At 47.2% G+C, this 144,179-nt stretch overlaps 3 protein-coding genes across 3 annotated transcripts; all 3 read right to left on the bottom strand.

The window, feature by feature from the left end:
• Positions 1-20,420: 20,420 nt before the first annotated feature.
• On the bottom strand, positions 20,421-31,307 carry LOC149344662 (uncharacterized). The gene is made up of 4 exons (XM_089547277.1): positions 31,296-31,307; positions 27,451-27,736; positions 22,188-22,331; positions 20,421-22,033 (listed from the first exon to the last, which is right to left on the bottom strand). The coding sequence occupies exons 1-4, from the start codon at positions 31,305-31,307 to the stop codon at positions 20,565-20,567; spliced, it is 1,911 nt and encodes a 636-aa protein (XP_089403403.1). The 3' UTR covers positions 20,421-20,564.
• Positions 31,308-66,482: 35,175 nt separating this feature from the next.
• LOC149344661 (uncharacterized) lies at positions 66,483-90,401 on the bottom strand. The gene is made up of 4 exons (XM_089547275.1): positions 90,209-90,401; positions 69,572-69,715; positions 68,031-68,321; positions 66,483-66,601 (listed from the first exon to the last, which is right to left on the bottom strand). The coding sequence occupies exons 1-4, from the start codon at positions 90,399-90,401 to the stop codon at positions 66,483-66,485; spliced, it is 747 nt and encodes a 248-aa protein (XP_089403401.1).
• A 26,688-nt stretch (positions 90,402-117,089) lies between these two features.
• LOC149344660 (uncharacterized) lies at positions 117,090-142,429 on the bottom strand. The gene is made up of 6 exons (XM_089542653.1): positions 142,237-142,429; positions 135,549-135,661; positions 126,753-126,821; positions 123,290-123,325; positions 118,966-119,031; positions 117,090-117,203 (listed from the first exon to the last, which is right to left on the bottom strand). Exons 1-6 carry the CDS (start codon positions 142,337-142,339, stop codon positions 117,099-117,101), a joined length of 492 nt encoding a protein of 163 aa, XP_089398779.1. The 5' UTR covers positions 142,340-142,429; the 3' UTR covers positions 117,090-117,098.
• Positions 142,430-144,179: the final 1,750 nt, after the last annotated feature.

Raw genomic sequence — 144,179 nt, 5'->3', positions numbered from 1 at the left:
ATCGCTTGTTGCTCTGCTTTATATTCTCACCACAATGCTCATCCGACTTCCTGAAGAATCTTTCATGACTTAAGCCATATGAGAAACGCTTTCACACCAGAAGCAAACAAATATGTGATATTCCTCGAACCTTGAGAACGTTATACGGAAACCAGAGCCTTCGTTTTGTTTTACCATAGACACTAAATCATCATAGCATAAACGACCAAAACATCTTCACCGCCCCCATGAATGACATTCGGTTATTTCATTTGATTTCGTTTGATTTTATTTTTTTAAAGGCCTCATGTCTTGGGTATTACATAAGGGGTGGTAACTAACAAAGAAAATGTTCTCACAAGTGTACATAATGTTTTACATTTTCATTGAACGTGGACGAGCAGGTGATGGTGGCAATGTCGCTTGGGAGGCCGTTCCAGTCTGCAGCTATGCGGGAAGGAGGACGAGGAGGATAAACTTTATTTTCGTCGACAAATGTAGCTGACGGGGTGGGGTTATAGCCCCATCAAGTGGCCAGGGGTCCGTGGCGTTCGGCGACTTCTAGGGCTCTTGTCACAACCTGGATCTGTGTGTCCGAGTCAGAACTGAGAAATGCGGCCTCCGACTGGTCTGGATTCGAGAGCTGTAAACCTCGAGGAGGGGAGTCCCGAGGGCAAGCCCAGAGTAAGTGGGATAGAGCGGCATGTTGGCCACATAGTTGGCAGGAAGGGAGTAGACCCTGCAGGGCATATGCAAGCATACGAGGTCTGTTAGAAAAGTATCCGACTTTATTTTTTTTTTGCGAACACCTGATGAATATGAGATAAGCGCGCTTGCATCAGGCGACCTTGAACCTTCATGCGCATGCATGAATTTTTTCCCGCCTGCCGATAGCGTCAGTCGCTGGGAAGCAGCGTTTGAGTGAGGCAGTGTGCAGTGCTCTCGTCGGTTTTTTATTGCAAGGAAAATGGCAGTGTGAAAGGAGCAGCGCTACTGCAACAAATTTTGCCATAAACTTGGCGACAGCCGAGTGGAAACCATTCGAAATATTCAGACGGCTTTCGGTGAAGATGCTATGAGCAGCACACAGTTTAAGCAGTGTTACAATTGTTTTAAAGATGGCCGCACATCGGTGGAGAACGAGCCACGCTCCAATCGGCCATCAACATGCCAAAATGACCAGGTCATTGCCGAACTGAACGCTATGGTGATGTGGGACTGTCGCGTGACTATCCGAGAAATTGAGGAAGAGGTGGACATGAGCAATTTCTCCGCACATTTCATTATCACCGATGATTTGGCCATGGAGAGAGTTTCGGCGAAATTCGTGCCGAAGCTGCTCACGGTGGAGCAAAAGCAGCTTCGTGTTGAAGTCTCACAGGACATGCTGGATTCCGCAAACAGTGACCCCGACTTCATCAACATCATAATCACTAGTGACGAGTCTTGGGTGTACAGGTACGACCCGGAAACCAGATCCCAGTCGTCAAAGTGGAAGCATTCCACGTCACCAAGACTTAAGAAGGCCCGCCAATTGCGCAGCAATGTGAAAGTGATGCTGACTGCTTTCTTTTACACCCTCTGTGTGGCAGACCACGAGTACGCACTCTACAGGGTCAAACAATGACCAAAGAGTACTACAGGGATGTCCTCCATTGCCTACGTGATGCTGTGCGGCGCAAGAACCCGGAGCTGAGGTCAACAGGAAATTGGCGCACCCATCGCGCCAATGCTCCTGCACATTCCTCGCACTCGAATCAGATTTTTTGGTGAAAAACCAGACTCCTGTAGTTCAACAGACTCCTTACTGTCCTGATATGGCCCCTGCGATTTCTGGCTGGTTCCCAAAATCAAAAGGCCATTGAAAGGAGCACGATTTCAGACAAGGAAGAACATTATGGCTGCAACGACAGCTGAGCTAAACTCCATTCCGAAAAGGGCCTTTTCGAAATACTTCCCACAATGGCAGCACCGCTGGGAGAAGTGTGTGGAGTCCCAAGTAGACTACTTTAAAGATGACTAGGTTTGCAACGCTCCAGTTTTGCATGTTTTTTTTCAACGGCCAAAGGTCGGATACTTTTCTAACAGACCTCGTATATCGCGGGGCTGGGGAAGGGGTTCGTTAGGAGTTGCCTCCACGCAGCTTCTTGGGGTTTGGTGAGAGAACTATGTGCGGGGGGATATAGAAGTCTACCTAGGCGGTAGTGCATGGTTATGTAATGAAATGTAACCATACGATCTCTCGCCGTCTGCAGAGCGGGCAACAGCCCATCCCGGTCGACGAATCTTCGGGCATAATTGTGTGGCCGCCTCGTTCCCTGGATGGGATGAGTGCGCAGGGACCCAGATCAATTGGATCAGGTGGAGTTGGAGTTTGGTGGAGTGGAGAAGAGAGAGGGTGACAGGGGAGACCCAGCCTTTGGCAAAATTACGAATCGCCTCCGCCGCCTTCTCGGCCTGTTCAGGCGATCTGACGGGAATGGAGCACGCAACCAGCGGCCGTCCACAGTAGTTTACAACCGCGAGCGAAAAAGCCTCGCGGTCGGGGTATTCGGCGGCGTCAACATAGACCGCTGTCCGATCTGTTAAATACTTTTTGTGCATAGACTTAGCCCTGTCTTTGCGGCGAGCGACATGATACTCTGGGTGCATTTTTTTAAGAAGAGGGGTAACGATAAGGTTATTGTGGATGTGGGACGGAAGCTGGACCCTGTCGGCTGCGGTTGTTTCGAAGCGTATTCCAAGCTTGCCGAGTATGTTACGTCCCGTGGAGGTGTGGGTGAGACGCTTGTACTGAAAAGTGAGATGAGCTTCCGAGAGCTCCGCCAGAGTGTTGTAGACCCCCTAATTCCAGTAGTTTAAACGTGGGGGTCCGGTGGGGGAGATCAAGAGCCGCTTTGAATGCCTGTCTAATAAGGCAGTCAACGCGGTCCCGTTCCTGGCAGATAAGGTATAGGTAAGGGAGGGTATATGTGAGGCGACGGATTACAAACGCCTGAACAAAAGGTCGGAGGTCAGTCTCTCGCATGTCTCTATGTTTATTAGCAATGCGACGAATTAGACGAATGGCCTGCGAGACAGAGACTGTGGGTTTAGCCAGAGTGTCGGTGTTTTTCCAATTTCTCTGGATGAGGAGCCCCATTACTCTAACGGTGGATACTTCGCGTATGGGCTGGCCACTAGCAGTAATGCAGATGGGGGGATGACCGTGGAGGCCGGTTTGACCTCGGATGAGCAGCAGCTCGGACTTCTGAGGGGAGCACGAGAGGTCGGCTCCGGCTACATGGCGCTCAATGACATCGACCGCCTGTTGAAGTGTAGATTCAACCTCAGCATCGCTGCCTGTTGAAACCCAGAGGGTAATGTCGTCTGCGTATAAGGTATGGGATAGCCGGGGGATAGCGTCTAATTTAGAAGGTAGCGTGAGCAAGGCGACATTGAAAAGAAATGGGAGAGTGGATCCCTGGGGGGTGTCATTGCTACCGAGGGTTATAGGGTCTGAGAGGAAAGGGCCAAAGCCAAGTTCAGCTGTACGACAAGAGAGGAAAGTGGGTATGTACTCGTAGGTACCATGGACAGGATTTAGTAGGGAGAGGTTGGCGCGAATAGCTCCGTGCGAGACGCTGTCAAATGCTTTAGTTAAATCAAGCCCTAGAATAGCCTTTGTGCCCGCTCTGGTAGAGGTGCAAAGTATCGCTCGGGAGAGCTGGAGAATAATGTCTTGCGTAGAGAGATTTGAGCGGAAGCCAATCATGATGCGAGGTAGGAGATGGTTATCTTCAACGTAATGTTTCAGACGGTTGAGAATGACGTGCTCGATAAGGGGAAAAAAGGAATTGGCGAAGGTGACAGCGCGTGAGAGTGGACGGGCCACATGAGAATGATGACTGGTGGGGAGTGATATGCGTGCTGGGGGAGGAAGAATAAAAGGAGCGGTGCGCGTGAGGCTGTTGAAGATTTTATGGAATAAAGATAAGCTGGAAGTGCGACGATGGAGTGATAAGAGCAAAGGAGCTGTTCACCGGGCTGCGCAACAGCATGTCGGGACGATCACTGTGACCTGCGATTTGAGAGTGATCTTCACCGGACCCCTGTCCTGATGTCCGAGCCGTAGCAGTTGTGACGACCCCACATAATGCGCAGGTCCACACGGGACGGAGAGGCAAGAAGACACCGTATGGCTCAGTTTAAACAAAAATGATGTATTCAATAATTATACATTGTACATCAGAGGCTGGGGTGTCCGAGCTTACGTGGCGACGCCGTCATGGGGGCGATGGAGGGGCTCCGGAGTTGCGATCCGTCGGTGGCTGGCAGAAACCGCGCGCCGTCCGGCTTCGGCGCTCAAGGACCCTTTTTCGTGTACGATGTTGTCCTCAGCGTGCCTTTCCTCCGCACCCGCCAGCTATATCTGCTCCGCCGGCCACGCCCGATCTCCTGTCTCCCAGGCTGGATTGTTTCTTTCTTCCTCCTTTCCACGGCGGCGCCGCGGCACCCCCGACCTCCCTCGTTGGAATGTCGTTTGTCTCCCGCCGGCAGCTTTCTTCTCTTGTCGGGTTGTCAGCCTCTCCTGTGTCCTTGTACGGCCAGGCAGCCTAATTGGGCTGGCTTTCCCTCCCGCCGGCGCCTTTGTACCATTGTACCCCTTCAGTGGCTTGCCGCCGCTGGGGGCTCCGTCAACGCGGCGCCGCCGAACGCGGACCGTTTAAGGGGAGACAAGGGAGTAGGACGGTTGAGCACAGAGAAGATTCCGCCGAAGATATGGGCCCTGGTATTTCACGCACGGAACGTCACACTCGCTCACCCTCCAGAAGAATGTTCTCCGAACATTTGAGTCCAGGCAGCTCCCCTTCTTTTTCTGAATCGCCTCGCACATTCCGTCCGACAAAACACTTTTCGCTGCACACAACACCACTGCACTGCACCATATGCCGCAGCTGTCATAACTGGCGTCTCCAGGGGCAGCACTGATCTTCTTTCACAGACAAACATGAAACTCAGCACCCAAGCCTCTCCTTGCTAGTCCAAACTGGACGAAATAAATTTACCACAGTTACAAAGGAGCTCCCACTTCCAGCACAATCACGGCACAGACAAAAAAAAAGATAACGAAAGGAAGTCGGGCATGTTCTGCATCCTGTAAAAGTGTTACTTAATGACAGAAAGGCTTAACTAGCAACTCCGATATCTTAACACATAAGCACATAGCAATGTTATGAGCTGCAGCATTACACAGTCTTAACCAGTCCCCAACTCCGCTCTGTTTACGCCATTAGTCCGACTTAGCTTTCCGATTTCGAAGCGGATATCGGCGTTCATGAGTCGTACCAAGTAATTCTGTGACCCCTTGTTTGCTTTGAGACTCGCGAGGGCTCGTGGCAGGAGCCTCTCTTGGCGTTATCTGCGCGGCAACCTCGCGCGCTTCTTCCTCCAGCAATGCATGAAGTAAATCCAGTGGCATTCCTGCCGTAACCTCTGGCGCTTGCCGAACAAATGCAGGAGAGGGCGTTTCTTGCGAACAATCTGCGCGCTCCGCTTCACTTCGGTTCCCATCAAAATCTGCGCTTTCCCCCTCCTCATTTCGTGAATACTGAACCGGTGCCGACTTGAGGCGATTTGCGTGTATCCTTATCAAGCGGCGGTTCACGTCTCGGATTCTGAAGTTTACCGGAGAAAGCTTCTCGACAACCTCGCACGGTCCTCTCCACCTCGTCTGGAACTTACGAGCCAACCCAATCTGTCTTTGGCAATTTTCGATGTACACGCTGTCCCCCACATCAAACGGCGCGTCTCTAGCACCGCGATCGTGCACCTCCTTCCTGCGCTTCGCCGCTTTCTTTAAGGCCTCCTTTGTGATGTCCCTCGCCACTTGCAAGCGCGATTCTAGCTCAACCTTATAGTCGTCCAGTGAAGCGTATGGGACACGACGGGGGCCCTCTGGCACTTCACTAGGCTGGTCCGGGTCTCGGCCGTAGAGAAGAAAGAATGGCGATTCGCCCGTGCTCTCGTGTGCTGCGGAATTGTAGGCAAACATTGCATACGGGAGCCACAAGTCCCAGTCCCGCTGGTCGCGCGAAACAAAATGCGACAGGAACCCGGCCACGGTTTGGTTCAGTCGCTCCACCGCGCCGTTGCAAGCCGGATGGTACGGTGTTGTCTGCTTCTTAGTGATCTTAAGCAGCTCGCAAACTCTCCGCATTAGCTGCGACACGAAGTTCGTTCCCCGATCTGTGAAGAGTTGCCTCGGAGATCCATGTCGGAGCACGATCTGTTCGACAAATGCTCTTGCAACCGTGTCTGCTTTCTGATCTGGGAGTGCTACCGCTTCCGCGTATTTTGAAAGGTGATCGACAAATACTAAAATGTACCTGTTTCCAGAACTGGTCGTGGGCAATGGGCCCATTATATCCATACCTTTCCGCTCGAAAGGAGCCGAAACCTCAGGGAACGGCTCAATTGGTGCTGGCCTGCGTCCCTTGGGTGTTTTTCTTTCGAGACAGGAATGACACTTCGCACAGTAGTCTCTAACATCCTGTCGCATGCCACTCCAAAAGTACAAACGCTCGACGCGCCTGCGTGTCTTCGCTACGCCAAAATGACCGGCGCACGGCGCATCGTGGAACGCGCGAAGAACCCTTTCTGTCCACGACCGAGGTATGACGACTCTCTCCCAAGCGGTTTTCTCTGGTCTCCCTTTCCTGGTTGGCCTCGTGCGCCGACACAGGGTGCCGTCTTTGCCAATGAAATAACCTAGCTGTTCGGGGTGAGATGGTGCGCCCTCTAAGCTTTCGATTATTCGCTTCAGGTCAGGATCTTTGCACTGCTCTGTGCGTAATTCGGCGGGGTCGACTACGGGGACAAACTCATCTATAGCTGGCACGGCAGCTGTACGGCTGAGCGCATCAGCATTCAGATGTGTCTTTCCTGACTTGTGCTCCACCTCAAAGCAGTATTCCTGCAGCTGTAGATTCCATCTAGCGAGTCGCGAGCTAGGGTCCCTGACACTCATCACCCATTTCAGAGGATGGCAGTCTGTGACTAGCTTGAATTGGCGGCCGTAAAGGTAGCATCTGAAGTGCTTTACTGCCCAGACAACGGCGAGGCACTCCCTTTCTGTAGCTCCGTACTTCTGCTCTGTGGGGCTCAGCTGTCGGCTAGCAAAAGCCACGGGATGTTCTTTGCCCTCGATAACCTGAGATAACACAGCACCAACTGCGAACTTTGACGCATCTGTGGCCAAAACGAAGGGCAAATTAAAATCCGGGTGGCGCAACAGCGTTGCACTCATTAGCTTCCTCTTCAGGGCCCCAAAAGCATCCTCCTCGTCTTTGCACCAGCGAAAGGCGACATTTTTGGCTGTTAAGGCAGTGAGCGGCTTAGCGAGCTTGGCGAACTCCTCTATGTGCCTTCGGTAGTAACCGATCAGGCCGAGAAACTGCCGGACCTGGCGGACACTAGTCGGGGATGGAAAATCCGAGACACACCTTAGTTTCTCAGGGTCCGGTCGCACGCCGTCAGCTGAAACAACGTGCCCGAGGTATTTCACCTCGTTTTTGAGGAATTGGCACTTAGAAGGCTTCAGCTTGAGACCAGCTCCTCTTAGTCGCACCAAAACCTGCTCAATATCGCGCAAGTGGTTCTCAAAACTGTCACTGTATATGATTATGTCATCCATATACACGAAGCACAGCTTCCCCAGAAGACCCGCCAGGATAACATCAGCGGTTCTCTGCCAGACAGCAGGGCTGTTGACCAGACCCATCGGCATTCTTTTCCATTCATAGTGCCCTGAGGGCGTGTTGAATGCCGTTTTCTCAGCATCTGCCGGATCCATTGCTATCTGCCAGAATCCCGCCGCCATGTCCACTACCGTGAAGTACCTGGCAGAGCCCAGCTGAGAAAGCGTCTCCTGTATATTGGGAATGGGGTATTTTGTTTAAACTGAGCCATACGGTGTCTTCTTGCCTCTCCGTCCCGTGTGGACCTGCGCATTATGTGGGGTCGTCACACTGGTGTCAGAAGTGGGGTGTCCGAGCTTACGTGGCGACGCCGTCATGGGGGCGATGGAGGGGCTCCGGAGTTGCGATCCGTCGGTGGCTGGCAGAAACCGCGCGCCGTCCGGCTTCGGCGCTCAAGGACCCTTTTTCGTGTACGATGTTGTCCTCAGCGTGCCTTTCCTCCGCACCCGCCAGCTATATCTGCTCCGCCGGCCGCGCCCGATCTCCTGTCTCCCAGGCTGGATTGTTTCTTTCTTCCTCCTTTCCACGGCGGCGCCGCGGCACCCCCGACCTCCCTCGTTGGAATGTCGTTTGTCTCCCGCCGGCAGCTTTCTTCTCTTGTCGGGTTGTCAGCCTCTCCTGTGTCCTTGTGCGGCCAGGCAGCCTAATTGGGCTGGCTTTCCCTCCCGCCGGCGCCTTTGTACCATTGTACCCCTTCAGTGGCTTGCCGCCGCTGGGGGCTCCGTCAACGCGGCGCCGCCGAACGCGGATCGTTTAAGGGGAGACAAGGGAGTAGGACGGTTGAGCACAGAGAAGATTCCGCCGAAGATAAGGGCCCTGGTATTTCACGCACGGAACGTCACACAGTGCTGTGCAAGACGGCGATGTGCTGTGGCATCCCTGCTGCTGCGTCTCCGGCTCCTGTCCTCCTGCAACGAGTGTGGCGCGTCAGACTGCTCTGTGATGCGGCTGCTGAGACAGGGCTCCTTCGTGGCTGTTCATGACCGCTGCAGAGGAAATACCGTACCGAGGCTACATGGCGTCTTCCTGACCGACGGCCGAGGCACCAGCGGCGGCCACAGCGGCTTCTTCTGTCACGAGGGGGTTCCCCGATCACTTTCACGAGTGCCGGGGAACTTCATTTCATCCTTAGCCTTAGTTCCCTGGTCGTGCCGCCGTGCTCTCAGAGGGCCTTTATAAGGTATGTTTTTGTACATGAGAGAGTGAAACAACTTGGTTATGTGGCAGCATTTGGCGACGATGTTATGGTATTTGTTGCGTCCGATATCTGTATGGGCGCTATTACCAGTGTAGCGCGAGGAAGCCGAGTGCGCTAGCTACGCGTTAAGCAGGTGCACGCAACAAGTTACACTGTTCGAATGGAACATTTAACGCGAGGTGCATTACCAATAACGTTCCACAGATGTCTGCTCGCAACACTAAGTTAACAGTATTTATCATGGCATGGTATGGTACCGTCGTAGTCAAGTCTTAACGCCAAACGCTTTTCGCTTCAGCCGCTTCACGTTCATTTCGCTGCTGCCGAACGCTTTGGCCTTAATACTATTGACCAAGACTTTTGACCTGGCGTTCAACATCCCCGAAGGAACGCGTGGGCTGCGAGGGAAGCCGTAGAGGAAACCTGTGGTTCAAATTCGATCACCTGGGAATTCCTTACTATCCATGGCTGTCCTGCATTTCGCCTCCATCGAAGCTCTTTCTCGAACTCAATGAGCACTAAAGAAATGGGCCGTCGCTCACACTAATGTGATCTTTGGGCCATGGACGGCGAATTGACGCCTCTGCAGTGTGCCAGGGACCACTGACCATTGTGTTACTCTGTGCAATGATGCTATGTTATTTTGAGACATATTATAACGGACACTTAAGAAAGACATCGAGATCACACCCTACTGTATCCGTCTTTGGCCTGCGGAGAAAAAACTGTTGTGCCGTGTGGCTGTTTATGTTGGTGGGACTACTTAGTCTCTGGAAGAGGAGTGCGATAGATCGCCACGCCGAATCACAGCAGTCATCGAAATCTTTGTTTCGTGAGCAATGTGCTTTGGTGCGGGGAGGATATGGTGCCTTGGAAGAGCCGCCTTGCTGGCTCCGCTATCTGGATGCATGTATGTGCCTCCCCCCATCTTTTGATGTTTGAGAAAGTGGGGACTGCAAGGAATATGATGGGCTCGTATTAAGCAGCCTCTGGGTTTCATGGCATGAGCATACTCCGGTTTTCCTTTTCGGCACTATTTACATGGAATAAAGAAAAATTGTAGCGGTAGCTCCGTCGGTAGAGCACCTGATGCGAAATTCGGAGGTCGTTGGCCGGTTACGACCGGCAGCATGTGGTTGCTTTTTGTTGCTTCTGCTTTCTTATCAATTATGTTTAAGCCGTTAAATAATAGCTCTTATTTTCTAAGTAATCAACACCTCAAATTGAAAACATTTCTATGCCCCTCTGCCACCCATGCCCCTTTGTTTCGGAGACTATTTGCTTCCGCCATGCGTGTCATAACGAGCATCTCTTCTTCCTTGGACGTTAAACCCCATAAACAAACCTTTTCTCTTTCCTTGTCGGCTCAATGCAGGACTGAGGTCTATAGACCTTTGCGCTCGCCTCGACAACGCTAGCCCATGCTATAGGCCCCTAAACCTCCGCACCCTCCTGTGCCCACCCAAATCTCCGCTTCCCCAGCCTATGTTCCTCTACGTTCCCCCGCGGAGTTATACGGTGCCACTGTTTCTCCAAGCGTGGTGCTGTCTGCTCGCCCCTTTACTGCAGGGCCGTTTACTCTGAGCTCTGTGTATATATACTATGTACGGTGCAGCGATGGCGTATATAGCTAGAGCATCCACCTCCCTTGAAAGAGCACTGCGGTTCGAAATCCCGGTGCCGCGCAATCCTCCACCGGATTATTAAAAAATTCTCGTGTCGATAGAATTGAATAACCGAACATTCTCATCTCGGTAAGCAGAACAAACAACACACTCCCTCACCAGAACAGGATTTGGCCACTTTGGTGTAGTACTTGGCCACAACCTCCTATATTAATACAATCAACCTTCGTCCCTCAGTGCCGAGCGGCTGCGGAGAACCTTAGCTCAACGGCGGTGAGACCAGCGACGCTGTGTATAGTGCCAAGAATGTCTGGCTTCGGAGAGGCGGCCATTGGAAACAACCTGGCAACGTTTAGTGCTAGAACCTTATTCAGTGAGGCTATACTTTAGCAGTCGTATTCGAGAACCAACGGGTGTTAAATGGGATCGCATAGGCCATAGCGAGGTTAGAGCAGATTAGGCGTAAACAGTGCTAAAGGGCGGGAACATAGTAACGTTAAAGGATAGGAAGAGAGCAGAGTAGGTCAGAGGACAAACCGGGGCTAAAGACAGCCTAGTCGAAACCAAGAAGAAATGGACTTTGGAAGGGCATGTAATGCAAAAGCAAGATAACCGATGGTCATTAAGGGCAACGGAGTGGATTCCAAGAGAAGGCAAGCGTAGCAGGGGGCGGCAGAAAGTCAGGTGGGCGGATGAGATTAAGAAGCCTTTGCGGGGATACGTTGGCCGCAGCTGGCAAAGGACAGGGTAATTTGGAGAGGCATGGGAGAGGCCTTTAACCGGCAGTGAACGCAGTCACGCTAATGATGACGCTCAAATATCAAACGTGGTAGCAATTTATTGCTCTTCAATTTGAAAAAAACGTCCACATCGGAGAACGTTCGCCCACTCTGGCCCGCTCTCACAGAGGCCTCGGCCTGATCATTCGAGGGGCCGCGTGGTCTCTACGTCCTGGGCCCGCTTTAGTCGCGCATGATGAAGTCCGCCAGCAACGTCGCCCACCATAGGACGATCGGAGTGTCCGACCCAGACGACAGCGACGGAGCCGTTGGCGGCATCGAAGTTCTCTCTGACATCTCGGGCCACGGCCGCTTGCCCAAGACTGAAGTCCAGGAGGTCGTCCCGTCGTGGCCTACCGAACATGAAGCCCAGAGCGATGCACAGACCCACCAGGACAAGCAGGCTGGCAGCTACCGTCATCGTGATCTTAGACCTGCGCAGTCGATGCGACGCCGGCGAAGACTCCGGATTCAACCCGCGCTCCAGTAGTCCCGCGAGAGACGCCGGGCGTTGCAACATGGAGGCAGAAGCAGCTGCTCGCGAATACTGCCTCATTCTGCGCAGGCGACGCCTTGTAGAAGGCCTGAGACGTCACGGTGATTTGGGGTACGTTCTGACTACCTGACGACCCGTTCGATCCAGGCTCACGCCCTGATATTCCAGGCTGCAGACGGCTTCCGAAAGCGGCCGGACAATCAGGCACCTGGTGAAGCCGCAGGTTCTTCTTCTTTGGCGGAATCCTCGTGAAGCTCAGCTCACGGGTCGCAGAACTTCTTCGTCTTCACTTTCGCGCTTGCACAGCATGTTCGGCTTTCTGGCCTTATTGTATACTAGAGTTAAGAAGGCCTAAGGGGCAGTAAAATTTACTAAATATGTACCCGGCTGCCATCATCAGCATATGCTTCATTCGTTCTTCATGCCTATTTTTTAGCAAGCTGCTGCCCTGCCGATCACGTCTGGCAGCATCTCCATTATTTGTGAGAGGCTGCTCAGAAAAAGAAACCTGGATGGCAACTCAAGCCAAGTCCCACCGATAGCAGCATCTAACATAGAGGGCAGTGGTACATTGGTTGAGCGCTGCACTACTGCGCTATGCGCTAGGAGTGATAGGAAGAGACCCAGGGATCTATGAATGCAGAGGATGACCAATTCCTCATATGTGGACATTAACCCATTATCGCGATCCGAACAACTGCCATCCGTAAACGCTGGATCTAAACATCGGAACCGAAGGAAAAACAGAACTGCTAGCGCAACTAATCCGCGTTTGACCTAACTACTCAAATAGATCATTTTTTCTTGAATTCGCTTGGATTTTCTGTACCATCTGCTAGTACACACACACCGGCGGCGGCGGCGGCGGTCTGCTTTTCTTGTAATGGGATTAGTAATGCTTTCGCATTAATAAACAACAAGCGCAGCGCGATGTCCGAGCACTGCGAGGCTGTGACCGGAATTTGACGAGTCTACTGCGCTGGAGACGGAGTTGAATCCACGATAAAGGTTGCTGCTTGACTTTCGGTAAATTCAGTAGAGCAAGGATATGTTTATCATTCCCTAGGAACATTTCTCCGCTCTATGCGCATGGTTTAAATGGATCGACAAGTGGATTTTAACAACCTAGTTTTTTTCGATGCAACGAAGGATTAAAAGTCGAAGGGGATCAATTCCACATCAGTTTGAAATGAAACCTATTTCATAAACGCTGCAATTATTTTTGCCCAGGAATGTTTCGGTCCACCTTGCCCGTTCTTTGTTCCCGATGCTGGGAGTCATGATGAGTGAGCGCGATCGAGATTTCGTGCTTGGAATACAAAAAAAAAACGGTGCAGTAAAAAGGGAAAACCAGTATAGTCCCAGCGCCGAAAATTAACTGACAGTGTTAGTATGGCGTGGCCTCCACTTCAGTTTCCGCATACAAGGCGGATAGGCTCAGTAAATGTAAACCTTGACATGGTGTTTTCGATTTCTACTATGAAGGGGCTTTGAAACTCTTCCGGGGAGATTACATCAATTGGCTCAATCACTCCATTGTGTTGTCACGAAAACCTGTTCAAAATAAGAAACTTCTACACGCAGCAGAGAACCCACAATCACGCGATAAAGTTGAAGAGCCCTTCCTGGCGACTTTTGCATGCTCACATCCTCCTCCGTCGCTCTTACCTGTGTATAAGTGCGAGATGGCTATTGGTTACATTCTTCAGACGTGAAGCAGCTACCATGAATGCGGCCAATAAGCCACCTAGCTCCGGCGGATAGGAAGCTCGGCCTCCGGTGGTTGGACCGACGGAGGAGCGCCGGCCTTCCAGCGTGCAAAAAGACACGAGTGACGATGCCGATAATCCTTTCCAGAACAAACAACAGAGAACACAGATGCATCAGAACATTCTTCGCTAATTACTGAAACAAAGAAATAAGGGCCATTGTTAAGAAATTCAACAAGTAAAAGCGCGTTATGAAACGAAACACCCCCTGGCTATGCCTCTGTTATGTATGTATGTATGTATGTATGTATGTATGTATGTATGTATGTATGTATGTATGTATGTATGTATGTATGTATGTATGTATGTATGTATGTATGTATGTATGTATGTATGTATGTATGTATGTATGTATGTATGTATGTATGTATGTATGTATGTATGTATGTATGTATGTATGTATGTATGTATGTATGTATGTATGCATGCATGCATGCATGCATGCATGCATGCATGCATGTATGTATGTATGTATGTATGTATGTATGTATGTATGTATGTATGTATGTATGTATGTATGTATGTATGTATGTATGTATGTTTTATGTATGTATGTATGTATGTATGTATGTATGTATGCGCGCACGTGCGTGCGTGTGTGCGCGCGCGAGTGTGTGTGTGTGTGTGCTGATATAGCCTGCATTTGGTCTTGTTGGCTAATTCTGATAGTTCGAGATAAACGCTGTTTTAAGGTTAAATCAGTTACGGCGAATCAGAAATATTTTAATCTAGTTATCATTCTGCGTTGTGAAAGTGCAAGTAGACTGAGTTTCTTGAGCGTTTTGACGATGATTTTGAAGATGAACCTTGCTGCTTTTTGAATGTTTTTTCTATTCCAATTATTAGATTTTTTAAAACGAATCCCGCACGACACTGGCGAATTTTAATGTGGGAGATACGAGCGTTAGATATGCAGCTAAATTAGTTTGCGAACAAATTTTAACTTTCACTTCAAGTACCAAAGATTTTTTTTTCAGCTGACTATAGCATATGTTGTTTACACGTGTTTTCCATTTGAGGTCATTCGATATTGCCGCGAATCTTTGTAGTAGTTCTTTGTTCATTCTTCAAAGCTGCCGGCATGCCGCTTTACAGTTTACTTGAGACGAAAGAAGCGACCAGATTTATCTCGATGGATCGCACCGAGGAGGAGAGAATTCTACGTTGTTCAGAACGTTCTAGTAAATTTGCACGCTAAATATCTCTAAAGTTCGCTATCAGGTTTAAATTAAGCACGGCTGAGAGCGGCGGGCATTCGGTTCGAACTTCGACGTCCGCCGAGCGTGCTTGTTGCTACGGCGACGCCTACTCATTGAGTCCCTTGCGGGCGCATGTCAGCCCAAATAGAGAGTTTCGTTTACAAGCCATTTTCGCTGTCTTCCTGCTCACCGGACTGCAGTCACCCCTATGTGACAATATGACAATTTCGAGCTACTTTAAGTGACCTACACAGCTTATGAGCTTACCATCTTTCTCGTAATCGAAGACGTGAGGTGTTAATCTTATTGGTCACCCTTATATACATAGTCTTAGTGTGGTTTATTTTCATTTTCCACTGACCGCTTTAGTCACTGATGCTCTCTAATCCGGAATTCAAGGTAGTCTGTTCCTTGTGGCTGGCTACAGTGGTATATATTAAGCGGTCATCTGCAAAGATCAGAACCTTCATATTGCAGTGAATCTTGTCTGCAATGTCATTTATATAACTAAGGGAAAGGACGGGGCGTAGCATAGATTCCCGAGGGACTCCTGAGGTTACAGGAGAAATTCCGGATTTCGCGCCATTTACTACCACAAACTGTGATCTTACTACATATAATAATGTGAACTCTAACACACTATAATGTTAACTACAATGTTAACTCTAAAACTAAGTCAGGCTGTGTAGGATGCCTTAGTGGAGGGCTGCGTATAATTTCGGCAGCCTGGGCTCTTCATAACAGCGTCGCTCTTCGCCTGTGTCCGCTTGGGCTGTGAGAAATGGTTGGTTCGAACACATCGGCCGGACACTGATAGTTACAAGCGGCCCCCGGCTGGGTGTCCAGCTTCTTTCGTTGCTGTCAACTCCACAGCTAAAGCTCAAACATTCGTGTTACACATTTGTAACCGTCCTGTGATTTTTGTAGCAAAAGCTACACTAGGATAGCAGAAGCTCATTTCGTGGCGCCTGGCTCAGCCCACTACTGCACATGCGGCGGTACCATGGCACCCAGTACCATAGAAACCATGGCGCCGCTCGGACTGTCATCATAAGAAAAGAAAAGAAGTAAATTGGGGTCTGGGTGGGAATCGAGCCCGAGCCGCCGGCGTGCGAGGTGGGGACGCTGCCACTCGCCACTCTGCCACGACACTTCGACGTTTGAAGCTGAATAAATGCGAGCCTAGTGAATGCACAGTTCTTAAAAAAACATATCGACGAGATATATATTAAAGCCTACATGAGTAATTATGAGCATGTTAATTACAGATGTAGCAATCAACCGAACATCAAATTTCCTCCGCTTCTGGTAAATTTCCTCCGTGTTTGGCGTGTAGAAGAAGCGCCATCATGCGGTACCCACCAAAAACCCCTCTCGCAATGCACGGCGCTGGCCCACCAGATGGCGCCGGTGGCGGACAGCGCACAGCTTCCGCGTCGCGTGAACAGGAGGCGAGAAAGGCTAAGCGGGTGGCTGAGACGCCCAAAGAACGAGAGGAGCGTCTCGTGAAGAGACGCCGCCAAGCTGCTGAACGACAACGACGGCATGTCGCGACCGAAATTCTAGTAGACGAAACTGCTTTCGCTACGCATATCCTAGCCTAGCTGAGCTAAGCTCTTGCCAATTTTTTAAGGCTATCTTACAATCAAAGTAATAATAGAGAAGCAAAAAAGAAACAATGCTGGTTTGTGTAGAAGCTATCTGGAAGTAACCAGATGAATATACGAGGGGGGACCCAAAAGAAACCGGATTTTTTCTATAAAAACTTTATTTATTAACTCTTTCACAAAATTCCTTCAGTCACCTTCAAAGTACTCTCCATAAAATGCGATGCACTTTTCAAGTCTTTTTTCCCACTGTTTGAAGCTTCTCTGGAACTCTTCAACTTTGATATCGTCCAGTGCCCTTTGCGAAGCTGTTTGTACGGCCTCCACATCACCAAAACGCTTCCCTTTTAGACTTTTCTTCATTCTCGGCAAGAGAAAAAGTCGCACGGGGCTAGGTATAGTGAATATGGAGGGTGGGGAACGACAGTCCATCCCCGAGAGGCCAAATAGTGGGTCACTCGTAAGCCGTGTGTGCGGGGGCGTGGTCGTGATGAAGGAACCAGTAACCTGATCGCCAACGTTCCTTGCGTTTCCTCCGCACATCCTCTCGCAGACGTCTTAAAACTTCCAAATAAAAGTGCTGGTTAACAGTCTGGCCAGGGGGAACAAATTCTTGGTGCACAATTCCACGAACATCACAAAAGACAATGATCATTGTCTTCACATTCGACTTCAACTGTCTTGCTTTTTTTGGTCTCGGAGAGTTGGGAGACTTCCACTGGCTTGACGCTTGCTTAGTTTCTGGGTCATACCTCTAACACCAACTCTCATCACCTGTAATGACTTTGGTCAAGAAGTTTGGATCACTTTCAACCTCTTTTTTTAAATCCCTACTCAAATTTAATCGAATGTTCTTTGGATCGTGTGTGAGAATGCGAGGAAGAAATTTAGCGGAAACACGTCTCATTTGCAACTGCTCAGTCAAAATTCGCTGACACAAGCTCCAACTCACTCCTGTCTCTTCTGAAATTTGGTCGATCGTGAAACGACGATCTTTGTTCATTTTTTGGAGGATTTTTTCAACGTTTTCATCGTTTTGAGACGTTGAAGGACGCCCAGAACGAGCATGGTCTTCGACGCTCATCTCACCACGTTTGAAGCGCCCAAAACACTCGAAAACTTGTGTGCGGCTCTTAGCAACCTCTTTAAAAGCCTGTTGCAACAATTGGTAAGCTACCGTTGCCGATTTTTTAAGCAGGAAACAAAACTTCAAACACACTCTCTGTTCTTTTAAATTTGCCATAAACATTTCGCAGGCGGAACAAAATAACGGCAAGCGAAACACAACACTACGCTCAAATGTTTGCCTACAAATTTATGTCGTCTGCACAGCTGTTTTGTGAAGGTCTCTACTAACCCCACCTGCCGGTAGAACTCTCTACTACGTCTACGAATGGCAGCGCGCTCTCAGTTCGGTTTCTTTTGGGTCCCCCCCCTTATACAGCTGCAGAGCTGAATCTTTATGACGGTCCCTGGAAATAATTACTTTTTAGAATACTCAAATAAGTTGCGCGTGCTTCCAAATACGTGTGTCAACGGTTAGTCGACAGCATCATACCAACCACTTTTCTTTTTCGTAGAGCCCTCGGGAAGGAGAAATGAGCAGTTCTAGTGGCTACGGTTCTATTGGCATGGTCTGCGACAGGGCAACGTCGTACCTGGGTTCCTGGTTTCCGCAGGCTGTTACGTACTGTGCGATCCCTTTCAAAATTTTCTCTGGTCAAATGAAGAATGACAAGTCTGAATTAAAGAAGGTCCTTGAGAATTAGAAAAAAATGTGTTTGAATCAGTGTCACAAATCCCTGGCTGAGATGGTTTGATCCACCTAAAAATGGATGGCTGCGGTTGCAGCCCGACCATTTTCTTTTACCGTGGCTGTTGCAAAGCGCCCATCGTGTCTCTTTTAAGAAGAAAAAACCGCTTACGTCTGGTCGGTGACGTCACTTGTGCACTCCTCATTCGCGTTACCTTACTGAGTTGTGATTTTATGTTGCACATCTGTTTCAGCATTTAATGCCGGTAATGTTTTGTATTGCGTGGCAATTTTTTGGAACGAATTTCTTTCACTGGACTGCTAATGTTCCTGAAGTGATATGCGGAGTGCAGATCAGGCACTTTTTCGGATAATCCGTTAAGCAGCCTTTGCCCACAGCGTTGTTTGCAGGGACATTGTTATTGGGCGCGGGTAACGCGACTTCAGAGAGTTACAATAGAAAGACAGTGCATCTTCAGGAGAAGATAGCAATTGTTCAGGCACAGGGGGAGACAAGGCTCTTAGTTGCCGGAAAATGGTGAGTTATTGCGCAAAACATCAAGGTATGATCAAGGAGATATTATCTGGAAGTCGTTTTTACTTTTTATTTTTCTTCACCGATGACACTGCAGATCTACGTTCCAGGTACTTAGTCCTGAGGCCCAGGAACAAGCACAGTAAAAAGGATAAAAATATTGTTCCTCCCATTAACTGAAGCAGACCGTCGTATGAACCGTTTCTGTCCCGGAAGAATCCTGCGCAGAATGTAAGTACGGGCATGTTATTTCGTGGGCAATGCTTCACCAAGCAATGTACACCGTCAAGTTCTCTACGTACTGTAGTACTTTTTCCACGTAGGTACTGCGGTCTTTTAAAAAATGCAGCCGTGAAATTACATTTTCCCCATACAGTTATCGACAACGGATGCACATTAGTTACAGCTAATTTGCTATCTCTATAGAGCAAAGCCACAGCGGTGGCTCAGTGGTTATGACACTCGGCTGTTGAGTCGGAAGACGCAGGTTTCATCTCGGCCGCGATGGTCGCATTTCGATGGAGGCGAAATTCTAGAGGCCCGTGTACTGTGCGATGTCAGTGCGCGTTAAAGAACCCCAGGTGGTCGAAGTTATTCCGGAGCCCCTCACTACGGCGTCTCTCATAGCCTGAGTCGCTTCGAGGTGTTAAATAACATACAAAAAACCCCTGAAACTCCATAAACCAACCAATGCGCCTGTGTTGTCGTGTTTGTACCTCGATCTGCTGTCGTGCACCGTTCGCGCAGTACTCACCTTTTTTCTGCAATGAACCAACTAGCCGGCAAAAACGGTCTGCCCCATTAACCAAACCAAACCAAACCAACCGTACACCTGAAGCTATAGTGCAGCACAAATCTTAAGTCATTACTGGTATCAAACTAACATTCCTAAACAGGGTACTGCTGAAAGGCGTAGTGCACACTTCATACATAAAATATTAATTATTTCATGAATAACTCCCACGATAATTCATTAAATGACTTATTACTCATGTCTTTATGTGCGAACTGAGTGTTTGGAACAAATACTGCTTTGCTTACAGAAACGCAAGAGATAGAGGTGACGGGTGGAGATGTGAAATTTGCAGAATTCACTAGCGCTTTGATCGGAGAATTTCAACCTCTCAAAACAACAAACTGTTTTGTCGCTGTGATGATATACGCCATGATCTGCTTCAACGCATGGTTTTTTTTGTTCGTCCTGTAATTTTTTTCGCTGTCGTCAGTAGAGTACATAGCACTAGTAACGTTGGAAATGAAATTTTTAATATTATTTAATAAATGTTGTAAGGCACCTGGTTGCTGTTAGAGATTTAAGTTGACCGATGGTATGAACGGCCCCAGTTTTCAAAAATGTGAAAAAGTGGTTACATATCAGTGAATACTTTAGGAGCTGAAGGGTTTATATGATTTCTCGGTTTTACAGTGTCCATAAAAAATTGTATTATGATGCCGCAGTACTGACCTCTACATCTCCAAGAACATTTCAAAAATTAGGTCACGTACGCCGAAAAAAGCTTCCATATGCCATGTTGCCAAAACGTTAAACTATTTCCAACTTTGGTTTAATTATTGATGTGTGTTGTTGAATTATTTAATGTCCTATATCTCAGAATTAATCTGCTTTTTGAATATGTTAAATGGTGTCGTCTTCTTCTGTGTCATGCCACTTGCACATACTCCTGCAGCAAAATTAAACAACCAAGTTTTAAAGAAAAGCACCACTGGATAATGCAGAGATTTGATGGAAAATGAATCTTTTAATCATAAGAATTGGCTCAACACAAAGCTCGCCCCGCTGCTATGTAAATATTTGTATTACATTTCAAAACAGCTCTCAATGTTCACTTCTAAATGTATAGGTGCCATCGAAGGTGCTTGAAACTCAGTTACAAGCCGCTATTATACAGACCTTACCTATAACCAGAGGTGCAACGAACGCTCCCCCGCTGGTCACGCCTGCTGCGACGCCGTAGGCGATCGGAAGGTTGTGAAGGCCGACCTCACTTGAGATGATTTGTGGCAAAGCGACCATTACGTAGCCCATTGGTAGCCCTAGCAGAACGAGAAGCACTGAAAAGGCGATCTTCACCTTCACGAAAGGTGCCGCAATACCAATGACAGCCATACCAAAGTATGAAATAGTCATCAGACTCAAAGGTGCCAGGAGTCCACGGTCTGTGAGGAGGGGAATTAGGAGCCGGCCTACTGTGTCGGTAACCGAGAAAAGAGTGACTACATGCGTGGCACTTGCAGCACTCATGCCCACATCCATGGCACAGTCTACCATTATTGACATCAGTGTGTCAAGGAAAAATGTATACGAAAGGTATCCCAGAACGTGGACGTAAAACCGGGGCATTGATAAGACTTGCTTCAAGCTGCTTAATATAGATCTGGATTTTTGATTAGCTGCACATGTCATTTCGCTTGAGAAGCGTCTTAATGTCACAGTCGAGGCAACTATCGGGCGAACAATCTGTACGCATTTGTCATGGTTTTTAACAACACTTTCCTGCGTATGAGATGTGGCAATAGTAACTGCAGGGATCTGCGTCCTCGCGCTTGTTATATTTTCAGCTTCAAAGACACACGAACGAGCAAGATCCCCAAAGCTTGGATCACAGTCTTCGGTTATTTGAGTAAGATTTACGAAGCCAGAAGTGGTTCCTATATTTGGCGAACTCGCCTGACCATTCATTTTCCCACCTTCAGCAGAAAAGTATTTTTCACTCCTGAGGTGATCCTGAAGGCTGGTTACGCCCAGGACAGTTTCTGTAATCGGAAAAGGTTCCAGCTCTGATGCCTGATATCGAGTATCGTTCTTATCGCTTTTCATGACCTGAACCTTTGGCGGTGCTTTGAAAAGCCCGTTGCTTACAGAAAACACTGCGCTTGCTGATGGCTCACTAGCCTTAGCGGAAGTTTGAGTTGTTATTGGAAGAACGTTCAAGGTAGCAGCCTTTGCAACAGAGAATGGCACATATGGGAGCTTCGATGTGTAATCGGCGCCCTTACTGTAGGCATTGAGCGTCACAGACCTGTCTTCCTCATCACCTGGTAGACGCACGCCATGATGCGTCCAGGCGTTATTTGTTTGCACTTCTGCATCTGCCCAGAGCGGCTTGCGAAAGAAAACTGCAATAATTGGAATATTTAACATCGTGGCTCCTGCAAGAGCTAATGTCATCTTCAGGCCGTATTGCGCAAGTGACCACTCGTATATGCTCGTAAAAAACAATGATGCCGTGGATGAGCCAGCTAGATTAAGACCAAGAGCTGCTCCTCGTCTCTTCCTGAAGTACTGGTTGATCAGCACGATCAAGCATGGCAGAAGGACTCCATGTCCGGAACCTGCACATGTGTACACGTGGCACATGTAGTTGAAAGGATCTCTTCCAATGAAGAACTTTGAGTGATAAACGAATAACCATGTCACTGTGCCAGAAAAAAAACATCAAAAAGAAGAAGCACTCGAATTACTTCGGCTTTGCAGTCACCGGCTTACCTGCCAAAATTCCAATCGAAAAGACCAAGAATGGTACCCCTGTCGCAAATGCTGATACCAAGCATCCTGCTGAAATTAAAATTCCTCCAAGGGCGGTAGCGCGTCGCACGCCAAAGGTGTGTATTAGTGCTCCAGCAGGAAGACCTGAATTGAAAAAAGCGGAGAGTGCGTCATATGTCTGAAAATGACCCCCATGTCAGGAGATATCGTCATCATCAGCCTGGCTACACCCACTGCAAAGCAAAGACCTCTGCATGCATCTTCATTTAGCCCTGTCCTTTGCCAGCTCCGACCACCATATCTCCGCAAACTTCTTGCAATATTATTCGTTACAATATTCCTGTTAAAATATCATCCGGCACCTAACTTCCTGTAAGGGATCGGTAGTGTACGCGGGGTCATCGCAGCGCGGCTGGGGGCGCTCAAAGCGAAGCGTCTCCTTTCTCGGAACGCGGCCGCTCGCGAATGCGCCGGGAAATACGGGTGTCCCCCCGCCCCCGCGGTACCGATTCGCGCACGTGCTGGCACGAATGTGTATTTGTGTTTGTTTTTATTTTTATTTTGTGGTGGAGAGGGTGATTTACCCTACAGTAGTTGGAGGGCTGGCCAGGCTCTCAATAAACCAATCATGTGAACATTGTAACATGATTGGAAGCCACCAAATGTGGGCCGGGACTTTAGGGCTCTAAAACCGGGCCCCAGAGCCGGAATATGGGTTCTGCGCTAAGGTCAGGTGCTATGCATCTTCGGCTATGCCGAGTAGGAGCCTCCCCTAGTGTTAGCCGGATTCATTTTTTTGTTGTTGTGTATCTCTTTGCTGCTTAATTTGTCTCTAGTGCCTTAACTTGTATATGCTGTAAATATTTGTATATAAAACTTCGAGTATTCCCTTTATCCCTGCGTCTCAAATCCTCACAAGACCGTCTCTGACGGGGCACCCCTGGTGCGAAGGAACGCTTCAGTCTTCAAGTGAACAAAACGTCTCTGGCGGGGCACCTCTGGTGCAAGAAAAGGAGAAGAACCTGAACTTTACTCTTCCTGTCGCGTCTTTTCCCCTGACGTCGTACTTGCGACACAAACTTTGTAATATTACTGACATAAACTTCGGAACTTGACGTTTTGGTGCACAGAGGTTGATGAAAGTTGAGAAAAAAATATAGCGTGTCACTGAATATATAGAACACACTGCACTAACTCAGTGTGTCCTAATGCAAAAATACTTTCTCTCCTTTTAGCCGCGTTACGAGGAAATAAACAACTATTTAGCCAGGATAATTTTCTCCAGGCCTTCCTTGATGCATTGTTGCTAAGAGTGCTGTATTAACTGGTTTGAGGAAAGAAGACTAAAAATCAAACTGCTGCAAATCTCAAAGCTGAGAACTTGGTTGTTATAGTATATATCATTTTCGTGCGCATAGTAGTTTAACGTGTCTAAGGTGTGCTGCAAATAAATTACTTATTTTCTTTTCTCTTAGAACCTCTCCCATGGAGACCGCAATGAAACATCCACATTATAGTCGTCCTTCCCTGGAAAGTTTGGTTGTTATATTTATTCTATGTAGGTATAGCCTTCGGCAGATTATCTCCTTAGCTTATTATATGTAATAAAAACCAACACATCAACAACAAACCCTGCGTAGACATCTTCAGGACGGCTTTTAAACGGCTGCATAGTACTTTGTTAAACACGGGCGGAAATTGTAGCCAGTATGCAAGTTAGAGTGGCGCTTTATGTAGTACTTCATTCGCAATATTTCAAAGATACTGTGAAGTCGTTAACAGGTGTATCACAGCAAAACCAGTGTGGTATTAGGGATCTCGTGCATACCACGTAAGTGTGACCAAATCACGCATGCGATGGATGCAGGGCGCATGTGTACTGCATAAATAATTACACGAGATTTCCTGCTTTCTTATGAGAGAAAACTTGCCATGTATAAAGCTAAATGAAGCAAATTTCAGCTCATGCGAAACATGGATAATTTTTTTCGTGGCACTCAAGAGGCGGTGTATTATTCTTTCCCGTCAGACACCTGCTGATACAAGACACCTATGAGCTGAAATGTGCTCGCGTGTCGCGTCTGCTTCTCTCGCCCCAATTCACTGGTTCAACATAGTTCCACATAGAGATATTTTTGCGACAATTGTGAACTTGCATGTAGCAGCTATGTATTCATACGGGGCACTTCCGTAACCCATACAATAACTCGTATTAGAGATATATGAATTATATGAAATACGCTGGTGACGCTTATATCTATAGCATAGCGCACATTAATTCATACGACGTATACAAAAAAGATTCGAGTATTTCAAGTAGGAATTTTTTTGCCTTTTATAAATGCTTTTAGGCATGACAAGAGAAGAAAACGACATACGTGCTGCCTGAAAGAAACCTTCTTAGTTCCAAAAAGTTCATTAAGGTCTCGTAGACTTAGCAGCTGCATTTTGCAAAGGTACAAATTTTACCCTCATGAAAAAACAGCTCTATAAAATGTGAACTGATTTATTACCACTCATTAAATACGCTCCCGTAAGAATTTGATGCAAAAAATATACAGGACAAAACTGCGTGCAAGGGAAGGTAACGATTTTAACGCGAGACTGTTAGGAACCCCATGTCCTAAAAAAAATGGCAGACTTTTAACATAGCTAAACCGAGAAGACGAGCGAAAGCATGTGTTTAGCCTGGTTAGCTAAACCACTCGCTGGAACTGGTTGGAAGTTGAAGACGACGATTTGCAATGCACAGCGCGTGAGTATGTCGCAGTTTAGCACGAGGCGTGATCGGCTGTGGCGGCGATACTGTAGCGCTCTCATGCAGTGACCAGCGAAGCTATTGTGTTCGCGCCGCCTCTGCAACGTTAAAGAACCCCAGGTGGTCGAAATTTCCGGAGTCCTTAACTACGTCGTCCCTCATAGCCTAAGTCGCCTTGGGACGTTAAACCCCCTTAAACTAAACTATACTGAATCATGAATTTAGCTCCCAACGTGGCAAGTGGTAGTTAAATTAATTATTCGTAGAGAGGTGATGATCAGGAAGAACAACGTGAATGTCACAAGCCTCGCGGATGAAAGCACCTTATATCGCTGGGTAGTGGCACATCGCTTAACCGCTGCGCCACCGCTCCAGTTGTGTGACGACTCCCAGGCAAGTACGAATGTTAAGTAGTGAAGTACCAATTCCGCATATATGGGCATTAACCTATTAAAGAGAGATAGAAGACAATGCTGTCAATTTTTTTTTGGTAAAATCTGATAGACATTTTGCGGCTTTGTTACTTCTTGTCCGGCAGCGAAAGATGCACCTATTGCTAAAAGATCTGGATTCAAAGTTAAAAAATTTTCCCTTCACTCCGGCTCAAACTCGGGACTCTCGGATGAGGAAACAGTAGAAAAGTGACGTAAAGTGCGGAGAAACCGAGGCTCCGTGATTGCTGGCGCCTAGGAGCAGCCGAAATGAGTTCTGCCGGCCGGAGGTTGAAGACCCCTATCAGCCGTCGTCGCTTCGTTTACGTTTGCACCAACGTTAGAATGGACGTGTTAACGATTCCGACAACGAAGTTTTCGCAGAGAACTGCTCCTTGCACTTCAGCGACCTGGACACCATACAGCGTGAGATATGCTTTTGAAGGCTGAGGAGCGGGTCTGGCAAGTATGTCCGAGCGACGAGTAGTCGTCAGCGTCGCTGCCACCGGCGTGCCACCGTCACGACTGATGGGTAGCGACTGGTACGTGCACACATATTTAGATTCTGTAATAATAGTTCTCGTAGGGCTGGTTATGCAGCCCGGCGTCTTGGTACGTTGACGAAGGGAACACGCCGAGCGGCGCATTTGATATCGTGGAGACGCGTTGAACATTGGCTATACAGAGCTCTTTTTCCTTGTCGCACGTACGTGCCGTTACGTGAACTTCGTCCAAGGAGCCCTTGGAGAGGCAATTGGAGGTCCTCTGCGGCTCCACATTTGTAAACACAGGCGCGAATGAAACCATGCGGCCACACAAAACGCATAGCAGCGAAACACCCTAAAACATACTGAAACTAATCTGGCTGCCTGTTGCGCCTCCATTACAGGTTTTCTTCAACTTCCAAATAGCGAGAATTGGGCCTAGTAGGTTGTTCATGGTGGTTCAACGCGCTTAACTTTACACAGAATGAGATGAAGACACATCTTCTCGCTCTGTGCAAAGTTAAGAGCGTTGATTTACCACCTTCAACTTCAAAAATTCAGGTTGTCTTTTTTCCTTCTTCGTCGTACGATAAAAGCGCACTAGCGGTTTCAAAACAAAACTTGTATACTTCAATTTCGATCAAGGGCGTAACCTTCATGCCCTTTGTCAGCCTCAGAGATCCATGAAAACTATTCTGCATGTTTCATCATCACGCTTGTACTTGCGGGGTTGGCCTCTGGCGGCGATATCTGTATTTTAGTTCTTGCTTCCTTCTAACTTGCAAGGGGTTTGTTTTCAGTAAGCGTGCTATTTTTTTTTTGTTTAAGAGCTGGTATTCTATCGATACAAGCCAACTTCAATTTCTCCTCAGTGTCCCTTGAAGCTGTCGCGTCATACCCTCAAGGAGGAGCTTAAGTGCCCCCTTCAGTTTTTGGTCTATCGAACGTGTTGTAACCTTTAAAAATATAAAAAAACAATCGCAGAATCTGCCGCTAAATTCTTTATATAATCTCTCACATCTTCCTATATTTCTTAATTATATCGAAAAAATTGACTTTTCTGTTTAATTCTCTCCTACTCTTTTTGTGTTTCGGTCAGAGAATATGTCTGTAATTTTGAATTTTTGTTTTTACTCTGTTTGATCAATGATGCATTGTAAACACTCCTGCATGGGCCCTAAAAGGGCCTGCAGTATGTTCAAATAAATAAATAAATAAATAAATAAATAAATAAATAAATAAATAAATAAATAAATATTGTGACCGAGCAGTACGTCAGAACCTGCGTCACTCTTAGTGATAACACTCGAACGTGCAGCTATGCATGATGTGAAGTGAATCTGTCGAGTGATACATGTTTAATTGGCCGTTATCATGTGCAAGTGCAAAGGTGAAGCAAACAGGTCAGAAATGAATGCAGAACATAAAATGCGATGCATGGATACTTAATTACGTTTCGCTGGAGGGAACCGCTCAGGGTGAAGGCGTTAATGGCATAGAGGTTATGGTGGTGGCCTAAACCTTGAAGTGAATGTGAAGTGTCCCTTCTTAATCTGTGAATGCCTGTAGCGAAAAGGCAGTGCACTCACTTGATAGGTTTGCGATGCCGCCGTAGATGGCGAATGGTATCGCTGCTTGAGCCCTGGTGGCGCCGTACGTGGACAAGATGGAGGTGAAGAAGAGGGAGGAGCAGCGGAAGAACGATGAGTACAGGAGGCTCACCACGAACGTTAGCGCAGCGATAAACCAGCAGAACGGCCCATCAGGAGCCGATGAGGTTCCAACGGATGCCTGTTCAAGCTTCGAGCTCTCTTGACATGGCAACGGGCCTCCGAGGGATTCTTTATCATGACGAGGCAGCGTACTCTGGCCAGCCTAGGATGGCAGGAAAAACCTAGTTATTGTACGTGCAACAGAGTTCCCTTCCTCGGTGCCAATTAAAAGACATCGAAAACCACGCTAAATTCATAAGACAGTCCTTAGTAGGCACTGAGACAGACAGCGGATACAGTGGCCGTCATCAAGCTTCAAAACTTTTGTTAATGGTACAGAGCGGACAGAGAAGGTAGAACTTCGAGACCTCAAAATGAACCAAAATTTCCACATGAGGTCGTGTCAAAACCTTTAGAAGAAAGCAACAACTGTTGGGAACATTTTGACTAGCGGACCAAGGGCAAAATTTTAGAACAACCCTTAGCAGTGCACTCAAACGAGGAGCGCTCCATGCTTCTTAATTCCATGGCGGCATCGAAGGGCGCCATGAAATTTTACAATCGTTCTTAGCTGCTGTATAGGTAAGGAAGAATTCAGAGCTACGAGGAGCGGCCCATACGTGCCTGGTGCCTAGAATCAGAATATAAAAATAGAAACATATTTGTATAAAGAGAAAAATAAGAAGCGAACAAGTGCAAGTTTGTACTTATTGAATTTTACGCGGATTGTTTCATTTCTCTTGATGGCTTGGCAGGAAGAGACAGTCTGGCAACGTGAAAGTTTTATGGTGCAGTGGCAGTAGGGAGTGTTAACGAACCATCGTCGAAGACTGGTGCGCGTACACATTATCGTGCGCGAACTCAACCATACGAAAAAAAAAATCTGGCAAAGTCGTCAATTGTGCAGGCTGTGGATACGAAGTCAAGCACGAGTGAAGCCGCCATTTTGAACTCGGTGCACTGCATACGCCGGAGTCGCCGCACGGCTCAAGCGCCGAACCAGTGGCTGTACAGTGAAGTATGCGTTCATGTCAAGGAGGGACGCTCGGAAGCATGAAGTTAGTACCTGTCTACCTCAAGAAAAGTGCGCTCCAAGGGAGGCCTGACTAGGGCTCTTTAATAAGGCATATTTAAAAATTTACCTAAGGCAGCCGAGTCGCTCTTACGGCATCCTGACTGATGCCAGAAAGGTTCTGAAATTTGACCCTGAGGCTTCCTTCCCAAAGCTACCTTATTCTGCGTTCATAACTGCTATTTAAGACATGGATTCTACATTATACCCAAAAAGATGTCGCATTGAGCCAGCTTTTTATAGTCACGTAAAGAAAGAAAAAAGGTAAATGTGGCAAAAAAGTGGTAAAAAAAGAAGTGGAAGGCACGCGAAAGCATCTGTTTATCCTGACTGGCACATAGTTCTGCTTTGCGGCACGTCTGGCGACGATGTTAGACTGAGGTTAAGCTCTGATCGAGGCTAAGCTGATTTGGTCTGTTCGCACCCGCAGTTGGATGTCGAAGAAGACACCGGCGTGCAATGTATAGCGCGAGAGTGTGTTGAATTTAACACGAGGCGTGATCGGCTGCGGCGATAGCATAGTGCTCTCGTGCAGTGGCCAGGGAAGCTGACCTGTTCACACCGTCGTGGGTTCTAAACCCATGAGGATCCATAGCGCACAAAATTGAAGGGACACAACACAAGCGCTAAACTTTCACTGAGCGATCTTTATTTGGCGCGGACAACCTTATAAAGATCACGTAAGGTACAGGTATACGAGATGTCTAACAACGATTATCTTGTCAAGTTCATGATGTGTCAAGGAACTTGTCAAGATAATCGTTGTTAGTCATCTATACATGTGCCATACGTGATCATTATAAGGTTGTCCGCGCCACATAAAGATCGTTCAGTGGAAGTTTAGCGCTCATGTTGTGTCCCTTCAATTTTGTGCGCCATGAATCCTCATATTGACTACCCACTTGGCCGAACCCTGACCCTTCTAAACCCAGTCGGGGCAATTTTTATTTTACTTCTGATAGGCTGTTTCTATGATAGGTTTGGCCGAGGTCATCCTGCCATTCTCTACAGCTCGTGGGACGCCGCTGCGAACTTAACAAGGCCCTCTTCCCATTGGCTACAGCCTGAGAGACGCTCCTCCGAACTAACCCGAACTTACCCGAATTACTCCGAGGCTTCACTCAGGATTCTTGGCCGGAACCGCGTTAAGTAATGTTTTCGCAATCAAAAATGAAAAAAACGTCTTTCGACGCTGCCACATGGTGCGCCCTCTATTCAGCCCTGGTAAAGTGAAATAAAGATGTCTTGAACTTGGCAAGTGCTAATAAGCAATGCGTTGATTTGCACCAGCGGCTCAATACAGGCCGCTGATGACAATTTCTTAGCTGTGTTTTTCAAGGCGGCACCTCTTCTTAATTTATTTTAGGTTTGTTTACTCTTTTTCTTCGTAAACAGCAGCCGTAACACGGATGATTGGACCTAGTCAAGCTACAGTTCAACAGATTTTTGCATAGGTAGCCATTTCAGAATTGCGTTTAGTTGTTCAAAAGTAAATTTAAAGTAATTTTACCCGGTTGACCGAGTGGCGCTCACAAAAGAATAGACTACATATATAAACATTTAGTAAAGAATAAATAACGTTTTTATTCTCGTTCCTTTCTCTATCAAGGGGGTAAATCTGCCAGAATTGGCTGACTTCTGTAAATGTCAGAAACTGAATTTACATCGGTAATCAGAAATCACGACATTAAGCATGCAGTGCATATAAAACGAAATGCACTGCACAAGCCCTGCCATAAAAATAAATATTTGTCAATTCATATTCCAAAGCTCAGCGATGATTGTTGCGATGCATATGGTCCCTGTTTATGCGGAAAGGTGTGTACTTGCAAAGTAGGCTGTTTCATTTGAAGTTTGTTTACTCTTTTCTGTATTTGTTATTGGTCAAATGTGCAGCCTACCCTGTCAGGCTTGTAGACGAGGGGATGCGACCTGCGACAGGAACGCATATGTGTTCAATCCCAGCCTTTCCTCGCTCCCCAATAATGAATAAATGAACATTGAAATTTAAAAAAAATGGAAACAGACAAAAATGCAAAGCTTTGCGGAAATTTCAGGACTGAAGACTTTGGATGCCGCTTCGAAGTATTGCAGGTCAGTTTGGTGAATTGCCGTGATAGCCGGTATGGGCATGCATGACAACGCTGCTATCCGTAGTAAAAGGTTCCACAGACGCTTACTATAACTCTGTGTTTGGCGTACGGCTTACATAAAAACTACGCGGAACAATGTAGTCACTACGGACTATGCAAGAAACACATACAGAAAGATTGAAGCTCATACAGTTTCCATATGACGTCATCTACATTGCATGGAAATCATGTTTAAAGTATACTAAACTGATAAAGAAACCGTAAGGAAAACAGATTTAAATCTTGTGGTTTTTACATGATTTTTTCATATCACAGGGATACCCAGTTGTGCGAAGTACAGTAGACTCACTAGTGCAGAACGTTTCAGAACGGATATCTTTAACATGTTCGTTACGGCTGGAGAGCAGCAATAATGAGACGAGCGTCCTCAAAGAGTATTGGCCCTCTAGCCTTCAACGGCGGCAGCGATAATTCGGGCGCCCGTAAATACAATCGGTGTGTCAGTAGCAACATGTCATGCATCATGAGAGCTTGCTATAACACCATGACCAGAGTACCTTGGGAGTCATCCACGGTTGGAGGTAAGGCATTGAAAGACGAAAGACCAGAGAAAAGAAACTTAAAAAAAAGCTCTAGCAAGCATTGCAGTGATGGAAGAAGTTACAAGGGAGCGTAAAAAAAAGTCAAAATAATGGACAAGACCTGACGGTTAGGGGCAGACAAATATAGAAGGCATGTACGTTCACCTGTAGTGATGACATTCAGGAAGCTCGTTCGTCTTGTGGCCGCACAGAGAGTTGAACATGGAGAGGTTTGAGCACGAGCGTAGATGGTCGTCAGTAACTGTGGATAGCAAATAACGGAAAACTCTGAATCTGTGCAACTGACCGCAAGCGTCCGGATAAAACCCGGCGTCATGAAAGAAGTCGGTGACTGTGGTAGCGCAGCTGGAGAGAACAGGCCGAGAAATAGCGCACAATGATGCACAATCACTAAGGGAGGCAACCTATTTCTGCCAACAGTCTGACATCGCAAAAAGCTTAATAATGTCAATGACAGCGGTGGAAAAAACTGCCTGTCAAAATTGTCTCTGGCAAAATGGCACCGGTAATTAAGAGCAGAGGTTTTTTTTATCGCTCACAGAGCTAAAAAATGTGAGCGTACTGCCGGAGAGAAGTAAGCGGCGCGCCAATACAATTTTAGCCTCGCGCTGTCGTGCGGGACAAACATGAAAATATATCTTTCTGTCAGTGTATCATAAATCCCTGCAAGGACAGTCGAGAGCAGATTCCAAGGTGAGCTTTATCAGAGTGTCTTATTTTCCATGTATCAGGGCAGGTAACTTTAGGTGTGGCAGCATTGAGCGGCTATATTTTATTTGATTAAAACAGCAGAACGTACTGCAGATCTAAGCAGAACAAATACAGAAGTACATATTACAGATTCAGGGCCAACAATAAAAGGATCATGCCCAATGTACCAGAGTTGGCGCTCGACCCCCTTCTATCTTCTTGATAAAATTTGTGGCTCTTCATTGAACCGGCTAAAGTAATTACCCTTGTAAGAGGCGGTTTTGGCTCAGCACAAGCTAGGTCGTTTTGCAATTACCAGCGAAGGTTCAGGCCAAGCGTTCGGGCTGCGAGAGAGCTTAACGCCTGTGGATCGTCGTCGTCTGTCACACACAGTTCACCACAGTGACAGGACGCGGCTACTACACTACACCCGTAATAAATTTCGCGAAAAAAATTTTGTGCTCATGTGACAGCCCTTCAACTTTTTCTGAGGAGTCAAAAGTTGGTCTCTGTAAACAATTGACAAAAAACCTAATATTTTACTTTTGCTCTCTAAAGGTTTTTAGAGCTAATAAACACGCATTGTGGTTTTATTGCGCACAGAAAAAAAATAACCCCATAAACACTATTTTTGCAAATTTTAGATACTCTTTCAGGACTTTGTCGAGGAACATCAAATTTTTCGGCGCTTCTCCATAACATGTAATGCCTCATTAAATGGTTTATAATAGGATAGAGAAAAGTATATTTCACAAAATATATTGAAATTAAAAAAGTGTGCTGTGCAGCATTTTCGGGAATAAATTCTGTAGAGAGGTCTTCCTATTAAAACAGATAGAATGTAGCTCAATTTGTAGCTAGTTGTACTGAAATTTTGTTCAGCGATTTTTATCGAAGCTTCGCCTTCAGGCGAAAAAAAATTTGGAAGTTCAGCGCTGCACCTGTAGCCATAGTTTGCACGTACCGCCACTGCACTCCTCGGCAGGTGCATGCAGAGGTTTGCTTTGCTTTATTGGGACGTTAAACCCCAATAAACCAAACCAAACCTCGGCATGCACTTTCCTATTCCCGAGAGTCTCCAGGGGGCCCTGTGTCGTCAACGGAGCCTGTGTGTTCGCCGGCTGGAAAATGAAAATTGGTCCACGGAGCCATGACTACTGTTGCGACGGCTTAATTGCAGTGGGAGAGTACGCATGACGTAGGCAAACGAAATTAAGTCGTCGCCGCAGCTGCATTGGCCGACCGCAAGGCAGCGCAAAAGCGGCAACAAGGTATCTTTAGTAGGCTATGCGCTGTACAGTCGGGGACAAAAGTCTCCGGACCACGTGTTCCTCTAACGAAGTCGATAGCTTTGCTATCAGTCGGCGGCTGGAGGCCACACTTGTGGAGGTAAAAGTTAAATATTTGTTCTTTCATCTCCGCAAGCGCGGTCTCTAGTCGCTGTCTGATAGTAGAGCTATAAGCTTCGTTTGAGGAACACGTGGTCCGGAGACTTTTGTCCCCGTCTGTACGTAACACATCAGCTACTTCGTGCCTTCGGCAGTGGTGATGCAGACAACACAAGAACCCATACAAGCAAGTCAATATGCGGCCTTTGAAAATCGTCATGAAGGTGAGCCACCATATTTCCATTATCCGGCGGCTATAAGCGTAATTTAGATCATACATTAAAGGGGAATTCCGTGAAGCTATGCCCCTCTGCCGTGCAGTGGCGGTACGGGGCAACCAAGGCTCGAGGTGCAGCGCTGAACTTCAAAATCTTTTTCTCGCCGGAAACAAAAAAGAGGTTCGATAAAAATAGCTGTACAAAACTTAAATGCAAATAGCTATCAACTGAGCTACAATATATCTGTTAATAGGAATGCGTCTCTGCAGAGATATTGCCCGAAAACGCTAGACAGCACACTTTTTTTAAGTTCAACATTGCTTTCTGAGTTGTACTGTGTTGTATCATACTTTGAATCATTTATTCAAATAGAAAATATTATAGATAAGCGCAGAAGCATCGCCAATGCAGCGAAAGAGTATAAAAGATTGCAAAAACAGTGTTTTTTGAGAAAAATAGTGATATAAAGCAGCAATAAAAGAAACTGCGCTACAAAGTTTTGGGCTGTGTGATTAAAGCCCACAATACAATTCATTATCTGCAAAACATTTTGAAGCGCAACAGTAAATTTTTTAGTGAGACTATTTTTTGCATACCTCTGAGAAATTTGAAGGGCTGTCACATCCCCAGGAAAGTTTTTCGCAAATGTTATTAAGGGTAATTCATTACCCTTACATTACATTACAATTACATTACATTTGCATTAAATCATTACATTCAATCATTACACCAGGCAATCATTAAACAAACAGATTTGAAACCTACCTATATAGGCAATATTTATTAATAATCAGCAGTACTTTATGATAGAGTGAGCACTGGGCAAGATATAATAATCGTTCAAGTTACAGCTGTAAGAGAAATAAGTAAGTATAAACAAAATAAATCTGTTTTGCTTTATTGCCATTTTTTTTACTCTTTGGCTAAGAACAAGCACTCCGATATTGTTAAAATACACTTGGTAATCTGAATGTTTCCCATCCATTGTATGTTCTTTATAAATGTTTTCAGCTGAGTCCTCAGCGAAGACTATATTGAGAACATCGCCACCGTTTACGAGTTAACAGTCTAGAACTTTGTTAACTCACAAGTGATTGCGCACAGGCTGCAGTTGGCGGCGATTGTGGGGTCTGCGCTGCTTGCTGAGAATGCATGGAGCTGGGGTCCTGTGGTCCTCCCAAGCATCCAGCAGCTTGTCTAACGTCGACGCTTCGACAATGATCTCTCATAAATTGCCTTAGGGGAGTTTCGTGCCAGCAAGATTCTTAATGCTCGGCATGAGAATGTTACCCTTCTCTATGGCTGATGTCGTTGGCTTGATGGAAGGAGCGCCGTGATTTTGAAAATCCCACTGGTGTGTTCAATACGGTACTCTATAGAGAGCTCTGCTCTTTTCTTGCGGGTAGCACTTATAAACGACCGCTATAATTCCTTCGTAAACACATACCAGGCCCAATAAGTGTGGGGCATATCATAGCCACTCCGAGATGGTTTTTGTTTACCTTAAAATGTTCTGTCAAGGACTTGAAAAATTACAGACCGATCAACTTACTGTCCGTTGCCTACAAGGTATATACTAAGGTAATTGCTCATAGTGTGCGGCCCACCTGAGACTTCAATCAACCAAATGATCAGGCAGGCTTTTATAAAAGATACTCGACAATAGACCATATTCATGCTATCAATCTGGTGATAGAGAAATGCGCAGAATATAACCAACCGCTATATATAGGCTTCATTGATTACGAGAAAGCATTTGATTTAGTGGAAACTTCTGTAGTTTGCCCTGCAGTGGGCGGAGTCAGGCTGATGATGAAGATGATGATGATGTTTCTGTAGTTCGTGCGAATATTCCATATGTTTAGAGCACAGAGAAGGTTTAACAAGTTTAGGCACATTACGGCATTTTTAAAGGGCAGGCCATGAATGTTCTTTCTATAAGCGCGGCTGCCGAAAAACCAAACTGGTAGGCTGTGCAGCTGCGAGCAATAATTGGGGTACAGAGGCTTCAGGCTACAGCAACTTTTTAGTGTTTCCAATGCTGTTGACGACGAGAGGCGCCGTAGCACACGGTTTTCTAGAAAGCAGCACGTAAGTCCACGGAATTCATTTTCCAAACTTGCTCGCAAGAAGCAAAGAAGACGCCTATGAGGCAGTGACAGCTGGAAGTGCATGGAATGACCGTCGGGTTAAGAATGTCTTTCGGCCACGGTCTTGTTCGAGAGAAAGCATGCTAAACACAGGAAAAAATCTCGCCCATAATAGCAGCGTTTGCTCGCGTTTATAAGCTTTCCAAAAAAACCTGCCGTGTCTTGTTCGGCAAAGTAGTTAATGGGTGTCCACCAGCAAATTTAAAGTCTAGGCGACACGCAACGCAAGCACTTCGCTCGCCTCCTGCTTATGCAAGCTATACGAGCGAACCATGTAGAGCATTTATTGACGCGTAGTTGGCTGGGGCCACCTATTTCAGCAAACTTGATGCCAATCGTGAATTTCATCAGACACCATTAGACGAGCAATCGTCCAAAATATGCACCTTCAGTAAACTGCACGGGTGAAACAGGTTCCTGAGATTGCGGTGTTGTTTAAGGTCCAGATCAGAAATATTTCAAAGGAAAATTAGTCAAGCATAGGATAGGCTGCTTGGCATGAGAGTACACATAAACGACGTACTGATCGGACGCAACAAAGGCCGATTCGCGATTCGCGAAGCGTGTTTTGCGCTGAACAAATAGAAGTTCATCTTTGGCGCCCAAGAAACGAAATTCCTTGGAGATGCGATCACGAGGGAAGGAATCAAGCCGGATGAAAATCTCATTCTTCGTGTTCGCTACTTTCCAAACCCATCTTTCAAGCATGATATGCAAAGGTTTTTGAAAACAGTGAATAACTTCGGGAAGTACGTTCACTGTTTGTTAGGAAAGACGAAAGCTCTGTGGAGTTTAATCCGGCAAAACATGTGCTTCGAGTTGAACAACGTGCACGACAAAGAGTGGAAGAGACTGCCTCTCTTGCTGACAAAGCGCATCCTGGCAGTTTTCGACCATCGAAAACAAATTAAGATGAGCTTAGATGCGCCCATCAGAGCTTTGGGAGTGGCACTGTTGAAAACATTTGACATGGAGTGGCGATGTTTGGCGTATGCTTCACGCGCGCTCACAGAAGTTGAAACAAGATACGGCCAGACCAAAAAAGAAGCGCTTAGAATAACCTTTAGATGGAAAAGGTTTTTTGAGTTCGAGTTAAACACTAAGATAATTCTGGAAATTGATCGTCAGCTATTGTTGGCGGTAGCAATGAAATAGATCGCCGAAATTCCACCTCGTTTGCAGCCATTTTATTTTGTAGACGCAGTCCGTGTCTGGGAAAGAGCTGCTACTAGGCAGTGCTCTATCCCAGATAGCTTCATACAGTGTGCCGTCTAACGAAGGGGAAGAGATTGAGATACATGCAACGTAAATACTGGACCTCTTCGATTATCCGCCTCTGACGGCCCGTGGGCTGCCTGCGGGCTGCCAGCGGGCAGCCAGACTCGCCAGGGCGATTTTGGGCTGGCAGCGCTCGGGCAACTAGGAGACTACGGAGAGGTGGTATGGTAGCGGGAAGCTCGCGTGGCCATTTATGAAGCGAAAAGCTTCACTTCCTCTCCAGTCTTCTCTTCTCACCGCACCGACGTCGTAAAGTTCGCTCCTCGCCAGCCGCCGCGCTGGGCCTCGCCTCGCTGGAGGCTAGACCTACCACCGGCAGCGCAACTACCCCAACGGCCATGGAGGTGCAAGCGCAGGGCGACAACCTCGACCCTGAAACGTCCAGACCCAGTGAGTGGACCGCAGTACTCCGCGCATACCAGGTTTGAGAACCGAGCCCGAAAACCCTGGTTGGACCCCCCCCCCCCCCCCCCCAAAACAGCCGTGTCCGCCGTCGGTGCTCAGGCCGAGGCAGCTCCTGCGCCTTTTAAGCCGACGTACCGTGCTCAACAGCAACAGCTGCGCATGTCGCACGCAGTCTCGCAGCGACGTAAACACCTTGCTTCACTCCCGCCCGGCACTATACTGGTAGTTTTTCGACCGAGAGGCGGGCTCGCTTTGAATGGAGCCATGGCGCAACCTTTTATGCAAGGCCTGCAAGTCAACGCTGATGGCCGGTACCTAGAGGACTTTCATCTCCGGATCCACCCTACGAATAACACATTCACCGTCGCTACCCACCAGGAGACAACCGCCCTGCACCTCGTCCAACTCAAGGAAGTGGTACTCCAAGGGACCAGTTACCCTGTCGCCGCCTACATCGCACCGCCGCCAGCAGCTGTACGTGGAGTCATATCGCAGGCCTACTGGGCGGAAACCCCGGAGCAGATGCTACGAGACCTCGAGACCCGCACCCGGACGCTGATATTATCGCAGCACGCAGAATGGGGAGGACCCTATCAATATTAATCACTTTTGCGCACGGACCAGTCCCTGATACCATACGGTCCATGAGTGTCGTTTATAGATATAAATATACGGCGTACAAGGACAGTCCAGATGCTTGCACCAACTGTCGCCGACCGGGCCACAGATATCACGTCTGCCCCCACCCCAGGACTGGTCTCTGCACGCGGTGCGGGGACAAGCATGACCCGCAAGCTGTTCCTTCCTGCATCCCGATCTGCATTCTGTGTGGGGGCGAGCACCCCACGGGTACCGGCTCAAGCAAGGCAAGACATCCAACTCCGAAACAACGCAGCCCGCCGCCACAGAAGACAAAGCCCTTTAGTAAGAAGGACTTCCCCCGCTGCAAACGACCCTTCCCACTACCTCTACGTGGGCCTCCAAGGCCGCCCGGACTCATACGCCGACCTCCCAGGACCAGGAAGTGACTGCTCTGCGGGAAAAGGTAAGGAGCTCAAGGCAGCCATCTCTACCTCCTCCCCAGCTGTACCCCCAACTCCTCCATCCCCATCCTCTCCACCCACCTCGCCACCTGTCAAACCTCCTTCGAAAAAGAGGAGGCCTGATGAGACGCCACCGCAACCCATAAACTTGGAAGCTAAATTCCAGGACTTAAAAACTTAGAAGCCAGGCTCGCAGAGCGAATTACTGCACAGGTCACTGCACAGTGCCAAATTTTGATTGAAACTACTATTATACGTTTAATGGATACTGTCATAACTAACATCATGGCCAAGGTAGAGGAGCGTTTACCTCACCTTATTCCTAGCCTCTCATCGGCCTCTCCTCCCACAGTGCCACCCACCACTCCCCTCCTTCGCCCCTCCACGCTACAGCATGGCTCCTCCGACGGACCATAATTCTTTACAGATTATTCAATGGAACTGCAGGGGCTTTCGGCGTAAGCGCGATAGTCTGCTGCAAATTATCGCTACTTCCTCATCCCCACCAGACATCATTGCAATTCAGGACGCAAACGTTTGCAAACAACTTCCCGGATACGTTTTTATCCCCTCGGACTCTACTGATCTTCCTCGGGTGGTCACATACGCCTGTAACTCTTTGCATTACATGGAACACACAATTACCGCACCTATCGAAATTTTACCTGCAACCCCTGCACAATCTCCCTTGTTTGTTCTTAACTGCTATCTTCTACCACGACAGCCAGTTAATCTACTCCCTCCACTCCTCAAATCCATGACGAAAATGGCTGGATCAAATCCCCTACTCATTGCCGGTGACTTCAACTGCGCACACGTGGATTGGGGCTATCGGCGCACAAACCACAGAGGAACAGTTCTCTGCAATGAAATGATGGTGCTACACTTGTCCATATTTAATGATTTTAGCCTGCCTACGCGGGTTGGTAACAGTGTTACTGCCGATACCAGCCCAGATCTCACGCTTGGAAGAAATGTGGCCCACCTGCAGTGGGAAAAAACGCAAACCACACTAGGCAGCGACCACCACCTAATTCGCATAACACTAAACTATCGTCGCCCTCAGCGAAAATTTACCGTTAGACAAACTAATTAGGACCAGCTACGAAAATTTCTACAGGAACATGTATAGTCAACAAAGGTACCCTTCGACGTAGACACCTGGACTACCCAGTTACAGGAGGACATTCGCCAACATACGCAAACGTTAGACACTACCCCAGACACACCCGTAATTGACAGTAAGCTCGTGCACCTCCTTCAAGCTCAAGAACGCATAACACACAGGTGGCATAACACACCCTTATGTAATGCCCCACCTAGGGGCCCTTAAGGAAAAATAAATGATGATGATGATGATGATGATGATGAAATCTAGGAAACCAAAACTCAAACTCGCACAGCTTCAGACCCAAATAGATAACCACAGTGCCACTCTCTGCAAAGCTAACTGGAATCAGATTTGTGACAGCCTCCGCGGCACTCTCCACGACCTGTGCCTGGCACCTCTTACGCCACATGCTAGACCCCACGAAATCTAAAACCCAGACATGCCTTAGCATTCGCCGCCTTTCTCATAACCACAGGCAGGACACGAACGCCTTTCTAGCGCAAATGAAATCAACATATACCACCCCAGGTGACCCTTGCAAGCACCCCGAGTACACGGGTCCACCTCGACCCCAGCTTGACGCCCCTCTTACAGAGGCGGCATTTCGGACAGCCCTTTTGAAATTACGCAATACTGCACCCGGGGAAGACCAAATTGCCAATGCTGCCATCCGAAACCGTAACGATGCCTCCATATCTCATCTGGACACCCACTTTAACGATTGCTGGAAGTCAGGTACCCTCCCTGCCACCTGGAAACATGGAAAAATCATATTTATTCCTAAACCCCACAAACCCATCAACATAGAGAATATCCGACCAATTTCTTTGACATCTTGTCTCGGCAAGGCCTTCGAACACATAATTCTTGCCGACTAACCATGTACATGGAAGACAACCACCTTTTCCAGCACAGCATGTTGGGCTTTCGTGCGCACCTATCTGCACAGGATGCCCTACTACAAATTACACATGACGTGCTTGATGACACGATCCCCCGCCTCCCTAAAGCTATTCTGACTCACAAAGGCATTTGACAGGATTCGACACGACGCCATTTTGCAAGAACTGCAGGCACTACAGGTAGGCTCAAATACCTACAACTACGTTCGTGCCTTTCTCTCGGGCCGCACTGCCTCCCTGCACATAGCAGAGCTGAGCACACCACCTTATACACTCGGCGAGCTTGGAACCCCCCGAGGCATGGTCCTCTCCCCCCTTCTCTTTAATATTGCTCTCATCCTCCTAGCTCATAAACTCGCTCTCATCCCACACCTAAGAAATACCTTGTGCACTGATGATATTACCGCATGGACCACTCATGGATCTGATGGAGAAATTGAGGAAACTCTTCAATTAGCAGCTGACACCATCTCCGCTCATGCGTCATCTATTGGGCTCGAATCATCTATTGGGCTCGTCATCTAGTGGGCACGGGAGAGCAGCTACCATGCGGTTGCTGCTAAGAACTCCGTTATGCTTTCTTGTGCAGTTTGCTGTTCTCGGCTCATGGCTTTCACCGTCTGACACGTGTGTTGCGTCCACATCTGCATCGGATTTCCTGCTGCATCTACCAGCCCCCGAAGCCAACAACAGCCTTCGATATCTGATCACCGAAAACGTCACCTTCACGCCCGTATCTAGTGGGACATCGACACTGCCACCAGCGGCAGCACTGCAGCGGCCAGATTTAAGCAACTGGTCTTTCCAAGGCGCTTCCAGTGGGCACGGGAGAGCAGCTACCATGCGGTTGCTGCTAAGAACTCCGTTCTGCTTTCTTGTGCAGTTTGCTGTTCTCGGCTCATGGCTTTCACCGTCTGACACGTGTGTTGCGTCCACATCTGCATCGGATTCCCTGCTGCATCTACCAGCCCCCGAAGCCAACAACAGCCTTCGATATCTGATCACCGAAAACGTCACCTTCACGCCCGTATCTAGTGGGACATCGACACTGCCACCAGCGGCAGCACTGCAGCGGCCAGATTTAAGCAACTGGTCTTTCCAAGGCGCTTCCAGTGGGCACGGGAGAGCAGCTACCATGCGGTTGCTGCTAAGAACTCCGTTCTGCTTTCTTGTGCAGGTTAGTCAGCCTGAATCTCTGCTTTGCAAACGTACAAACAATGTCTGTTTGCTGCTATTCCCTTGCCCACAAGTGCTGGTTGCCACTCTGAACGATTGTGTATCTGCTGCTATGTTGCTATTACTTTCCGGTGACGTGGAGTTAAACACAGGTCCTGGAGACGCTGACCGTCAGCACAGTGAAGTTATGGCCGCCATAGCTGCTTTGTCGTCCAAATTCGACGCGCGTCATACTGAAATGATGAATGCCACAGCGGAACTTAAGGTCAACCATGAAGCCCTTACTGAGACTGTTTCCCACCTCTCCAATAGAGTGGCTGCCGTGGAAGCCGCGGTTGAGTCTCTTGAAAATACGCCTTCAGGAACAGATATTGCTAGCGTAGTCCAAGAAGCAATTTCAAATGAAAATGCTGTGCTCGCGTCAAGACTAGACGATCTCGAGGATCAATCAAGACGCGATAACTTGATTTTTTATGGAATCGCGGACAACTTATCAGAAACGTGGGTACAATCAGAAGCCCAGATACATCACTTTCTTTCTAAGTGCCTCAACATGAATTCGTCGGAAGTCGCAATTCATAGAGCCCATAGATTAGGCACATTTAATGTCGGCAAGACACGGCCTGTTATTGCCAAGTTTGCGTCTTTCAAAATGAGAGACTGCATACTTTCCCAAAAATCGAAGTTTAAAGGAGAGGGTGTGTCAATCGGCGAAGATTTTTGCAAAGCTACCCGTCGATCGAGGAAAGCATTAAATGACTTTGGAAAGGCTAGCGGTCAGTTATATTCTTTGCGACATAACAAACTAATCGTAGGTAATAAGTGCTACGTGTATAGCGCAACTACAGACGAAGTATGCGAGATCGGGCCAGCAAGGAGCGCGACTCGACCCAAAACAGGCAACACACCACCGGTTTCACCCTCATTAAATTCAGATTCAGCATAACTATCTCTTGTCCAAAGCGAAAAAAACTGCATATCTCTTATTTTCACGAATGTTCGAAGTATAACCAACAAACGCACATCGCTGTCATCTCATATCGACGCATGCTCAGCTGATATAGTTGTTCTTACTGAAACGCGGCTCTCAGCAAAAATAAAAAATAGTGAAATATTAGACTGTGAAAAAACATATAACTTTTACAGATTCGATCGCGATATCCGTGCATGTGGAGGTGTACTCATTGCTGTGAATGCTGTTATCAATTCCTTCGCTATCCCCATTGATTCACCGTTAGAAATAGTTTGCACTCATGTAGCTTTTCCAACAGGCGATCTTATCTTTTGTGCATGTTATAGGTCCCCATCTTCACCAGCTACTTTCTGCGCTGATCTTCATGATGTCCTTAACAAATTAATTGTCCGATACCCAAAATCGCATTTGTTCTTATTAGGTGATTTCAATTTCCCAAATATAGTGTGGAAAAGTGGTGTTCCCTCTCTTAAACAGCCATCCTCCGAATGCATCCATTTTTTAGACATCTGCGCTGATTTCAATCTAACACAGCTGATTCATGAACCCACACGCACTACCAGCAGTTCCTCTAACACTTTAGACCTCTTTTTTACCACAGCACCTGATTTGGTCTCCATTCCAACGTATATTAAAGGAGTCAGTGATCACTCGCTTCTGCACTTCGCAATTAAGAAAAAAGTTCGTGCTACGAAAGTCGTTAAAACTATATGTGACTATAATGCCGCCGATACCACATCCATCACAGCTGAACTAGAGTCATTCATTACTGAGTACACACTAAACTTTTCTAAACGTACCGTTGAAGAGAACTGGTTATTGTACAAACACAAAATGCTTACACTAATAGATCGTCATGTGCCTAAAAGAAAGGTTCTTTCGCATTCTGCCTCACCGTGGTTTACTGCAACCCTACGCCGCCTGCGTAACAAAAAGAAGCGTATTTTTCGTCGCGCCAAAGCAACTAACCTTCCTGAACGCTGGGCTGCGTATCATCACATTCACGCAGAATACGCTATCGCAATCAAAAGTACAAAAAAGAATTTTTTTGACAACACCCTCCCATAGCTTCTACAATCTAATCCACGCAAATTCTGGAGTATTGTTGGAGGCAAAGAAAGCAAAGTAATCCAACTAGCCACTTCTGACAATGTCCCGATCCCTCCGAACCAGTGCTGTTCCGTTTTGAATGATGTATTTTGTTCCGTTTTCCTCAAAAGTGCTCCTATTACTCTTCCGTCTCTACCTAATTGCTCTTACTTGCCAATGAATTCCATTACTATAGACTTTGCGGGCATAGCAAAGTTGATTGATAACATGAAAATATCTTCTTCATCGGGCGAAGATTCAATCAATTGTAAAATGCTCAAAATTACTCAACCGTATTCGTCCATTATGCTTTCGATGCTTTTTTCACAGTCTCTAGGTTCCTCAGTACTCCCAAGCGATTGGAGGGTTGGCAAGGTTGTTCCGGTCCCTAAATCAGGTAACACCCATTCCCCCAGTAACTACCGTCCCATATCACTCACGAGTATTCCATGTAAACTTTTGGAGCATGTTATTTATTCGCATCTCATCACTTTCCTTGAGTCTAATTCCTTCTTTGCGGCTGAACAACACGGTTTTAGAAAGACGTTCTCATGTGAAACACAACTTATATGTTTTACTAATGACCTATTTACCCATGCTGACATGAGCTTCGATGTAGACTGCGTGTTTTTGGACTTTGCGAAAGCTTTCGACACTGTTTCACACGATCTCCTAGTTTTTAAACTTAGCATGCTTAACATTGATCCGCATGTACTAAACTGGATTAAAAGCTTTCTTTCTAATCGAACTCAGTACGTTTCTGCTAACAACTGTTCATCTTCTCACATTTCTGTAACATCGGGCGTACCGCAGGGATCGGTACTGGGACCTCTTCTCTTCCTTATCTACATTAACGACCTACCTAAATGCATTTCCCATTCATCTATCAGGCTTTTCGCAGATGATTGCGTCATTTATCGCACAATAACTGACCACACTGACTCTATTAAGCTTCAAGAAGACCTTACAAGCATATCTAACTGGTGTGATAAATGGCTCTGCATTAAATGCTAGCAAATGTAAAACAATGCATGTATCGCGTCGCACTAACATCACTGACAACACGCGCACTTACTTTCTTCGTGGCACTTCCCTTGAATCCGTCAAGTCATACAGATACCTAGGCGTTCATATTTCACGTAACCTATCATGGCACATGCACGTTGAGCATGTCACTAATAACGCTAACCGGGTTCTTGGATATTTACGTCGAAATTTCTCTGCTGCGCCTCTACCAATAAAACTAACACTTTACAAAACATTAGTGCGGCCGAAGCTCGAATATGCTTGCGCAGTATGGGATCCCAGTCAAATCACATTAATCAACACACTTCAATCCATTCAAAATCGCGCAGCACGTTTCATCTTATCTAACTATTCCCGTCACGCCAGCATTACTTCCATGAAAAACACCCTTACCCTGCCAGACCTTTCCTCACGCCGTAAATGTTTTCGACTCTGTCTTTTCCATAGAATGTATCATCACAACCCTGTATTAAAGGATCATCTTTTTGCTCGACCATCATACATATCGTTCCGTTCTGACCACATGTTTAAAGTTGCTGTTCCATTTTCCAGAATAAAAATGTGTCATAATTCATTCATTCCCAAAACGAGCGCAGACTGGAACGACCTTCCTCCCTCCATCGCTACCATTTCTGACATCTGCAATTTCAAGAAAACTGTATTTTCTGCCGTTTTGTAAATAATATTGTTTAACATGCACTGTTCATTTTATATCTTACCACTCCTTTCTGTAATGCCTTCGGGCCTGGAAAGTATCCGAAATAAATAAATAAATAAATAAATGCTCCCCCTCTAAATCCGCGCTTGTCCTCATAAGACCCAAATCTGCCGCTGCCGCTAACTCGCCCATTTAAATCACTTTACAAGGAACCCCTATCCCCGTCAACCCCACCCTCCGTATCCTTGGCCTTTACTTGCAGGATTCCGGACGCAACGATCATACCCTTAAAACACTCAAGGCGTCCACGCAATCCGTGTTGCAACTTCTACGCCGCGTATCCTCCCTGCACAAAGGTTTAGACGAAGCGGACAGCATGAAAGTAGTGCATGCTTTTACTCTTAGCCAAATTTTATACGCCACCCCATATATTAAGCTGAACCGCATGGAAACAGAGCGAGTGAACGCCATGATTCGTCTAGCAACCAAGGCAGCCTTAAACCTACCTCGCAGCACTAGCACAGCCAAGCTCCTTGAACTAGGCATGCAAAGCACCTTTCAGGAACTAGTAGACGCGCACCTTCAGACACAGTATCTAAAACTTGCCGCGAGCGCAACTGGCAGGCATATCCTCGCTTCCCTTCGCATCAACATTCCCGCTAATCAGACATCTCTTATAGCCATTGCTCGACACAATCATACCCCCCTCGTTGCGAAACCCCTTCCCCGGAACGTTCATCCCCTATACCACATCCCTCGCCGCATTGCTCGCGCTAAGGCCCTTCACAAGTATTACGGAAAAGCCCAGGGCGCCATTTGGGTAGACGCCGCGTGCAGAACGCATGAAGCTGTAGCGGTTGGTTACAATCCAGCCCTAGCACAGCCCCTCACACACCGCCTTCCCTCGGGCTCTACGCCTGAAGAGGGAGAGGAAACCGCCATCGCCCTAGCCCTTGCACGTTCCAATGCTAACTACATCTTTAGCGACTCCAAAACGGCTCTGTTCAACTTCGCGAGAGGCAGGATTCACGCCCCTGCTTGGGAGTTGTTATCAAGTTGGGAGGACTGGGAGGTCGTGCTCTCGTCTCTGGACCCGTCATCGCAGCTTGCTGCGGTGCTTCGGGGTGCCGACGTCATGAACAAACACCACATGAACGTTCCGACGTAGAGTGGGACCGTGCGGTGGTCCAGGGACCCAAGGGGGGTCTAAACACACTTGCCATAATACAGTTTTTCTCTCTCTCTCTACCAGCACCAATGCCGCGCTTCGCGTGAGCCGTCGGAGCCAAGATTTGCCACAGCTGCGCATGCGCGAAATCGAGTGACGTCACGCGCGGCACAAATAATAAATAAATAAAACACAAACAGTGCGCCAGGATAGGATAGGATAGGATAGGATAAACTTTATTTGCTCTACTTTGCAAGTTATTACGGTCGACAGAGGTCGGCGCCCCTATTCCAGGGCACCGCTGAGTTTGGCTGCTCGCTGGGCATGGATGACCAGTTCTCTCTGGAGAACCGGGTTGCCGCTGGAGAGCAGACTCTCCCACTGTTCCGCACTCCGATTTTGTATTCTATGGAAAGCCTTGTTTCTTTTGAATTCCCACGTGATATGATATAGGGTGGGTTTGGCCCCACACCATGGGCATATGTCCCTGTGCTGATCCGGGTACATTTTGCTTAGTATATATAAGTTCGCAAAGGTTCCCGTTTGCAGTTGCCGCCAGTATACTGCTTCCTGTTGATTTAGCGCCAGGAAACTCTCATATCTTGAAGGACACCCGAACCGCGCTACGTAAGGGAAGGAAAGTGAAAAGAAAATTGGTTTATAAGGAAAGGTAACGACGCCTGTCTCTCTCATATCTCGGTGGATACCCGAACCACGCCGTAAGGGCCTTCAGGAAAATCAAATGAAATCAATAAAGAAAAAAAGAAAATTAAATGAAATGAAAATTGGTTTTAAGGAAAGGAAATGCCTGCCTCTCAATCTTGGTGTACCACCCGAAAGGAATGGACACCACAGTACATGTCTCTAAAGCAACCTTGTAAGACAACACCGTATTCACTACACGCGCGTCTCCTCCTCCGCCTCCGTACAGGCAGTGTGTGGACGGCCGAACGCCTCCACCGTTACCGTGGTGCTCCCAGTGCATTGTGCGCCAACTGCGACAGCCATCACGTCAAACCAAGCACGACTGCAGCTTTTCGCGTGTATATCCATGCTTAACCAGAGCCAAGTCAGTGCATAATTTTTATATGGACTAGAAGGACCGCGGTTTTTAATGCGATGCTTTGCGCAATGCAGGCACTTGTTTCGACTAGGCCACGGTGCATATCGTCTGTGTCGCCTGCAACGACACCTTTTGCGGTAGTTATTGCTGAATATTGATATGTTTTGCATGCGTATGCGCAATCATATTTCGTCGTCTCACCACCTCGCAAGCACAAATGCTCGATTCATATTACGATCGCATATCGCGTGTTGCGTAAATCAGAGAAGATCGAAAAAAAAAATTCTCTCGGCATAACCGCGCGTTTGTTTGGGCTCAAATTTCGCACAGAGGTTGCATTTGGTGGTCAGTTTTGTTTTATACTACATTTAGGTGGGGTACTTGCCTGATTCAGTCAGAATTATTTGGAAATCCCCATCGTCTGTGGCGACGGAGAACCAAAATCGAAAGACTTCGCAGCAATGGTACCCGTAGCGCCATCTCGCACCCACCGGAGAAACCCAGCTGTGCTAAGTGGAGAGCTCGTTTCTCCGATGGCTGCGAGATGGCGCTACGCGTACCATTGCTGCGAAGTCTTTCGATTTTGGTTCTCCGTCGCCACAGACGATGGGGATTTCCAAATAATTCTGTCCGAATCAGGCAAGTACCCCACCTAAATGTAGTATAAAACAAAACTGACCACTAAATGCAACCTCTGTGCGAAATTTGAGCTTGAACAAACGCGCGGTTAAGCCGAGAGAATTTTTCTTCGATTTTCTCTGATTTGCGCAACAGTCGGTACTTCTGATTCATAAAATACTTCGGCTCTTAATTTCGTGTGCCCGGCTGATATTGCGATGGCGTTCGAGGATTTTCACGTGAGCAGCCTAAGATTCCAGCTCCACTACCGAGATACCCGGCGCGTTTACGCACCACCGGCTCCCTCTCTAACCCTAACCCAGGCCTCCCACTGGCGCCGACTCCAGACCCGTACTGCTCCTTGCCCTATTCTTCTTCATGCCCGCTACCCCGATCAGTTCCTTTCCTCCTGTAAGCTCTGCGGGAAACCGGGAGACTTTATTCATATCGTTCTCACATGCCCCACCTTCCCACACCCTCCATCCCCAACCACGGCGGAGTCATACTGGGAGACTCTCCTGGCCAGCTCCGCTGCTGTTGAAGCGGATAGCCCTCCAAGGACTGTCCTTTGCCCTTTAAGGTCAACCCCTTAAGGGTTGCCTCGTGCCACGTAAGGGGAGGCAGGGTTTGTCCCCTCTGCATTGCTTGGCAATAAATGTTTCAACCACCACCACCAGCGAGTACGCGCTCAAACGCGCGCATATATGCATGTGCTGAACGTGTTTTGCGAGGTTTGTGTTGAGCGCGATACGAGAGCGTACGGTCTTCAGTGCGTTCGACACATTGCAAAGGCGGATATGCTTTGAAAAAACCTTGACTGAAACATGTCTTCTATTAAAAGCCCTCACGAGCACATTGCTCGAGGCATCTCTGCGGGCATATATGTGGCCACACAGTTGTCGCCGTTACCGCAGCCGACCAAGTGCTGATTCTGTCGTCGCCAACTGTTGTACAGCTTCATGCTCGGGCCTTCTGCCACATATGCTCAAAATATCTGAGAAGTACCGAAGGCATGCATCTCCTCGCGTTTGGCTTATTAAAAAAAAGATAAAAATGAGCTCTTAGCGCTGATCGTCATGCAAACACACGTGGAACATGAGGGGCCGACACGCAGAGCTTTATTATAGCGCTTTTCATTCCAGTGCCAGTTCTCTGCGGTAAACCTGTATTATTACAGATACGATACGGAGCTAAATTTATACAGTAGACCCGCTTGTTCTAGGTGAACGTACAACTACATGATATGCGCTTTTGTCGAGATCATGCGTTCATTCGTTGCCCGCAGCAAAAGCCGGCGGCCAACAGACTACAGTTGAACGAAACGTATCCCGATTCTTTTTTGATTACAGCTTACAGGAAGCAGTCCACGAGCGTAGAAATCGCAACGACCACAGCGGAGTTAATCACCATGCAGAGTCGATTGTCCGCGGTCATACCAGTCATATATACTTACTGCGTAGTAAACAAACACGCAATAACCGAGAGTACGGCGTGTCGTTTGATAAACAACGCACGGGCAGTTTTTCCATCCTATGTGGTGTCGAATGAAACACGTTAGATTGCGACTGCTCATTGCAGGTTTTTGAGGATTGCTCGAAGCTTACGCAGCACACTGTGCACCGAAGTTACACGCTCGCGTTGTCGTCGCCATTGTTTTTTTTTTTAAATTGAAAATTATTGAACTGAACGTGTTTTTAATCAGAGTGTGTTTGAAATTTTTATGTTTAAAACCTGATGTGTTCTAGAATGTGTGTTTCGAATGTATTTAAAACTGCATGTGCTTTCATTTGGAGTGATTTTGTTCTGTAGGGTGCAAAAAAAAAAATTAGGTCTGAGAGGAAGTGTGAAATTTAATTCTGTATGTGCACGAGCAATACTGCCGAACTGTGCATAGAGGGGGCCGGGCTTTGTCAAGCCGCAGTCATGCGGCTTTTACCCGTCACCCCCTTTTCTCCTTGAGAGAGAAATAAAGACGATTTGATTTGATTTGATTTGATTGTATACCAGTGCGAGTTTGACCAGCTGTTTGTTCTGCAGTCTGCGGCATGCAGCCCTAAATAACTTCAGGTCGTTGTTTTCGGTACCAAGCGGGCTTATTTCTCCCGTACGCATGCGTAGCAATGAGACGCCACAGAACGCGAAGCTAGAGAGGGCATCTGCCCTCTGTGATCCGCGATTTGCTTGCCGCCATGATTGCCGGCTGGCTGGTTCCGGTGGCGCCAGCCCATGTGACCATGATGCTTTTTCCTGTAAAAGGCAAACTTTCTGGTAGCCAGCGGGCTGCCCGAGGGCGGTAAGTCGAAGAGGCCCACTGGGAAGCGTTAGTGTGTAAACGAAGTAAAAATTGCAGACAGAAACGCAAAGCGATATGGAACTGAAGGAAGTACTAAGAAACTTCGACTAGATAAGCTGGCCCTTAAGCCAGTCAGCAGTCAGAGTAATCTTACGTGGGTGGCATTTGATGAAAGGCTGCCAAGTGATAATCCTCAGAAAAATGCGCAAATGCGTAAGGAAATACTGGAGCGTCTTCTTGAAGGGCAACTTGGTATAAACAGAGAGGAAGCAAGGGCACAGCTGCTGATGTTTTGGCCAGGAATGCAGAAACAGATAGAGGACATGACTGCAAAGTTCCGCACGCGCAGCCGTTTCGTACACTAGAAGAGCCGGTCGTCAAAAGTTCTCTCCTGGAAAAGAGTTGGAATCGATCTCTGTGACCATTCAGGGCCTTCGTATCTAATCATCTATGATGCGTACTGAAATTACTCCGAGGTGGAACGTCTAGCGCAGACCTCAAGTGAAAGCGTAATCAAGAAGCTCAAAATGGTTTTTTTCTCTGCATGGCATTCCACAAGATGTGCATAGCAATGTGTTTCGCAATTCAGTACGACTGCTTTTCGCGACTTTGCCTGAATCTGTGATTTTAAGCACGCCGTCTCCAGCCCGAGACTTCCCCGAACCAACGGCCTTGCCGAAAAAGGAGTTCAGATCGTCAAGCGTTTCCTGAAGAAGACCGAAGATGCTCGAGACCAGTTCTGGGTCGGAGTGTAAACTATCGCTTATTAAGGCGGAAGCCTTTAATGCCTCATCGTTGTAAGCAGTTGTCGACAGAAATGTCACGCTTTTCAATTGGTCGGAACGGTCGTGACGTCATAGCGCGCGAATTTCAAACGGGGCCAATTGTACTTTGGCTAGTAACCATGCAACCAATTACAGTGATCGTATAGTGATGCTCCAAGTAAGTGGTAATGAGTTGAGTTAATTGCTTAATTACCTAATTAGCCTAATTACCCTTTCTAGTCCGGTCAGATAAATAAATAAAATCGAGTAGGAATCTGGTCGAGCTCGGGAATCGAACTCCGGTCTCCGGAGTGCGAGCCGAGCACGCTACCACTCCACCATGCAAGCTCGATGGTTTGGAATGAACAAAGGCGCGTCTGGTGAATACGGTGTCTTCGTTCACTCCCATCTTCCTCCCTTCCCGTTACGGCGAGGTTCAGGTGTCCGCCAAGGTATGCGAGACAGATACATTCCCTTTCCTCAAAAACCAATTTACCGACGAGCAAGGTGTAAAACCGAACGGGCGATGGCGTTCTGTGGTCTCCCTGGCAGCGCTGCAAGACGCTGTCGCGTTCCACTCTTAGAGGCGAAGCTTAACATCTTAACCACACATCAGTGACACAAGCAGCAACACTGCACTTAGGGCTTTCGCCTCACCGCACTTTAGGTCAACAATGTGCCCCCTGAATTTTTGCCTTTGGAAGATGCTCGAAGTCCAGCTGAACTAGTAATGAGACGACAACTACGGGGACGCCTCCTTGATTTTGGAGTTCGGCCTGCAGCGCAGGTCAAGAAGCACGTACAAAGACCTAGGCCAGCTATTTCACTTCCTGTCCTCTCAGGGAGGAACGTGGTACGCATTTAGGACGACTCCGGATGGACAGCGAAGGCAAAAGTCCAAGAAGTTGCGTCGCGATCCTATCTGCCTAGGGCGGAAGAGGGCCACACCCTACGACGTAACAGGCCACACATCTGAAGAACGAGAGAATAACTGCCAAGAGACGCGAGAGTGGAGCATGAAGACTGGATCCAAGGCCGAGATATTTTTCACGCACTACACAAGCTCGACAGAGCATGGACGCAGCGACGAAGATGGGAAAACTGCTACAGCACGGCGGCCAGCTTCAGCGCACAAGTCAACAGATCCCGGCATTTCACATGAGTCGGTGACCCAGGCCAGGTCAGACAAACTGTCAGGTGGCGAAAATCAATGTGGTCAACATGCATCCGATATGGGTGACGATTTGCGCAATCTGCGCACGTCTCCATGCATCAGGCGCACGCCATCCTGGCTTACGTACTTTGAAGAGTTTCAGCAATTACCTCAGACTTTCAGTTTTGCCTATATGTTTGTCTCTACTCTATCCTATTCTACTCTATAATGCCACGTATCATTTTAGTATCCGTTCGTTCGCGCTCAAGGCCGCAGGAAAGGGGTGTTAGCATTTTTTTTTGTGACGTGAGAAGCGACCAGACTAATCTCAATTGATCACAGCCATGAAGAGCTGCATCCACGTTTTTCTAGATTACTGTAGATGATCTTGACCTGTTATCTCGAAGTTTCCTTGGTGGCTTTAAATTGAGCGATGCCGCGAGCGGCGGGCATTCGTAGTTCGACGACTGGCGAGCGCGTTTGTTGCTTACGCCGCCGCCGAGTGATTCAGTTCTTTTCGGGCGCAAGTCAGCCCAAATAAAGAGCTTCGTTTCCAAGACTGGTTGGTGTCTTCCTGACCGCTGGCCTGCCGTCACTACAACGTGACATCTGGTGGAGGTGCTGGGTAGCCTTCCATGTTCCGAACACCCCCTACAAGTCGTTACGCCAGCCCTCTGAGTCATTCACCGCAGGACCTGAGTCCTGTCCACCGCGCAAGCCGACATCTGCTAGGGGACGCTCCCGAGTTCGGGATTCTGCCGGACCCTACCCGGAAGCGAAAGCCAGTAGCAACATCCATCATGAGCTTGCCCCAGACGACGACTACAGTCATTCTTCAGCAGCCCCGGGTGCCACCAACCTTCGACGCTTCGCCTGGCGCCGACACCGAAGAATGGCTAGAACAGTTCGACCGTGTGGTCATTTTTAACCAATGGGACGATGTCACGAAATTAAGGAACGTCTTATTCACCTTGGACGGACCAGCAAGAATCTGGTTTGAAAATGAGGAATCTAGTCTCACGAACTGGGAAGCCTTCATGGACCAGCTTCTGAAGGCCTTCACAAATGTCGTGCGAAAGGAGAGAGCCCAGCAGTTGTTACAGTCTCGCATACAACACCCAAACGAGACCGTTGCAGTGTATGCTGAGATAAAGCGTCTCTTCCGGCGTACCGACGCAAACATGAACGAAGAAAAGAAGGTGAGGTTGCTTATGCGAGGAGTTAAAGAGCAACTCTTTGCCGGCCTCGTCCGCAACCCACCGAAAACCGTCGCGGAATTCCTAGAAGAGGTATCCACAATGGAAGAAATTCTTGATGCCCGAGCCCGCCAGTATGACCGCCAGCAGCGCGTTTTTTCAGCAAGCTGCCTGGACACCGCTAACAACTATGACCTGCGGGAGGTTGTACGTCAAGTTGTTCGCGAAGAGCTCCGACGATTGCTGCCAACGGTAACGCAGCCGCAGCTTACATCGCTCACTGACGTCATCCGGGGCAAAGTTCAACAGGCCCTGGGTGTGACGCCGACCACCACGCAGCCTATGGAGCCCCCAGCCATGACTTACGCCGCAGCAGTGCGCCTTCGTGCACCTCGACGTCGGGACCCAAGCCCCTATCGCCCTCAGCCAGCTGCGCTGGACCGCCGCCCTCTCGCCCCAACCTACCCGTCCTACGAGCGTCGCACAGGGCCGCGGAAATGCGACGAGTTGAAAACACCCGACCAGCGCTGACCACTATGCTTCCACTGCGGCGAAGCCGGTCACATTTTCCGGTACTGCCCATACAGGAGAATGGTCATCCGAGGGTTTTCTTACGACGCCCCACGACCCCGACCCGGCCAGCGACCAGCCAAAATAGAGGAGTTTTTGCGTCGGGAAGAATACTCATCGCCGAGCCGCCTATCGCGTTCTCCGTCGCCATCGTCACCGCGCTATGTATCTCCTAGCCGAAGCTACGCAGTGCGTGGACGCTCCCCCAGCCCCCAAAGGTTAAAATAAATAAAGCAGCCTCTGGAGGTGAGGTTGCTTCTGAGCGCAAGGAAAAATATCCTCCATCGACGGAAACGCAAGACCATGCCTCAACTACGACGACTACACCGACGACGACGACGACTACGCGGCCAGAGTCGAAGCTTTTACCACCGCCCAGAGAAGTAACGTCGGAGTACGCCCATCGCAGCCTCACTACTCGACGAAGCCGAGATCGTACACCGAAGACCACGTGTAATACGAAAACACGAACAAGTGGCCTTGAAGTTACGGTCGACGGTCACGCGGTTACTGCCTTGGTCGACACGGGAGCTGACTACTCCGTCATGAGCGGGCCACTCGCTGTCCGACTCAGGAAAGTGACAACAACTTGGGATGGCCCGTTGATCCGCACTGCAGGTGGTAACCTTATTACGCCGTCAGAACGCTGCACCGCGAGAGTTACAGTAAATGGGCCAACCTATGCTACAACCTTTCTGGTCCTACAGAAATGGACTTCCTGAATGAACATCGGGCGATCATCGACCTTCGATCTAAGACGCTCAAGCTTTCCACGGACAAAGCCATATCTGCAGCGACGACAGCGACTCATCACGTTGCCTTAAACGTTCTCGACGAAGCATTGAGCTTGCCGCCCCGATCAAGTGTCGCGCCTGCATAGGTACTGGAGACATCGAAACTGCCGAAGGCGTCGTCGAGGGGAACACCCAGTTACTCCTGGATCGAGGACTGGGCGTTGCAAGGGGAGTCGCCCACATCCGGAATGGTCAAGCCCAGGCGCTACTAACGAGCTTCACCGATGAATACCGGCATGTAAACAAAGGTACGACGATTGCTTTTCTCGACGAGCTGGCAGACATCAGAGACATATTTGCCCTCCCTGACCAACCCGTAGAACCATCCGACCAAGGTCAGTAACCCAGGTTTGATATCAATCCAGCATTAACCCGGAGCAGACAAGACCAAATACGCAGTCTGCTTCAAAGATACAGCGATTGCTTCTCATCGGCATCGAATGTGCGACGAACCCGGCTTGCCAAGCACCGCATTGTCACAGACGAACACGCCCGACCACTGCGGCAGAACCCCTACCGAGTATCGCCGCTGGAGCGCCGAGCCATCCGCAAGCAAGTAGAGGAAATGCTACGTGACGACGTCATCCAGCCATCGAGGAGCCCCTGGGCAGCACCACTCGTCCCAGTGAAAAAGAAAGACGGCACCCTTCGCTTCTGCGTCGATTAGCGCTGCCTGAACAGCATTACGAAGAAGGATGTCTACCCCCTCCCTCGCATCGATGACACATTGAATCGGCTGTGCAGGGCAGGGCCGACTGCAGGGCATCTCGGCATTGCTCGCACGTTGCGCCGCATCCAGGAGTAGTACTATTGGCCACGGCTACTGGCAAATTGAAATCGACGAAAGAGATCGCGAGAAGACTGTGCTCATCACGCCAGACGGACTCTTCCCAGTTCAAGGTGATGCCATTCGGCCTCTGCTCTGCCCCAGCGACGTTCCAGTGAGTAATGGATACAGTGCTCGCAGCTTCATGTGGCAAATTTGTCTAGTCTACTTAGATGACGTTGTTGTGTTCTCCTCAGACTTAGAAGACCATCTAAGAAGGCTTCGGACAGTGCTGGAAACAATCAAGTCTTCAGGACTAACACTGAAACCAGAGAAGTGCCACTTCGCCTACGAGGAGCTGCCGTTCCTTGGTCATGTCGTAAGCAAGGATGGAGTTCGCCCAGACCCTCAGAAGATGGCTGCGATCGCAGAGTTTCCATAGCAAACCCCATAAAAACTAAACCTAATGCCAAGAAAGCTATACACAGATTCCTTGGATTGTGCGCTTATTACCGGCTGTTCGTCAAGAACTTTTCGTCAAGAACGCAGAAGCAAAAGCATGGTACCGCAACAGAAGTCGCAAAATTTTTCGTCGAACGAATTCTCCTACGACACGGCGCCCCCCCAAGTGCTCATCACAGACAGAGGAAAGGCGTTCACAGCGGAGCTGACACAAGCCATCTTACACTACAGTCAGACAAGCCATCGGAGGAAAACTGCCTATCATCCGCAAACCAACGGACTCGCAGAGCGTCTGAACAAAACCATTGCAGACATGCTGTCCATGTACATCGACGCCGAACACAAGACGTGGGACACCATTCTGCCCTACGTGATCTTCGCCTATAACACTGCCGTCCAGGAGACAACCAGGTCTACCCGATTAGAGCTTGTATACGGCAGGAAGACCACGACAACATTCGACGCAATGCTCCCGCACGTTTCAGACGAAGACAACCTTGACGTCGCCGCCTACCTTCATCGCGCCGAGGAAGCCCGAAGACTTGCGCGGCTTCGCATTCAAGACCAGCAGCACACCGACGCCCGACGCTACAATCTGCGCCGACGAGACACGCATTACAAGCCTGGTGATCGCGTTTGGATATGGACGCCAGTTCGCCGCCGTGGATTGAGTGAAAAGTTGCTGCGACGCTACTTTGGCCCGTACAGGGTTCTCCGACGCATTGGTGACCTAGACTATGAAGTCATCCCCGACGGCACGACAGCATCTCAGCGACGCCGCACACGCCCTGAAGTCGTACATGTCGTACGCCTGAAGCCGTATTATGGACGGTAAAGGACTCGAAGATTACATTCTTTGTGTTTATTTTCATTTCTAAAGCATCGAGGCGATGCTTCTTTGAGAGGGGGGTAATGTCACGTATCATTTTAGTGTCCGTTCGTTCGCGCTCAAGGCCGCAGGAAAGGGGTGTCATCATTTTTGTTTGTGACGCGAGAAGCGACCGGACTAATCTCCATTGATCACAGCCATGAAGAGCTGCATCTACGTTTTTCTAGATTACTGTAGGTGATCTTGACCTGTTATCTCGAAGTTTCCTTGGTGGCTTTAAATTGAGCGATGCCGCGAGCGGCGGGCATTCGTAGTTCGACGACTGACGAGCACGTTCGGTGCTTACGCCGCCGCCGAGCGATTCAGTTCTTTCCGGGCGCAAGTCAGCCCAAATAAAGAGCTTCGTTTCCAAGACTGGTTGGTGTCTTCCTGACCGCTGGACTGCCGTCACTGCACTGTGACAATATTGTCTACTTTAATTTGCTTGCGGAACGGAAGATGTATCCATATATATTGTCTAGTCACATTGGCCAGACCCACGGGGTATAAAAGGGAGACAAACGCAATAAAAGGGGTTCTTCCTGCGCCAGTCATAGTGTCTGCGTCTTTTAACTCGCAGCATGCTCCACCCAGAAACCCCGAGTAAGTGCTGCAGCGATTTTATGCTGCAGCATACACATACGGACAAATTTTGTTGCCAACTCTATGTAAGCACCAAGGATAGAGAACGCGACGCCATTGTTCCTTACAAGCCTTTCGCACAGAGCACGGTAGTTATAGGTGAAGTACCTCTGCACATTATAGAGGAAGGCATGCAATTAGCTTTGGACCTCGATTTTTTTGTCCAGGTGGGAAATATAGCATTCATTAATCGTTGTTTTTCACCCCGCTAGATGATGGCACATACCCACAAGGAATAATCCGCTAAGACATAGGCGGTGACTTCCAGCTTTGTTATTTTGATAAAAACAGAATGCAGAAAAAAATCGGTACAAATAAAATGATGAAATTTGATTTTGCGACAGACTTGAATGAACATGAAAAGTGGGCTTCATGAGCCTCAATCTAGAAAAAAAAATTCATGATTGAAGAAGTTCTGATCCGGCAAGAAATTGCTGAATGAAAGAAATTATCTTCGTTCCTGTGTCCGAGTAAAGAATCGCGAAGCGAGAGAACAGCCATCGAAGATAAGCCGAATCCTTTTTAAAGAAGTGAAGCGGCAACAGAAGCGAAGCGATCTGTCGTTCCAGGCTTTGCTCAGTTGGGCCCAAAGAAAAAAGGTGTCTAGAGATAAAATTTAGCAGCGATGCGCAACAACTCAGTTGGCCATTTCGAGTTGCTCCTGTATTTTTCACCACCGCATGTGCAAAGGTGACAAAGCATACAGCGTATTTTTTAATGATTCGGTCTATATCCTATTTCGCTGTTGTCTATCTTTAGCCGTGGCTTATCTGGGACGCAGGGCGCGACAGAAGACGTCATGCTTCTTTAACCGCAAAACGGCACTACAACAAAATAAAACCGAGCACTTAAGACACAAGGCTATTTCTTGGATGTAGGGCATGCACGTTAAAAGAGGACAGACAAGCTCAGCGATCTAGAAAGATAATTAACAAGGGGCCGCAACTGAGCTAGTTGGCTCACTAAGATCACCTTCTGTACAGCCTGAAGGGCATGACAACTCAAAAAGATGGCTTGTGGTTTGTGCGGGTATAATGTCCCAAAGCTACCCATGCTATAATGGACGCCGTGGTGAAGCGCTCTGGAAGTTACGGCCACCCTCAAAATTAGACCGCCGCGGCCGAGATCAATCCTGCGTCTTTCGGGTCCGCAGCTGAGCTCCATAACCACTGAACGACCACGGCGGCCTCACAAGAAGAAAAAGAGAAGCTTCGTGTATAGGGTTTTTCATTTCGTGTCCTGGTTCTCCCGCCTGTTAGAGAGACTAGATGTAGCCAAGTAGATCAGCTGCTGCCCCTTGTTAATGTCATGCTTGTTGCATAAGCTTGTATATGGTACCTGTTTTAAGCCTGTAGTAAAAGAACAAAAAAAAATGCAGCAGATACATAAACAAGAGTATGACGCAACAGCTTAATGCCCATGCATGCGTAATTGCTCATTCTCTACTTACAATTCACAGATCTCTCAGAGTCTTCATAGCACTCCTGGCGCAGTGGTGCAGCGGTTAAGCAATGTGTAACCGCCCTGCGATGGCCGGCGCTGCCGCCGGTGGGGCTTGTGGTACCCGGGTTGCTCATGCCGAGGAACTTCTAGAGACCAATCATTAGCTCAACCTGCCACGGTGTGCAGTTTGCTCAAAACCGCTGGTTGCTGGGGATGACACTACAAGGTTACGTGATGTAAGCCTTCGGTTATGTGACGTGCGGTGGCCCACCTGCCTCCTAGGTTGTTTTTCTGGGGATTTTTCATGGCTTTTTTTCACACGGTCAACGACGACGACGACGCCGGATTTTCTGCAACATGATCTCCTTAACGCTATCGCGCTAAAATGAGCTTTGGCGGTTGACAATGCAATACTTGATTTCACGGAGGAACAAAGAGAAATAAGCCTCATGTATCCCAGATGCACAGGGAAGCACGTGTCGGAAGTCACGTGTCGTTTCTGAGGAGTCCTATGGGGCAAATAGCATCGCTATCATTGTTGCTAGAAGCCGCCGCGGTGGCTCAGTGGTTATGGTGCTCGGCTGCTGACCCGAAAGACGCGGGTTCGAGCCCGGCCGCGGCGGATGGAATTTCTTTGGAGGAGAAATTCTAGAGGCCCGTGTACTGTGCGATGTCAGTGCACGTTAAAGAACCCCAGGTGGCCGAAATTTCCGGAGCCCTTCACTACGGCGTCTCTCATAGCCTGAGTCGCTTTGGGACGTTAAACCCCAATAAACCAAAGCAAACCAAACCATTGTTGCTAGAGGGCAGCGTCCGGCCGTCACACACAGGCCGCTTCTGGCCGTAGCCGCCGCAGAAGGAGGAGCGGTACTGAGGAGGCGGGAGCTCTCTCAAGTAGATGGCGCCACCGCATCTTCCGGCGCGGGATGGCTTCTAAACAGCGACATCACGACCTCTCTCATTTTTCCGTCCTTCATGCTTGATTTTCAAACGGCAGAAACTGCAGCCTAGCTGACGGTATGGGCAGAGGCTACAGAGCCATTCTTGTGTAGGAGCTGTCAGACTGGTGCCCACCAGAGAGCGAGTATAATGTCACACATGTCAGGCCAAAGTTGCCTTATTGGGGCTTGCTTCGTCTTGGCAAAGGCGCGCGTTGGTGTGCGGTGAGCCGGCTGACGAATTCAGAGGTGCGTGGCCTCCATCGGTGTAAGTTGAACAAAAATGTTGCGCACGCGTAGGCTGCGATCATACGCAGGTTAATCCAGGTTAATACCAACAGAGAATAAAACGACTTGTGAGAACCTTGTTCTCACACTTGCGTCACACTTGCGTTTGACGCACATCTTAAGGGTGCATACTTCACTTCAGTATTTGCAAAAGAAATAGCTTTCTTTAGCATCGTTTTATGACTGGGTCAAGTACAAAAGCCTTTTTACTTCTGTTTACATACCATGCATTTTTCGATGAGATAGCTCACTCTCTTGAATTCATTGTAGAACGTAAAAAGTTTATAAATCCTTAGGCCCTGCCTTATCTGGCAGAATGGAAAATAAAAGGCATCGTTGGAAAATGCGGCGTAGGAGTGAATTGAGGTCCACAAGCAAAATTAACCATCACGTTCTTATACTTTGAAGCACATGCAGGTTAGACTTTAGCACAAAGCGGCATTATATCCGTAATAGCACGGAGACAGTCAAGAATTATGGCTTCTAAATTTCAACAAACCACTGCCAAGACTGAGTTCTTTTGTAAACACGCGATAGAATTGCTCATTCCCCGTTATCACTATAGCCTAATGAGGCCTGCACCAAAAGTTAACATGTCTAACAATTTCATTCCATCTCTTTTTTTTTCCATCACGGATATTTTATTTAGTGTGAAGTACTATTGGCCTCATAACCTGGAAAACGGAGATGTGGGGTGAAACCTCTGAAGTTAGACATGTGAAGCGGGAAATCGCGAGAAATAAGCGAGACTTTTAATGAGGGTGACCTTGGCCAACCTGAAGAAATAAAATAAATACTGTTGCTCTGGGTTTCGAACCCTCGGTCGCGCGAACAGATCAGCTTCGCTGGCTACTGCATGAGAGCGCTGTGCTAGCGCGGTATTTTTTTGTTTTTCTACATAATATCTAGTAAACGAGGTTATGTGTGTACAGAAAGTGGTCATATATACATATTATTTACAAACCACGCAGCTAGTGACGGCACTGAACCAGCTGCACAGAAAACAACACAGCTACAAGGGCGGTGAAGATAGACACCGCATCAATTGCGCAAACCTGAATTTTGGCTACCCGATCACGCCTGGTGATAAACTGCAAACTGCACGTCGACGTGTTCGTCAGCTTCCGTCTGTGCGCAAGTGACGGAAGGAAAGGAAAGGAGATTTCAATCGCGTTTTCAGGTAGTACGTGGAGTTGGTGTCCAGCTGCAAGACCTGCTTTCGCACAACATTTCGTGGTTGCCACTAATAAACTAACAGGATTTTTCATCGGAAGGTCGGGGTATTTAAATGTATACCCTGCGTTAGCCCTTTAGGCCCTGGCGGTGTCAATTGACACCACAACACAAATATTCCGTTCACGCCTCAGTAACAAAAGAAAATATTACTAAAGTTTAATGGAGTAGTTCCTTAGGGATCCCTGTTGCTATCGGCATCGCTGTTCACGCCCTTAAATTGAGCTGTGCGGTCTAAGGAAGAAGCAGCAGCAGCATGGGAGGCATGGAGTGAAGAAGCCGAGGTGTGGCAAATTTGTGGATTAATATCTCACTAACCATTCGTTCTACTGCGCTCAGAATTTGATATGTTGTGTGAAACGCCTATCCAAGCTCATATCCCCGTCGTAAATATAATTGAATGCGCAGACGCTGCGTTTGAACACATTTTTGACATGTACGATTTTGACACCATCAGGGCTCAACGGTTGCCAGCGGTGGCCATTGAGTGACGATAGCTGATCTTTGTAGAAGAGAACCTGCTAGCATTTTTGCGGATGCACTTATACCAATGGCCTTTTTGGACTGCTGACATGAATGTTCATCGCAGAAAATGGACGAACGAATAAAATTATCTTCTTGATAATTTGGAAGAAATTTTCGCTATCATACGAGGTGAATATTTGGATCGAGCCTGGAAATGACCATGCGGATGTCAGCGAACAGTAACCGGACCAAAGGAATAGCAAGAATAAATGCACGCCTAACCTAGCTCTTTTATTCCACGTTTTACCGCTCTCCTCCTGTGAGCATAGACTCTGAGCTGCAAGAAGCGACTGTAGTATTCACACTGCAACTCGCGCACCACCGCTCGTGCAGCAAGTGCGGCGCACCCTCGACGCTAGGATCAATGCAGAGTGTTTGGCTATGTTTTCTTGAGAAAGCGTATTTGGTGTGCTGATAAACAGCTTCTGCTTTCTCCCCGGCCGAGAGGTATCCCCAACTCATATGCCTATGGATGAGATGGAATTTATTGTCGCCTGTAGAGAACAGCATTCGCTGAAGAGACAGACAGGACGAGATTATCTTCTAGTAAGGCTGAGATCTGGGCGAGTTGGTATGCATTCATACTGGTGAACAGCGCAAAAAAGGCGGGACAACAACAAGACAAGCGCTGACTATCAACTGGGTTTATTGAAGGACGGAAGGGTATATATACAAAAACATAACACAAAGAAGTAAGAGATAGTGTGAAAAGGGCCGTGAAAATCAAAACTTATGTCACATGTGAAGTGATGTAAGCCAATTCCTTGTTGCTAAGTGCCACGGAAGGACTGCTGATGCATTCGACACCTTGCCTGTGGATGTGATGCGCTTCCATTATTTCGCGCGTGAGTTTATCTTTATGGCGGAACAGAACTTCGGTTTTCTTGTACTCCGGTGCGCACTTGCACTTTTTGCAGCGAAACTTTGTGCGCGGAAGCCCGCCGTCCTGTTCCGATTTCCTTTCTTGCTCCCTTTCATGATGGCATTTGCACTTTTGACAATGAGCGGCAACGTGGCTAAGAGGGTCACTTTTCCTTGTGTTTTCATGCTCCATGAGCCTTTTGTTTACGCATCTGCCGGTCTGCCCGACGTAAACAGCACCGCAAGAGAAGGGAATTTTGTACACCCCGTTTTCTGCACATGGTACAGAGGGTGAAACATGGCGTACCTGGCAGCCTTCCTTCTTCTCTTCCTTAGCCTGTGCAACCTGCTTGCACATGGAGCTCAGTTTGTGGGGAGCAGAAAACACAACATCGACATCATACCTGCCGGCAACCTTCTTGAGACCGTGAGACAAGCCGTGCGTGTAAGGAACCACCGCTGGTCTTTTCACCTTCTTGCCTTCATTGGGTCGGCCATTTTTTACAAATTTTATCAGCTTTTCGGAAGCCCTGGAAATTATTTCATCCGGATAACCATTTGCGCGTAATCTGCAAACCTGCATTGTGATGCTATCAGCAGTCTTCTCATGGCACGACTTTTTGATAGCGGATTTCAGGCACGATACCGCTATACCTTGTTTTATAAGTTTGGAGTGACACGATGAAAAATTCAACAATGGTTTTTCATACCTCGGGCAATAATACAAGCAAACATGTCCACGTTCAATAAATAAAGCCAAATCCAAGAACTGAAGCTGATTGCCGCTTGGAACCTGAGTTGTAAACTTGAGGCCGCGTCCGTATTCACTGAAGACCTTCAAGACATCAGCGAGCTTTGCGTAAACAAAAGGCTCATGGAGCATGAAAACACAAGGAAAAGTGACCCTCTTAGCCACGTTGCCGCTCATTGTCAAAAGTGCAAATGCCATCATGAAAGGGAGCAAGAAAGGAAATCGGAACAGGACGGCGGGCTTCCGCGCACAAAGTTCCGCTGCAAAAAGTGCAAGTGCGCACCGGAGTACAAGAAAACCGAAGTTCTGTTCCGCCATAAAGATAAACTCACGCGCGAAATAATGGAAGCGCATCACATCCACAGGCAAGGTGTCGAATGCATCAGCAGTCCTTCCGTGGCACTTAGCAACAAGGAATTGGCTTACATCACTTCACATGTGACATAAGTTTTGATTTTCACGGCCCTTTTCACACTATCTCTTACTTCTTTGTGTTAAGTTTTTGTATATATACCCTTCCGTCCTTCAATAAACCCAGTTGATAGTCAGGGCTTGTCTTGTTGTTGTCCCGCCTTTTTTGCGCTGTTCACCAGTATGAGATCATCTTCCACTTTATGAATTCTTCTATAGCAAACAGCTGGTTTGAAAACAGGTGCAAACCAGATGCATTATGTTTCCGCAAGCTTAGAACTTAGATGTGCAGAGCTCCGCGCTGGGCCTGATGGAAGCGCTTCATAAAGCTCGATAGAGGAAGGCGTTAAAGATTCGGGGAAAGCATGGATCGTGTCCCCAGTCGCCTTCCAGGAAGGCTACGCAAGTTTTTAACATCTGTGTTGTTGATGCGGCGTACACACGCTGAAACACAAGCCTGTCAGCAAAAAAAAACGAAAAAAAACGAGGAGCTGATACAAAACGCAGGGTAAGCAAGAGCGAGCGGCGTGTTTTGGGGCAACTGCAAGATCTATCTATCCGTTACAAATTAAAAAAAGCTTCTTTAGAGGTCTCCACACAGCAAAATAAGATATTTTTGCGATCATTTCTTACTTGTCGGTAGCGATTACCAAAACGGTCCCTTTCGCATTTTACACCCATTGAGCCGTGATGTACGATTTTGACACCATACCTCTAAATCAGTTAATACTCCCACCACGAGCTTTAAATTTTTGCTGCGTGGTTATGGAGCCTTGGGAATTGTAAAAATGCGGAGCAAAAAAATCTATGACCGAAATAAAAAATCCAGGGCCGAAAGGGTTAGAAAAGACCTTGCCACAGTCTGCACGAATGACTTAGAGGACGACATTGTAAACATTTCTCACCTGCGTACCTCTCAGAGACTTTGTCATGCAGCTGTTTGCTTGGGAAAGAATTTTTTTTTAAATCTGCCATTTCGCATTCCTTGAGGTCTTCCTCCAGTGCTTAGCACCTTTAACACACATCAATTCGAAAAAAAAGAAGTTGCCTGTGAGTTGAGAAATTTTCAACTACAAAAGAGCGTAGCAGTCAATGTGAAGATTTTTTCAGAGTATGGGTCAGAACATGTGATCTGTTAGGACTTTTATTGCTCTGGGCTGAAACTTGCCGAATATGCTATTTATTGGCTAAATGTCCGCACCAGGTTATAATGAGACTTCGGCAATTCTTTATTTCAGAGAAAGCTCACGAACAGTATCGGTGAAGCATAACTTATTGGGCCAGTTCGCTCATGTTTACGACAAAATAAAGCAACAGTAAAGGATACGTTCCAAGAAGAAGTAGAAAGGACGACGTTGCAAACTCCATCATGTGCACGCTTCCTTTAATGCTTGTTTTTTTTTTTTTTTGCGAACAGTACTCGTGCAAATCAAGTCAATGAGTGTCAGTGAGCACGGGTGTAACAAGTTGTCGGGGGGATTACAAAGAAACCTTAATGTTAGACCTATACAACACCTTGATGCTGTTACATATTTTGCGCATGACATGTTTTGAAGGGAAATTTCTGAAACAATATTATTGTATAATCCACACTATCCTTATAGATTGTTCTCACGTTGCTATAGCCGAACGGAGGAAGCATTTACGAGAGACAAAGCCCCCAGTGCACTGTTGCACCATTGCACCACAAGTGCTACGTACAACGTCGGACACAATGCCCCTAAGACTGCCAGACGGTAGACGGTTGTAAAGTTATTGAGTAGACAAAGCTGCCTTCTCTAATAGCATAGGCGAGGCAATCGCTGCCGTAACTGAGCTGGTCGAGCACTAATATGGATAAAAAAAAAGGGTCCACAATTAACTGCCCCCATGGTCAACATAACGTTTAATGAAAAAATTCCCTCATGGTTTCCTTCTTTTCGAAAGCTGAGTATACTATTAAGCATAGATTACAACACCTGCCTTATCCTCAGTCTATCTGTGCAAATACGATAGAACATATACTTCCACAGACACCGCGTCATTGTCCATAAGCCACATATATAGACAATGAGTGCAAGCAGCGAGAAAGGACATGTTAAAAAGTTAAACCACAAAGAAATGATTCCTGTTATTACACGGCAGAGATGGTGCTGAGAAGAATATGTTTTTGATAATAAATTTACACGTATTCCTCACATAGCGCACTTTTCATTATTTATTTTATTTGGAAACCAAGACCACACGTCTCAAACTTTGTTTTTGCTTGTCAGGCACAAAGCCAAGCACAGTAAGAAAGACCAACACATCATTCCTCCCATGAGGTAAAACAGACCATCGTATGAACCTTGCCTGTCACGAAAGAATCCTGCAAAAAAAAAAAAAAGTTATGGTGGCAGTTAGTGCACACGATTGGCCTTGAAATGTAAATCTTAACACCTTAGCAGAAATAGACGAGTCTGCCTCGTCATAAACCGACTTTTAATTTCTGGCTCATGAGGAGCCCAGCTTGTCGTTTGTTTCATGGCCCACTGCGTGCGTCTTAAGGCAAGTAGAACTCGTTGAAAGATTTAGTTGGTTCATCAATAGATGACAGCGCGGAGACTAAATGGCCACATTTCTTTTTTTATTCACAGTGACTCTGTGGCCTTGACAGACCAAGCAGGCGTGCAAAGCTACATACATTGAAGACATGCTATCCGCAGCTTACGTATAACAGCATAGCACAAGAGGTAACATGCATAACATTTCAACTAATACGAAGAAGCTTTTCATTAACATCAACGAGCCAGGCCAGGTAAAAACACATACAACAACACACATCAGAAATTGTTACAGGAAAATAAAACAGCAATAACGATCATACTTCGTACCATGTTGAACATTTACGCTAAAAAATGATTCGTCAGGGGGCTGCAGAACTATAAATAGGGTTACTGCATACATGCTCATGTATTGCTGAGCTCCATGATGCGCGAAATGAATAAAATTTAATCATGATATCAGTCAGTGTGGTCGCGTGTAAACACTAGTTACTGGTCCTAGCCTTCAAGCGTATCCATCTCGAAGATAAATAGCTACCCATATATTGCAAGACGCATGTTTGTTTTCACAAGTTGTTTTATTGATACTTATATTTGACTCAATAACATTTCTAGTTCCTTGCAACAATGGAATATATTTGGCCGAAGGCGAAGTAAGAAGCCTTTTTTTGTATTTCTAAAACCTACAAAATGAGGAACGTTCAACACCAATCGACGTAAATGAAAAGTTTCCGGTTCTCAAGCGGGCAATTTTTCTCACCTCTGCATTTTAGATTGTTTAACGCTGTTGAAGATCGAATTGTATGCATAATTTAGTTTTTCAGTTAAACGCCAAAGAGTTTAGTTTCAACCCATAGGATAGCGAAAACTTGTGACGGGTATTTAAAATTGCTCAGAAATTGACAGCGACAATTAGAAGCGTCGAGGTGCAGTGCGGAAATTTTCCGATGGTTTGGTTGAAGCTTCAGCGCGGTCTGCATGAAATTAAGTCACCGTGTTTCTTGAGAATAAAAAATAGAAAGGGTATCCCGGAAGAAACCTTCTAAATAAGGCAGGGCATGTGTTAAGAAATTTTACATATTATGACTGAGGAAATTGTGCGTGATGCAAAAAGTGCATTGTTATAATTCGTCCTCTTCTGTATTGCTCTGTGTTTTTATATTAGAAAACCTCCTCCCGCCTGTTAAGCACCATGAAATACATGCAATATTAAGTACATGCAGATGCATTGAAGACATGCTGCCCGCAGCTTACCTATAACTGCAGGTGTCGCGAATGCTCCCACGGCGGTCACGGCGGATGCAAAGCCAAGCCCAATCGGAAGGTTGTGAGGGCCGACTTCCGCGGACATAGTTTGTGGAAGGGCCACCATTATATAACCAACTGGAAGACCTAAAGCAATGACAAGCACGTAAAATACGATGTCATTCTGAAGGTAAGGTACCAAGGTGCCAACGACAGCTACGACCAAGAAGGAAATCGTCATTAGACTCAAAGGTGCGAGGAGATGAAGGTCAGTGATCACAGGAATCAAAAGGCGTCCTGCTGTGTCGGTGATTGAAAAGAAAGTAACAATCTGGGCACAGCTCGCCGCGCTAACTCCTACATCTGCACCACAGTCCACAATGATTGACATCAATGTGTCCATGAAGAAGCAGTACGAAAAGTAAGAGGCAACATAGACGTAATACCTGGAAATTGACAGGACCTCCTTGAAACTGGTCAGGATGAGAACGGCATTTTGGTGAGAACCAGTATTGTTTTGACTTGGATGTCGTTTCGAACTCAAAGTGTGAGAAAAGAGTAGGCTAGGGGCCTCGATGCTTCGTTTTCTCTGATTTCGTCCACATTCACCTTCTCGGCTATCAGACCTAGTAGTCTGTATTGGAATGGACGCCTTTCCGCCGCTCTCGTCGCTCTCGGCTTCGGGGTCGATGTAGATATCAGCATGATCGCGTGCTGGATTAAGGTTTTTTATTTCTCCTAATTTCACTAAAACTCCAGTCGTAGTCTTCATTAGTTCAAACGGCTGATGACTAGTTTGGTCACTGTACGTTTTGAAGCAATTTGAATTTACCTCGGCGTGAAGCTTGCCTACATTCAATACTACTTCTGTTTTTAGAGAGTTCACTTCAGTGCAGCCAACAACGGTTAGGCTGCAACAACCGCTGGCGGGCGTATGCGCATGCTGGCTGCTTAAACTTAAACCAGGTTCTAGTAAATGTGCTCTTGTTTTAGGGCTCTTTTCTGAGAGTTCCAACCGGATGTCAAATACATCATCCTCTTTGGAAGATGGAAATGATTTATGGAGGGGCTGAAACAGCTCTGAAGAGCTTTTTCTGTAAGCTTTGACGAACACTGATTTGCCACTTCCATCACTTGATAAGCTACAGTTGCCAGATGTGGATGGGCTTTTTGTATGTTTCTTTGTTTTAATCAAAGGCAGGTTGTGAAATAAAATTGAAATGACTGGAATATTGAGCATCAGTGCTCCAGCAAATGCGAACGTCATCTTCAGGCCATATTCGGCAAGTGAGAATTTGAATATGTTCGTGAAAAAGCAAGATGCCATAGCAGATCCCGCTAAATTGACTCCAAGAGCTGTTCCCCGTCTCTTTGTGAAAGACTGACTGATGAGCGCTATCAAGCTTGACAGCAGGACGCCATGTCCGGAACCTGCACATATGTAGATAAATCAGTGGCAGTTACGAATTAGAACATTTAGTTTAGGTCTTTAGAGTGACATGACTTATCAAAAACAATGAAGTGCTGCGGCTTCAAAACTCTAAGATTACCTGCGAGAACTCCAACAGACACGACCAAGAATGGTACGCCAGTCGCAAACACCGACACCATGCACCCTAAAGAAATTAAGAGTCCTCCAATGACTGCAGCGCATCGTACACCGAACGACTGTATTAGGGGTCCGGTAGGCAGACCTGCGTTTAAATAGAAAGAAATGCTGATCAGCCGTTGGCAGTTTGCAATATGACAAAATAGGTACATACGTCACCATTTGCAAACACTTTGTTTACTTACCTTTTAAGGAAAATTTTTGCTGTCATATATTTTTATCTCCAAGGCATTAAATGCTGCCACGCCTTTTCCCTAACTTATGACAAATTCAGAAAACTAACTGACATGGGCTTAGAGACGCCATTCTATGCAAACGAACGTTAGCGTTTTGGTGAGTAAGTACAGAAACTTTTACCCCAAGAGTAACACATTTGTTTCTGGGAACACAATGATGCGTTCTTGCAATATAAAACCTTGTTTGGACCAGAGAGTTACAGAAAAATAGTAATATTTTCAGTTGTGGCCTTTCGAAACTTACATTTTGCTTAAAATCTGTCAGTGTTTGACAATCGTGGAAGCTTGAAGATTGGTGCTGTTATATTCCGTGGATTTAAATTCTATGCGACTAGACGTTAACCTCTCTTCTTGCTTGCTATATGGCAAGGGATGGTGCATAAAATTAGCTATGCGACGCTAGACGGTGCATAACGTTTCTGGAATGAAATGATAGCGCAGAAAAAGACACTCACGGAACGGACCAGAAATACACGATAGCACACGATAGCACACACGATAGCACCACCACATCACCAGTGACTGTCAAATCTTTCTTCTGTCGTGTCCTGATTTGCTTAACCATTGCTGAGCGCAAGGCCTGGTTTACAGTCTGTGTCCCCAGGGATTCTGTCAAGTTAGCCGCAAGGTGTCAACGGCACGTAGCTTGATCTCTGTCATCCATCCGGGATCGAACGTGTAACACACAACACGCAAATAGTCCTGGCATCTTCACACTTGTCGCCACAGCTCTGACCTCAAATGCTCAAAAAGCGCTTCAAAGCAGTTATGCACCATCTAGCCCTTCTACAAGTTTTGCTAAACTATCTTACCAAAAATGAGGGCTGTTTTATATGCGATTTTTCAACTTCATCGTCTCAAGTCACCACGCATGCTTCCATCATTTGTGGCCTAACTTTCCATGCAATGGATATTGCTTTCTGCCTTTAAAAGGATCTTGTGGCGGCGTATTTTAGGGTCCTTTTGAGATTGTTGCGACCACCTTCGGGCGTGTATATGAATTGTTACGGGCTCATGGGCACGCCGAGAAGAAATGACCCTGGGATGCAGGAGCCACGACAAAACCCAAAAACCCAAGCCACTCAAGACCCGATCCACTCAGGCCACCGCCAACTACACGGAGGGCCGACCCCGGAGCCGTTTTACATGTTACAAGGGACCGTCCATGTGTCGATAGGTGCGGCACAGCTTGCGAGTGCACGTCGCAGCACCGGCGCTGAGGGAGTGGACTATGACAGCCACGTCGGGATCATCAGCCTGCGCAGTCCGCATGTGTGTCAAAGACGTCACTAATAAAGGGTGGCTCGAAAGAAAAGAGGCGTCCTGATGGGCGGAGCCGCGGTGATGCACGATAGTGGAATCGTATCTTGCAGCTGGAGCGATCAGCCCGCGAACGTCGCATTCAAATGCGTGGATGGCTGCAACCAAATCAGAGCGCTGTTGTCTGTGGCTATTGTAAAATGGGGACCGTGCAGGTATGAACGAAACTTCGCAATCGCCCAGACAATAGCGAGGCACTCGAGCTCCGACCAGTGCCGGCACCGCTGAACATCCGAGAGTTGGTGGCTGGCATAAGCAAAGACAGGTTCGTCGCCAGACTCTTCTTCCCGCAAAAGGACAGCCTCGAGTTTATCTTGGCTGGCGCCTGGGTAAAATGGTCGGAGCTAAATAATCGTGGTGGGCCAAAGTAGAGGGTTCGAGGAGTGCACGGTCGACAAGCGCTCGTTGTTGGGCCAAGGTCTTTTTGCGTCTTTTTCAGTTGGAAGGCTAACGGCACGGTCTGCTTGGCGAAGTGCGGAATACAGCTGCAAAAGTAGGACGCAAATCCAATGAAACTTGTTCCGTGGGCGTCATTGGAGCCTCTTAAGCAATGAGCGCCCATAGCTTGTCAGGGTCGGGACGAATGTCGTGCAGATTCATGACGTGACCTAAGTACGTCACCTGAGCAAAACCGAAAAAGCACTTTTTCAAGTTAAAGCGAAGCCCCACGGCTGCAAGCACCTCGAGAACAAGCTTGACGTGTCACTATGAATACCAGCGCCATGGTCCGCTTCATGTGGTGCAACCACGGTCCATGAGGCGCTGGAACCTGGCTGGGGCGTTGGAGAGGCCGACGGGCATTCCCTTAAACTGGTAGAGGCAGTCGGGGATCACAAAAGCCGTTTTTTGCCGTCTTCGGGATTGAATAGTACCAATAGCCCGAAAAGAGGTCCAGGGTGATGAAGTATTGGGACCCCTTCAGGCGGTCAAAGCTAGGCAGCGGATAAATAAAAACTCTTCCTCTCCCGTAACGGAGAGTAGAGTAAGCATGAAATGTTTACGGGCATAATGCGAAGCGCACGCGGACACGACGAGACGCAGGCCTGACAAGAATGTATATGCAGCGCGTTCGAAACTGTCCGAAGTGCGTAGAGGCGAAAGCGTTTTCAGCACCGCTTTGCGTATGTGACACTGGTGATGTTACCACTGGATTACGTCACACATAATTCATGACGAAGTAATGACAAATTACTGATTAGTGTGTAATGACTGATTAATGACTAAATACTAATAAACTGCTAATTAATGACGCTTAAGCTTCGCCTTTAGGAGTGGAACGCGACAGCGTGTTGTAGCGCTGCCAGGCAGTCCGCGGAACGCCACCACCCGTTCGGCGTGATGCCTCGTCCTTTGAACGCGACGCTTTTTGAGGAAAGGAAATTACGCAGTAATTCTCTGCCATCTCGGTGGACACCCGAGCCGCACCTTACAGGAAGGTAGGAACGCCACCACCCGTTCGGCGCGATGCCTTGCCCTTTGAACGCAACGTTTTTTGAGGACAGGAATTCACAGGAATTTTGAGGACAGGATCTAGCCCCTCAAGATTATATACCCACAGACTGGACCTACGTAGCCCGCTGCTACGAACGCGGCTCCACAGCTTCTTCATCGAAACGCACTCCCAAGCCACCGCTGACGGAGACGCCTTCCGCGTCCGCCCAGCATACCGCGTCCCAGCAGCTACCTCCCTCCACGTCACGTAAGCTACCTCAAGGTGCACCGTCACTGCCACGTCTCCCTCTTGAAGACTTTAAAGTCATCATTCGCCCTCGCGGGGGCCTCAATCTGCGTGCCTGGGGCGAGAACGCTCTTCGCAGAGCAATCACCTCAAGTCTTCGTTTGACTTACTCCAATACCGCAGAGGACCGCCTACGGGTGAATTTCGTTCACAACACCCTCACCTTTACCACCCCGAGCCGGGACCGCGCCATCACTTACACGAAGCTACAGGAAATCATCTTGGGTCCGACAAGCTACCCAGTTGCCACCTATTTGGCCCCACCAGGCGCATACGTCCGAGGTATCATTCACCACCAATATGTGGATGAGACCAAGGAGGAAATCATGGACTACTTGATACCCCAGAATCCAGAACACTGCATTCTCTACGCCCGCCGTTTAGGCAAGACCCAATCTATTGTTATCACTTTCGCAGGGACAAAGGTCCCCCGCCAAGTCTCGTACGCAGGAAGTGCTGTGCGCTGCTACATCTTCAAGAACAAAGTGGAAGCCTGCATTAACTGTCGCAAAACGGGACACCGAGAGGACGTTTGCCCGTCTCCCAAGCTCTCCAGGTGTCCTCACTGCGGAGTTTGCGACCCTGACGAAACCCATGAATGCACCCCCACTTGTATAGTTTGTTCTGGTCCTCACCAGATTGGTTCCTCCAAGTGTAAACGCCGCTACAAAGTGCCTGCTGCCGTACTGAAACGCCAGCTACAAGCTGACTCAGACAGTGCCTCCACCTCCCATCATTCCCGATCCCGGACCCGTCGCCAAGGGTTGAGCTGGATCAACCGTTCCAGCTCCACGACCTGAGGGCGGCCCTGGCAAAAATGAAACGCGGCACCGCTCCGGGTCGGGACAAAATTACAGTCAAATTGTTAGCCAACCTCCCCGACCTGGCATACCTGTCTTTATTGAATTACATTAACTCAATCTGGCTTGGGGAAGTGCCACTCCCCATCGAGTGGAAGACCGCCCTGGTCACCTTCATTCCTAAAGCTGGCAAGGCCATCAACACGGACAACCTCCGCCCCATCTCTCTGACTTCCTGTGTGGGCAAACTCATGGAGACGATGGTACGTGACAGGTTGTCCGAGTTCATGGAATCCAAACACCTTTTCGCAGACACCATGTTCGGGTTTCGCCCACAAAGATCTGCACAGGATGTCCTGCTACAACTAAATCGGGATGTCCTCGACCCCGTCGAATGCCCTCACAATGACAAGGTCGTACTCGCCTTGGATTTGAAGGGTGCATTCGACAACGTTACCCACGAGATCATTCTCACCCACCTCTCTCAAACTAACTGCGGCAAAAACGCCTTTCAATACATTCGGCAATTTTTAACCGACAGACAATCTTACATTCGAGTCCAGGATAAAGAACATGGCCCTTTTCATTTAGGAACCAGGGGTACACCCCAGGGCGCGGTGCTGTCTCCCCTGTTGTTCAATTTGGCTATGATGCGCCTACCGGCCCAGCTGGGCGCTGTCGCCGGTGTGCAGCATGCGCTGTACGCCGATGACATCACCCTGTGGGCTACACAGGGTTCCCTTGGAGACATTGAGGCCAACCTGCAGGAGGCGGCGACCATAGTGGACCGTTATGCTCGCCGCTGCGGCCTCCAATGCTCCACCCAAAAGTCTGAATTTGTGCACATACGCCCCTCACCAAAGTGCACAGCCAAAATTTCATTGTCTCTTGAGACAGGTCCAATTCCTGAAAATATCGAAGTCCGGGTACTGGGGCTCTTCATACATCAAAACAGACGGTCAGAAACAACATTGGCCAAACTCCGTCAGGTGGGGGACCAGGTGGGCCGCTTGGTCCGCCGGGTTTCTAACAAGCGCGGGGGGTTACGATGTAAGGACGCCTTGCGGCTGGCGCATGCATTTGTAACCAGCCGAATTCTATATTCGACTCCATACCTCCACCTGCGGAAGCAAGACGAGGATTCACTCGAAGTCATCCTCCGCAAAATTATTAAGCGAGCTCTGGGCCTCCCCGTGAACACCTCCAACAAGCGCCTCCTGGGGCTGGGCATGGTGAACACATTTCGGGAGCTCCGGGAAGCCCACTTGACCAACCAATACACACGTCTCTCAAAGACATCGTCGGGTCGCCGCCTGCTTGCCCGACTGCACATCCAACACAACACTCTTATGGAAGAGCACGTACGTATTCCATCCCAGTGGAGATGCGCCCTCCACGTGCGCCCTCTTCCCGCGAACATGAACCGTGAAGACCATAATGGCCGGCGCCTGGCGCGGGCGGAAGCCCTGGCCCGCCACTATGGATCGAAACCCGGCGTATTCTACGTGGATGCCTCCGGCCCCCACCACGGGGGATGGTACACGGCCGCTGTCATCCACCAATCCAAAACAGTGAACGGCCTTACTTTCCGAGCCCGTGACATAACACACGCGGAGGAGGTCGCCATTGCGTTGGCTGCATCTGATTCCAATTCAAAAACAATTATTTCCGACTCGCGAGGGGCATGTCGGAACGTCGAGCAGGGCTGGGTACCATATCTAGCCTACCGCATTCTCCAAAACAGCGTCTACACCGGGGACCCCGCGCACCGGCGTATCGTTTGGGCTCCTGCTCACATGGGCCTTGAGGGAAATGAGGCAGCTGACGCCGCCGCCCGCGCGCTCTCTCACCGGACATTCCCCTCCGACCCCGACGATCAGGAACTCGAATTCACTCCCGCTTACTCCTTTAAAGACATTGTTTTACATTATCAGTCTGGCCATGGTCTTTTTCCCCGCCCGTGTAAAGGTCTCTCAAAGGCGGAGGAGCGGCTTTTGCTTCGCCTGTATACCAATACTTTGCTGTGCCCGGCAGCTCTCAAACACTTCGACCCTTCTTTCTCGGGCAGCTGTCCGCACTGTGCGGAGAAGTCTTCGGACATTTACCACATGGTGTGGGCCTGCCCCTCCAACCCTGCTATCCCCCCTCACCCCAACCCAACCCGGGAGGACTGGGAGGCGACCCTGCTCGGCTGCTCTGACCTGCAGGCCCAACGGGCCTTGGTCGCGCGAGCCCGGGCGGCGGCCGACGCCACTGGGGTCCCGAACTAGGGACCTCCACCTAGTACTTGTAAGGGCTGGCCCCCTCTGGGTCAGCTCATGCCATACCTCCAGTAGTGCATGTGTAAATAAATGTTTTCCACCACCACCAAGGGTCTGGAAACACCTCGGCCAAAATGGATTCTAACCGCTCCTCCTCCTCTTACCGGCGCTCCAGCCGGAATCGCTCCCAGTCCTTCCCACCCCTGGACTCCAAGTCGTCTCCTCACCGAGGGCCCTCCACGAAAAACCAGGTGATCTGTGCAGCTGCGGCTTCTCACTCTCAGCAATCTCAGTCTCGTGATTCAGAGCTGCAAGCCCTGCGCGACGAGATAACAGCCCTTAAAGCTAGCAATCATAGACTCCAACAAGGAAACACTTCTTTAAAGCGTCCACCCTTTGCACCGGATCCACCACCTCAAAGAAATGCCACTCTACCACTTCAACTTGTTCCTACCATCTCACCTCAGGCGCCCCCATCTACTACTCCGCAACCCAAAGATACTACCTCTAGTCCTCCCTCTAAGCGGAAAGCTACCTCCCGCTCAGAACGATACGTTAATTTTGCCGACCTCGAGGAATTTGAGGCTCGCCTAGAGGAAAAATTAGAGGCTAAAATTGATGCTAAGCTCGAAGCGAAATTTGCTGAGTTCTCCCATCAAATCCAACAGCAAATGCTCCAGTTCCAACAACAAATGCAGCAGCAAATCCAACAACAACTTAACACCCTCATGCAACACATCCAAACACGCGTCACAGGCCTTGAAGCTAGGGGAGACGCAACGGCCGCCCTCCACACGACGCGCGGTAAACCATACGGTCGCTTGCCGCACGCTCCCACCACCCAACCCATCTTAGCTTCACCCACACTTCACCATGGCGCCCCGCCACCTACTTAATGTGTGGCAATGGAACTGCAGGGGGTTTCGCCGCAAGCGAGGCAACCTGCAGCAGTATGTCCAAAATTCCGACGTCCCCCCTGATATCATCGCCCTTCAGGAAACTCATGGCCCAGTGAAACTACCTGGCTATAAACCATACTCCCCCCTAGATGTCATCACTTCCGACACGCTATTTTGGTTCAACGCAACCTGACGGCCGTCCAGCACTCCTTAGACGACGTCGGGGTAGACTGCGTCTTGCTCGAACTCCTCCCTCGTAAAAGGGGCGACCAAAGACTCTTCATTCTTAACCTTTATAGCCCTCCAAAAGACAGAAGACGCGACTTGACCACACTTCTTTCCCGGGTCAACAGGCTCGCGCACCATTTCGGTCTCCTCATTGTAGGAGATTTCAATGCCCACCACCCCGCTCGGGGTTACCGCACCGCCAACCGAAAGGGTAACACTCTGTGGTTGCGAGCACAGGAACTGGGCTTCACCCTTGTTACTGACCCTCACACCCCCACCCGCGTAGGAAACAGCGTGTCTGTTGACACTTCACCTGATCTGACATTCTGCAAAAACGTACGGTTCGATCAGTGGCTCAACACTGGGAATACCCTCGGCAGCGACCACTATCTCCTCGCGACCACCCTCAACATGTCCCCGTTCGGCCGGAGAGGTCGCTCGACCCTAATCACGGATTGGGACAAGTTTCGTTCCCTACGTGCTCAGAACGCCCCTACCCGGATTAATAACCTGGACGAGTGGATCTCCAAACTGCAGGCAGATGTCTCTGCTACTACTCAAGAGTCACCTGTCACGCTGATCAATCCAATACAGACAGCCGTCTCCTCCACCTATGGCAGGCCCGCGAAAGCCTGCAAAACCGTTGGAAAAAACAGCGCCACAATAGAAGGCTTCGGCGTAGAGTAGCTCAGATAGACAAACAGATTGAGGCGCACACTATCGCACTGACTACCCAGCAATGGGGTCAAGTTTGTGACAACATGCGTGGACAGCTCGGGCTAACTTGCACCTGGCACCTTCTCCGTTACCTTTTAAACCCAGACGGTTGCAAAACATCCCAACGAGACAGCATTTCCCGCATAGTCCATCAACACCCCGGCTTAGACCAGGATCTTCTCGATGAACTTCGTGTACGCTATCTCAATACTACTTCCCCGGACCCTCTCCTCCCCTACATGGGCGGTGCCAACCCTGCCCTCGATCAGGAGATTTCGGAAGCTGAGGTAAGATTCGCTCTCACTCAGCTCCGTCCTAACTCTGGCCCGGGACCGGACGGCATTTCCAACAAAACTCTCCGTAATTTAGATGACCCGTCCATTGAGGCCCTCACTGCCTTTATGAATGATTGCTGGAGAGAGGGTCAAATCCCCGCAGCATGGAAACATGCACGCGTGACTTTCATACCGAAGCCAGGCAAACAACTAGCTCTCGAAAACCTCCGCCCCATCTCCCTTACTTCCTGTGCTGGGAAACTGATGGAGCACGTCATTCTCAACCGTCTCAATAATTACGTTGAAGATAACCATCTCCTACCTCACACCATGATTGGCTTCCGCTCAAATCTCTCTACGCAAGACATTATGCTTCAGCTCTCACGAGCGATACTGTGCCCCTCTACCAGAGCGGGCACAAATGCTATTCTAGGGCTTGATTTAACTAAAGCATTTGACAGCGTCTCGCACGGAGCTATTCTCACTAACCTCTCCCTATTAAATCCTGGTCACCGTACCTACGAGTATATACGTACTTTCCTCTCTGGTCGTACAGCTGAACTTAGCTTTGGCTCTCTCCTCTCAGACCCTATAAACCTCGGTAGCAATGGTACCCCCCAGGGATCCGTTCTCTCCCCATTTCTTTTCAATGTCGCTTTGCTCACGCTACCTTCTAAATTAGACGCTATCCCCCGGCTATCCCATACCTTATACGCAGACGACATTACCCTCTGGGTTTCAACAGGCAACGATACTGAGGTCGAATCCGCACTTCAACAAGTGGTCGATGTCATTGAGCGCCATGTAGCCGCAGCGGACCTCTCGTGCTCCCCTCAGAAGTCCGAGCTGCTGCTCATCCGAGGTCAACCCGGCCTCCACGGCCATCCTCCCATCTGCATTACCGCTAGTGGTGAGCCCATACGCGAAGTATCCATCATCAGGGTATTGGGGCTCCTCATCGAGAGCAATCGGAAAAACACCGACACACTAGCTAAACTTAGTCTCTGTATCGCAGACCATTCGTCTAATTCGTCGCATTGCTAATGAACATAGACGCATGCGAGAGGCCGACCTCCGACGTCTTGTTCAGGCGTTTGTTATCAGTCGCCTCACATATACCCTCCCTTACCTCTACCTTAGCTGCCAGGAACAGGACCGCGTTGACTGCCTTATTCGACAGGCATACAAGGCGGCTCTTCATCTCCCCCACCGGACCCCCACGTATAAACTACTGGCATTAGGGGTCTACAACACTGTGACGGAGCTCTCGGAAGCTCATCTCACTTCTCAGTACGAGCGTCTCACTCACACCTCCACGGGACGTCACATACTCGACAAGCTTGGAATGCGCTTCGAAACAACCGCACCCGACAGGGTCCAGCTTCCACACCATATCCACAGTAGCCTTATTGTTACCCCTATTCCTAAAAATATGCACCCAGAGTATCATGTCGCTCGCCGCAAGCACAGGGCTAAGTCTCTGCACAAAAAGTATTTAACAGATCGGACAGCAGTCTATGTCGACGCCGCCGAATACCCCGACCGCGAAGCTTTTTCGCTTGCGGTTGTAAACTACTGTGGACGGCCGCTAGTTGCGTGCTCCATTCCCGTCAGATCGCCTGAAGAGGCCGAGGAGGTGGCCATAGCCTTGGCGATGGTCTCCACCTCTGCAAAACCATCTTAAGCGACTCTAAATCTGCGATTCGTAATTTCGCCAAAGGCCGGGTCTCCCCTGTCACTCTCTCTCTCCTCCACTGCACCAAACTTCAACTCCGCCCAAATCCAATTAATCTGGGTCCCTGCGCACTCATCGCATCCAGGAACGAGGCGGCCCACAATTATGCCCGAGGATTCGTCGACCGGGATGTGGTGTCGCCCGTCCTGCGGACGGCGAGAGATCGTATGGTTACATTTCATGACGTAACCATGCACTACCGCTTAGGTAGACTTCTATATCCCTCCGCACATAGTTCTCTCACCAAACCCCAAGAAGTTGCGTGGAGGCAACTCCAAACGAACACTTTCCCCAACCCCGCGATATATGCCCGCATATACCCTGGGGTCTACACCCCTTCCTGTCAACTGTGTGGCCAACATGCCACTCTACCCCACATACTCTGGGATTGCCCTCGGGACTCCCCCCCTCGAGGCTTGCAGCTCTCGAATCCAGACCAGTGGGAGGCCGCATTGCTCAGTTCCGACTCGGACACACAGATCCGGGTTGTGACAAGAGCCCTAGGAGTCGCCGAACGCCACGGGCTCATGGCCACTTGATGGGACTGTAACCCGACACCGTCAGATACATTTGTCGACGAAAATAAAGTTTATCCTCCTCCTCGTTGAGGACAGGAAATGGAGCAGTAATTCTCTGTCATCGCGGTGGACACCCGAACCGCACCGTACAGGTAGGGAGGAACGTCACCACCCGTTCGGCGCGATGCGTTGCCCTTTGAATGAAACAGTTTTTGAGGAAAGGAAATGGAGCAGTAATTCACTGTCATCTCGGTGGACACCCGAACCGCACCATACAGGAAGGGAGCAACGCCACCACCCGTTCGGCGCGAAGCTACCGGAGCTTGTATGCCGGTCCTGTAGGAGGGCTTAGAGAGTCTCGTTAAATCTCGTACGGTGCCCGGATGTTCTCGTTTCAGTGCCCCTGGATGAGTGGAATTCAGTGCCCGGATGTTGGCCCTCGGTCTTGGCGTGACTATCACCACACTGCCGACAACGGGAGCTAAAAGCATTTCATGCTTAAATATTGTGGCATGTATGTGCTTTTTTCACGCGTTATTAGAAATCGGAAATATAATTCCGTGCATTATCAAACGCACAGCTGGACTGATATCTTGATAAACATTGAGAAGGCACTGGCAGCAGTTATTTTTTGTGACTCGCTTGGAGACCAACCGGCGCTTGCATGCCGGTCGCGTAGGAGGGCTTAGAGAGTCTCGTTAAATCTCGTTAAGTCTCGTACGGTGCCCGGATGTTCTCGTTTCAGAGCCCGGATGACTGGAAATTCAGTGCCCGGATGATGGCTCTCGGTCTCGGCGTGACGTCACCACACTGCCGACAACGGGAGCTAAAAGCATTTCATGCTTAAAACATCTAGATGGGTGACGACGTTGAGCTTGCGATAATCCGCGTAGAAGCGGATCGTCCCGTCCTTCTTCCGCACAAGGACAACGGCAGAAGACCATGGGCTACATGAAGAGAAATAATGCCTTGAACAAATAAAAGGCAGCGCAAGGAGACGAGGACTAGACGAGGCAACAAGGACGGCGCTGAACCGAGACACCTGAGGAACCAAAGATAGTTGCTCGGTTCAGCGCCGTCCTTGTTGTCTCGTCTAGTCCTCGTCTCCTTGCGCTGCCATTTATTTGTTCAAAACATGTACCAACACGCCCAATTTTCCACGTTAGTCAAGTTCATTTCTAGTACAAAGGGCTATTTATCTATGTGCGCCCATTCCGATCCGTGTGCCATCGTTTCGTGCATCGCTGTGTCAGTGTGCCGTGCTTGGGAATTTTCCTTCTGCCTACGAAACAAGCGCCTACGCGACGAAGTTACTGCTCTCTTCAGTGGGATTGCGCCTTCCTCCAGCCATGGAATACGGGTTGTCAAGGTCTTGAGATCAGAATGGCGTCGGCAATCTCGCCTGTACCGTGACCTCCTGAGCGCCCAGGTCTGTAGCAGGACACAGGTCTCCTCGCACCAAAGTGAGGTGCGGAACTTCCACATCCTGGCTGACGAATCAACGAAGTTCCTCTGGCAACAAGTGCTGAGACGACTTAGAGCCAAGCCTGCCCAGGGCTCGGCCACCCCATCCTGCAACGTGCACATCGTAGGTGACGTTACCTCGCCAGCCTATGTGGAACGTGTTCTTTCTCTCGGACCAAAGTTTGCTGTGCCGCCTTGGGAATCTCGGTTAGAGCAACTATCTATCTTTAGTTCGTCAGGTGTCTCGGTTCAGCGCCGTCCTTGTTGTCTCGTCTAGTCCTGGTCTCCTTGCGCTGCCTTTTATTTGTTCAAGACATGTACCAACACGCCCAATTTTCCACGTTAGAAATAATGCCTACGCTGAGCACGTCTGCTATGTGCTGCTTGATAACACACCGTTCGGCCAGTGCGACACGACGACGTTGGTGGCGCACAGGGCCGTGGCCTGCAGTGTCGATGTTGTGTTGTGTCTAGGAAGTACACCCCAGTTCATTGTCAAGGAGAGCGAAACAACCACGGTGTTGATCCAGTAGGGCGCTCAGTGCGGTGAGCTCCGCGGAGGTCAGATTGGGGCCAAATTGGAAGGACTCTCACGGCAAGGCTTCTGTTGTTTGGGGGAGAGGGGAAGGCGCTGGAGCCACAGGCTGCAAACAGGCAACCAGTGAGCCTGGGCCCAAAACGTACGCCGTGCCCAGGGGTTACACGTTACCACCGATGTTAAGTATGAGCCTGCGAGCCTTACCTCTCACGTTATCTCTCACACTCACATTATCTTAATTCATAAGTAAGGAGACGTCCAACACTTGAATAATTACAGATCGATTAGCTCACTGTTTGTTGCCTGCAAGGTATTTACTAAGGTAATCGCTAATAGAATCAGGACAACCTTAGACTTCACCAAGTCATATGACCAGGCAGGCTTTCGTAAAGGACACTAGGCAATATACCTTATTCACACTGCCACTCAGGTGACAGAGAAATCCGCAGAATATAACCAACAACTATATATAGCGTTCATTGATTACGAGAAAGCGCTTGATTCGGTTGAAGCTTCAGTAGTCATGCCAGCATTGCGGAATTAGGGTGTAGAAAATCATGTGAAAATCCCCGGCCAAAAGGATCACCAGCCAAACTAGGCTGTCAGCGACAACCAACTCGGTTAAGAAGGTCGTGCCGAAAGCACGCAGAGTCACGACGACACGGCCGGGTTGGTTGACCAAGGCGTCGTTGAAAGTTAAAAGCTGTGTTTCAGGGGTCTACCTTTCATAGACATGAGAAGTTCAGCATAATCCTTGGCAATGTGCATGCATGATGTAACCAGGTTTCGAGCACTAGACACGCTCGTTATGAACACAACTGTCCTCCCTTCTGCGCCGTTCTAGCGCTCTGGACAGGTGCATAGGGGACCGTACGTATTCCCAATATTTCGCCAGTTGTTTTTCTGTACTGTCTTCTTTCGACATGTCAGAAGAGGGGCATGGTATATGTGGTTTAGCGTCCCAAAGTGATACGGGCTATGTGGGACGCTGTAGTGGAGGGCTTCTCATTGCTTTCGAACACCTGGGGTGCTTTAACGTGCAGTGACGTCGCACAGCCCACAGGCGCCTTGCGTGTCACCTCCATCGAGATGCGGCCGCGCGTATCTCGATAGTGGAAAAAAAAAACTTGGAGTCCAAAAAAATCGGAGAAATCGTAACCAAAATACGACAAAATGTTTTGTTGTATTTTGCACTAAGGACAAATTTTTCTTTATTATTGCTCTATTTATCTTCAGCACATTTCTCTAGTTATGTCGTTACGACTATGGACAGCACAATACTACAGAAAACACCGCTGTTACGAGGAAAATATCTGCTGTCACTACAGTTTCATGGCTAAATATACTAAAAATGTATGTTTTGGCGACAGAAAACATTGTTGGGTTTTTCGACTGGGGCCGTGGCGGGAGTTCTAAAAAAATTGCTTTTTCCGTGCAAATGCATCGTTCAGTACAGTACAGAATTGAGAACCAACCCTCGCTTCTGCAATAATTACGAACTGCAATAATTACGTCCTTAGCAAAACATTTCATATACAGTGTGTTTTACCCAAAGTTTCGTAGTTTTTTAAAAAGAGCCTTTTTGAGCTACAAGACCGCTGCTTTCGGCATAGCATTGCCAGCGGCGCATTACATAAGAATACAGCTAAGATGTTCTAACTACCAGGATGGCTAACATTGAATAGTTAACTCTTTAACTATTACTGTTAGGCTCCCTAACAGCGAAGAGGAGTGTAGCCCGACGTAATTTATATTCATATCGGTTTTTAAAGTTCAGAATTTCTAAAACGCGGTAGCCTTCGGAGCTACGACCCAGCCAACTTTGTCAATTTCGACATGTTACGTGCACTGGAGCGGCTGCTTTGCCTAAAAGCTTCTCGAAAACGCATGCATTCTGGCGCGATGTAACCAAAATTTGTTCGTTACAGCCCCGAGGCTAAACGAACGCGTTTTCGAAATTTTGAAAAAATTATATGGATAGCACCCAATGTAGGCTACACGCCTCTAAATTAAGAAGCCTTACAGGAATATTAAAAAAGTTAAATATTAAATATTAGTTAACCAGCATGCAGTTAGCACGTTTTAGCTGATTCTGATGTGCTAGACCGCTGATAATGTTAAGCCTAAAAGCGCTCTGCTTACTGAAAAAGGCTATTTTTAAAAATTATGTGCACTCAGGGGAAACACCCTCGGTATTGACTCGCCAGAAGCTGACTCTGGGTCTTGAATGAACAAAACAGTATTCTCATACATGCGATTTGTTTTTTCTTATGGTTATTAAGACTAGGCGTTCTGTTAATCACTTGTTCCTATTCACGTCTTGCTAGCAGCTGATTGAACAAATGACTGTCGCATTGATATTGTTTATTACTTCGGTGTCGATGTTGTCCGAGATATACTAGATACTTTGCCTACTTTTCCTAAAGGTGTGACCAGATGTTGTTTATGCGTTTTCTTTCCATGCCTAATAAATTTTGTTTATTCTTGATATGAGTATAGTTCTCGTTGTTTTATTTTCGTGCTTTCTTAACTGAAGGCAAAAGATGCTGGTCTACGTAATTCGGGTGCCTGGACCATCTGGAGTGGTGTATAAACGTTTTTTGCGTTTAGAAATTAAACCTGACAAGAAGGCGCACACACGAATATTGACGAGAAGCAAGGAAAGAAGCTGGACTACTAACTGCTTGGGGTTCACACATATACAGCCCACTCAGTCACATGACCCTCTATCAATCGGTATCACATCAACCTTCCGTCGTGGAAACAAAATTTACAATGAACGCAAAACCTTATATGTTACAATTGATCTCACTGTCACAGTTGCCTACTTCTAGTACCAAAACATCTTTGCAAAAGCAGCGTCAGATCATCATTTCTAAAAACAACGTCATACACAATACAACAACAAAAGAGCAAAATTTGGAACGCTTTAGGCGCGTAAGTATCAAACAATAAAAAACGGATCATGAAGAACGGAATTTCTCATTCTTAGAGCACACTCATTCACTACCCAAGCCTGGTGATTATGAAACAAATTCTGTGAAGGCTATTTCTCACCTCGAAGGGCAACAGAAAAATCACTACAGCAAGCGTCTCCTTTCTTTGCAATCAGAAAGGCCTCTAGAACCTCACGCATTGTCTTATCGCGACTCCTGCCAAGAGTCTTGATACCGTCGAACGCCGGCTCACATTTCCACTTTTGTCAGTGAAGGGGCTAATTGGACCCAGTCGCCTTTTCTAGAGATTTAGAGCGCTCCCACGCTCTATCGTTAATACTATAACCCGTTTGACCTGCATAGACTTCGCCGCAAGGCAGTGGTATTTCATACACTACACCAACTGCACAGTCCACGAAGGAATTGCCATGCCTCTTTTCGCACTTGAGCTTGCTCCTTCACCCGACAGGTGCGCATAAGCCGCTCAGATTCCTCGGGGATGAGAAAACGACAGGCGCGTCATACCTGACAGCAACGTTGTTTAGGCTGTGGACCATACTGTGCTAGTAAGGGACCACTTATGTTCTCCTTGGTCGTGGATTGGCTCTGGTGCTTTTCATTCCTTTAATTTTTTGTAACGGGGTCTCTGCTACTTCAGACAAAACAATGCATTGGAAATCCGCCTTTTGAAGTATGCTGATCTGATTGTTCAAGCTATCCTTAACCATGTGAGCACAGGATTTGATCAGCGCAGATTCCAAACCGTCCAAAATTCATCTCTCAAAGCTGGTGAAGATGGTGAGAGGTGCCTTTTGGACGGGGCGGACAGCATCCTGAGGACTGCACAGGAGGAGGATATTTTCCCAAAGGACTGTAGGCAGCGAGTTTGAACTACTAGGAAGACAACAACGTGCGACTTCTGCATGCTGATTAAGAAGGCCGATTTGTGTCGATGACAAGTTCAACCTACAACAAAATGGCCTCCCTAGCGTTTTCAAAAAACTTTGTTCAGGTGAGCAGAGTAGCCTGCAGACTGAAAGCTAAAGCTATAGGTCTGTGTAATCACATGCAGCTCACCAGATTAGCCAGTGGCATAAGAAAATGCAATAAGGTTTATCTAGAAGTGTTTTTTTATGGGGAAATGGATAAGCTCGATATACATTTCTGATGTATTGACAGCGAGTGCGGGTCATGGAAAATTAGCTGTTTTCTTCTTGAACACTTGGGTAAGCTTAATACAAATGCGACAGATGTGACAGACTATTTAAAAGAGCAGAATGACGTTAGGGTTTTCTTTTCAACTGATTTTGAAGAGTTAATCTATTCTGTGCCGCATTCATACCTGTTTGAGGGAGTACGCGAGTGTGTTGCTTTCAGTCGGGCTACATCCATTCAGATTTCAGCAGGTATTAGTGTGGAAAGTTTCTTGTAGCTTTTAAAGTTTTACCTTCACTCCCCTGTTGTTTCGTTTGGAAGAGGCATGTTAGTTCAAAAAAGGGCATTTGCCTAGGGTTCTGTGTTGCCCTGGTGCTAGACAATATATTAAGAAGCGGTAGCTTCTCTACTGGAGGTCTCGGGCTCAGATCGCCGTGCGTTGCCGATGACCTTCAAGACTCAGCCAAGCTCACACCTTGAGCTTACAAGTTTGGAGAACTGGTGAATTGTCATCGGTCAGACCAATGGTCAAGCAACTGCACACGTCAAGGGTCAAGGTCAAGGTCATTTCATGGCCATGTGACGGCCAAGCCGGGGGCGTCAGGGTCATGTCAAGGTCAATCAAAATTTTGTCACGTGATCGACTTTGGGCTTGCCGAAGAGCCTAAACGCGCTGTTTACGTCATCTTTATCCGAGTACGTGACAGAAGGAGCACCGGAGCCACTAGGGTTAAGTCGACATTTAGTGTTCCCGTACTAGGCCGTGACGTCATGACATCCCAAACCGAGTACCAAAGAGACGCTCAACGAACAGCACAGCAAGACTTTGCCAGGTAACCATCGTGAAGCTACCGCTTCTCACTCGGTTTGACCAAAGATAAAACACCGTTAAGTTCTTATGTTCCACTGACCATGTGTTTGCATCTTTTATTTACAACGGCTCCATCCTGCGAATTTTTAGTTATGTTAACGAATTTTTGGTGATTATAAGAACTAGCCGTTCCTTCACACATGCCAGTACTGCAGAAGGGATCTTGTGCCTCTTTAGGCAACTAGGGAAAAGCCTTACTTTTAGTAATAGACTCCCGGAGAACCACTGTTTGCAGTTTTTTTATATTAACATCAAGTATTCAGGAGGACATGCCTGTTGGATGTATTTCCCCACAGTAAAGAAAGAATTGCTGCCTTATGTTCCGGCTCATTCGAAGACATTTAAAAGGGCCATCGTTTCTGTTTGTAATCTGCGCTGATCAAGTCCCCTGCTGACATGTGTGAGGATAGTTTTAACAATCAGATCAACATACTTCAAAAGGCGGGCTTCCAATGCATTTTTTTTGTCTGCAGTAGCAGAGACTCTCTTACAAAAAATGAAAGTGAAGAAAAGCACCAGAGCCAACCCAAGCAAGGGAGACTACAAGTGGTCCCTTACTCGCACCGTGTGGTCTACAGCCTAAACAACGTTGCTGTCAGATATGACGTGCCTGTCGTTATCTCAGCCCCGAGAAAGCTGAGCGGCTTGTTCGTACCTATCAGACGAAGGAAGTAGCCCCAGTGCGAAAAGAGGCATGGAAATTCCTTCTTGGACTGTGCAGTTGGTGTAGTGTATGAAATATCACTGCCTTGCGGCGAAGTCTATGCAGGCAAACGGGTTGTTGTATTAACTACAGAGCGTGGGAGCACTCTAAATCTCTAGAAAAGGCGACTGGGTCCAATTTGCCCCTTCACTGACAAAAGTGGAAATGTGAGCCGGTGCTCGACGGTATCAAGATCAGGTATCGAGGTATCAAGAGTCGCGATAAGACAGCGCGTGAGGTTCTAGAGGCCTTTCTGATTGCAAAAAAATGAGAAGCATGCTGCAGTGATTGTTCTGTTGCTCTTTGAGGTAAGAAATTGCCTTCAGAAAATTTTTTTCATAACCACCAGGCTTGGATACTGCGAGTCAGCGCTTGTAGTGTCTCCACTCTTTTCTGTGTTTTCTGTCTTAGTTTGCGCTGTTTTTTTCACCCTTTTTCACCATGGATACTGAATGAGTGTGTTCTAAGAATGAAAAATTCCGTTCTGCATGTTGCGTTTTTTATTATTTGATACTTATGCTCCGAAAGAGTTCCAAAGTTTGCTCTTTTGTTGTTGTATTGTGTATGACTTTGATTCTAGCAATGACTATCTGACGCTGCTTTTGGAAAGATGTTTTTGTAGTAGAAGTAGGAAACTGTGACAGTGAGATCAACTGTAATATAGAAGGTTTTGCGGTCATTGCATATTTGGCTCCCACGACGGAAGGTCAACGTGACAGCGATTGATAGATGGTGGTGTGACTGAGTGTGCTGCTTGTATGTGCACCCCCAAATTTTGTATAAACAGCTGATAAAATGGAATCTAAGGCTTGACAAAATCTTGTATGTTCGGATAGTAAGTAATTCATTGGAACAGAAAAAAAAAGACGCCGACCAAAGGTTTGTGTCAAAACAAGCACCCGGCGTAGGGAAGGCTTCTATACGCAAGCCTTGTTCACTGAAATTTATTCTAGAAGCGCAACGCTTAAATATGGTTCAATAATTGCCCCAGGCATCTTGCGTATGTTAGCGGAAGATTTCCGGCGTCACGATAAAGTTTTTTTTCAGTAGTCTGAATCACCAAAGACTCGAGATACTGGCGTGAAAGCCAATTTTTTTCTTTGGCGATGACAGAAGCCCCTTCCCAGCAGATATCATGACCTGCCGATACAACGTACTCCGCAAGTGCGTTGGAAGTGACTTTCTTGTTCTGCACGTCGAACGTATGTTCTTTCAGGCGCCTTTCAAAATTTCCGCTCTCGCCTATGTGAACATAGTCGCACCAAGCGCAGGGAATTCTGTACACAACAAACCAAAATTTTTCTTTCTTCAGTTTGCCCTTGACGTTCACGCTCTCGCTCCGTAAGTTGAAGGCGGGAACGTGGGCAACATGCACGTCGTACGGGCGCAGGACACGTCTAGTGCTTCACTTATGCCCGGTACGTAAGGTATGGCGACACGTGCTTGGCAGTGGCTGCCGACCGGTTCCGTTGACAGCACCGAGGGACAATCAATGGAGTCCACAAAATTCCTAGGGTAGCCACAGTTCATCAAGTCACGGCGCACTTGTATCAGGTCCGAGGCAGGACCTACAGGTCTTAAACGGATTTTTTGGGATCTTTGAATCAGCGGAGCCTCAACTGCAGGTTTGTGGCATGACGGATTGAACGAGTTAAAATGGAGGTAACCTGCTAGTGTTGGTGAGCTTCCTAAAGACTTGAGACAAAAGGCGGCGGCCATCTCCCTCCACTGACACGTCCAAAAAGGCAGACGGTTGGCGACCTCCTCCTCGTGAGTGAACGTAATGGCCTCTGCGATGCTGTTGATGTGCTATGTGAAGGCGGCGAGTGCATTCTTTTTTTATGTTAGAAAAACAATCATCAATATATCGCAAGAAACCCTAAGGCCGAGTTTAGCAGTTTGACCTCTTTCCTATCTATTTCTATATTTTTGTGTGCGTCTTCTTGGTCGGTTTAATTTCTTAATGCGATCCACCAACAAGCCTAACAAAGTGTTTTACTGAATGTTTTTTGCCCAGGTATCCAGTCTTGAGGAGTGTGATAGTCTAGAAGAGATCACTTGAATTAATATCAGGAGCGTTCCCGGCGCATTCGCTTCCAATGGTGGCAGAGTCTGCTAGAATATGGGGAGATTTTGACTTTACAAAATGTGAATGCGAACAGAAGTAAATTAATCTCCTCTTACTAGAGAGATGAGAGAACCCATCGTAGACGGCGAGTGGTAGCGATGCCTCTGCTCTTGTGGTGCCGTATGTGGACATGATGGCCGTGAAGAACAAGCCAGAGCAGCGGTAGAAGGATGCATACAGCAGGCTCACCACGAAGCACAGGAATGCAATAAACCATCCGAAGGGCGCATCAGGGGGCGCAGGTGCCATAGATGTAGATGGCTTTCCAAGTTGCGTGCTAGCTTCGCTTGGCTGCGCACGTCGTCTAGGCTCTCCATATATTTCAGGCGAAGTACGTGGACCATCCTGCCGGAAGGAGTTTAAATTAATTTATTTTTCATGCTCTGCGTTTCATTGCACATAGGAGCTCTGCACGAAAAAGTGCCGACGGGTCTATTTCACAATTATATCTGCATTGAACGAGCCGTTTTTAGATGCAGATTTACGAAACGAGGCTTCGGAGTGTGCAAAATATTGGTAATTCTTTTGTTGAACTTAGATAATTGTTGAGCGTGACGCAGAAGCAACAGGAAGGAGGTAGGGTTGGTGATACATCTCATATCGTAAACAGCTACAAGTCTTGAAAGAGGCCCAAGGGGCGATTTTACTCACATTTCTTGGTCAAACACGATTGGCTTACTGTCCATTGCCTACAATGCATTTACTGAGGTAATTGCTAATAGAGCTAAGGCAACCTTAGACTACAATCAACCAAATGACTATGCAGGCTTTCGTAATGGTTATTTCACAACCGATCATATTCGCACTATCAATCAGGTGATAATAAAATGCGCAGAATACAACCAACCCCTATATATAGCCTTCATTGATTGCGAGAAAGCGTTTGACTATATGGAAACCTAGGCAGTCATGCAGGCATTTCGAAATCAGGGTGTAGAAGTGCCTTATGTGAAAACACTAGAAGATATCCACAGCAGCTGTACAACTACCAAGTGCTCCATAAAGTGAGCAATAAAATTGCAATAAGGAAGGGCGTCAGGCTGGGAGGCACGATTTCACCAATGGTATTCACAGCCTCTTTACAAGAGTCATTCCGAGGTCTGAATTGCGAACAGTCGAGGATAAGAGTTAATAGAGAATACCTAAATAATCTGCGATTCGCTGATGATATCGCTTTGCTGAGTGATTCAGAAAATGAACTGCAAAACATGATCAATGAGTTAGAGAGGCAGAGTAAGTAGAACCGTGGGTCTAAAAATGAAACATGCAGAAAACCAAAGCAACGATAAGCAGTCTCGCATGAAAAAAGCTGTTCACAATTGGTAGCGAAGAGTTGTAAGTGGTAAGGGAATAGGTCTACTTAGGGCAGGTAGTTACCGCTGATCTTGATCACCAGAGATAAATAAGTAGAAGGGCAAGAATGGGGTGTAGCGCATTTGGCAGGCTCTCTCAGATCATGAATGACAATTTGCCATTATCCCTCAAGACAAAAGTATACAACACTCGCATCTTACCGCTACTTACCCATGGGGAAGAAAAGTGGAGGCTAACGAAAAGTATTTAGCCTAAGTTAAGGGCAACGTAGCGAGCTCTGGAAAGATAAATGATAGGTGTAACGTTAAAAAACAGGAAGAGGGCAGAGTGGGCCAGGAAACGAACGTGGTTTGACATTCTTCTCCGAATCAAGTGGAAAAAATGTGCTTGGGCAGGTCAGGTAATGTGAAGGAAAGATAACCGCTGGTCTGTGAGAGTAGCGGATTAGATTACAAAAGGTGAGAAGCGTAGCAGGGGGCAGCAGAAAGTTAGGTGAGCGAATAAAATTGAGAAGTTTGCGGAGCTAAGGTGGGCGCAGCTAGCAAAGGACAGAGTTAATTGGAGAGACATGGGAGAGGCCTTTGTCCCGCAGTGGGCGTAGTCTGGCTGTTGATGATGATGACTGAACGGTGAATGTCTTATAACAACGTGATGTGAACGCTTTTAACGTTTTTTTCCTTGTGAACAACGAAGTACTTCTTAGAGAATGTTCTGAACTCTCTGAGGGCTTGGCCAGCAACGAACGCGGAAGCCCCGAATTAGTGCGCGCACTCAGCAGGCACTATAATGCAGGGAGACAACGTGAACAGTGTCGGCTCTGTGGGGCACACTAAGGTGCCCTTCACAAATAACAAACATTTACCGAAAATCGCTCAGCTATGAAACCATTTTAACACGTACGTTCAGTGCAGTTTCCTGGGCGTTTATTTTTGTGCATAGCCTCCTTGATTTTGTCGAGGAGCGAGAATGCATAGTTTCAAAGGGTGACGTGTATAAATTCTCCACTGTTCACACTAGAATTATAGCCTGTGGAGCGAGTTGGGGAATGAGTGAAAATAAATACTGCGGCTCAAACGCAGCACAAGAATGAAAAAACTGCGCATGTGTTGCCTTTTCCCTTCTTGTGTTGTCGTCGTTGCGGCGCTGTATTTTCAGTCCTGTGTTCACGTCTAACGTTAGGCAGGCGTCCAGGATTTAATGTCTCAGATTCTTGTGCGCGCACCCATGCTTCCGGACTATCGCATGACTGGAGTTCACCGCTTCGGTCGCAGCGGCGTTCTCGTACTTGTATTGGCGACGCGGCAGCTTTGGTGAACCCACCTGTAGCAACGCACGCCGCATTGACAGGAACGCCTGTAGCAACAATTTTCGAGTGTGAAAGCTAGCGCACAGAGTGTAGCTGTTGAGCAGCTGTCAACGAACAGTAACACCTTCGTAACGTAAAACATTAACCCAACGTTTAAATCGCGCGGCGCATGGCTGACGGCAAAACGCGCGTCGTTAAAGTTTCAAGCGGTTTCTTTTTCTAGCGCAACGAAGTAACAGGGCCATTTTCAGCAGCTTCCCATGTTCCGCGGACCGAGGAGGCGATGAGGACGCCATATTTAATCGCATGGGGAGTATCAAAGCTGGCATCCGTTTGCTAATGCCAAAACTGCCGTACAGTGGTGGCGGAGGAACAATGCGCCCTTCCGAAAACATACGACTCCAGTGACCCGGGATAGAAATTGCTTCTACGCGAGTGGTTCGAAGCGTTTTTCCGCATACTTCACACCGGCGAGAGCTCCGTACATTTCGCGGCCATCGCTGTTGCGCCAGCGGTGTGCTGCGCGTTTTTCCGCTGGTGTGTCTCTATCCTATCGGCACAGAATATGGCAGGTTCTCTTGTGGCTTCGCCGAAGTCCTTCGCTCCATCCTCTTCGAGCAGCCAATGCTGACTTTAATGAAGTTGCGTCAACATTAGAAGGCGTTTTGAAATTGCGTCTCTGAAGGTTTCCGCGTTTTTGTACTCTAAAAACCTTATGCTGCAGCTGTGTTAGGTGACGTGTGGTGCCTATTCTTAGTGGTCAATCGGTATACGTTTTACGACCGCAGAAAGCGATGGGATTTTACTGGCACATTCTTCATTTTATTCTCGTCTTTACGTCCTCATTCTTGTTTTTGTGCTATATTCTCTGGTACCTAAGTAGATGCAAGAAAATATTCTTCTATTTAAAATTTTTGCGAACGTAAGAGCAACTCCGACGCAAAGAGGAAATCAGAGTTTAAGCGCTTAGTATTAGGGGCCCATATCCACTTACACTAAATTATCCTAGCACCATTCGTAGGAACCCACGGCTAAACTCATTCACCCGGCAGAGTTTAACAGCATTAAGATGTAAGCATATACTCTGTTTTAGTTTGGTTTGGTTTATGGGGTTTAACGTCCCAAAGCGACTCAGGCTATGAGAGACGCCGTAGTGGAGGGCTCCGGAAATTTCGACCACCTGGGGTTCTTTAACGTGCACTGACATCGCACAGTACACGGGCCTCTAGAATTTCTCCTCCAAAGAAATTCTAGCCGCCGCGGCCGGGATCGAACCCGCGTCTTTTGGGTCAGCAGCCGAGCACCATAGCCACTGAGCCACCGCGGCGGCTATATACTCTGTTTTAGACACGGCTTGTTGATCTAAAGACCTAAAGAAGAGCACAAACAGGAACTAGCTGTTGTTTTTCTTTAGAATCGGCCTTCTTTCCCGTTTGACTTCCGGGTCGCACTACCTCACCCCCACTAGCCGAAAAGTTTGTAAATATTACTGGAGCGTTTGTGAACCTTAACTCTCTTCCTTGTCGATCGCCTTAGCAGTCCCTAGAAATTTAATGTAAGCTGACTTTACCTTCTTGCCTTCCCTTCACACAGCATCCAAGTAATCCTATACGGATGGCTACCGAAATTGTACATGTAGAGAAGCCGTACCCGTACCTAAGGCGAAACGCCGTATTAGGCAACCTGACAACAGACCTTTTCTTGTACAGAAACGCGGTGCCCTATGCGCGGCTTTGATGCATAGTGTACGTATTGCGGTTGTTATAATTCGTACGCATAATTGACTCGGGCATTCGGTAAAGCCTGTGGATAACTTTATACACAGCCCAAAATGCATAACGCTTGCGTTGTTTAGCTTTGCTGGTAAACAGCCGAGGCGGGTCTTTTACCTCGACGTGTCATGTGCCTACAAAGAAGGCAGGGCTCCGTAGAGTTTCCGAGAGAAGAAAGATCTCTCGGAACTACTCCAGGCCGACAAAAATGGAGGGTTTGTTGTTTTACCTGAAGGTATTTTCCGCGAAGAAGCCCTTCAGGCTGTGCAAAAAAAACTTTACCCTGAAGAAAGGCCGTCCTACCATTGCAAAAAAGAAAGTGGCCAAACTTTGCAAGGACGTGGGAAATGATAAGTTGTCCAAGCAGATTATCAATTGTAAAGACAATGCTTTGAAAGTGTTTTTCAGTGCCAAGACGCACAAACTAGATGTACCGTTTCGGACTATTGTTAGTGAAAATGGTACGTGGCAGGTGCTTGTTAGTCGGTTCCTGCAGAGATCTTTGCGAGTGCTCACCATTAATGACCCTTTTCTTATAAAGAATTCTAGAGAAGTTGTTGATTTTCTACAAACCAACCGCAGCATTGGCTTCGCATTCTCTGTGGATGTGGAAGATTTGTTTTATTGGATACCGCACCAGGATTTGTTCGCGTCGCTGAAACAGTGCATTGGAAAGAGTGACGTCGTCCCTTTCCAGAATTTATGTGGTATGTCTGTTGAAAATTTTTTAACTCTTTCAGAATTTTACCTTCAAGGAACTTTTATCGCTTTTAACAACCAGCACTACTTACAAACCAAAGAAATATGCATTGGGTCTTGCGTTGCACCCATTCTAAGTGATATTTTTTTAGCCAGTATTGACTAGATTTTAGCAACAGTTTTTAAACCGGACGGGGTCACAAAAGTGCACCGATATGTTGACAAATTTTTGATCTTATTGGACAAGCAGAGCCCTTTACACTACTGCGCTATTGTTGACAAGATTTTAGACGCTTTTAAACAGCATGGAAAGGGACTGACCTTCACTTGCGAAGTTCCAAACGAGAAATTTCTACAGTTTTTAGATACTCGTTTAAAGTTCGGTGGGGATCACGTGTGTTGGCGGTACTCTCCACGTGTGCAGAAACGACTTTTACATATGATTCTGCACACTCTAAAAGAATAAAAAGAAGCATTGTGAACTTATGCCTAGAATCTGCACTAGATAAACAGTGCGAACATGAAATGCAGACCAGCTTTTACGGCCAATGGGCAAGAATATTGGACTCGGGCTGCCCTCAGTCGATCGTGACGGCTGGTGCCGAAGCCCTCCTGAAAACGGTAAAGAAGAGCGCGAGGTCCACGAAGACGAGGGAAGTTGAGCGCACTGTGCGTCCGGAAGTTGCCCCCTACCTGCACACAGTCTCTCATAACTTGAAAAAAGTAGCGAACAGGTTTGGGGTGCCACTCGTTTTTCCGGCTCCGAAAAAGCTTGGCCGACTATGCCCTCGTATCTCCGGTAAGGAGGCTACTAAAGCTGGATGCGGGAAAAAGCATGCCAAGCCCATGTACAGTGCCAGTCAGGAGTGGTATATGAAATTCCACTGTCATGCGGAAAAGCCTATGTCGGCCAGTCTGGCAGATGTGTCAATGATCGATTGAGGGAGCATGAAAGAAATTTTGAGAATGGTGAAGATGTTAACTTAGTAAAACATTGCAGGTCTTGCCAGGATTGTTCGCCTCATTTTGACGGTGCAAGGATTCTAGGCAAAAGCAAAGATCAAACTGCACGTGAACTACTAGAAGCTTACCACATAAAGAAAAAGGGCGATTTTTTGCGTAAGCGATACTTCTATTCATTCGTACAAAGCAGAATGTGACCTTTTCTCTGCCACACGACAAGATGTATCTGACGGGTGATAATATTTTTTTTGTTATTCGTAGCATGTGTACTTTCCTGCGCGCGCATTCGCGGCGGAACCTTCATATTTTTCATTGCTGGCGAAATAAAATCAGTTGTGAGTGCAGCGTTTGTCCGTGTCGTAGGTGTCTTCTTCCTTTGTGCTCGTCGTTTTTTACGCTGGAGTGATGTGGAAGCAAAGTAACCAACTTGCCCAGAAGCTCGTTTTACTAAAACAAAGATCACTCTTGAGCTCTCGATAGTAAGGGCGCCGCTTCTCGCGCTCGGAATCCCTTCCCGAACGAAGGTCATTAACTATTTTGAAGCCATACTTTCAACGTCATTAAGTGAACTGCATCCCCCTCTATGCCCGTCTCCGTGCAACGCTATTGTTTCTCATTGTGAGCGGGCATCTATATGCGGGCATCTATATGCGGAGAGTGCAGATATCGCGCTTCAGTGATATAGAAAACACTGAGGCACCAACTAGCCCCCGGTTGTGCCTTCCTAATAATATTCTCAACTCTTAGCCTTCTTTAGCCATCCCCAATAAAGAGCACCGCAGGTTTTTAAGAGCGGAAATAACCAGATTTATACGTCACGGAACCTCCATACAATGCCGCTATGCCCGTTCTTGCGTTGTCCAGTACGCAGGAAAAATTTTCCATTGCCGGGTGGCCAAAAGGAAAAAAGGATGGCACAACTCTTTTGGGCCACTCACCATCTGGGCGGCCTCAGTCCACGATTTAGAGTTATCTCCACAGTTTCTGAATAGACCACAATCTAGTGGCTTCCAGTGTGCAGTCTGCAAGCATTGGATTCTATCAGAGGTGTTTATTACAGCACGTCTCAAACAATCACCGCGACTTCGAGCGGAGGTCTAGAAAGGCACACAAAAGCAGCTGCCTGCGCAGCTATGCTGCGCAGAAACAGTGCCTCGCTCTTTCATCTGTTTCGTGCCGCATGTCGCTTCGCCGGAAAAAATACAGCTATTTCTATGATTTACACTCCCAGCCAAGCAATAAATTGCTGCGTGTGTCAGTTCTCGGGCACTCTATTTGTCCTTGAAAAGAATAGATTTTGGGACGAACCCCACGGAAGAAAATTCGGGCAAATTATAAAGGTTTCCGAAATTTGACCTCGTGAAGAAGTTAATTTGGCCACGGCCACGTTCTAGATAATCGGGAAGATTACAGGTCCTTGCGGTGTGCAGCAAGCCTATGAGCTTTATCGAATGGGACCGATGCTTGCCATTGCCTATGGTGGCCGTACGGTCAGGTTTGCAGTGTTTTGCGCGAATATTTATGGTGTTACAAGGAACAAAGCAACAAGCCGATAACACTTTCTAAAATACCTATAAGTGCTGCGCTGATACCGTAGTCCTCTATGGAGAAAGTAATAGAATTCCATTAAAGAACGGTGTCATGCCGGAAGAAACTGTCTCCAGGAATGCTAAAATCCAAGTTTATCATCAATAAAAATATACATGGCTTCGGGGTCTTTTTTACAGAAAGAATTCCCGTGGTGGAAAACTGCAGAGTGACCTCGTATGAGAATTTAGATAAGCATTTTAAATAATAATAAACGATTTATACAATGAAAGAATATTCCTGAATATCACAATAATGCATACCTCCATATACGAACAGCGAAACTTGTTCGCACACAGAAGTAATGCCCAAGTAAGAAAATTCATACATCCCTGTGTTCTTTGAGTGAAAAAAAAGTGATTAATCAGGTGCAATTCATTATAAAAGAAAGAACGCAATGACGCTTTGAATGAATAAACAGAAGGCGACTTGTTTAAAGTAGTACTCAGAGATCTAGATTGGGAAGCACTGAGGACAAACATCAACGAAGAAAACATTAGTAATCTGCTAATCACTGATGACATTACTTTGATGTGTAACTTGAGAATGTATCGCTAAGTATGATGAAAAGTCATATGCAAGAAGTGTGCTGCTTAGATTGACAACGACAGAGCTAAACACGACACCACTACCGATGAAGCCCAACCTGCAGCGTTCTTCGGACTCCTCCTGGTTGATGGCCCCATGCTAATCAGTGATTCTTGAGGTCTCGTGTCGTTACTGCAGGACTCTGGCCTGATATGCGACTCTCGGTAGATGACTCATATCTCTTCTATAACACCCTGCACAGATGAAATCCTTAAAGCGTTAGAAGAATGCATGGCATTTTTTTTGCAGTGAGCTTCCAAAACAAGTGGGTGTTTCAGTGGACCGGTTTCTGAACACATTGCAAGAGTACTTTCTGTCCCTTTTTTTCGAATTCTAAAGCTCATATCTTGCTTAAAGAGATAGAATCGGTATAGATTCATGCATTGCACCTGCGTTAAGTGATTTGTATTTGGCCAGAGGCAACCGAGTGCTGCGCCCAAAACCAATTGTGCTCGGAGTCGGGAGGTCGTTCAGTTATGTTGAAGACTTCCTGATTTGCTTGCCTCCCGATATGTACTCGGAAGCTAGAACTGAAGGTATTTTGATTGTTTCTTTTTGCGTGCGGGGCTCCAGTGCACGTCAGAGGCCCCTTTGGATTCCCACCTCTAGGTTTTTATGTCAGAATGATGTGTTCAAACCAGCAAACATATGGGTTTTAAAAGAGGAGAGGGCAGAAATAAATCCTTTTTAAAACTCTGGGTCCACAAAACTGGTAAAAAGTGGAATAGCCCTGTCTTGTCTGAAGCAGGCCCTGACTAAATCATGCGCCCACAAAATAGAAGAAGGCTTGTAATTGCAAATTGGCCCTCTGAGTGGATATAGGTAACTCAAGAGGCTAATATCAGCCTCAGCCACACCAATAAGTATTGGTGTGGCTGAGAGTTGTGTGATGGAATTGAAAACAAAAAACCAGCTTTCACTGACGAAGCGGAAATAAGAAAAGAAGCCTTTTGCAGCCCTTCCTTAAATTCGCGGCATCTCGCACAGGCTGAAAAAATTTGGCCAGAGGTTTGAGGTCAAGGCTGTCCTTGCTGCTTTGTGCAGCTTTAAAGGTACCCCCGAAAAAGTTAGGTAGAACCTCAGTTGAAGAAAGGGGGTGCGGGGTTCGCTATGTTCCACCTCTCATAACTTGCTCAGCAGGTGTTGTGTACAAAATACCTCTTTCATGTGACATATCTTATGTAGGCCAAACTGGATAATGCCTATATGAACGGTTCCTATAGCTCATAAGAAATTGTCGCTCCCTGCAGGGGCCAGGGAATTTGGCCAATCGCTATCTGAAACAGGGTTGCAATCCATCGTTTGAAAAGACCTCAGTAGTGGCAACAGCAAAACACAAGAAAAAATCTGAGGTCATCGAGGCCGTCCAAATAATGTGTGGATTGGAAGGCGACTACGGAAGTTCCCCATCGGTTGCCGTCACACAGAAGGAGAGTGATATGCTGCACACGAGTGACAGCTACGGGTGTGTATCTGCAAGGCAGGGTTGATATCGTTACTCCGCGAAATTTCTAGCCGCACTTCACAAACTCTTCCTTGCTAACTTTGCACTTTCTCATTGATTGCACTTTCTCTCTGATTTGTTATTTAATTTCTTTATTTTTATCTCTTTCCATTTAATCTGTAATTTTTTATATCAGCGCAGAGCCGTTCCGTGTTGTCGTCCTTTCTATCTTTGATATTTTTTATCAAGCTGATGTGCGTGTTCTTGTTCCCTTTTTTCCACCGGAACGGAATCGCATCTAAGTTGCTAGATTGCGTTTAACCATTTCTGTCGTCGTCATTAGCTCTGGCTTTCTCACTCTAAACAGCACACATACTGCATATGATCATGTTCCAACCAGCTCACTCAAGCACTAATGTTGAATGGCCTAGACAAGGAATGAAGAAAAGTTGGTAAAAACATTATTATGCCGAAAAAAATAATTTAGAACAGTCTCAGATGATAACACCAGTTTACAATAAGCCGCGAAGCGCTGGAAGAGGTAAAGGAATACATGCCCTTCGGTAGGCAGTGATCGCCTATCCGAATTGTGGGACTGCAATAATTTGGAGAAAAAGAATGCGGTAGAATGCATTTGGCACCTACTCACCGATTGTGAATGGCAGTTTACCAGTCTCCCCGCAGGGTCTCCTGTGGCCCTTTAGGGTAACAGAATGGACTAAAACACTTGTCAAACGAAGAAGGAGACGGCAGTCAGGAGGAAAAATTAGGCCAGGAAGTTGGCCTTGAGAGCATCATAGGATTAATGGGATGAGTACCAGAACCATGCTGATGAACTCTCTGTGTTTCAGCTTTCGCCACGTGTGCAAAAGCGTGGTTAACGACAACCTCTGTGAAGTCACGTGAATTTTGTAAAAGTCCGTGGTACGACATCCAATTTACTGCCGCTGCTACTGATTCACTTCTTAGACTTGACGGTTTTTTTTACGCCATTCACCTGAACTGATTTGTTCATACACCTAGAGCTGCTCAGGCTATTGTACCACAAAACTGCCCAGCATAGCCAATTCAGTGTTATGCCGTTTAGAAAGAGAGTACTTTTAGTGTTTTATGGTGAGGAACTGAGAGTAGAACAAGAAGTTATTTTCGGATTCATCTTGGTTTCTTCGGGCTGAACTTTTTGAAACGTGATTGCTGAAAAGTTCTCGAAATGATATGAGTAGAAAGGCATGGTCGGTATTTCACATCATTGCGCAGGGCACATGCTTGCTCGCAAATATTCCACGAAATAAAGTAACCGAAAAGGAAAATACTGTTCACGAAAAACAAACCTCTTTTATTTCATACAGAATAACATGCGACAGATGACATGGCATGACAGCCGCTCAGGTTCAGAGCTGCTATACGCGCAGCAAAATATGTCCTTTAATTTCTGTTGTTGAGGTCCTTCTTTTTCTGTAAAACGAGTGTGAGCTGGCACTCGTTCTATCGTCTCCCCTTTCGTCTGCGCGGTCTTTACTGACAGGTAAACTCACCGCACGAAAACAATATCTCCAATGTGTTCATTCATTTGCGGTCTCATTCCGAAGAATTCCACTAAATTGAGTTCCCGAAAAGCAGCTTGCGCTCACAAAAACCTCAGTTTCATTTCACAGAGAAAAACACGCGGCAGATGGGTTGGCATGACAACAGCGTAGCTTTTGATGTGCCGTGCGCAGAGGTGGAGATGGGCGCTGATTTATGTTGTTTAGATTTTTTTGGTGAATAAATTCAGCGTGGCACTTGCGCTGCCCTCTATTTCTCCTTCGTGGTATTTTGGACTGCAAAACCCAGATAATAAAAGCCATATCTCCCACGTGTAACAAAGGTCTGTAAGCACTAGATGGGGAGAGAAAGCCCTGTAATATTTTTCTTTTTAAGTCTTCGTCAACGAAATACTTCGTGTTGCGTCCATGAAAACCATTTAAGTGAATTGTAGTCATCAATCTTACCCCCCGCGGGTGAGATATTGTTGCCATTTCGTTAATGTAGCCTTAGCTGTGAATGGTAACTATGCGGCAGAATCAAAACAGCTGGATTCATGCAGTTTCTTTACAAGCGGGTGACTGTGCTGTTTGATCGTAACACTTGATGAACCAGAGTAGCTTAAAGCAATTTGGACGGATAATAAGCAAAGCAAGGAGCCAATATGGAGATACATGTTTATTAAACATTTGTAAATATCAAAGTGTACCCAACCAGTTTTATTGAAAGAGTCATCGTTTTTGTTGAACATAAACTATGTTGTAATTTCACCAATGTCCTCGCGACGAAGGAAATTCTAGGTGTGCTTAGCAACAATATTTATTTACAACGCGCTGAGAAAGAGACGCTATGGCGCTGTTGGTTATGTTTGGCTGGGAATGGCGGCGCACTACTAAAATAAATGCAATCCGTGTTCTCGCAAAGCTTGTACTTGCTGCTACTGTGACGGCGTTCTTATGGTAGAATGTTGCTTGCTTGGAGTTTTTGCAAAGATTGCCACCTAGGAGGTGTTGTAGCCGCGGCGGCCGCGTTTCGATGGAGGAGTTGAGACAATTACTGCGCCATTTCCTGCCCTCAAATACCAATTTTCAATTTATTTCCGAAGAGGTGACGTGTTCGGAGGCGACAAAGGTTAGCGCCTTGCGGAAGGACTGGTGTTCTCTTCCAGCAAGGGAGGTGCCTGATCGGGCCGCACATAGCTGCGGTGGTTAAGGACTTTGCGACTACGACGCAACTAAAGTAGGTTTTCCAGAAGATGAACATTCCTGTAGGGGGTCCGAAACTGAACTAGACACAAAACAAAGATACGCCCTGGGCACTTCCTGTGCCCTTACACGAACCTGGACGTAGGTTGTCAGCATGCACGAACCTTGGTTGCTGCCCCACTCTAACATTGTTGGTGGATACACTCCACCGCTGCTCTACGGTTGTGGGTTATGGGGTTTAATCTCCCAAAGTGACTCAGGCTATGGCGGTATAGAAGCCGAGCTCATTAACAGCTGACCCACCGTGGTGGCCCCACCGCTTCACTACGACACCAGGCAACCACTTTTCCCCTCCTAGGCGCAGTCCTTACACGAGCACATCATAGTCGTCATCACTGATGATCTCCACGTATGCCCTCTCTCTTCAGCTTTCTTTCTTCTGGCGGAACCGTTTCTGAGCCTTCTGGCGGTACCTACACGCTTTTCAAAAGCATAGGTGCGTTCACTGTTTTCGTGACGGAAACAGTACCAAGGGTAATGCCCTGTCGCTGTGGTCGGTGTTTTCAGGCAAGTGAAAAGAAACTGATTAACATGATGTTGGATGGTTTTGCTGATTCATGTTTTTCTCCTGTCCAGAACATGCCGCACAAGATTCCTCTTAAATACCAGTACATACCGCTCCGTACTCCCATTTGATACATAGCAGCGTCCAGGTATGCCGCGCCCAATTGCTTCTAGAAAAGTCTGAAATTCTTGGCATTCTTGAGGTTCCAGACCGCAACCGCTCCCTGCGGAAGGCCGTACTACGCGAAGCTTTTCGGTGGCCTTTTCCGTAGTAGTTGAAGGAATGAATAACACTTCCATCTACTTAAAATTCCCGTTCACTAGGACGAATAGTCACTCGTTGTACTGAAACCCAAGTCGAGATGGATTTTTGCCATTTAGAAGTCAGCCAACCTCAAGTTAGCAATGGAACGTTTGACGAAAGATTTTCCGTTAACTGACACTCTGTGCCCCACTCTTCTGTGCCCCACCCCTTATGTAATACCCTCTAACGAGGGTCTTTAAGGTATTAAAGTGAAGTGAAGTGACGCGCTACAGCTTTTAATAATCTATTCAATTCCTCCTTGAGATGAGGCCACCGCACAAAGTTACGGGCGAGGATTTTCCTGCGCGTCATCCCGGAGTGTCCTTCATGCAAAATGTGCAACACTTCTTCTCGCAAGCTGAAAGGTACCATCACCCACTTTGCCTGTGTAATGAGCTGTTGATCTACACACAGATCATAGAGCAGAACAAAATAAGGCGTCTACTCACCATTTGTGACATGCGGTGGCCAACCACTCTCGTGTGTGACTACTTGAATTAACACTTCGTCAGATAGAGTGCGTTCCTTAGTCTCAACAGCAGATAACGGCATTTCGTCAACAACAAATAAGTGTGAGCAATCAGAAGGAACTTCGTGCTTTGCTAATGGTAAACGCGAAAAACAGCATTTCCAGCATCTTGACCTTTGCGATATACGCAATTATATAATCATAAGCCGTGAGCAGCATAATGCCCAGCGTTGCATGCCGGCTTCTGTAATCACTGAAAGGGATTCATCAAGTGGAAGCAAGCCTGCCATTGGCTGATGGGTTCAATAAAACACCAAAATTTCCTGGACAGGCGACTGTGAAACTTTTCCAGCCCGAAAGCCGGAGCAAGGGCTCTTTTCAATGTCAGCATAACCATTCTCTGTTTTGCCTAATGCTCTGGAAGCGTAGGCAACTGGTCTTTTGTAGCCAGAATTTCCTGTACAACATTTCTGGATACATGAAGACAGATGCACCTGTATCAATCTGCATGCTACTATTCTTGGCTACCACCAAGCAGACTTCGTAATGCCCTGGGCGCCCTTCACAAGAGTAGACATTGCACAACACCACTCATTAAAATCATCATCCGAACTTACCGCATGCGCACAGTCTATGCTGTTGACTTGGACATTTTCGCGAAAAACACACAAAATAACACTTGCGAAATTCGCAGTTCGATGCTTCATGCCGCGAGCCACACCAGAAATGGGCCGACGATTCCGGCACTTAATCTCTTGGCACTTATGTGCAGGACAACTTTACCCGCTACTGTGGGCGTCTCCCGGTGCCTGGCGTATGACGGATGGCGTTTGCTGTACCTTGCACCTCTGTCGAGGTCCCATAATTCGGAGCACATTCGGAAGACCGTCGCGGATGCAATCTCGACACTGCACGCTGCAGAGAATTCTATACGGTGGAAGAAAGAGCCCCGGAGAGCGCCCAATTTTGTGTGTGTTGCTGCCCTCTCCACTTCGCTCGCCGGCGCGGCGCCAAAGGAAACATGTCTGCGGACGCTGTGAAAAAATCGAGGAGGTTGGAGAAAATTTTCACTCCTTGCCAACGGAGGGAGCCTGGCCTTGAGCATGCTGAGTGATGCCCTGTTGCAATTTGCTTGTGCGCCAGCGGTGGCGCATCAAAAGAAAGAACTCCAACCTTGGGAAAACGGTGTTCATGTCTGACCAATGGGGACGGGTGCCCGGCGCGAGAGTGAGAAGGAAATTGTGCATTTAATACTGTGTGTGTGTGCGCGCCTGCCTTGGTGCGAAGAACGGGCGTGGAGCGCGTCTGTATATGAATGGATTCCTCTCTGTCAGACCATGCCGCCATTTAAGCTTCAGAGAAGCGTGCCGGAACGACTCCCGGGACAACACCACTCGCCCAGCCACGAACTAACGAGGCAGCGTGCGCCACTCTGCGGGACGGCTCCGGCGAGATTTTCTGGTCGTCGGATTGTCGGAGTGCCCAGTAAAGATATGGTTTGCTTGAATACCTCTTGTAATAGCGCACTTTATGTGCAAAGCATTTATTATTTTATAGTCGGTCTCGAGTGTCACTTTGCGTGGGCTGCTTTGTATCGTAAATAATTTTGTATGTGCTTGTACGAGTGATAAAGAAATCGACTCTATCATCTCTTTGCTTATAAACCATGTTATGTTTGTGAAACTTTTGCTCTAGCCCATTATTTGGCTTGCGACTGGCGAGAGCTGGGCACCGAACGACAACCCACATTGTTGTGAAGGTGTAGGTTGCGCAACCAAGGGACGAACCACGAAGAAAGACACAGAGACACACACAAGCGCTTGTGTGTGTCATTGTGTCTTTCTTCGTGGTTCGTCCCTTGGTTGCGCAACCTACACCTTCACAACATCATGTACCAACTAGGCCCAACCCAAGTTTTATTGAACCCACATTGTCACTTGGTAGCTGGTTTTTGTCTGAGCTTGCCACGCTAAGTGTAGAGCATCTCGTCTGAGTCCGAGACCACTACCCCGACGAGCTCAAAAGGTGTCTGGGAGTGCTCGCATCAGTGCGCGAAAAGGTGACTGTAGGCTGGAATATCTGTTTTTTCTTTTTTGCGCTACAGCTCGGTGGTTGTAACGACGCCGCAAGCATTTGAAACCGTGAAAGTGCTTTCTCTTCAGCAACTCGGCTTGCGTTGTAGTGTCGCAGAGGCCAACTGATAAACGATCTCGAAGAGCCTCGACAAGGAATTGAATTCGCATGAAGCAGGCATTCGCTTCATCTCCGCTTCATATGCTGATACTTATCAGCTGGCTACTGGAGTGCCTCTGGGCTGAATCCTAGATGTGAAATGTTGTTAATAAATGGGATTGGGAGCTTGTTATTGAGCGGTGAAGTCGGACTTTTGCTCACGGTGACATTACTATGCAGGAACGCCACGCGACATGGTGTCAAAAGCGTGTGACTCTCCAAGCTCACACACGCACAAGTTTGTGGGCGTGAAAAGTGCAGCATGCTCATGCGACTTTGCCAGTACCGCTCGACAAAGCAGTCAAAGATGCCGCTGCACATACCAAAGTGCGTTTAAGTAAAGGATGAACTTTCTGTCTGCGGTGACCTTCTTCCCAAGGGCATTCGTCTCGTTTGCCTCTCATTACTGAGGACAGCAGTATTGATCTTCTACATGGGTCACATGAAAGCATAAGTCGCACAACGACCCTCGTTCGCGAATCTGACGTTGGCCGGGCATAACCCTTGATATTGTAACAGTTGCTACACTGAAAAGTAACTGCAGCGGCTGAACGAGGGCACCAGAGAAACGGACCTCCACTTCAGCGTCGTCTACTTCTTGCGGCTGCGATCTTTTTCCTCTTCTACGTCCAATCCTCGTGTCACTGCCCCCTCTTCAGGAGCATCGCCCCGATGCGGTGTTACCGTCAGACCGAAGAAAAAGTGTTCAAGAGTTGCACCACGAGTCTGACACCACGGAATATGACTACATGCAGCCGGAAAGTCACTCGGGGGGTCGCTCGTAGTACGGCTTCATTCGCACCACATGCACAACGTAGCTGCGCTTGCCGTTATTCCAAAACCCGGGAAGAAACTTGAAGTGGGCAACCTCAGGCCGATATCGCTAACGTCCTGCCTGGGGAAGCTGATGGAACATGTCATATTAAACAGACTCCAGGAATACGCAGAGGAAAGGGAGGTATTTCCTGAAACGATGCTAGGCTTCAGGAGCAAGTTGTCCACGCAGGACGTCATGCTCCAGCTTAAAGCAGACATCATAGACCCGCCCAACAAAGGGGGCGCCAAAACTATACTGGGCCTAGACCTACATAAAGCCTTCGATAACGTCAAACACGAGGTCATGCTAACTAATCTGGCGGAGATTACCCCTGGAAAGCGGACCTACGATTACGTAAGGGACTTTCTAACCGGAAGAACCGCAGAAATAAATCTAGGAGATATCCAGTCAGAAACTATTAAGCTGGGAGATAGGGGAACTCCGCAGGGCTCAGTGCTCTCTCCTTTCTTATTCAACCTGGCGTTGAAGAACCTACCGCCGCTATTGAAGACTGTCGAAGGTATAAACCATACGCTATATGCGGATGACATAACAATATGGACGCATACAGGAAACGATGGGGAAATAGAACAAAATCTCCAACACGCGATCGATATTGTCCAGGAATACGCAGAATGGGCAGGACTAAAATGCTCGCCAAGCAAATCCGAACTTCTGGTGATCCGGGGGGCTAGCAAACGCGATACCAACGCAGGAGACATTCACGTACTGGTAAATGATACTCCGGTAGCCAGAGTTGACAAAATCAGGGTCCTAGGACTTATAATACAGGACAATAGAAAGAACACAGAGACAATAAACAGGCTTAAGTCCACAATTAACATGACAACCAGGCTCATAAGGCGAATAGCTAACAAAAGACGGGGAGTCAAAGAGAAAGATCTCTGCCGAATGGTTCAGGCATTCGTGATAAGCAGAATAGTTTACGCCGTTCCCTACCTCAAGCTAGGGCTGGCGGAACAGAACAAAATAGATGGGATCATAAGGCAGGCATATAAAGCAGCATTGGGGCTGCCCCACTGCACTCCTACGGAAAGACTTCTTAAACTGGGGATCTACAACACCACCACGGAACTATGCGAGGCACATATATTTGCGCAATTAAGGAGGCTTGCGACCTCACCCCCGGGGAGAAAGATCCTGAGCAACCTAGGATTACATGATAAAATTCCGGAAAGAAACGCGCAGGCAAAATTACAGACCAAAGTTAGAAAATTACTCACTATTAAACCACTTCCAAAAAACATGCACCCTGCTTTTCACGAAGGCAGGAGGAGAGCCAGAGCAAAGGCCCTTGAAGCCAAGCTCGAAGGCTCGGAACACACAACCTATGTAGACGCGGCGGAATACGAAGGAGGCGACTCCTTTGTGGTCGTGGCCGTGAACGACTCGGGTGAAACATTAACGGCCGGTTCGGTCAAAACAAAAAACTCAGGGACAGCGGAGGAGGCGGCTATCGCCATGGCAATGGCCAGCACCAAAGCAGTCACCATAATTAGCGACTCCAAGGTGGCTATCAACAATTTTGCGCGGGGTATGATCTCCCAGGAGGCAGAACGAATATTAAGACATAAAGACTGGGACCAAAGAGAGGTGGAACTAATATGGGTGCCGGCACACTCGGGGAACAGGGGAAACGAGTTGGCTCACAGTATAGCTCGAGGTTATGTCAGCCGAGCAGTGAGCCGGGTCGAGTCCCCAAATTTCACGAGAGATGCATTCATATCATTTCACGAATACACCAATCAGTTTAAACTGGAAAGGAGGATCTATCCGCCACCAGACAAAAAGCTCGACAAAAGCCAGGAGGTAACGTGGCGTCGGCTCCAGACGCGAGCCTTCTTTAGCCCGTCGAGACTAGCACACATGTATCCAACACAATACAACGCTACTTGCAAACAATGCGGCGAGATAGCCGGATATGACCACATTTTATGGAGCTGCAAAAAGGCGCCGCCACCGGCGGACCTACTACCAGTCCCTTCTCTAGAGCGGTGGGAGGCTATACTGGCCAGCTCAGACCCGTTGACGCAAGTCCGGGCCACTGAGTGGGCTCACAAGGTCGCCAAGAGCCATGGGCTCGAAGCCACCTAGTATAATACCCACTAGGGCTCAGTGCTGACAATAAACGTTTTCCAATCCAAAATCCAATGCCGTTGTGCGATGAACGAGCTGGCGAGGCTGGTGCAACTTCGTACGTTACGTCGCTGAGGCGGCGGACAACAAGGTTAGGGCCGAAGTAGCGGCGCAGTAACTTTTCGGACAGCCCGCGGCGACGAACGGGCGTCCAGACCAACACATAGTCGCCTGGGTTGTAGGTAACGTGGCGGCGTCCAAGGTTGTAGCGGTCAGCATCGATCTGCGGCTGACGATGAATGCGGTGTCTGGCCAGTTGCCGCGCTTCTTCCGCACGCTGATCATAGGTGGCGACGTCGACATCAAGTTCACTCTCACTGTCAGGGGGGTCCACGGGTAGCATAGCATCCAGGGGGGTGGTAACCTGTCGACCGAAGACTAATTCGAACGGAGTGAACTGCGTCGTCTCTTGCTGCGCGGTATTATACGCGAATGTTGCGTATGGAAGAATTTCGTCCCATGTCTTGTGCTCGATATCAATATACATGGAAAGCATGTCGGTCAAGGTCCTGTTGAGGCGTTCCACCAAGCCGTTTGTCTGCGGGTGGTAGGCCGTTGTACGTCTATGGCTGGTGTGCGTGAGCTTGAGTACAGCCTGAGTGAAGCGGGCCGTAAATGCAGCTCCACGGTCAGTAATGATAGCTGCAGGAGCGCCATGACGCAGGACGATGTTGTGGACGAAGAAGTCGGCGACTTCAGCAGCAGTACCGTTTGCAAGTGACGCGGTCTCAGCGTATCGGGTCAAATAATCTGTCGCGACCGCAATCCACCGTTTTCCTCTGGACGACTTCGGAAAAGGGCTGAGGAGGTCTATGCCAATTTGCTGAAAAGGGGTCTTTGGTGGTGCTATGGGCTGCAGAAAGCCTGCTGGCTTTAGAGGAGGAGATTTGCGCCGTTGGCAATCCCGGCATGTTGTTACATATCTACGCACGGATTGTAGTAAATTGGGCCAGTAATACTTAAGCCGAATCTTTGCCAGTGTGCGACTGACCCCCAAGTGGCCGGCGGATGGTTCATCATGACAAGCGCTTAAGATTTCGGAGCGTAACTGGGATGGCACAACAAGCAGAAACGTCTCCTTGTTGCTGTCGAAGTTGCGCTTGTAGAGGACTCCACGCCGCAGAATGAAGGACTGTAGTCCACGACGAAACACACGAGGTACATGAGCATTCAAACCCTCCAGATACTTAACGAGTGGCGCCAACTCAGAATCTGCTCGTTGAAGCTGCGCCATACGGGAGATGGTAATGGCACAAAGAGTAGGGCAATCTTCGGTGATGTCTTGCGTAGCCGGTTCCACGGGCGCTCGTGATAAACAGTCCGCGTCTTGGTGCTGCCGACCCGATTTATAGACGACCGTAACGTCGTACTCCTGTAAACGGAGGCTCCATGTAGCCAACCGGCCGGAAGGGTCTTGAATGCTGGCTAGCCAGCATAGCGAGTGATGATCGCTGACAACACGAAACGGTCGGCCGTAGATGTAAGGTCGAAACTTACTCAGAGCCCAGATGACGGCAAGGCACTCCTTTTCTGTCGTCGAATAGTTCCGTTCCGATCGAGAAAGTGTGCGGCTCGCATAAGCGATTACTCGCTCTGCGCCGTCCTGCCACTGTACGAGGATCGCTCCGAGGCCGACATTGCTGGCGTCAGTGTGGACATCAGTCTCTGCATTCTCGTCGAAATGAGCTAGTATTGGTGGACTTTGAAGGCGGCAGCGGAGTTCCTCGAAGGCTGCGTCTTGGGCACTTCCCCATACGAAGTGTGTGTCATCTCGAGTCAAGGCAGTCAATGGCTCAGCTAGGCGAGAAAAATCTTTAACAAAGCGGCGGTAATACGAGCAGAGGCCCAAAAAACGTCGGAGGGCCTTCTTGTCGGTTGGGCGTGGGAAACGGGAGACGGCGGAAGTCTTGTCGGGGTCTGGAAGAACACCTTGTGCGCTAACAACATGTCCTAAGAAACGGAGCTCCTCGAAGGCGAAATGGCATTTCTCTGGCTTGATAGTTAGTTGTGCAGACTGGAGGGCTTGAAGGACAATGCGCAATCGCTGCAAGTGTTGTTCGAAGCTAGACGAAAAGATGACCACGTCGTCCAGGTACACAAGGCACGACTGCCACTTCAAACCAGCTAAAACAGTGTCCATCATGCGTTGAAATGTGGCCGGAGCGGAGCAAAGTCCAAATGGGAGCACCTTAAATTCGTACAGACCGTCGGGTGTCACGAAAGCCGTTTTCTCGCGGTCTCGCTCGTCCACCTCGATCTGCCAATATCCGCTTTTCAGATCTAAGGAAGAGAAGAACCTGGCGTCCCGGAGTCGGTCGAGGGCATCATCGATCCTCGGGAGTGGGTATACGTCCTTTTTGGTAACATTATTCAGTTTCCTGTAATCAACACAGAATCGCAACGTGTTGTCTTTCTTTTTCACCAGGACCACCAGCGACGCCCACGGACTTGTTGACGGCTGTATAACATCGTCTGCAAGCATTTCATCGACTTGCGTTCTAATAGCTTCGCGCTCTTTAGGCGAAACGCGGTATGGACGCTGACAAACTGGTGGCGTGGTCGAATCGGTGATAATGCGATGCTTGGCTACCGGCGTACGTCCGACCTTGGAGCTCGCCGCGAAGCAATCTTTAAAATCAAGTAGCAGCGACGACAGAAGGTTCTTCTGATGAGGTGACAACTCCGGGTTGATTTTAACCTTCTGAAGGGCGTTACTTGGTGCGGCATCGTCGTGAAGATTCACCTGTACGGGGCACAGATTCGGCAACCTATCCACGTCGTCGAGAAAGGCGACGGCCGTTCCCTTGGCGAGGTGCTGAATTTCATTCGTGAAATTCGTCAGAAAAACTGTCGCACAGCCGTCATTCAGTTCGACAAGACCGCGCGCGATAGCCACACCCTTCTCGAGCAACAGCGAAGGGTGACTGTCCGCAATACCTTCGTAGTCGTGAAACGAGTCGTTCCTCACTAACACCAGTACACTGGACCGTGGTGGCAGCATTACGCCGTCTTCGACTATACGCAGAGCGTTGACTCCTGGGCCTTCTGTGTCACTCTGCGCCACGGCTTGCTTCGTCGAAAATCTGACTCGCGCCTCGTGTAGATCGATCACAGCACCGTTTGCCTGTAGAAAGTCGAGGCCCAGAATCAAATCTCTCGAACACGCGCTCAAGACGACGAATTCACCCACGTAGACGAAACCGCGGATGCAGACTCGGGCTGTGCACCTTCCGGCCGGGCTAATGAGGTGACCTCCAGCTGTGCGAATGCTAGGGCCCAACCATGGTGTCAAAACTTTGCTCAATTCCTGGGCGAGGGTGTGGCTCATCACTGAATAGTCAGAACCAGTGTCAAGTAAAGCGATGGTGTCAGTTCCGTCAATCGTCACACACAAATCAGAAGTAGCGCGTCGGATGCTGTCGCTACCCTGCCCCGGTGAGGAATCAGCGTATCGGTATATCGGCGGCGGAGGATCTTCCGTTTTCCCGACAGCAGCGGCCTTGCCTCCGGAGACCGCTGGAATTAGTTTTCCCGATGTGGACTGGGAGAACGCCGCTCAGGGTAGCCGGCGTCTCGGCGAGGGCTTGGGGAACGGTAACGCAGCGGAGATGACGACCTAGGATCGTAGCGACCGTATGTCCCAGGCCTCTGACGGGCCGACAGATGAGCTTCAATTTCGAATGGTCGTTCGCCATTCCGGGGGCAAGGGTCGTCGGGCGCGAAACCACGCAGACCCACTCGGCGGTACGGGCAGGCCCTGTAAAGATGTCCCGCCTCACCACAGTGGTAGCAAAGGGGCCGCCGGTCCGGTGCACGCCACACATCACACTTCCGTGGCCGCTGGTAAGCTGGTCGATCAGGCACACGGGAAAGACCAGACGGCTGCGCTGCGTGAGTCGCGGTATTCACGTCGTAGCCTGACGTTGGGGCCCGGAAGAGGACAGACGCATAGGTAGGTCTGACCTCAGTCTGTCTTGGGATCTCAGGCAGTTGTTGCTGCTGTGCTGCTAGGCGCACCTCGTCCCGGACGACTTCAGACAGCGATGTAACAGACGGCGCGCTGGGAGGCAGCTGGAGGGCTTGTAATTCCTCCCTGACGATCGACCTGATTAGGTCCCGTAAAACGGCCGCATCACTCCCTAGCGGCATCGAAGAAACAGCGGGCCCAAGCGTGCTTACATCCCGATTGTACTGCCGGGCTCGTTGCAGGAGCGTCGTCTCCATTGTAGTCGCTTCCGTGAGGAATTCGGCAACAGTACGCGGTGGACTGCGCACAAGACCGGCGAAAAGCTCCTGCTTGACCCCGCGCATGAGGTGGCGAAGCTTCGTCTCCTCCGCCATGGATGGGTCAGCACGCTTGAAGAGGCGTGTCATGTCCTCCACATACATGCGGACGCTTTCGTTAGTCCGCTGGTTACGGGAGCGAAGCGCAGCTTCAGCTTTCTCCCGGCGGTCTGCGTTGGGGAATGTAGCTAGGAGATTTTGGCGAAATGCCTCCCAGGTGGACAGGTTGCTCTCGTGGTTCTCGTACCATGTCCTAGCGGAGTCCTCGAGCGCAAAATACACGTTATGCAGCTTACGGTCGTCGCTCCAGCCGTTGTAGCGGGCGACCCGCTCGAAGGTGTCTAGCCAGTCTTCCGCATCTTCGTACACGTCACCGTGAAAAGATGGCGGTGTTCGCGGCGTGTGGTAGAGGATGGGCGCCGGGGACCTACTGTCTGTGGCCATTTCCGGTGGGACCGCCGGTCGAGGCTGCGTCATCCTCGTCGGGTTGGCAAGAGGCCCGAACTCAGGCGACTCACCGCGGAGGCGGCGGCTTGGGCGCTGATGGACCGGTGTGAGTTCCGTCTTTATCTCGTAGGCGTACGCAGGTCGGGAAGCGTACCCAGCACCTCCACCAGATGTGTAACAGTTGCTACACTGAAAAGTAACTGCAGCGGCTGAACGAGGGCACCAGAGAAACGGACCTCCACTTCAGCGTCGTCTACTTCTTGCGGCTGCGATCTTTTTCCTCTTCTACGTCCAATCCTCGTGTCAATATCACCTCTCTCGTCACCAGTTGTGAAAAGTGCGCCCTTACTCGAGTTAATCCAGCGGATTCACTCTTCCATGCCAACCTCCCAGTCGTCCCTGGGAAGTACTGTACTTGGTCGGCCCTATTTCACCTGAGCAACCAAATCTTCTTAATTGTGGTTGATTAATATTTGCGGTTGCCGGACGTTGAGGCCTAAAAAACACGAGAGCTCAGATTGTCAGTAGTACACTTAAAAGCCTGTTTACCCATCACGGGATGTCGCGAGAGGTAAAGTCGGACAATGATCCACTTTTCTCTGCACTAGAATTCACCACCTTTTCTGTGTCTCCTATGGGTTCAAACTCAGCGCCAGTAGCCCTCAATACCCGCTGTCTAATGAGGAGGCGGAACGGATGATTCGTGCCACGAAAGACTTCTTCCCCAAGGAAAAACATGCGTACCTGGATCTTCTCGGTTATTGGGATGAACCAGGGGTGGGAGGCATTAACCCTTCTTAACATCTCATGGGAAGGCGACTGAGAACGCGAAGCCTTAAAATGGAAGACCAGCTTCGACCGCACTCGCCGGAAAGTAAAAGAAGTAGCGGTCAGAGATGAACATTACAAGAAAAAAACTGCTCTGGACTTCGACAAACATCATTGGACCAGAGATATGTCGTAACTTCAAGCTGGTGAAATGGTCTGGATCCCTCCAGACCATGTGCGTTCTACAGGTTTGAGCCGTGCTCAGCGTCCACGGTGATTTTAGTCGAAACAGAGCACGGAACCGTCCTGAAGCGAAATCGCGGGCACGTAGGTGCCGTCACGCTAAAGTCAGCAGGTCCCCCGCTTCTCCAAACTCACCTCCTAGCACAAGTGGCAGCTGCGCTTGAGCGACAACCTGCGACGGCAGCACGTACTGATTCACGTCATCACAGTGCTTCACGTGATTCGGCATACCGCTTGAACTTGTGACAAAAGAGGGGAGGTTAGGGGTCGCCACCAATCCGCTGACTAGTATTACCCTCTACGATGAATCCTTGATATGGAATGTTGTGAGTAAAGGGGATTGAGAATTTGTTCTTGAGTGATGTGGGCGATCTCTTTCTCTCGGCGCCATTACCACATAGGAACACCACGTGACAAAATGAACTCGCCCGCTTGCGTGCACCGCTGATTAAATTTGAACCTTTCTGCGATTACCATGAGTTTCGATGTGAACTTACTACGCAGTACTACTACGGATTCCCCTTACGTCTTGTCCTCTAGCATTTCATGCTCTAGCGAATTCGTCACAGTCTTGTACGCTTTCTTCCCTGTCGCCTTCATGAAGATTAACACTTTGAGATCGTCGCTCACGTTGGTGGCCATTAGAAAGTGTTCGAACCTTTCCACGTGGAATCGAAAGTCTTCGCCCTGATCCTCGACAAACTGCCGAACCTTCCAAAAGTTGCTATCACCCACGTCTTTCTGGAGCACTGTCAAGAACCGCTGCGTTGGGTTCTGGCACAGTCCGGCAGCGTCCCAGTCTTGTCGCCAAACATGTTGTGGCCACGATGGGCGAATCAGGCATAGCGAATAAGCAGGATGTGTATTCGGCAGGCTGGGCCGTACAAAAAAAGGCACGAGCGATCTTGCTGCGGGCTTTTATGCACATAAGCGAACGCCAAGCCATGACCTCATATCACGCTGCGGCCTATTCAATTACACTATAGTGTTAATGGCCTGGTTGTTATTAAAAGAATGCCATTGTGTTTTAAGTGCTATAGCATCACATACAAGGCAGTTACTTCAAGCAGAACTTATGGGTTTTGCTTATCACATATGTTCTAATGTTTAATATTATTTTGTTATTGTATTATCATGGACGAGAAGACGACGAAGCGGGCAGTGGCGCGGCAGGGAGCACTCACTGGAGGCCAGTGGTCATTAAATCACCTCTTGTCCGCTGTTAATCACGCGTTATTCTTCGGCTGGCTGCCATGTCAGGTTTGGTGGAGGTGCGATGTGCTACTCAACTATCATTCTCCTGGTCATCATGGTTCGGAGCCCTGTGTCTGCCTCCTTCCGTAGGCTGCTGATTCCTCGTCCGCGTTGCCCGGCGGAACCCCAGCCGTCCAGATGGGAACCGATCTCGCCGTTTCTCCCTTGCCTCGTACCCCGCCCTGACCACCTGAAACAACGAACTGCACCCGGCGCAAGGCCCCGACGTATCGACCCCACTGACCCGAGACGCCACTCACATGTCAAGACATCGTTCCCCTGCCCATGCAACTTGGCACGTCCAGGGGCCTCAGCCGTCGGCTCGTGCCTACCTGCTGCTCGGACGCTACGTAGTTCAGGGCTCATTCGCTCATATCTTTGTTCGTAGTGGTCAGCACTAAAAAATCTTCAAAAATACCTCTTGTGCCGTTATCTAAAGCCCATCACCTTTTCGCACGCATCTTCGACAGTGTTTTTTTAATTCGCGATCTGGGCGATCGCTAGGTGGTTGGCTGGCCTTAAATAAGAATGGCACATACCCTCTACGGAGTAGTGGCCAAGGCACAGGCGCTCAGTGGCCCGGGTAATGTGAAGAAGACGAAGCTGGCAGTGGCGCAGGACGGAGTGCTCGCTCTAGACCAGCGGCCAATAAATCATCTCTTGTCCCTCGTTGATTGCCTTTAATTCTTGGGCTAGCCGCCACGTAACACTATACAATATTTACGCATATACACAAATATACATAGATACATGAGGATACAACTGCAGCCACTCAATCGACAGAAACGCAGATTTAAAGTATTTCTTGCTTTACTAAATAATGTGCTTTTTTAAGACCCCTTGTTCAAACCATAGTTTAATCCGGGTGGTAACACTAGTGCGGTGCATTTATCTTACTGAGAAGCCTTACACACTCATGCTAAACCTGCATATCTCTTAAAGCATCAAATGCGACAGTAGTTCAGCACTCTTTATTTTCACCGTATTTCTGTCGGTGCTTCTTGTTCAGTTCCATCCAAACGTCAGTATTGCTTGCCGAGCGACGGCTACGGCGTCATCGAAGGCATGGATGTCAGTAGAACTATTTGTCACGACCTCATAAATGCACAGCTGCAAACAAACAAACAAGGAAATTTTTCGGGAGCTATATCAAGTATAAAATATTTCTTCTGAGGAATACTTATAGCCAGTAATTTGTTTTTGGTGACATGGCCAGTATCCTAATTGTGGAAAATCCGCGTTCTGGTTTTATGTGTTTGCACATACGATAAAAGTTCAGTCGTGTCAACAATTGCAGGTAACAGTACCTGTTATTCTGGTGGACTAAATCATGTGAAATACTCCAACTTGTTGTGTTGTATGAAGACAAGAGTCTTATTGTAGTGTGATTCGATGCTGGTTTGGAGGCATAAGTGGTTCGTTGTGTTGCGTAATGCTGCACTGTTCCACTTTTAATACATGCAAACTGAAATGCCTTCACACAATGATTCTTGGGCAACTGCTTGGCGTTACACACAACTAGCGGATTAGGAGTATTGAATTTAGGATCTGTTGCCACTATTGCAATAGGTGGTACAACGTTAGTGTCTACGATGGACTGAACAGAGACCTGTTCACAGGTAAAAACAGAGGTGGGGAGTTAGTGTTGGGGAAAAAGAAAAAATCCGCCGAGCATGCACTACCTTTAATGACATCTGAAGAGCGAGTTGGGATGAAGAAAAGGGAACGGATTCAGGTCAGGTCTAATACGGCAAGCAGGTTTCTGTGGCCGAAAGCGCAGGTATTAATTTTCGAGCGCTTGTTGTAAGAAAGAGTTTCCTGTGCCCAAATAGCCGAAGCATATTCAACTTTAGGTCGAATAAGAGGGGTGTAAGTACGTAATCAGAGGTGGGAGGGAGCATGCTTTATCTTTTAAGTGACCTGTGTAAGTACGTAATCAGAGGTGGGAGGGAGCATGCTTTATCTTTTAAGTGACCTAAAGACCGATTATCGGATGCAAGAATGAGGTTAATATGGCGATTCCGTGTTAGGTCTGGAAGAATGTAAGGACCGAGTCATTTATTATACGTGGTTACCAACTCAACTGGGGTCTTATTTAAAGAATACGCTGTTTGAAATCTAGACAATCGGCTAGTAAAAGACATCAGTTTTGTTTTAGAAAGGTTAAGTTGCATGAGCCAAGTAGAGCACCATGCTGCTACTGCGTCGAGGTCGGATTGAAGGGCGAGGCGACCTTCGTTAATATAAAGTTTGGTCTCCGAAAAGCCTGATTCGGGAAGAAACTGAGTTAGGTAAATCATTAATACATAAATAATAAATAAAGAATTATAAATAGTAAATATTTGTAAATAATATTATAAATATTATAAATAATAAGTATATATGCCCCTCTGGTTTTTTTTCAGCATGATTGGTTTGGTTATGCATTTCAGTCTCTCGCGCAGTGGCTCACAACATGGGCACCTTGTGCTCTCTGAGTAATGCCACCGTTACGGATACTGCTGCTAGGAAAAACTTATCCTCTCTTAGCAGTGTCTACTGGTGTCCTAATGCATTTACTTCTCCTCAGGCTGTAAAATTCTTCGTGTAAGAACCCTTTTCTAGGCTTCGGGACCCTGATGCAAAGCACCGCTACACATGGGTGTTGAGTTTCATTACCCTCGTTCCATTCGCACAACGTCAGAGGTCTCCCCAATTTAGAACCAATTAACGCCGAGCTCATACCTCTCTAGCCATTCCGTTCAAGGAAATTTCTTCACCTCGAACTCGGATCTGACTCTAAGCCTTTTCGCAATTTTCTCACAGCTACTGTGACCTTGTTTACAGAGCAAAATACGAAAGGAGCAGAACTACCCCTGACCATTCAACTTACATATCCTTTTCGTGCAGTCTCTCTGTGTAAATCGGTCATGTTCAGGCGTGTGTAAACTTCTGCACTCTGCAGCAAAGAAAACAAATGCCCGCAAGTGCGAGTGATCACTGACCGTCTCAAAGAGATGTCACAGGCGGAAACAAAACAAAAACAGCGTAGATTGCGCAAAAAATGCGAAAAGTTCATAATCGAGGAACAAATTCTTGAGGGCGATTTCAATGCAGGAAAAGAAATAAGGTAGTACCTTGAGTCACAAAGCTCACACAAATAAAAAAAAGAACTACAGTTGGGCTTCAAGGAGAGAATGAAGACGGATGAGGTTACAGAAACTCTTAAAGGGATACTGAGGCAGTTTTCGAATCAGCTGATTTTTTAGGGCTTTGAAGTCGTGTCATGGCTGATCACGTCTATGCAATTATTTTTTCGATTTTGGCTAAAACAGTGGCGCAATCACCAATTAAAAACGCGATGTTCAAATCTCCCGCGCCCCGCGCGAGCATAGGAGAGGAGAACAGCGGAGAGGGAAACCTCGTCCATGTCGGCCAACGTGACGTCACGTTGAGGAGCCGGGGATACTTCGGCGCACCCGAGAAAGCTTTCAGCGCGCGTTTCTTCTCGTGCTGCGTGCGTTGTGACGTACAAAGCGTGTCAGCCGACCTTGAGAATCAGATTCAACACGAGGTACTACTCTGCGTTCGTGTCCATGAACAAATACGGCCGAGACTGTGTCGTCTTCCATTGCTTTTCGCAAGATCATAAGCTCGCAGCGCAAGGGCTCGCTGCTGTGACGAAGGATTCAAGCTGACCAAAGCAAGCCTACTCTGCTCGAAGTACTTTCGTAAGAGCGGCTACATGCAGAGCTTGTCCCTAATGTGACCTCTGGAGATTTCTGTCGAGAAGGCGCGGCTGAACCATGACACAGTTCCTTCGATTTTCTCGCGCATGAGAGGCGTGTCACCATTTCGAAGAAGCGCCTAGCTCTTTTAAAAGTAGAAACATGCTCACTTAGCCCCTGAAGAAACCTTACAGAGGCTTAAGCATGTGTCGCTCTCCTCAGCTTAGGTGCGACCGGACCACCTGAGACGTGCTCAGCAAGGCTCGGTTAGTGATTTTATACTCGGTTCGACGTGTCCAAGCAAGCAAGCAGAGTAAAGCACAATAAAGCAAAGCAAGCAAGCATCGGAGCTCTTCATATGCGGCATCTCGTTTAATCGTAGCTAAGCGATTAAAATGAAAACGTTCGACGTTGATTTTGGATGCAAATTTATGAGAGAAATGAATGCAAACCGAGTTTTTGCAAAAAAACACCGCAACCTCACTCGGTTTCTTCATCAAGTTGTGGCAGCGGGCGAGTTGCAGCTAGCATGGCTTTTAAACACACATATAGTTGGCAACTACTTCACTGAACCTAAACTGCAAATCTAGGAAGCGCGAACGTTTCCGAGGCAGCGATTAATATTTTCTGGAATCTGCTGAACGCGCCACGAGTGAAGCAGCTGCCTTGTGCTGACGTATTTGGCTTGGTTTCCAGCGCACAATGATTGCGTCACTATCCTGTGGTCACATGCCTCGCAGTGCTTGGCCACTGCGCTTCGCTAATTTTGACAACAACTCTGTGCTCCATCGTTTCCTTGAAAAACTTTCTTGCCCCAACCTGCAACGCCGGGTACTGAGAACAGGATTTTCTGTTCACAGTGCTTTGGGCCTTTTCTTTAGGATGACGCTCTTCCGGGCGAGCCAGCTAGGAGGCGTCCGGTGGTGGTAATTGACTTGAGTATTGTTGGCACCCCTTCCTTTCCGAGAATATGAGCCGAGGTTATGCTGGCACCTTTTACGCATGGTCTGCATCGCGTCTTTGACGCCGGCGTACGCTTGTGCTAGGCGTAGAATTTTTTGCTTGTGTATTTTTTGGTTTCAGGCGATACGTGGAATGAGCAAACTGTAGTATCCTTTTCTTCGGAGGTCAGTAAAAAAAAATAGTCGCCGTATTCGCTTTCACAACGACACGGAAAGCTGCGATCTGCACTCAACGCAGCGCCGGATCTGCATTGGCAGCTTCTCCAGTCCTCAAAGTGACGTCACGACCTCTCTTGACCAATCACGGGCGGCGGCGCGCCGCGCGGCGTGCCCCGCGGCACAGGCCGCATATTTCGGCTAAAAAAGGCAATTCGCGCTTGTTTTTGCCTTATTTGGATGCGATATTCCAGTATACAGCGTGGAAAACTATAGGACGCCGCTGCAAGCCTGATTTTCAAAAATAGAGCTTCAGTCTCCCTTTAAAGAAACAAAAAACAAGAAAAATAATGATAAAACGTGGCATGTGAAACAAAGGTTGCAGTTTGCATAATTTGCTGTTGGCGTTGTTCATGACCATTACATTCCTCTCACTTGTGGAGTGGACTATATAGAGCAAACCGTGAAATGCTTGAACGCGCGACAACGCCACTGCTACACCTGTTTAAAAAGTCATAGGATTGCACTTAAGTGTGGTTAAGAACGGAAACACTAAAGCCTTTCGCTTTTCTCTGTTTAGAATTTCCTTTTTCATGCTTTATGTCTATTTATGTTTTTATTTTTAAATTCTAAAGTTTATATTTTAATATGGTTTATTTTTATTTTTGCTTTGACATTTTGATGTTTTATTTTACTTTTCGTTTATCCTTGCTTGTTTTATTTTTAATTATTTCATTGTTACCCGCCGCGGTGGCTCAGTGGTTACGGCGCTGGGCTGCTGGCCCGAAAGACGCGGGTTCGATCCCGGCCGCGGCAACTGAATTTCGATGGAGGCGAAATTCCAGAGGCCCGTGTACTGTGCGATGTCAGTGCAGGTTAAAGAACCCCAGGTGGTCGAAATTTCCAGAGCCCTTCACTACGGCGTCCCCCATAGCCTCAGTTGCTTCGGGACGTTAAACCTCAATAAACCAATCAATAAACTAAACTATTTTATTGTTACTTTTATTTCGTTTTAAACTGTTTCTCCCTCCTTTTTTATTTTTCTATCATAGTCACCTTCATTACTATCATTACCACTAACAGACCAATATCATCATCATCGCTATCATCGACCATCGCTATCGCTATCATCACCACTACCATCAACTGTCACAATAGCTATCATCATCATTATTACTGTCTACCCCTAGCACTATCACTATAAGTAGCTATCAATACCATTATCACAATCACTAGGTACGATTATCACTACCATCACTATCACTATTATCTCTGAACCTAATTATCACTGTCAGTACATACCAATATCACTATCACTAACACCACTACCACTATCTATCTCCATCACTAACTGTCGCTATGAGTAGCTATCATTATTACTATCACTATTTTTTTCTATCCATTTGCTATTACTACATCATTTCATATATATTGCTTATCAACCGTTGCTTAGTCAACATTCACACTCTATTTTAATTCTCACACAACTAACGACTGACAGTTCGTGCCTGCACTTTTGCAGACAACTTCCATCTACAACTTCTGTCCACGCAACTAATGAGCCAAGAAAGGTTTTCGCATTAAAAGGTGCTCCTTCTTCGAACTTGTCTTTAGATTACAGAGACTGTTATCTTAATAATTACTGTGCCCTGAGTAAACATTTTCCGTCACATCATAGTTCTGCATACGGAAAAAGATCAGTTAACAAGAGAAATCTGCGAGGCATATCACATACACAAGGAAAGCGACACATGCGTGAGCACTCCTGTCTCCATGAATGCGAAATTATGTATCTGGGTCAGTAACGAATTTTGCACCATATTCGGGAAGCCCATGCACTTATGGTTGTAGATTGGGTGTGTGTACAATCCGCGTCCTTTTCAATATACTTAAGTTGTTAGTAATCGCTCGCCTCTGTGATATTCTCTTCTTCTTTTGTCCACATTGCACAGTACCACCTGCAAGGAACTGTTAGAGGCCGTGAATATCTCTCAATATCTACAGAAGTGTTTTTGATGTGAGTCTTACGATGAAAATCGTAGTCTTTCTTGCCAGCAGTTTTAAAATAAAAACTGAGAGCAACTGTATAATCAGCATTGTTATGTGAATAATTGATCTCCTGGAATTTTTTTTATCTGTAATGACTGACAATGCTATCAATTTGAGAGCGAAAGTGTGACCCTGACGTTTATTATAATTATGTTACCAACTTTCCGAACTGAATCATAGCTATTTATTTGTATTAAAACAGAAATAGAATTGCAGGAGGGTTTTGAATAATCTAAATTGAGTTCTGCTTAATGTTCGTAACACAAAACAGCGCGCTTTCTTTTCTTTTTTTTGTTTGCGAAGAACAGTAGAACATACCCACCTCATTTTTGAGTCGGGATGTAATGCAGTCAAGTACCTGAAGCAAAAAAAGAGCAGTTCGGAATGGCGTCATACAGGTTCATACTCATTAACCGTTACTCGTGTACATCTCAAGGCAGAGTTCAGCTTCATGTGGTGCTGTTTCCTCTATTTCCGCTGGCGCTATTTGCGCTCACTGGAATAGGCTTCCTAAGGATACTGCCTAATGTAATACGTGTGCACTGAAAAGTGGTGAGGCGTTGGAGACGCGGTGAGTTGCACCTATAACTGACATCAAGGGTGCGAAACTTACTATACTTCCCAGCGGCCTCGAAGTGCAGTTGGTGGCGTCAATTCCTCCTTCAACTACATTCATAGCGAATGGTGTACTAGTTATATCTACATTAGAAAAGACGGCTGAAACACTTGAGCGCAGAGGGTGTTCGCACGGCATCTGCTCCACGCGCGGACTGCTCCAAAATCGGGCCCGCTACGGTAGGTGCGCGGATGTATTGTAGTTTGGTTTGGTTGGTTTGGTTTATTGGGATTTAACGTCCCAAAGCAACTCAGGCTATGAGAGACGCCGTTGTGAAGGGCTCCGGGAATTTCGACCACCTGGGGTTCTTTAACGCGCGCTGACATCGCACAGTACGCGGGCCTCTAGAATTTCGCCTTCATCGAAATTCGGCCACCGTGGCCGGGGTTGAACCCGCGTCTTTCGGGTCAGCAGCCGAGCGCCGTAACCACTGAGACACCGCGGCGGGATGGGTGTATTGTAGTACTCGTGCTCTGCGCGTGATCATGTGCTGCGCTTTACTTGGGATTTCGCACACCATTTCTTTGCTGCTGTGGGATGTTAAAAATAGTTGCTTGTAGCTGAGGCAACATACTGAGAACAGAGAACATATTTTCCGTGCTTTTATTCACGTATAAATCCTTCCTGTTACTTTCATTCTGTAAGAGATTTCTCAAAATAGATTATGTGTCTATACAATAAATCTTTATTTTCCAGAAAACAACTGGATGGTCTCTTGGGCTGAAAGCTACACAAAAGCTTGACGAGGCCCAAGAGACCATTACAAGGCAGCAGCGTAATGAATAGATACATAATAGATGAATAGTACATAAGTAGACAGTGTCAATCACATAAAGCAGCCAGTAATGAACTGAAACCAAAATAAAACAACTGAAAAGCACATGTGCGGAAACAACAAACAAAAATTAATGCATCACAACTGCACGAAATAGGAATGTAATTGTTTTTTGTTCAAGCCCTTTGTGTGTCCATATTTGTTTAGTATTGTAGGGAGGTTATGGGTAAGTGACTGATATTTATAAAATGTACGAAAATGAGGAACTGCCCACGCATCAACATTTCTTGTTTGCACGCTGATATTTCGTCGCTCTAAGGATGCCAAGGACGTTAGAAGGTTAGTAACTTCAGTTGAGGAAAAGTGGATTGACTGCAATAGGCGAAATTCATGCAGCTTGTCTACACTTATGATATTGAATGATTCAAATGCACCCTTTGTAGTTTCCATGGGCTCAATATTTGCTATGTAACGGATGATTTGCAGCTATGTTGCAGCTTTCCCTGCAATACAGATAATGTCTGTAGACGTACCACAGGTTTTAATCTTATCTCAAACGGCGCAGTGCACTTTTCCAACACATTATTTCGTGCATCATTCAAAAAATACATGTGCGATCATTACGAGAATACCGTTCACCCAATACAGGATGATCATTCTGTGCACAGTGAGTGCATGCAATTTAATGCGCGTACTATGCACCTTATAATCGTAAGTTTTGGAAGAAGATTTGTTTTTTATTTATGTCAGCGCGTGAAAGCAAAGAATCATAATGCAATGATTCCCTGTCCATGCCAATATATGCGACACCAATAGAATTAAGATAGCTTGCAGTTTAATAACCGGTTCCCACGATGTGCCCACCATTCTGGGGAACAACCCGATCACTGGTTCGTCAACAGCAGCGACTTAATCATACTTCATGATCCACGGTGGCCAAATGAGTGGTGCCTCTCCAGAAACCGAAGGTCGCTAGCACAGAACCAAACACCACCGTAGTTGTCGCGGCACCGCCATCACTAACACATGGAGGAACACGACGCTAAAGTGTCTCTGACTGGCGCTGCAAAGCAGGCCACAGCGCCTGAGATAACGCGACTGACTGAGTTCGCGACACAAGCAAACGATTAGCGGTGGTTTCAACGGTCGCGCAGGTCAGGAATTCAAAAGGGATAGGGAGTGAGCGACAAAGAGCCTTCTTCCAAACTCTCTTGCTGTATACTACAAACACCAGCGCCAATTCTTCCTTCAGTTATGTTCACAAAAGATGGTGTGCAAGTTGCGGCTACAGCGGAGGTTTCTTCAATTAGAAGGAACGGAAGTTGCTCGGATCATCTTCTCTCTGCTGACTCGTTGAAACTATTTTTCTATTCAAAAGATACGTTTGAGTGAAACAAGTCGCCAGAGGAGGTAGTGTTCATGTTATTTAGCGATGCATTTTTAATCACGGCGCAGGGGCTTTACGACCATCAAATTCATGATGTTTTTTAACTATATTAGTCTTGATATTTTATTTTCAGTTTTCCCATTTAGTTTATCTCCTGCATACCTAATTTACTACCACTCCTTTCCCCCACAGTGCGAGATAACAGCGCTGCACATTTTTTAAAATAAACGATGAAAGGAGGGGCAGAGCTTAGCGTAACAGCAATTATCCGATGAATGAGATGAAATATTTGAATGTTCTTCAGGTTATTTGCAGTCTTCCTTTCCAACATTTTCTGCACGGTCTTCGACCTCACTTTTTGGGCCGCAGGGGGGTGAAATGAATTATATAAGTTTTCTAAAAGGCTAAATTTTCAATGACATACAGTATATAAATTTTATGCCTTTTTATTTTAGCTACTTTGGAATAATTGATGCACATTTATCCGAGCACAGCCTATGCGAGCCTTGTTAGATGTACACATAAATGCATGAGGCTTTGGATATTAACTTGAAGAACTTGAAATAAGTCACCGTCGCAATACGCGCATCGTGGTGACAGGCGTTTTAGCCGAGTCTGTCTTTTTCTTACCATCCTCACCCTCTCCCCATGCCTCAGAATACAAGTGTCTGATCGGACCTACCGCTCGAAAGCCCCAGGTAGCGCTACGGAGACAACAATGGAGCTGACAGTAGCGCGAGGTGAAGCCCTCGTGATAGGCCCGTTGTCCATTAAAAGTACATTTCATTGCCTCATCATGTCATCCAGTTTATTTTCCATTTCTTTAACGCAAGAATAATGCGAATGCGAAATGGAAAAAAAGCACGACGAAAATATGTTTAATTGTTTTGAACAAAGCGGGTTATTAGTGCACAATAATACAATTTTCAGGCATACAAAAACATTCATTGGAATGCATATCATTTTATACCTTTGCAAGTTGTCACATTATCTGTGTAAATGCATACCGGTTTTAAGGTTCCATCTTCTGCAAAAGACTTGCAGGAGTTGTAGCGGGAACAAGCCATATTCAGGATCTGCGAAAAATGGGATCACGCACCTACAAAACTGCTTCATGGAACACCGGAATCCCTAATGCATTGCGTCTCCGCATTCGGAACAAGATAGCACATATTGAATAATGTGGTGCAGAAGCCAAAAAAGATGCGCGCCGCATACGCGTGGTACGAACACCTTAAGGGTAACTGGGTGGGTTGCAAAAGGAGGCAAGCAGGCAGGTGGCGGCAGGAGGTTAGGTGGGCGGATGAAATTTAGTTTCCCGGCATATGGTGGTCGCAGCTGGCAGGGGACAGGCTCATTTGGAGAGACATGAGAGAGGCCTTTGCACTGCAGTGGGCGTAGTCAGATTGACGATGATGATGATGACTACGTGGAAAAACGGGACCATTTGCCGTTTTGGAAAACACGAAGGGGAAGACCGTACTTCAGTACAGTAATGTAGACAACATCCGTTTCACTAGTAGACTTTGCAGGGGAGAAAACAAATATTTAATTCGAAAGCGAAAGTAGACAGGACAAAATTATGAACAGGTTCAGCGTTGTTACTGCCAAACGCATTAATAACTTGCTTAAAGAGAGCAAAAACAGATCAATAGCTCTCATTATGTGATGCCACTACTCACTTTCATGCGAGCATGGTCAATACAAACTTGTTATCGGAAAGGGCGCAATCTCACAGCAATGTTATGAATGGTACTTTGCAATCCGTATTTAAGGTATGACAGAAGATATGAGATTGAGCTAATGCAGCACACTTTTTTATAAAATTTAGTGGACAAAAGAAAAAAACCTCTATGCCTGCTTGATTTGCATCTCTGCGAACGAAAGGAGGGAGACAAGAGGTATATGCACACAGCCAGGCAAGCTGTGCCCGTGCTCATACACCCTCCACCCCCCTCCTCCGAAATTTTAGTCATACCGTGGAGTCGGTAGATACCTCGTGGTAACCTTTATACTCCTACGACACTGCTTTCGCTGCTCTGGTTGTGGCCAAACTTTTCTGTTCAGCGCCAATTTGTCATTGTCGTGAACGCGGAAGTGCCAAGCACGTTTTCACGTACGGTAGACCAATGTTAGCGAAGCAAGTGTAATTTCACCGCTCTGCAGCAAGTGATTTGCCGCGCCAGAGGTTTATTTTACGTTTCTCTGCGGGGACCGGTGCCACCTCAAACGCGCACCACTCGGTGCCCCACTATGAACTTGCCCCGTCCTTACAGTATGCAAATGCTTTGTCACTGCGACAGTAGAATCTCGTGAGAAAATTTGTTTTTGAGTGAAGCAAACGGCGCAGTAATTATCGTACATATCTCGTTGGACACCGGAACCGTTCCGTAAGGGAAGGCATAAAGCTGGGAGTGAAAGAAGAAGGAGGTGCCGTAGTGGAGGGCTCCGGAATAATTTCGACCACCTGGGGATCTTAACCGGCACTGATATCGCACAGGACAAGGGCGCCTTTTTGCGCTTCGCCTCCATCGAAGCGCTGCCGCCGCGGTCGGGTTTGAACCCGGGCACTCCGGTTCAGTAGCCGAGCGCGCTAACCACTGAGCCACCGCGGCGGGTATAGCTAAAAACATTTCATGCTTAAAATAGCGTTATATCAACCACGGTAGTACTTGGTTTAAAAATGGACATTTTTTGAACACAAGCATCATGCCGCGAATCCTTTGGCTAGCGGAACGCTCGAACACTAGATTTGGCTAGTGGATGCTACTTGTCTAGTTTAGTCTTGTCAAACTGAAACTTTGCTTTCTGCGTTGCAGGTAGAATCTACAATGAACGCTACTCTGTCTCGTGTAAGCAGGAGGCAAACGTCACGACTTAAATTTCTGCAGAGGTGAGACACCACACCCAGCCTCGTTTCTTCTGCTACTTGCATAGGGGATTACCAAACCTTCATTTACTACTTTTTTCATTTTTTTGCAGTGCTCGGGCAAGGTTAATAGATCATGTATGTTAGCTATAACATGTCATTATATTGATCTATGGACACATAATAAAGGTGTATAAATTGTGGCACCTATACTATTTTGCACGTTCGTCTTCTAATTCTCTCTCATTCTTGGTTTTACTATTGAAACGAGTAGCGAAAATCAAAGACGGAAACAAGAAGGATAGGATTTTCCGCGTTTCGCACACGTTGTCTTCCTTCAACGAGTTAATATCAAATAGCTCAGGCGTGCAGAACGGTTCTTTCAGTCGAGCGCGGTAGTTTCTGTAATAACTGTTTTGTGCACGCACAACAAGGCATTTTTCATTGGTGGTTTGTAGCTAGTCAGTAGCCCAGACAGTGTGAAAAGGTAAGTTTTATTTTTTATTTTATTCTACAAGACATCACATAGATGAAAGCCTACAAAACTGAACGCAAAACGTTGGCTGCTCATGAGTAATTGAAGATGATCTTGCAGAAACACCAAAGTAATTCAATTTCTTTTTAAAATTCAAAGTTGAATTTTTTGCATGTTTAGATGGTGTGTAGACATGAAGTTCCGCGCAAAATGATGAAAGTTGTCATGTACTACATCTTGTGTGCTAGGATGCTGACGCTTGCATCCAACTCAAAACCTAAAAACTTTCACCCAGGTTATTTGACAAGCCTTCCTTTTGCCTGAGCCCAGATTTCTGGAAATGATACGCAACTGTATCATCTTTATTTCGATAAAAATTTATTAGAGCAGACTGCATACACCAAATTTTCGAAATATGTGTGTGAAAATTCAAAATGTGATTGATTACTGGTATTGCTTAATCTGGGGCAGTAAAATGCCACGTGCCGAGCGCAAAGTGAAATTAAATATTACCAGTTTAGCAAAACAAACTGCTCTTTTTTAGAGGAACAGTTTTGACCCACATCACTCGAGTGGAACGGCATGATGAAATCATCGACAGGGGTGCACTCAAGGCTAGCCGCATTCGAGATGACAAGACAACAAGCGGTCAGCGCTTCAAACTGGTGAGTACTTTGGTGCTGTACTTATGCTGTTACATATGTGACCAACTTTTGTTTTTTTATCTAATAAGAATACGAATATGAAAAGTTGAGCAAAAACAGAGGAGCATTCAGATAGCCTTGCATGAAATACCACTCTGAAAATTTGAAAATTTTTGTGTGTCTCACATGTACAGTTAACTGCTGAATACACTGAGCATGGATTGATAGCTGAGCGCCTGTGATGTATGAGAAAATAGTCAGGTTACTTCAAGACGTATGGAACAGCCCAGTTTTTCATTTTTAGGCTTTATGAAGAGGAGAATGAAGTTCGTAATTACTTTAATAATAGAAAACGGCACTAATGTTTTGTCGTAATCGCCTATGGAAATTTCTTTGTTTATGCCATTACACCTTCCGCAATACCCCCATGTGGGTATGTGCATTGTTTTAAGAGGAACAACAATAAGAAGAAAACGCCACAAACCACAGGAACCGGAAGAAATAGTTGACAAAATACGCTGACCCAGATGACCCCATGTGCATGAAGTACCTCACGGGGTTGGCTATCATGTCGCGTGAGAAGGTCGCTCACGATGGGAGCTAAACAAGAGCCGATGCAGGCGCCTTCTCTCTGCACGTAGTGCTCACTGCAGAATTCGACGAACAAGAAGCGAATGTGATAGTTGAGCGTGACCAGGCCCTTGCTCTCTCCTCTGCAAACAATCTGGAAATGGGATCCTGCGAAATCTTGTCTGCTTTCGCTCGCAACGTACAGTATCGCAGCATGTGGCGAAGAAAAGAACACATCCTTGATACCAAGAGACAGTGGACTCACAGGTCCCGGTAACAGCTCACTGAGGTATTCTGATACATCTAAAGAGCGCCTCATGAGGAATGAATTTTGAGGCTTCGGAACAGATAGTGCTTTTTGCAGAAACTGTCCAAAGTTTGTTGCCACGTGGACCTCTTCCAAATACAGACCAATGAAGGCTAAGCCTTCCTTATGTGTCTTTGTTGTGAAAAAAAGGCATAAGAAAAGGGACTTTCTACTTTTCCATGAATACTGAAAGGTTTGTAAGGGATATCTTTCACAGATATGGAATGGTTTTGCAATAAGCCAGAACAGAGACTGCGAGACTGTCCGAAACCGTGATAATAAGACACGTTTAATAGCTGATGAAGAACGAGAACGACACATGTCTTGGGCTTGTTTCCCGCGAGAAAAATGCGGAAATTTGATGCTTTTTACTCATAATTTCGAACAAGTTCACCTGAGGACGGATTTCAGTAAAATTTTGCAAAGGACACGTTTTGAAAGCTAGAGAATCCGTTCCTCGTGAGGTGCATCGCAGAGGTTTTAGAATAGCGCTGTCAGCTGACATAACTGAAGCTGTTAGCGAAAGCACAAGATTTCGGGAAAGTGTACTTCCAGATTGCTTGTGGGCAACCAATCTGCCACTCTTAGTTCGTGCTGTCAGTCTGCTTGCTGAGATGTGCATGAGTGCCATGAATAGCAAGAAGGCATCTGCATCGAATTGTATTAGGTATACATCCTGAGCTACGCTCTTTTCACACGAAATGGCAGATAACTGTAATGGCATTCATGCAAACAGTGTCGCCCGGTAAGCGCAATGTGCCTCCTCGTTCGTGATGTTGTGGTTTTTACTGTGTTTCATGTAAAAAAATTGAATTTTCTGCAATGAATCTTGATACCTTTGTCCTCAGTAAATCGGTTGTTGAAAGCTTATACGAAAACCAGTAGTTGAGTATTGGATGCTGAGAATTTGTCTTGTGTAACGGCCAAATCAATCATTTTTATGCTCTTCAGGTGAATCCGACAGCAGTGTGCAGAGGCACAATGTATGCAGTTTGCCAAGAAAATAAAACGTATATAAGGGTACTCATCCAAACAATCTTCTTTCAGTCTGAGCTACATGCTTTCACTTCATGCATTAAGGAGGGACTTGTACATAACACTCCATTTGTTTGGCACCTGTACTCCTACTGTGCACGCTTGAACGCTTGTCAAGAGGCATTGATCAGTCACACAAACTGTGAATCTTGACGGGGTTGACAGCTTATAATCAACATGACACTCCTTGTCATCATTTTGGTCATACCATGAATCAGCAGTGTCAGTATGACTAACTAGACTTGCCAGTATGGTCGTAAGGACTAAGCACTGCTCATGTAACATTTTTTCCAAGACAATAGCGTGAAGACATTACTTGAATACAAAGACAAGGGTCTGAGAGAGGTTAAATAGAAAATTCTGGAAGCCTTTTTCTTTACGCTTGGCTTCTGTACTAAACTGCACGTAATTTACGTGATCAGGGCACTGAGTCCGTCTTAAAGACTTGCCATGTCTCTCAAAGTGTCCATTTTATCAACTATGGAAAGTGGTCGGCAACGCATTGCCTCCAGGTTTCTACGTAAACTTGAAAAAATTTTGTTACAGTGAGACGTACACAGGCGTGGACCACCTCCGCCCGAAAACAACAACCACCTGCAACCATCAGCACCGCCAGCTAAGCATATACATTGCTTGGCTTAGCTTGGTTCGTTGAACGAGCGCGACAGTTGGGAACAAAGGGAGAAGCATGATACGGTCAATCTTGGAATGCAGAAGTTCACCTGAAGGAACGCCGACATCCATGACGAGCCGAGTTTGTGAGGAGGATGCTCTCTCCCCAAAAAACACGAACGGCGTGCTCCCTGGTGTGTGGTCGGAAAGGTTCCTTTTCCAAAGGGGCCCGTTCCTTCCTTCTCAGCAATTTCTACCACTGCGAGCAAGATAGCTGCACCACACGAGGACGCAGAAGGGAACTGGACGCACCGCCTCCGAGGCAGTAGCACGCAACTGCGAGACGCCCCAAAGAGCAATCGTTGTGAGAATTCTCTATGTGGTGCTTTCTTGTTTTCCAATACGTTAATTAAATCAATCGTTAAAGTCTAGCCATACTTTTTTAGCCAGTTTAGCCATACCCAAGACGAACGAAACATTTTTCCATTAAGAGCAGAACAGCGTCGTTTTCGAAAAGATCACTGGAATATGCTGCACCTTGCTCGGTAATCTACATTATGCATTAGGGCATTCCATAGTGAGCGCTGAATAAACGCGCGGCTAGTGGCAACGCTTTTGAATACTGGGAACCTGGCAAGTTGTTCACGCTGGGGCCCCGAGCATTGCTCGTTGAGACAACACCTGTCTTCGCCGAGAAAGGTGAAATATGCCTCTTCTAAGACAAATAATTTGCACGACAAAGCATGACAAAGCAGTGAAATTACACTTACCCTTCACACATCGGTCTTCCCTACGGTAAAACGCACTTGGCGTCTCGTTTCGACAAAGATGGTAAATTGCCGTTGGAAAGAAAATCAATGGGAGCCGCCACTAGAGCAGCGCACGCAGTAGTGTAGGGGTATGAAGGTGACCCCAGGCAGCTACCGAGTTTACAGTATATCTAAATGCTAAGGGGAAGGGGGGTGAAGGGTGTATGAGTACCAACGCAGCTTGCCTGGCTGTGTACATATACCTCTTGCCTCGCCTACTTCGTTCACAGAGATCGCAGATGCACCAGACATGCAGTTTTTTTTCCTGCGCCAAATTTTCAAGCGGTGCTGCGCAAGCCCATTTTCACATCTTCTTTGTTACCTTAACTCATGGCACCCATCGTCAATGTGACATGGCGCAAAATATAGCACTCAGTTAAGAAAAATGCTTCAGAAAGTTTTAATTAAATATTTCAGAGGTAATATTTCATTTAAAAAATTTCATCCCGGTAGTCATATTTTGTAACTCAACAACCGCTTTACAAAAATCTTAGTACGTGCTATAGCCTAGAGTATTTCGTCTTAGTAGGCAGCCCTTACCCGTCGTAGGGAATATAAAAAAGCGCCCTAGCGACGCTGGTCTCTCCGGTCATTTGCAACGTTTGACAAGTGCTATGCGAAAAAAAGAATTTAACTTTGGCATTAATGTTTCAAAAAAGAGAACCGTAACATTCCTGTGACGTTCTCGTGCTGCCTAGAGCGGCTCAGGTGTCCACCGAAAAAATGAGAAAGATATTGCGCCCTTTCCTATAACAAATCCTTATTGATCATGCACGCATGAACGTAAATATAGCGGCATCAATTCATGGGCACCATTGTTCTGCTTTTGCTGCATTTAATCAAGTTATTAATGCCTGTGGTGGTAACACAATGCTGAACGTGTAACCGTTTTGTCATGCTAAGTTTTTCTGCCTAAAAGAATGTAAGTTTTGTCCCCTGCAACGTCTGCGGCTGAATACGGATGTTTCCTTTGTTACTGGGTTGAAGTACGGTCTTGCCCCGCGTGTTTTTTAAAATAGCAAATGGTTCCGTTTTTCTACGTAGTAAGCTTCCGTAAAGTTACGAGCTTCTTTTACAATGCAGAGGCGGCGTCGCGCGGGCTCTGCCTCCCTCGCTTTTTCCAGTCCCGCCGCAATGTCGCAACTTGTTAGTTCTTTTAATAATATAATAAAAACGGAAGGAAACAATGTCGTTAGCCGCGGCGTCTGCTACTGAAACCTGAAGTACCTGAGCTGCGGTTAGATAAAATAAAAGGATAAATATAGAAAGGAAAGATTTGAGTACAGTGGGACTATACTATATGCACAAAAATACGTAGGTTCATGCGGTGCACGGCGCCCGCGCGTGGCTACTGCGAATTGTCTGCGAGTGGGTGCGCACTTAGTTGGAGAGCAGCAGGTCGCGGTCCACGCGATGCCGTCCTCGCACGGACAGATTCATTGCCTAGCACACGCCAGAATATCACGTGGGGCCATTATTCGCGTTTGGAGGCACAAAGGCAAACACAGGCATACCCACGGCCATCGCTCGCCGTGCACTCCTGGTAAATATTTGCACACCGCGCGCGTGTCGTGTCCTGCCACGAGAAAAAAAAAACGGAGCAAGAACACATGCAAGGAGCTCTCTTCGCACAAGAGCTGGTTTGGGAGCTCCCAGCTGTAAAGCCGGTTAATTTAGCTGTTAAATTAATGGTTGGTCGCAAAAGGCTGCACGGAAAGAGCAACCCGTCTCTCAAAAGTCCCTCCGATGCCATCAGCTGCCATCGCAGGGCAGTGGTGCATCGCTCAAAATACTGCCCCATTGCGCCAGGAGTGGTATGAGAACTCCTGGCGATATTTGAATGCAGAGTAGGGAATGACCATATCCGCATACATGGGCATGCATCAATTATTGCTATCCGAACAACTTCAATCTCTGTACAATGGATCATAACACCGGAACCGAAGTGAATCGAAGTGCTAGCGTACCTCATTCGCACTGGGCCTAACTACTCAAATCTACCGTGAATTTTGGTTTTGTCCACTGTTTGACATATTTTTTTCATATTTTACTCAGGGCTAAAGTGTTCTAGCTGCTAGTTTGTACAAACCAAACGGCGTCAATATCTGATATACCAGTTTGTGGCATCTATGTCTGCAGTTTTATGTCAGAAAATAACAAGGAGAACAATCCGTAACCTTTTAGAATCAGTGGTGAGGCTGGAATGGCGGATGAATTTGACCTGAGTGTATACGTTCCTGGGTTATATGCCAGTCCTATCGCGGACTGGTTGCAAAACGATGAACGAGTTTTTTAAGTTAACAAGAGCCCAAGGCAATTTATGCATGAGACAAGCGCATCTCATGTTGTTGTGCTTCTCATGAGGAGCAAATCAATCTGAGACCACTGAGAAAACGTAAATGTCCTTATCGTGAAAAATTCGATTCCACGCGACTCTATTGTTTTTATGCGGCGCGAACAGCTTGACATCCTTGTTACATACCTGACGGACGTTTTCAGATTGAATAATCTTTGCAAATGCGAGGACTTCGTTCTTGCATAACCGCAAGACATCTCCGAAAATGGCTTTTGCACGCAAAAGCCGTGGTCCAAACGCTGCACGAGTAGTCATAAACACACATGAAAGCAAGGAAAAGAACTTGATGTGACACTCATAAACCAAAATGAGGAAACGAGCTTTTGTAGGAGCATTGGGCTGTATGTCGATACATAGCGCGTACTTCCCCAATGCCGCATCATAACTGCATGAATTGTAGGATTGCTCGGAACATTATAATTTGCAGGAATGAGATTTATTATGTATGATACAATCTTCATTAAAACTGGATTTCATGATGAAAAATTTCTGGGCGCGAACAAACAAAGGACAGCGAAGAAACCACAGGACGAGCGCCAACCTACAATTAGCCCAGCTTTCCATTCTGTTAAAACTGGATTTGCAAGGTTACAATAAAAACCTTACCCTTCAGCTTTCGTCTGCACAGGCGTGAACGGCGCACTTGGTATAACATCGCTAACATTAAAAGAGAACTTTTACGAACCTGCAGTCGCTGCTGTATTTTTCTTTCGGGAGAATAACAACAGCTGGAAGGATAGTCCTGGTATGCTCCAGAATTTCGTGGCAAACCATTTCGAAACGCAGCAGGAGGCGCATAAGTGTACGCAAGAGTGTTGGAAGCATAAATTTATTTTAGAACGTTGGCTCTAATGGTCGCCCTTCGGGTCCGATCGTTATGTGTTATAACGCAAATCGTAACAATGTAGTTGCCATGGTAACCGAGGTGGTTACATAATGGAAGAGAATAATAACAGGCTGCTGCGTGATGCCTGAGCTCAACTAATAGAAACTCAGATATGTCCATCCGATATATCCCTGTCCAATATATCTCCCGCTATATCCTTGTCTGAGAGGCGTCTCAGTCGGGACACATAGCCCCAACATTCGTGTAAAATTTGTGGGCCAACCGATTGCAGCAAATTGTTCCAGACGGCGTCATACGATTCAGCGTTTCATGCAGCATAAACGTACTCGTTAAGTTAGAGTGTAGCCCACGGCAGACATTCGAACCGGTGGCCTATGTACCCCGAATTCCACGTATTTACGAATCGTCATATAACATTAGGGGTGTACCGTTTTTCGCAAGGTGTTCGGAGTAGTGGCATACGATTTGGCCTTTCGTGCAGCATACACTTGCTAGTTAGAGTCTAGGTCGCGGCAGGGATTCTCGATAGGATTTTCATTAGTCTGTGTTTGGACCCCTGACCCACACTGCACTCTTCCTGTCTCTTAACTTTACATTTCTGATTTTTCTTTCCACAGATCGCTGCGCTGACCTTAATTTAATTTCAAACCCTTTTCTTTAGTCCTAATATTTCTGCGCCACAGGTGAGTACCGGTAAGATATAGCTGTTACATACTTTTCTCTTCATGGATGCAGGTAAACTGCCATTCATGATCTGAGAGCACCAGCCAAATGGGCTTCACCCCAGTCTTATTCGTACAGTTACTTCACTCCCGTGATTCGGATCTGCGGTCGCTATCTAGCCTAAGTAGACGTATTCCCTTCCCACTTTGAGCAGCTCGTTACGTATTCGAAACTGCTCTTCCCTTCCGAGACTGTTCCACGTTACTGTGGTTTTCTGAATATTGACTTTTAGGCCCATGTTACTGCTTTGCCTGTGTAACCTCTGAGTCACGTTGTGCAGTTGATCTCCTTAGTGATTTAGCAAGGCAATGCCATCAGCGAATTGCAGATTACTGAGGTGTTCTCCACTGACTCTTATCCCCAACTGTTCCGAGTCCAGACTTCTGAATACCTCCTGTAAACGGTGGTGAAGAGCATTGGCGAGATCGTGTATCCTTGCCCGACACCCTTTATTATGGAAATTTTATTGCTGACTTCATGAAGTAATATGGTAGCTGCGCAGTCGTCATAGATATCTTCCAGTATTTTGATATAACATTCTTCTACACCCTGATTCCGATATTCCTACTTGACTGCTGAGTGATATGCTTTCTCGTAATCAATTAACGCTGTATATAGGGGCTGAATATATACTGCGCAATTCTGTTTCACCTGATTGATAATGTGAATGCGGTCTTTTGTGCAGTATCCTTTACGTAAGCATGCCTGATCATTTCCTTGATTGAAATCGAAGGTTTTTCTTATTCAATTTGAGATTACCTTAGCGAAAATACGTTTCAGGCATCGGTAACTAAGCTGATCAGTTTGTAATTTTACAAGTGTTTGACATCTCCGTTCTTAAGAATTAAGACAATGTTAGCGTTCTTCCAAGCATCTGGTACGCTCGAGTTCATAACGCATTGGGTATACAAGGTGGTTCTAGCACAATCTCCCCTCTGTCCTTCAAGAATTCTGCTGTTACATGATCCTCACCAGCTGCTCTCCCCTTTGCATTGCTCTATAGGTTTTCGTGATTTCCCCAGTCTTTACCGGCGGGATGTCTCATTGCAGTGTCAACTGCCTCTTTAACTTTCTGATTTTTATTTATTTATTTATTTATTTCAATACCCTCATGGCACAATGCGGGCATTACATAGGGGGGGATTCATCAAAGAAAACAACAGATATACAACACAGAATACAAACGGCTGAAAACAGAAGTAAACAAGTTAAAAAGGCAGGTACAAGTTAATAAGAGGAAGGAAAGAAAAGGCTAATATGTAACAGTCTACGTTCTACGTGTTCCTTTTTGCGTCTGCGTCTTGTTATTTCGGCTGTACCCACCAAGAAGTATGAACCAACTAGCTCAGTTTTCTACTCTTTTAAGGCTAATATGAGGTATTTGAAAAAATGCACATGCAGCAAACCCCGCAAAAAATCAAGAAAAATCCCGGCTTCGAAAGTTACTAAACACAGAATCTAACATTTTGCGGAACGTTACGGCCAGCACACACACACTGGAGTAACCAAGAAAAAACAAACATAAGAAGTGAATCACACAAGCTACTGTAGAGATCTGTATACAACTGTTCGGCTACTTTAACTATCCGAACCATGTTGCTAATGACGTTTCCTCTTTTTATCTCAGCGCATACATCTGGTTTTTACCCCGTCCTAGTTTTCTCTTCGCCGGCTTTAGGCTACTTCGGTTTTGAGTGCTTGCTCGATTTTCTCCATGTTAAACTTCCTTACTTCGGATACCTTTCGCTTATTACTTAACTTTCATAGCACTACTAGTTCTATTCTGTCCCTGGCTTTAGACGCCATCATTCTTTGGCATTTCTTGATCAGATCTTTCTTCTCATGCGATACCTTGCTGGTATCCTGTCGAGCCAACTTACTCCCTACTTCTCCTGCGCATTCAGTAATGATAGCTGTGAGATTATGGTTCATTGCTTGAACATTAACGTCGTCTTCTTCAGTCAAAGCCGAACGTCAGTTCTGAAACGATATCCTGAATTGTTGTACTTTCCCGCTAACCGCCAACTTTTTAATCGCCTTCCGCTTCACTAGTTTCTTCCCTTCGTTGTTCAAGTCCACCTATTTCCAGACCTTGGCATACTGTGGTCGCTACAACGCGCGTTTCTGAGAACCTCCACCCTATGCACGAAGCCAGGGTGAGCGCATATTATGAAGTCCACTTTATTTTTTGTCTAACCATTGGCGCTCTTCCACACCCGCTACCTGTTTTCTCGTTTGCGGAAGAAGAAGGCATTCATGATCCGTAAATTATTTCTCTCGGCGAACTCTACTAATACCTCCCCCCTGCTAATCCTAGAATCTATGCTAAATTCTCCCACTCCCTTGTGTTCAGCCTGCTTCTTCCCTGCCTTGGCATTGAAGTCGCTCATCAGTGCAGTGTACGGTGTTTTTATTTGCTAATTGCCTATTCCACGTAGTCATAGAAACTTTCAAGGATCTGCTTATCATAGCTAGGTTCAAGTGCCTAGGTCTGTGCCACCTTCAGTTTGCACCTCTTATTAAGGGTAATTACGATAGCTACCACCCTTGCGTTAAATGTATATTGTTCCTCTATATTGCCAGCTATATCCTGACTGATGAGGAATCCCACGCCTAGTTCTCGTCTGTCCGCTAATCCACGATAGCACGGCAAGTGCCCACCCTTTTACTGTATACGCTTCATCTCTCCAGCGAACCTTAATCAGTCCTTTTACGTCACATTTATTACCTCTTAATTCCTGTACAGCATTACAAGACAAACCTCACTGGATAAGGTTCTAGCGTTAAACGTTGTCAGGTTCAGTTTCCAATGGCTGCCTCTCCAGAGCCAGAGACGCTAAGTACCCTCCGCTGCGTCACAGGTCTGACCGCTGCTTTGGTCAGTTTCTTCGCAGCTGCTGGGAACTAAGGGTCCACTGCAGGGTTAATTGAATTATTTATATAGGAGGTTGTGGCCCAATAGTACACCAGGGTGGCCAAATCCTGTTCTAGAGAGGGGGCGCTTTGTCGGGTCTGGTCACCGAGATGAGGCCGCATGCGAGGCCTTGGTATGAAATTCCATCGACAAGCAGTTTTATAAATTTATATTGGGTTAATTTCGCGGCTGTGGGTATTCGCCAACAATCCGCCAATTACTGTGATTTAACGCTAGCAGGCACAAGGGGATCGGCCAAGAAAGAGAGTGACAGAATCGGCAGGCTCCGTTTACTGGAGGGGCTCTTTTGTGGAGAATTTACAGCTTTGTTCCTGAATTGTTGGCTATCCGACTATACTGCTACTACGACGCGAAACCCAGGGCGGGACGCTTAAGAGCTGTCGCTGTAAGATTACAGACCGATGAGCTTACTGTCCATTGCCTACGAGGTATTGACTAAGGTAACCTCTTTAATCAAGCAAAGAACCACGCTGGCTTTAGTAAAGTCAACTCAACAATAGATAATATTCAAACCGTCCACCAGGTGATCGAGAAATGCACAGAGTATAACTTCTCCCCATATGAAGTATCCATATGATACGAGAAAGCATATTACAAATCTTAAACTTCAACAGTCATCGGAGCAATACGGAACAATAGTGAAGCAGAAGCAGGAATAAATTTACTGGGAAACAACTCCCGAGCAACATCGTGTTTACGAACAAAGGGGGGGGGGGGGGTGATCGTCTGCCCCTTGGTCTGGTATCCCGTCGTTGAAAACTGGCTTCCATATAGAGCTGTCTAGGCTTTGTAGTTTAAACAGCTTTGTTTCTGAGAAATTTTGCACACGGCAGCATGTATGATTACTCGTGAAACTTGTGCGATTCCGAGAAACACGCTGCGTATTGAGCGCCTCAGTGTTAAAGAGGGTATCTCGAGGATAACAACACACATTTATCAGCTTTTTGAAAAAGGATTTCAACGTCTTAATGAAGTTGCATACGCTTTGATGCGTTTCGTAAAAGCAGTTTCTACGGATTAATGAACCGGATTCTTCATACTTTATTTATTTATTAGAGCATACGTGCTCAAAGAGCATCTCAAAGAGCATACGTGCTCTTTGAGATCAGAAAGTAGTTTTTAAAGATTTTGTTTACGTTCGTTTGTATGGGACTTGCTCACGCTCCGATATGCCCCTTCCGTGGTAACTCTGGCACGGATATGTTGAGAAATTAAAAAAAAACTCATAAGCTCTGAAAGGGCATTACGTGTTTGCACATACTGTACTCGGAGGTGCCAGGCTTCTGTTAAGAAAATGACGACGCCACAATTGTACTAAGAAACCAAAAACTACTTCAGAATTTTTTGTCTGCAGCCATTTTCAAGGGCCGTATCCGCAGCTGTTATCCCAGTCGCGACAGGAGGGAAACTGCATCTTGGGTACGTCAGAAATCGGTGTTGGTCTGTAGGGAGACACGATGTCTTCAGTACCATTCAGTGCGTGTTTACAGGAGCTATTCATATATGTGGATTGGAGAGAGATCAGGACTAAAGATAATAAAGAATACGTTAGTAATGTGTCATTTGTTTATGAGATTCCTTTTCTTGCTTTGCTAAGTAACTCAGTGGATGAGTAGGAGGCATGAGCAATGACCTAGACAGAGAATGCAGAAGGGTAGTTCTAAAAATTATTGCGAGGAAAACGAAAGTACTGCGCTGTCGGGAACAAGTGCTGATTAATGCCATCCTAGTTGAAATCAAGAAACAAAAATGGACTTGTGGAGAGCATATTAATACGAAAGCAATATAACCGATCGTCGCTATGGGTAACACACGGGATTGCAAGTGGAACTTGCTGCTAGAATCCTTCAGTATTAGTGCAAAAAGGGCGATGTGCATAAGCGAAACTTTAATGGGCCGTTATCCAACAGAAGTATGCGGCACGTCTGCATGCTAGTTTTATACTGCTTAGTGCGCCTTGAAGTGCTTTGATCTTTTTGCTTGTTGCGCGTTTATATGATTTTTGGTCGATCCGGAGGAGCAATACACCTAATGAGTCTGCTGAAAGGCTGCAAGTTTAATTCTGGGCTCCTGAGCAAACAATCTCTATATCACCCTCTTCTCTGGCTTCCTTGCTACGTAAGTACCTACGTGACTGGTTACGTTGCTCGATAACTAGGGACCAAAGAGGTCCGCTTATACTCCAACTACTCCGAATAAAACGTGCGTAGCAGTGTGGGAGCAACTAGTGATTTTTTTGTAACGCCCTCAGAAATGTCTTCTTTTTTACATTAAAAATATTTCTACAGTAGAGCAGGTGAACAACTTACGGGGTAGATGAGTAGTGCAAGGAGCACCATGGTCGAAAGTAAATGTTATGTATACAGCGGTGAAAAAGAATGAATATAAAAAGGTCATGTCGAATCCACGCATTTCTCACAGTAATGGGATCACACAGCAGTGGTTTTCGCAGACTACGAAAACATTCAAGAGCCCCACTGGTGTCGCAATTGGGAAGGAACAGAACCTGCAAAGAGAAAATGTTCCACGAAATTTCATTCCATTAACCTTCAAATCTTAGCCAGTCACAGGCTCTTAAGATGGCGTTATTTGAGATCGCAGGTTCCGTAAAATGAGAACGTAAGTTGTTCGATACAATGCTCATGGCTCTCCTTATAGCCTTTTTGAAAAGCTGTGCGCTAAATAGAAGTAATCAGGAAAAATTAGAGGCGACAAGACAGAAGCGCAACTGTCAACTTAAAAAGTCAGGGGGCACTTTGACTGTCTAAAGTGCGTATAGGCGAAAGCGTTGTCTGCACCACTTTGACTGCTTCTGTGGCACTGGTGGCGTCACATATAATTGGGTACTAATTACTAAGTGATGACAAATGATTAATTAATGGTTGATTACTGATTAATGCCTAAATACTAATTAACTGCTAATTAATGACGCTTAAGCTTCGCCTTTAGGAGTGGAACGCGACAGCGTGTTGTAGCGCTGCCAGGGAGTCCACGGAACGCCACCACCTGTTCGGCGCGATGCCTTGCCGTTTGAACGCAACGCTTTTTGAGGAAAGGAAATGGCGCAGTAATTCTTTGTCGTCTCGGTGGACACCTGTACCGCACCGCAGAGGAAGGGAGGAAGTGCGAGTGAAAGAAGAAAGACAAAGATGGCCCGTAATGAAGAAAATGAAAATTGTATTTGAGGAAAGGAAATTACGCAGTAACTGTCTCACATATCTCAGTGGACACGCGTCAAAACTCATGGAGGGGGGGGGGGGCACTTTTTTTGACCTAAAATGCGGTCACTGATTTGTGGTTAAGATGTTAAGCTTCGCCTCTAAGAGTGGAACGCGACAGCGTCTTGCAACGCTGCCAGGGAGTCCATAGAACGCCATCGCCCATTCGGTTCTACGCCTAGCTCGTCGGTAAATTGGTTTTTGAGGAAAGGAAATGGATCTTTCTCTTATATCTCGGTGGACACCTAAACCTCGCCGGAAGGGAAGGGAGGAGGATGCCAGTGAGCGAAGACACGGTATTCACTAGACGCGCCTTTGTTCATTCGGAACCACCAAGCTGGCATGGCGGAGTGGATAGCATGCTCGTCTCGCACTCCGAAGACGGGGTTCGATTGCCGAGCTCGACCAATTTTCTACCCGGTTTTATTTATTTATATTGCCTAACTAGAAAAGTTAATTGGGCTAATTGGGTAATTAAGCACTTAACTAAGCTCAGTCCCACTTACTTGGAGCATCAGTATATATGAACCCTTCAATTGGTTGCATGGTTACTAGCCAAAGTACAATTGGCCCCGTTTGAAATTGACGCACTGTGACATCACGACCGTTTCGACCAACTGAAAAGCGTGACATTTCTGTCGACAACTGCTGCTTACAACGATGAGACATTAAAGGCTTTCGCCTTAATAACCTACAAATGAAGCCATGCGCGCTTATATACCTGCTGATGTCCACAGACGGGCTGCATGAGAGAGCGTGAACGAAACACGCAAGCAACAAGAGCAAATAGGGCATATCTCAGCCGCACTAAATAAAAAAGTCAAGGTAGGTGAACATATCAACAAGTGCCGAGGTTGATAAAGACTTAGTAAAAGAATATTCTCATGGGCTGTCAAAAATCACAACCTGAAAATACAGAGGTGTGTGAAAGATGCAAACGCAAAGAAACAAGTGGCATGGGAATAAAACCGTGTAGAAAGTGAGAAAGCAAGATAAAATGCACATTAAAATTCGAAAAGCAATATAAAACAAGA

Source organism: Amblyomma mixtum, chromosome 5 (genome assembly GCF_055824585.1).
Source record: "Amblyomma mixtum isolate Tamu chromosome 5, ASM5582458v1, whole genome shotgun sequence".
NCBI classification, from domain to species: domain Eukaryota; kingdom Metazoa; phylum Arthropoda; class Arachnida; order Ixodida; family Ixodidae; genus Amblyomma; species Amblyomma mixtum.
The sequence above is the reverse complement of the archived record's forward strand: the minus strand, read 5'-3'. Positions and strand labels throughout refer to the sequence as shown.

Bases quoted from the DNA above. Each gene is read 5' to 3' on its own strand.
- LOC149344662 (XM_089547277.1), bottom strand. The intron at 22,332-27,450 runs GTGAGTGCACTG...TTTTCAATTCAG, and splicing joins CGGCATCGCAAACCTATCAA to GTCTTCCTGCTGGAGCACTA. The intron at 22,034-22,187 runs GTAAGCCGGTGA...ACACATGTGCAG, and splicing joins TTCGATTGGAATTTTGGCAG to GTTCCGGACATGGAGTCCTT.
- LOC149344661 (XM_089547275.1), bottom strand. From the start codon at position 90,401: ATGGCACCTGCGCCCCCTGATGCGCCCTTCGGATGGTTTATTGCATTC. The intron at 69,716-90,208 runs GTAAGAGGAGAT...ATTTAAACGCAG, and splicing joins TGGGTTCTCTCATCTCTCTA to GTCTGCCTACCGGACCCCTA. The intron at 66,602-68,030 runs GTAAGCTGCGGG...TTTTTTTTGCAG, and splicing joins CGCGACACCTGCAGTTATAG to GATTCTTTCGTGACAGGCAA.
- LOC149344660 (XM_089542653.1), bottom strand. From the start codon at position 142,339: ATGCGTGGATTCGACATGACCTTTTTATATTCATTCTTTTTCACCGCT. The intron at 119,032-123,289 runs GTGGGTATGTTC...TCTTTGCTGCAG, and splicing joins CATCCCGACTCAAAAATGAG to AGTGCAGAAGTTTACACACG. The intron at 117,204-118,965 runs GTAAGTTGAATG...GTTTGTTTGCAG, and splicing joins AGACTGCACGAAAAGGATAT to CTGTGCATTTATGAGGTCGT.